The sequence below is a fragment of the Perognathus longimembris genome, chromosome 7, assembly GCF_023159225.1.
Source record: "Perognathus longimembris pacificus isolate PPM17 chromosome 7, ASM2315922v1, whole genome shotgun sequence".
Classification (NCBI taxonomy): Eukaryota; Metazoa; Chordata; class Mammalia; order Rodentia; family Heteromyidae; genus Perognathus; species Perognathus longimembris.
The window spans coordinates 80,397,295-80,541,473 of record NC_063167.1 but is presented as its reverse complement, the minus strand read 5'-3'; the positions used below and the strand labels follow the sequence as shown (position 1 = coordinate 80,541,473).

General features: G+C 37.9%; 1 protein-coding gene across 1 annotated transcript; it reads right to left on the bottom strand.

The window, feature by feature from the left end:
* Positions 1–27,246: 27,246 nt before the first annotated feature.
* Positions 27,247–96,548, bottom strand: Snx7 (sorting nexin 7). Its single transcript, XM_048352021.1, has 9 exons — positions 96,350–96,548; positions 73,275–73,457; positions 68,549–68,659; positions 67,784–67,948; positions 65,509–65,707; positions 64,262–64,461; positions 60,814–60,900; positions 42,482–42,634; positions 27,247–27,436 (listed from the first exon to the last, which is right to left on the bottom strand). The coding sequence occupies exons 1-9, from the start codon at positions 96,530–96,532 to the stop codon at positions 27,359–27,361; spliced, it is 1,359 nt and encodes a 452-aa protein (XP_048207978.1). The 5' UTR covers positions 96,533–96,548; the 3' UTR covers positions 27,247–27,358.
* Between the last annotated feature and the right edge of the window lie 47,631 nt (positions 96,549–144,179).

Sequence of the window (144,179 nt, the reverse complement as noted above, 5' to 3'; positions counted from 1 at the left end):
TTTATTAGCCGTTATCTCATTCCTGTTCTAGAACTACATTCTGTCCATGGGAGCTGATGGACAGATCATTTGTCTCTTTTCAGTTCCTGGGTTTGTAAAGTGGGAGGTAATGGCCACAAGAAGTCCTGTCCTGATCTAAATGATGGCTTGCTGGACTTTGAGTAGGTATTTTAGTCATAGGATGAGATTTTGGAAGTCTTGGGGCAGAGGTAGGTTTATGTTGAGGTTGAGAGCAACATGAAATGCTGACACTTTTTTTTTTTTAAAGATGCTCACCATCCGTATGTCTTGTCCCCAGAGCTAAGGCATGGTTCTTAAGCTGCTATCCCTGAGTGAAACCTGTATGTCAGCTTGGGTAGATCTTTGTGACTGCCTCTACCCAGCAAATATCGTGGGTGGGTCACTATGTGACTTCCAATTGGTGGTGATAAATTTTTTCATCAAGGAGGCATGCTTGAAAAGGAGAACTATCTTCATGAATCATAGAAAAATGGAAGGTAGAGAAGGTATGTGGAAGTCATTCACTAGTATATGCTAACCAGAACAGACATAAAGGTTGGCAGGCACTTCTTAGTCATGGAAGGGTGGAATCAGCTGAAAGCTAGGAAAGTTTGTGCAGCCTCTCCATGTGTTGGTAGAACCATCTGTCAAAGCCTATTGCTTCTTGTTCTCTGGTTCTATGGACAAGGAACATTCCAAGTAAGAACCCCAGATTCCATTAATAGGTAAGAATTGGTTTGGATAGCAGAAGGGCATCTGATCATCTGGAAATGAAAATCTTTCAGTGTCTGTTAGGGAGATCACAGTCAAGGTACTTAGATTGATTAGCATGATTTAGTATTCTGAATACATCAGCTTATTACTAGATCTCCAAATTTGAAAAAGACATATCAGTGAGAAAGTGAAAGAATTTGGGAGATACTGTTTAAAGCTTGTTTCTCCTTTCTGTTCTTTCATCTGAACTTCATGATATATCTAGATCCCATATAATAGATGCAGCATTTATAATAAACTGAGTTCAGATAACAGGCAAGAGTAGAGACTGCGAATAAAAGTGACATATAAAATCAGAGATCTTTAAAATGACTCAAATAGGGCTGAGAATATGGCCTAGTGGTAAAGTGCCCACTTCGTATACATGAAGCCCTGGGTTTGATTGCTCAGCACCACATATATAGAAAAAGCCAGAAGTGGTGCTGTGGCTCAAGTGGTAGAGTGCTAGTCTTGAGCAAAAAGAAGCCAGGGACAGTGCTAAGGCCCCGAGTTCAAGCCCCAGGACTGGCAAAAAACAAAAAAATAAATAAAATGACTCAAATAGTTTTATTTATTTGAAGTCTTTGTAACAAAGAATAAGCATTTAAGTGTATCAATTTTCCTTATAATTTGGATATATTCATTACCAAAAACCTATCATAGATTTAGCCTTTTGGTTGGCGATTTCCCACCGCTATTGGCAAATAAAAATTGTCTTTGAACTTCTGCTATAGAAAAAAAAATTAAACTCATGTGGTTTCAAACTCCATGAAAAAATTTTAAGATTTGGAGGGTAGAACTTAGAGCTAACAAATATTCTCCAGTGGTTTAAAAAAGCATGTTTGTGAACACACTCACCTGTTGATTTTATCCATCCTTCTTACCCATTCACTTAGCAATAGCAACCCATGGTTATTCCAAAGAGTCACAGAGCAAGATGGTGAACAAGAGGCACCTAACATGTGTTCTTCTGTAAAACAAAATCAAAATCCAGAAAACAGAACAGGAATGTTCGAGGAGGTAGAGCACAGTGCATGACGTAGCAAATCACCATGGTACATTATTTGAGAGAACAAAACCCCCAGTTTGTTACAATAACAGTGAGAGACAGATTCCGCATTACCTAGATGCCACCCCACACTTCAGAGTATATAGCATGCCTCACCAAGCTCACCATGCTGGTTCCATTCTCTGAGGTAGCCAGACATAGCCTTACATAAGAGTCGGCCTGGTAAATTTATGCACAGAATGGCTTTGTATGACATCTTTCATCCTTTGAAAATCATATATACATACATATATATGATACGATATAATATATATATGATTTTTGTCAAGGTGATGTACAGAGGTGTTACAGTTACAGTTACATACATTAGCTAGTGAGTACATTTCTTGTCCAACTTACCTCCTCCCTTATTTTCCTCCCACCTTCCCTCCTTCCCAGTCTCCCCCCCCTCCACCCCATGTACAGTTAGTTTACAGCATATTGTCTTGTAAGTATTGCTGTTGCATTGGTTTGCCTTTTACCCTTTTACCCTTTGTTCCCCTTCCCTTCCTTAATTCAGACAGACATATATACAATACCCAGGGTACCAAAATCAAATACAGTGACAGCAGGGGCTAAACTATAGGGAAGATGAACAGAAGAAAGAAAATGGACAGAAGAAAAAAAGAAATAATTTCACATAGTATGTTGAAAATAACAACATCAATGATAAACCACTTATTTCCATATTTTGGAGATCATTACTCTTAGCATTATCTTATGTGGTCATATGTACATCGCTATTGAGCTATTGTGATCATCTACTAGGACTGTCCTAGAAATATACTAATTATTACCAATGAGAGAAACTATAGAGTTTATATTTCTTTGCATCTGTTTCACTTCACTTAGTATGATTTTTCTAAATCCTTCCATTTTCTTATTAATGAGGCAATGCCATTCTTTTTGATAGAAGCATATAATTCCATGGTGTATATATACCACAATTTCTCGATCCCCTATAACTCAGAAATCCCACTTCTGGACATTTACCCAAAGGATCATAAACAAGGCCACACTAAAGCTACCAGCACAACCATATTCATATTAGCATTATTTACAATAGCTAAACTATGGAACCAACCTAGATGCCCTTCGGTAGATGAATGGATCAATAAATTGTGGTATATATACACTATGAGATTCTATGCTTCTATCAGAAAGAATGACATTGTCCTAAATATATTGTTGTATGATTTTTCCCCAATAATAGGAATTTCCAAATGAATGTCTGATTTCAGATAAACTCTTAAGCTCCAAAATGCACTCATTTTATAAATAGTAATTGAGTACCTCCTATGGGTAAAATACTGTGATAGAGGTTGAAATACAACAAATACTCCCAGGTATGACTCAAAATTTCTTGCTTAACGGGAACATGAAAAAAACAAGGGAAGAGCAAACAGCTCCTACTCTTGTTCACTTAGCCTGAATTGCTCAGTTGGCACCATGATTTCCTAGGGGGATGACCTACTGGAAAGCCTACAGAACTCAGGTAGAGTCATTGATGGCTACATAATTAAGGTACCAAGGTGCAGTATGCTTAGGGAAACATGCTTTCTGTTTTCCTAAGTCACACAAATTACTGTTCAACTTTAAAATAATATAGAAATAAATCTATTTGAACCAAGGATTTAAAATCATGCTATATTGTACCACCAAATATGATTTCTTGGCATTACATTTAAGAAAATGACTAATATCTTTATTTGAGAAAAAGTATTTTCTCTAATTCATCAAAGCCATACTAAGAACAAGTCCAAACTCAAGAAACTACAAAGGACTTAAACTGTAGCTTCTTCTTTTCCTGACATTTGGTCTGTCAGAGTTAAAATCTTTTCTGTCAAAATGGTTACTTGACATAAGCATTGCCATTTCAAAGGGTGCTGCAAAATTACAAGATGCTATTTCAGTTAAGTCACATCCTGCTTTAAGAATTGTTTCTTGAGAAACTTGAAGCATGCATGGCTCAAGTGGTAGAGGACCACCTTAGTAAGATTTCTTTTTTTTATTTTTTTACAAGTTTCTGCTTAGGCCAGGTGTCCTGGTTTTTGTTGATTTCTGAAAACATCTTTTAACCCCTTTCAAACTAGCCAGTTGCTGAGATTGTGAACCTAAACTCTGACCAGTCAGAACAAAGGTCAGTAATGTGTTAGGGATTAAAAACTCGTGTGGAATTCTTGCCCAGCACATTAACATTCTTGGCTTTTTATTAGTAGCACACTCTTCTGCAGAAGTAATCTTGGCCTTGACAAATTCCTTTCTGCTTGGTTTGTTTCTGAGACACTCCAAAATCCAGAGACAGTTACAGGAATTCTAACAAGGAATTTTATTTCAGGTGGTGAAAGAAGATTAGCCTGTGCTCCAATTGATATACTTAAAGAACAAGAGTAAAGCAAAGATCTAGAAATATTAGAAAATCATTGTAAGAATCTAGTGTTTAATATTTAATATATTAAAAATGTTCATTTCAGCATTATTTACCATAGCTAAAATATGGAACCAACCCAGATGCCCCTCAGTAGACGAATGGATCAGGAAAATGTGGTACATATACACAATGGAATTTTATGCCTCTATCAGAAAGAATGACATTGCCCCATTCGTAAGGAAATGGAAGGACTTGGAAAAAATTATACTAAGTGAAGTGAGCCAGACCCAAAGAAACATGGACTCTATGGTCTCCCTCATAGGGAACAATTAGCACAGGTTTAGGCTAGTCACAGCAGAGGATCACAAGAGCCCAATAGCTATGCCCTTATGAACACATAAGATGAAGCTAAGGGAAATGAACTCCATGTTATGGAAATGACTGTTATATCACTGTTGTAATTATTTTCAACATGCCATGTGAAACCGTAGCTTCTATTGTTGATGATCCTCTTGCATCCCCTTCCTGTGGTTGTACCTGCACTATCACTGTATCTTATCTCAGTACATTGGAAACCGTGTATACTGGTATTAGAACTAGGAAAGTGAAAGGGAATACCAAAATCGAGAGATACAGGATAAAAAGACAAATGACTACAAAAGCAATGCTTGCAAAACTGTTTAGTGTAAATCAACTGAACAACTCATGGGAGGAGAGGGAAAGGGGGAGGAGGGACGGGGAAATGAGGGAGGAGGTAACAAAGAGTACAAGAAATGTATCTAATGCCTAACGTATGAAACTGTAACCTCTCTGTACATCACTTTGACAATAAAAATTAAAAAAAAAAAGAAAATGTGGTATATATACACAATGGAATTCTATGGCTCTATCAGAAAGAGTGAAATTGCCCCATTCGTAAGGAGATGGAAAGACTTGGAAAAAAATCATACTAAGTGAAATGAGCCAGACCCAAAGAAACATAGATTCCATGGTTTCCCTCATTGGTAATAATTAGTGGGATAGTCCTATCAGAGGATCACAATAGCTCAATAGCTGTGTACATGATCATATAAGATAATGATAAGGAAAATGAACTCCAAGATAGGGAAACAGAGGTTATCTATTGTTGTTGTTATTCTTAATGCACTATGTGAAGTTATTTCTGTTTTCTTTCCTATGGTTTATCCCCTGTTGTTACTGTATTTGATTTTGGTACCTGGGTATTGTATATACAATTATCTGAATTAGGGAAGGAAAGGGGAATATTGAAATGGTGAGCCAAAGGACAAAGGGTGGACCAATGCAGTAGCGATGCTCACAAGATAATATTTTGGAAATTATCTGGGAGAGATTGGGGAGGAGGGAAGATGGGAAAAAAATGAGAGATGGAGTAACAAGTTATACAAGGTGTACTTACTACCTTACATATGTAACTGTAACCCCTCTGTACATCACTTGACAATAAAATTAAATTTTTTTTTAAAAGAAAAAGAAATGAAGAATTCTCAAGGGAACCTCTCTGCTTACTTTCCAATCACCCAGATAGCAAGCTTGATCATGACGTCTCCACTTTGTAGCCATTGACTCCCGTGCTCTAGCTCTTCATTTGTTTCATCTCTGTTATCCTTACTCAAATGCTACCTCTTCAGAGAGTCAAGTCTTCATCACCGGATTCAATTCAGTTCTCCACATGTCTCTCTATGAATCTATAGATGTAATCAGTCTATGAGGTCCATTCTCCCAAACACATTGGGTTGATAATCAGTCACGTACACAAAGTATAATAAAATATTCTATCTTTTATAGTTCTTTCTCCTTTATAGTTCACATACATTCATACAGAAATAGTTTGAGGACACACTAGAAACGTATTCAAAGTATTGTAAAAAGCTTAATTCTGTCTTCTATGTCAGCAAAAACATTATCACCTTCTCAGTCATTATTTCTCTCTTTTTTCACTTTCCTGATCAGAAAATGGTCCAGCCCGTGCAGTAAAGCATAGAATGTTTAGAGAAAAGTGTCCACATCTCACTGAACAGTTCCAGCGCATGTGTTATCCCGCTCCAGCTGTGACTTCAGGCAGCTGTCAATGGCTGCTGTCAGATTGGTTCTGACCTGCTGGTAGGTGTTTTAATTGGGGGTTTTGTTCTTTATACCAAAATGCACTTCATTTTGGCAGAAGCCAAACTACAAAAGGCATTATTTGTAGAAACCACAATTAAATGGCGCCATAACTTCACTGTGCTCTGGTTGTCTTAGAATCCCTTTTACATCATTGATGACCCAGGCATCTTCTGGCCAGACACTGACCACTGCTCCATGTTTTTTCCATCCATAGTGGCCCATAGGTTTCTCCCTGAGCCTGACAAATAGGACCTTCCCATCTGACTTCCTCTGGAATCTAATCAGTGCATATAGCTGTAGTTTATCCTGACAGCAGTGACAGCACGGAAGCACCTGTGATGAGGATAAGAAACATCCATTTACATATCCATCCCTCATGGCTGGTGGATTTGGAGGTTGGGTCTCATGGCCTGGAACCTGGACTGATAAGAACAGAGGGATTTTCCAAGAGAAGGAAGTGAAAGGGTTATATTTAGGTGAACGTTTGTATTTTACAATTCTGACAAGGTATGTTCTGGGTCCTGAAGCCAAACAATGTTTTTGATTTGTGAGCTCCCAAACCCATCCTGACTTGTTTATTGAGGGTTCAACTCATGTTCAACACTTTGCCTCACCTGTATAAACTTGTTTAAAAACAATGAAAGACATTAGATCTTTTCATTTTCATTTTAAGGATGAGGACACTAATGCTAATGATGGTCTCAAAACACAATACCTCTCACTGGTCTTGGAATTCTGGTGAGGATTTTTGGTTGTTTTAGTTTATTTATTTCTAGAAAGAAATGAATCATCTAGGAACAAGAGAATGGAGATCATAGTCTGAACAAACAGCCGATAACATTGAGATGACTGAGGAAGACTTCCCATTCAGGATGAAGGCTGTAAGTTCAAGGGAAATGGGACAATCCATTGCCTGGGGGAGGGGGGGGCAGGTAGGATAGGAACCACTGATGTGCAAAATTTTAAGCATAAAACCTGTTATAAAGCACAGAGTTTTTGAAAAGTAAATATTGAGACTAAGTAATAATATTAATAAACACTTAATGAGTGCTCTCATGCTCCAGATACTTTTCTAAATATGTTTTTTTTATCATGACTGCTCACTTATCAGCCTAGCAACAGCCCTGTGATGAAGGCATTAATCTTTGATCCATTGAGTTATTATGAAAACTGGGTGCACTGAGGGGAAATAAACATCCCAAGGTTATGGTTGCTAAATGTCACAAGCAGGACTTTAACCCCAGATATTATGGCTCTGTATCCTGTGCTTTGGACAATTGGGCTAAACTACCTCCAGAAGGAAAGCCAAGGAACACAGGGAGGTGCAGAGGAGGTCAAAGCCATCATTTCCCTTAGCTAGAAGCCATGTGCTACAGAACAAAACTCCAAAGACAAAGTGAGTGCCAAAAAATCAGGTAATAGTCACAATTACACATATGTGCTTATGAATGTGTCTGTGTGTAATATATTTATATTTGTGAAGAAGTGCCAAAACTATACTATATAGTTAACTCATTTATTTATCTGGATTATTTTATTTCTTGTTCACAGCAAACCTAAGGGACCTGTATTAATATTAACTTTCTATTAAACTTGAAAGCAAAACTCAAAAGACATTCAGTATTTAGTCAGGAATAAGTATCTAGATCGAATCATCACTTTCAACCAGAGGAGTCAGTTTCCAGTCATATTGCTATGATGTGACCAAGGACTGAATTTCATCTTTTGTAATACTAGCTCCTTAGTATCCTAGATTTAAATTTTTTTTCTCTTCTGGACTGAATCTGAGGACAGGAGATGGAGTAGCCTCCAGCTCCTCCTAGTGGCCAGAGTTATCTTTAACGTTTACTTGTGAATCACTGCTAAACAGGAAACATCCATCTGGCCTGTGGCTTTGTCTAGAGGCCTGGCAGGCATTAAACACCTGCAATCGAACCCATCCTGAGCTTCAGTCCCCATTAAATGTCTAACATCTGGTGTACACCAGGGTATTTTAAAAATGAAGGAAGAGCTCCATGTAAATTAAAATGATGAAACCCCCAAGTTAGTTCAGCAGAAGTTGAACTGATAATCCCTAGGAATCTTGTTTTTCTGTTTCCCCCGCATGTATTCCACTGCAATAAATATCAATGCATATTGTCCCAGCTAATTACACTATTCTCCAGTACCAAACAACCGCACTCTTTTTCTTTCATTTCTGACACAGAGCATTTTTAAAAATTTTTGTTATTGTCAAAGTGATGTACAGAGAGGTTACAGTTACATACGTTAGGCATTAGATACATTTCTTGTACTCTTTGTTACCTCCTCCCTCATGTCCCCATCCCCCTCCCCCTTTCCCTCTCCTCCCACGAGTTGTTCAGTTGATTTACACTAAACAGTTTTGCAAGCATTGCTTTTGTAGTCATTTGTCTTTTTATCCTGTGTCTCTCAATTTTGGTATTCCCTTTCACTCACTTTCCTAGTTCTAATACCAGTATACATGGTTTCCAATGTACTGAGATAAGATACAGTGATAGTGCAGGTACAACCACAGGAAGGGGATACAAGAGGATCATCAACAATAGAAGCTACGGTTTCACATGGCATGTTGAAAATAATTACAACAGTGATATAACAGTCGTTTCCATAACATGGAGTTCATTTCACTTAGCTTCATCTTATGTGTTCATAAGGGCATAGCTATTGGGCTCTTGTGATCCTCTGCTGTGACTAGCCTAAACCTATGCCAATTGTTCCCTATGAGGGAGACCATAGAGTCCATGTTTCTTTGGGTCTGGCTCACTTCACTTAGTATAATTTTTTCCAAGTCCTTCCATTTCCTTACAAATGGGGCAATGTCATTCTTTCTGATAGAGGCATAAAATTCCATTGTGTATATGTACCACATTTTCCTGATCCATTCGTCTACTGAGGGGCATCTGGGTTGGTTCCATATTTTAGCTATGACAAATTGTGCTGTGATTAACATTGTTGTGCTGGTGGCTTTAGTGTGTTCTTGTTTGTGGTCTTTTGGGTAGATGCCCGAAAATGTGGCTACTGGGTCATAGGAGAGCTCTATCTATGTTTAGCCTTCTGAGGAATTTCCATACTGCTTTCCAGAGTGGCTGGACCAGTTTACATTCCCACCAACAATTAAGTAGGTGCCTACTTAATCTTTGATAAAGGAGCTAAAAAAAATAGGAGGGAAGAAAGATAGCCTCTTTAACAAATGGTGTTGGAAAAACTGATTCAACACCTGCAACAAACTAAAACTAGATCCTTATATATCACCCTGCACCAAATCAATTCCAAATGGATCAAAGACCTCGAAATTAAAACAGATACCCTGAAAACTCTAAAGGAAGGAGTAGGAGAAATACTTGGGCTCCTTGGCACAGGACGGAACTTCCTTAACAAAGACCCAGAAATGCTACAAATCAAAGAAAGGCTGGACAAATGGGACTGCATCAAACTGCAGAGCTTCTGCAGGGCAAATGACATAGCTCGCAAGATAAACAGAAAGCCCACAGATTGGGAAAAGATCTTTACCGGCCATACAACGGACAAAGGCCTCATATCTAAAATATATGCAGAACTAAAAAATTACACTCCTCCAAAACAAAACCACAAAGAACCAATAGCCCCCTCAGCAAGACTTAAAAAAGACTTACAAAGAGACTTCTCTGATGAGGAAATGAGAATGGCCAAGAGACATATGAAAAAGTGCTCTACATCACTGGCCATAAAAGAAATGCAAATCAAAACAGCATTGAGATTCCATCTCACCCCAGTAAGAATGTCCTACATCAAGAAAACTAACAATAATAAATGTTGGAGGGAATGTGACACAGCGCATTTAGGTGCACCCCTCTAATGTCCTGCTTCCTCTTGTTTTAAGAACAGAAAGCTACAGTCCTTTAAATACAAATTCAACACCCAGAGCTACTCCATCTCCCAACCTCTATTCTCGGTTGGGCTAATTTCTTAGACATACCATGATCACAAAAATAGATAGTCTTCAGAAAACAAAGAATCGACTATTCTCAGGCCTGTTTCCAAGGCAGCAATCTAGAAACATCAGTCACATACAGCTTGAACTGATTGCATCCTTCTCTGTAGCATAACTCCCAACGGCATAGCATCCATTTGTAGCTGGTGCATCTGCCCTGTAATTAAAGTTGCACTGCAATCCTGCTGCAAACTTATTTCTGTAAGAGCACCTGACATCTCCCAGAGACATGTAAAAGTGTAGGAGGGAAGGGAGGTGACTGGAATTGCATTCAGTTTGTTCTTCACATCATCAGTCTGAAGCTAGCCCTGAACTAAAACACTAGTGCTGGGGACCACTCAGCATCCTATATCCACAGTAGCTTTTGCAAAGTCAGTAAGGACTGCCTGCTATCTCCCAGATTCTCCTTGATCACTCTCTTCTTGAGACCAGTCTGATCTCACAGCAGGCAGCATATTGTTGTTGAATGAAAATGAAACCGACTCATTACACACACACACACACACACACACACACACACACACACACACACACACACACTCAGAGTGGGCACTTAAAACCCATAGAAACCAATCTTTCCAAATCACAAGGAAGTGCAAACGGAGGGTCTATTCTTGTGCTATTATGTGCCAGTTTATGATGTAATGTGCATTTTTTTCTAAGAAAGGGATGGACTTTAGGGATCAAGTAGGTCAAAGGTGAGAATAGTGTGACCCAAAAACCTCCTCCTCCATCTAAGCAAAGGTGAAAATACCATTGGGCAAAGCTTAAAATTTCTTTTCCTTCCTAAAAGCAAATTCCATAAAAAAACACCCCAAAACAGCAAGGGTTGCCAGAGGCTAGAATTATTATATTATGAAACCAAATTTTGTTTTTAATCTTCTCCCAAAGTGCAACAAACAGAGCCAAAGAATTCTGCAAAATAAAAACTCAAGAATATAATACCAAAGGGACAAATATTGGTGGAGGCTCTACAATGTGTGAAGTACTTTCTTGCTAACTGGTGTACAGTCATAGAAAAGATTTGGCACCATCCCTCTGCATTGAGGCAAGTTTCTCCTTTCTGCTTTCTCACAATCACCACCTCCAGGCCTCTCACAAAGAATATTGACAAAGATGAGTCTTTCTGTATAGAGTCCCTTTTGAAAATCATTTCTAGAATTTACTTCCATCCAAATGCTCTTTGCTTTCTCCTATATGAAGAACTTGGGAAGGAGAATTTCAAGTCAACAGTGACATACATAATTTATGAGAGGATTTAAAAATTCATGAATTTACAAACACAGTTGTTAATGGTCCAGCAAGTAATACAAATGCAGAGAGCATCCTGCAGGAGACATGGGCTTGGGAAGTCCTTGCTGGCTTAGCTAGAGGAGAGGGACCCAGTGGCTCCCTCAGTAACAGCCATGGAACCTAGATTACAACATCCCCTTCCCCACCCAGGAGAGCGTGAATATGAGTTTGAAATCATCATCTCTTTTTGCAATATGAATCTGCTGGTATGTTTCTGTCTCCACATTTTTAAAACTCAAATGCACCATCCAAATTGCGGAGCAAATGGAATTCTGAATTCTTAGAGAATAAAACATGCAATGCTCAAAAACGACATATGGGAAGATTCTCCCTTGGAATCTCAAAAGCAGTTGGCCACCACAGAGATAAAATGTATTCACTCCATTAGGTCCTCGTACCTAATGGTACCTAATGGTAGAAGAAAACGAATTAGAGGTTATAATACTAATAATTTCCACTTGGGGTCCATTCCTGGTCAAATGCATAAGTTACATAAGTTAGAAGAATACTAATTTACAAAGAGTATTGTGGAATTAGGTGAACACACTCAGACTAAACAATATAAAATCCAAACTCCAATGATGAAGACATCCCTGATATTAATGGGCAGTAAAGTGAACTACTAGTTTTACCCCCTGAGTGGTAGTGCTTCACACCTTTAATCCTAGCTACTCAGTAGGCTGAGATCTGAGGATTGTGGTTCAAAGCTAATCTAGGTAGAAAACCCTGTGAGAGTTTTATTTCCAATTGACCTCCAAAAAGCCAGAAATAGAACTGTGGATCACGTGGTAGACCACTGACCCTTAGCAAAAAAGCTAAGGGACATAACCCAGATCCTGAGTTCAAGTCCCAGTACTGGTACCAGAATTTTTTTTTAAAGAAAGAAACCCTCTTAGGGTATGTATATACTATTCTATACTTAATTGATTTAAGTACAGAAAAGCTCTCAGTGTGGCAATTAGTTTGTCCATTACAAGGCCAAATTGTCATTTTCAGTGAGTGTGGGAAATTAAATACTGATTATATTTAACAATGACAACTTTCTGCTTTTCCTTTGCAATTCAAGGTATCTTTTATTGGAAATGTTTTTGTTGTTGTTTTTGCTTTTGTGATTTTTGGCATTAGCACATGATCCCAATAATTACTATGGTTTCTTGCTAGAGCTTAAATGTAAAGACATTCATAAATGTAAGACATTCATACATATAAATGTAAAGATAGTCATAAATGAAAGACATTCATAGATTCTGGTTCTATAGATTTGCCTGGTATGGAAAAGAAAGAATTAGAGTGGCAAGGAAATGTGAGAAAAATATAGGCATTTATAATGATGGAGAACTCTTGGCCCAAGCTATTTATTGAAAAACTTCCCACACCTTACCCTTGTTTCTCCCTTCCTTTGGGGAGAAATTCCCAAGTAAACTTTGAACTTTCCTAAGGAATATCATTCCTGGGGCCCAAAAGATTTCCCTTGAATTATAAGATGTGAATTCAAGATTCCAGGTCCTAAAGTTTTGCCACAATGTAGATGGTGAGAAGAACTTGGTAGGATCCTGTCTAATGCAGTTCAAGGGCAATCTTTTCCTAATATTCTAGAAGACTTAGTCTCTAGATTCTACATCCTAAAAAAGATTTGGTTGCCTTTTGTTGGCAGGTCAGGAAGAATTTCTTTTACCTGATGAAAATACTCCCCCCTTGACATAATGCGTCCATGCCTTATAATTTCCCCAGTAAGAATGGATTTCTCCAGCATTAGAAAAATTCACCAGGCATAGCTCAGTGCAAAAACACACCTTATAATAACTCCCCAGATACTCTTACAACAGCAACTTTCCTACATGAGATGGCTCCATCTCCAATAAAATACACACAAACCATCACAAGTAATACTAGAACTCCATTGGAGGTGACACTGTAATTCATTCTCTTTGTTAGTATGCAAATGGCCCATCAGAGAGTAGAGATGCACCACTGTTGTTGTCACTGTTTTCCCATGATAATGGGGTCAACAGACCACACACTGGGGTACAAACCACTATTGCAATTTTGAACAGACACCTATTGACATTTTCTCAGAATCAGAGTCATCTTCCTTTTTTCCTTATTCCACAGTGAGTTGTGAAACACTCGCTAGAAAAAATTTTCCAGGAGGATAGAGTGGCTATTCAAAACCAGGAACCCATATCTTCTTCAGAAACGTTTTTATTTTTATTTTTGTTGGTCCTGTGGCTTGAACTCAGGACCTGGGCACTATCCCTGAGCCTCTTTGTGCTGAAGGCTAGCACTCTACCACTTGAGCCACAGCACCACCTCTGGCTTTTTTTGAGTAGTTTATTGGTGATGAGAGTCTCATAGACTTTCCTACCCAAGCTGGCTTCAAACCATGATCCTCAGATCTCAGCCTCCAGAGTAGCTAGGATTAGAGGCATGAGCCACTGGTACACAACTTTTTGTGGATACTTTTAAAATATGGTGCACCACACTGTGAAATAGATCTTCATAGGGCATTAACTTGGTGCAGTCTTGGGGAATTTATTTAGATTGCTCATTTGCACTGTTTCTGCACTTGCTGACTTGGCATGGAAGTCTGCCAATGCATTCTCTTGATATCCAGGTTACTTTTTACAAGTGTAGGCTTTGATCTTAACCATGGCCATTTGTGAGGCAGCAGAAGAGCAGAAAGAAGCTCATCTACTCAGTGGTTGTTTTTCATGGGAGTTTTATTTGATGTGAGAATGTATTCAATCCCTCATTTCTGAAACACACAAAATCATGAACATCTCCAAATGCACATCTGCTGTCTATGTAAATGCTTATTTTTTTTCTTTCCTTATATGACAAGCTAGAATGGAAGGGAAATGCCTTTCAGCTTGGGCTGAATTAAATGCTGGAAAAATTCCTTTCTCTACTAGCTCAGTTGGAGTTGTAGGTGCATACTGTGTTTGTTGTTTTTCTTCTGAGTTTATGACATAAGATCTGTCAATTCAGGAGTATCCCGGGGGAACTCCATAAATTGACAGGAAAGGTCCTTAATTCTTCTTCTTCTTCTTTTTTTAATTCCAGTAGTAGGGCTTGAATTCAGGATCTAGGCACTGTCCCTTCCCTTTTTCACACAAGGCTGGTACTCTACCACTTAAATCACAGTTCCACTTCTGGCTTTTTTGGTGCTTATTTGGATAAAAGAATTCTACAGACCTTCTTGCCCAGGCTGGCTTTGAACTGTGATTTTCAGATGAGTGGTTACTAATTCTGCTACTACGTTCAAATAATTGTTGTCTTCACTATCATTCAAAAAAGGTAGTAATGTGGCAGAGATAAGTTTCCCCATTGTAGTTAAAAACACAGCAAGGCAAAGATGAATTTTATAAGATATTAGCTTGCTTACTGAAGCACAATGGCTTTGATGGGACTGCTGTTGACTTCATAGTGTGTGGAATCGGCATGAAAGGTTCCCAAACCCTAACTCAGATGAGACGTCGGCGAATCCAGCTGCTTCTGCATACCTTACAAAGCCAGAATATGCTTTAGTAAACAACCCCAACTGCAGGTCATAATAGGCATTGGGTTTGTGTTTTCCCCATGGTCTTGGATAAGAATTCCTATTCTTTTTTTTTTTTTTTTTTTTGGCCAGTCCTGGGCCTTGGACTCGGGGCCTGAGCACTGTCCCTGGCTTCTTCCCGCTCAAGGCTAGCACTCTGCCACTTGAGCCACAGCGCCACTTCTGGCCGTTTTCTGTATATGTGGTGCTGGGGAATCGAACCTAGGGCCTCCTGTATCCGAGGCAGGCACTCTTGCCACTAGGCTATATCCCCAGCCCAGAATTCCTATTCTTGATGTTCTACTTGTGCATGAATGACGTGACAGGTTTCATATCATTTGGAGGTCATTGAGCAAGGGCTGATGTAAGTAAGGCCAGCTCCATTTGGCTAAAGACTATTTGTGACTAGTTTCCCAAGTTTAAGGCTCTGCTACTTCATTCTTAGTGATCCCACATAGGGAGAAGCCACCATGGGAAAATTAGTAACACAGCATCGAGCAAGGGCAAGAAAGCCTAACAAATCATCTGTCCATTGCAGCCTGTGGAAGAATCAGAGCAATGAGATGGTGTTCTAAATAGGGGAACTTTCCCCTCAAAAACTGCAGTTTTCCATGGAAACCTTAAGACATGTAAGCACAAGTAGCTGTGAAAGGTAAACTGAGCCAATTCCCAAGCACTCTTTGTTGGGAGAGCAGATTAACACATGACCTGCATACTGAATAAAAATTTGTTCACCCACCATATATTAACTTCATCTCCACTGTCAGTTTCAGTTCTGCTCCATAAACTAAAGTAACAAGTCCAGAGGTTATTCATTTTATATGTCTGTCTTTTGAGATCCTTCCACGTACACTTGATTTTTACCAAAATCCCTCATACAGATAAAAGTATAATAAGAGAAACGTTTCATAAAAAATAAAATATAATCATGTTGGTAAAAACATGCTAACGTGAAGAATCAAATTTTAATCCATTGCCTACACCATGCCTACAGTTAAAATAAGCTGTTGTCCTAAATTTATTGCTTGGTTTTTCACACTCACTGGAAGTTCAGCTCAAGTGGTTGAACTTGAACTTTAAATAATAAGCAAACTTGGAGGTCCTCTCAATGACCTGACTTCCCAAGTCAACCAAAAATGGTTGAACTTGCTTTTCATTGGAGTCAACCTAAGAGTCTGCAAATCAGTCTCTTGTGGGAGGCTCTGGGAGGTGCAAAACATTAACTAAACCTCAGTGAACCATTTTATTTCCTGTGATTCTTTTCATGAAAGGATTCCAAGTTACAGCAATGCTAAAACTCCTTAGATCTAAGATAGCATACTTTCATGTTGGGATCCAGCCTTTGGACTTGACAGGGATAGGGCATTGGAGAGCACACCCAAGACGCTGCCCTTCCCCCAGCCCTGGGGAATGCGGAAGCAGGCCACAATTCTCTGGGTCGGGAACTAGAAGAACCGGCTTTGCAACCAGCCCCTAACTTTCTCACCAGCCCAGGCGCCCTGGCCTGGCACTTTCCAGTGATGTTAGCTCATGAGGGGGTCATATGACAAGCCCGCAGCCCATCAGTGTCCTGGCCAGTCAGCCTTCCCTCTTCTCTTCCTATCATTAGTCCTTGCCCCCGCCTTAATAAATAAGATTGCTCTTGAAGCTTCTCCGAGATCCACTTATGCTTGGCTTTCTTTACTAGTAAGGAGGTGGGCAAAGCGTTCTCGTTTGGCCGCGTGCACATGAGGTCAGAGCTAGCTCCCTGCTCCACCCTGGCCTTACCTTCAGGCCGGGTGACCAGGGGAGAGGGTGAGAAAGGGAGTTGTGAGAAGCGTAGCAGCGCCTTAGTCCCCGCGCCAGGGGAGGCGACCCGAGCCCGACACTTGCAAGTTGTCCAGAGCCTGCACTGTATGCATAAGAGGACATGAGAGGAAATCTCCCTCTTTTGGATCATAAATAGACCATTCCCACTGAGAGGATCCAAAAGTCTGCAAGAAGCTCATTCAATATGTATCCAATGACCATGTAAACTGAAATCACTTTCTAGCCTCGAGCAACAACCAATAAACAGCTGAGTATCTTCATGCTGAGTTAATGATAACCAGAAATGCCAGTCAGTATTGTAGGACCAACTGACCTGCTTCCAAATTTTCCTCATAGTGCGAATGGAAGCTTTTGCTTTTAGAACAATAGAAGCTTGGGTTTTGGAAAGGGGAGGAATCAAATCTTAGAAAAAATAACAGTGTTTTTTCAAAATCTTGTGGTTTAAGCTCCTACTCTCTTAATATAGTCCTGTTTTCAAATATGCTAGGAAGTAGAGTACTCAGAGAGGGACAGTAAGAACTCGTATCAGTAAATCTATGGCTCAGTGGTCAAGAATGGTAGGCTTTTGTGATAGATTACCAGTTCTGTTTGCCCTGATCCTGCTTTCTGCAGCTCTACAAGGCTCCTACAGGTGACAGACACTGGCCCTGGCGGCAGCAGGCCAGGCTTCTTTGCCTGGACCCAGAGAAGCAAGCTGACCATGTCTCCCTCTCTAAGGGATTTTTCTGGGGAGACTTTAATGCTCTCTTTGCAGTAGATTGAAGACTTGTGGGAAAGGCTGTGGCTTGAATCTTTGAATTCATAGGAGCAGGAAGGCAGCTTAGGGTAGTGTTATTCCTTAGCATTAGTGCCCAAGGCTGGTAATCTACTCCTTGAGCCATAGCTCCATTTCTGGATTTTTGGTGGCTAATTGGGAACTAAGAGTCTCATGGACTCTCCTGCCCAGTCTGGGCTTTGAACCTTAGTTCTCAGATAGTGTGTGTGTGTGTGTGTGTGTGTGTGTGTGTGTGTGTGTGTGTGTGTATGTGTGTGTGTATGTATGCGTGAGCGTGCACACATGAAAAAATCCTGGGCATGAATCCTGGGCACTGTCCATGACCTTATTTTGCTCAAGTCTAGTGCTCTACCACTTGACCCACAATTCCACTTCCAGCTTTTTGGTAGGTTACTGGAGATAAGAGTCTTTCCTGCCTGGGCTGGCTTCAAACCTTGATCCCCAGATCTCAGCTTCCTGAGGAGCCAGGATTACAGGTGTGAGCCATTGACACCAAGCCTAGTTTTGATTGTTGTGTGAAACTATAATTACCTTCTTTCTGAAGCCTTACTTTCCTTATTTGAGAAATATAATTGTCCAGGTGATAATCTGGAACAAAGACTAATTGTCAACAAAGTGCTTGTCTCAGTATCTGTCAAAAGATAGCAACAACTGTTACTGTAATGTCCAGTCCTGACATTTCTTTTCTAGAAATGGACGTCTGGAAGCCTTTTATTTTACTCCAGATTCACAATAAGGAAAATGACATTTCTCTAGTTTACACATTTACTGAGGGTAAGCAAGGAAAAAGTTGTCATTCACAGAACATAAGGCATGGTCACTGTGTCATACTGCAATGGCTACCACATTGTTACTGAGGTACTTTTCTCCTTCACCAGAGGTCACAGCTTCCAGAAGGATTGTGGATGTGAAAAGGTAATATGATCACAGCTTTGAAGCCAGTGGGGATGGTGAGGGGGAGGACATAGACCCATCAACCTCATGGAGCTGAGTGACCTGGCACTTTCTGAAAACTCAATGCACTATAGGGGGAAATAGAGTGGTAAGAGAGAAATATATGAGAGTCATTGACTCAATTTGCTGTCAAATGTCCCAAATTCCTGTGCTGAAATCGAAGCAACACACATTGGAATAGTGTACTAGTTACTATGTGTGTGTGTATGTGTGTTTTAACATTTGCTATCTTTAAGTAGTTGTACAATGAGTTCCAATTCAACATGTCAGTTTATGAGTACAGCACATCTTGATCAGTATCTCCCCTTTCATCATTCTCCCTCATCTCTCTCCCAACCCCATGCATCCCACCCCTATTTTCCTCTTACTTACTTTTTTAAAGATCTTTTGGTGAATGAATAATTCTGTGAGTGAATGAAGGTGAGTGAAAAGATTTGTTTAGACCGGCTGTAGAACTCAGAGCTCTGGGGCAGAAGGAAGCCTGCTCCCCACACAGGGAGCCTCTCCTTCACTGCCATGCAGGCCTGACACAAAATGCAATTAGCCTTTCAGTGAGGCCTTGCATTGGTTCTGAGCTCCTTGGGTGTTAGATTTCTCAATGTGTATCCACCTACTCACAACAGGATTATATATCAGACTCTTTATTATCTACTTTTATGAGAGATTTCTGAATGCGAGAAGGAATACACTAACTCTGCCAAGTCTAATAAAGTTTCTGTCTTTCTGGTTGCTAATATTTCCCCTGATTATATATTCATTTCCATCAAGGACAAAACCATTTACATGATCATAAGAGAAAGTCCTTGTGAATTACATAGCACACATTGATTCTTGGGAGCTATACAGCCATATTTACTCAAGCTTGAATATTGCTATAAAATTATCTATTAAAATATCTCTCCCCAAATACAACGTAAATACAAACCAGGAAGGCAAACACATTTATTATCATTTTATTGAAAGTTTTCTGGTTTTAATGATTTGACACCTAAGTTTTCCTCTAAGTACAATTTTGGCATTCACATCTTTTTTTTTTTTTATTTTTATTTTTATTTTTTATTTTTGGCCAGTCCTGGGCCTTGGACTCAGGGCCTGAGCACTGTCCCTGGCTTCTTCCCGCTCAAGGCTAGCACTCTGCCACTTGAGCCACAGCGCCGCTTCTGGCCGTTTTCTGTATATGTGGTGCTGGGGAATCGAACCTAGGGCCTCGTGTATCCGAGGCAGGCACTCTTGCCACTAGGCTATATCCCCAGCCTGGCATTCACATCTTGATGCCTAGAATTAGTAGAAATGTGTTGATTAGTAACCATGTGCAAACAATGATGTCTTACTTTTCACCATTAATACAACCATCAATGAAAGTGGCTGGCACACATACTCAATAACAATTGTCTACTATTGGATAAAGTAGTATATATACAAGAAACTGAAATATGGAGATGAATTTATATCTTTTTAAACTAGCATATGTTCATTGTGCTACTTTCATATATACATATAACAAATTTTGATCAATAGGACTTACTGTGGTCAGGACTACAAGAATTAAATGAGAAGGTTGATCTGATTCAATTATTGTACATGCATGGGTGAAATACCATGGGAGAAACTCTTCAGAAAATGAATGACTGAAGGTAAAATATCTCCTGTCCGGTGTGGAGTACCAGTGTGAGTGGGCTGGGTGACTAGACAGGGATAAGGCAAATATGGCCAAAATATTATATATTTATGTGTGAAAATGGGACAATAGCATTTGTTGAAATTGGTTTGGGGAGGGGAAGGAGAAGGTTAAGGGAGAGTGACGACTCTGATCTAGTAACTTTCATGCTCATATGGACATGTCAGAACAAAACCTTGTACAACTAGTTCATGCAAATAAAATATATAGAGAATGACCTTCACATTACTTTTTGTTATTCCTCTCCTCCCCTTTAAAATAATTTTAATATGTCTCATTATGTTGTTTTCATGTATACATACAAAGTATTTCACTCATATTTACCCCTCTATTTCATACTTTCCTTATTCCTTACCCCTCCCACTCTCTCCCACCCTAAAATATTCCCCATTTTACACCCCTGTGACTTTTTCTAAGTGTACATTAGGTGTATATGTGACAGAATATGCAGCATTTGTCTTTCTCACCCTGCCTTATTTTACTTAGCGTGATGACCTCCAGCTCCGTTTATTAGCCTGCAAACATTATAATTTTATTGTTCTTGTCTGACTAGTACTCCATTGTGTGTATAATATTTCATCCTTCTCTTCCCCCTCCAACTCCTTCTCTTCCTCCTCTTCCTCCTTCTCCTCTCCCTCCTCCTCCTCCTCCTTCTCTCCCTCCTCCTCCCCCTCCTTCTGTTTCTGGCAGTACTAGCCATTTATCTCAAGACCTGGTACTTGCTAAGCAGATGCTCCATCAACTAAAGATCTGAACTCACAAGGTCTTGAGTTAAAAACTCCAGTACCACCAAAAAATGTCACAAATATGCTTTAGTGATTGTTTTTGAAGATAAGCTCATTTTTGTAACATTTCTTTTACTTCTAAATTTTCAACTTAAAAATAGTTTTGTTTAACTTCATTTGTGGAGGAAGGTAGAAGACACATTCCATAACCTGCCCAGTGAGCACCCTGACACCATCCCAGCCCACCTCCATTCCCTCATGCCCCCTGCTCTAGCCCTATTGGGCTTCTCCATGGCATGTAAAAATGCCAAGTGAAAATTTTGACTTACAGCAGTGTTGAAAAATTATCAGGATTTCAAAGATGAATCATTAAACCATGCCCTGCACCCTTGGTGTAGGGTCGTGGATGGCCACACAACATTCCTGTTACATAATCTGGGAAAAAGGACCTAGAAACATTTAATTTGAAAATCCCAGGGTCTAAGTTAACTCATCTCCACTGTTTCCTACAGAATATAGTATTCTGTGTCATAACTCTAAGAGCTAACTCCTCTCTGGTGAAGAGGATTATCACATTCACTTGTCACAGTAGGGTTTTATGAATTTCTTTCCAATTTAGAGATGAAGTACTCAGAATATCTTCTACTATGTGTAGCATCCTGACCTTAAGGAAGCAAAACACTAATGTAGCATGTGATGTTCTTGATGACCTCTGTCATGTATTCCTAAAGAGCACTCAGCTGATCTCACTTGCTAGAAAGCAAGATAAGATGTTCTGGGGAAAAACAAAACTTGGAGCTAGTATGCTCAGTCTTGAAGTGTAGACATGGGTAATTATAGTTCTTTGGTTGCATTTTCTATTTTAGCATTTTATACTTCACCAAAGATGCAAATTATGCCATCAAGCCTTCTTGGCTTCTTTATGTTTTTGTGATATAATAATTAAACCAAAAGTTTCCTCCTAAAATATTGATTTTTTTAAAGCAAAATTCTTCCCTCTTTGTGACAAGATTTTGCTCTGAGTGTGTATGTGTGTGTGTGTGTGTGTGTGTGTCTGTGTGCACGCACCTGCCTGTGTTTGAACTCAGAGCCTTGGGTTCCTTCTTGGTTGTTTGGGTTTAAGGTTGGAGCTCTACCCCTTGAGCTGCACCTCCACTTTTGACTCATTAGAATCCAAATGATTTGCCAGGTAATGACTCTAGTTTAATCCCAGCATTTATGAGGTTGACATAGGACAAGCTCAGATTTGAGGGAATCCTGGGCTTCACAATGAGAGCCTGTCTCAAATTAGAGCCATTCAAAACAAACTAAAACAACTCTGCAAAAGGACAACATATACATGAGGATGTAATGCCAGGAGAGTGAGTATAAGAAATGAATAATATATAATATCTAATTATAATATATGTGTGTATATATATACATATATATATAGAGAGAGAGGGAAAGGAATAAAATAGAAAAGGGTAGGGAGAAAAGGAAGGAAAAAGTAGATTACTATGATGTTACTCTACGAAACATTTATATATTATACTAAGGAATTTACAAAATTAAGCTACTGCTATGGAAATCTTAATGGACTTATAAAAATGGGCAATGAGCATGTGGAAGTCCTTCAAGAGCAGCTCTTTGCCAGGGAAGACGTCTGGGCTCAGGCTTGAAGACATCTCCCAGCACTGGCCTTCATCTCCTATTGATGCTTTAACTATCTCTTGCTCTTCTGTATCCATCTTGCTTCTATCCCACTCTATCTCTGCCTTTTTCACTTATTGAAACAATAAAGCCATGCTATACAGTGTAAGCTTACACAGTGCTATCCTTATACAAGTTCCTATAATTGCACCCAATTCAAAAAATTAGCAAGTTTAAACAATTCATCTTTAATATCTTGGCCCTGCAGATACTTTGATTTCTTGCCTCTATCTATCTTCAAACTGTAAGATAATCAAGCAGTCAACTTTTCTCCTTTTAAGTCTCCTAATTTTTGGTACTTCTAAAATGCAGTCTCAGTGATTGCTATATCCATTACTTGAAGCAAACTTATTTTTTATTGCATCATGTGTGTCTTAGATTTCTGGCATCAAGTTACATCCACTTGACTGGCTATTGCTGTTTGCACAGCACAGTGATGATCTCTGATGCCTATTGGTGGTGGAATATTTGCGGAACAAATGCATTTCTAAATGAGTGGGTGCATGGATGAGAGGATTTTTGCAGGAAGTGCTTCTGCAGATTTAGAATCTAATATTGTTCAAATAAACCATTACAATAAATAATTATTTAATCTTTAAACCAGTCATCAGAGTACTCCCAGTAAGGAGAGAACATTTTCAATGCATAATTACCCAATGCCTTATTTAACCAGCTCTCATTAGTTACAGAATTTCATGTCCTGAGATGATTTCCTGAAAATGAAAAACAAAACATTGCTCTTCAGATGTCACCAAGAGATTACACAGTCATACTGTCATACTGTAGAATATAAAACAGTCTCTTCAATCTTCATGATGTACATTACGAAACATATAAACGGGAACTATGTGAGTGGAGATTTTCTCTTTTGAATACATTTAATTATAGCCTTAAAGAATTACACCAGTTAAAGTAGGCAAACATATATAAATAGCTGCTCCTCATGTTAAAGAACCTGCTTAATAAACTATGGACTGGAATACAAATATACTTTCAAACTAGGAAAAATGCAACCCAAAGCAAGAATAGAGAGAGGCAAGCAACATTGGGCATGCAGCCAGCTTCCTGCTTCATTATTTTTGTGGTTTTGCTATTTTTCCCTTGATTTCAACATGTTTTTCCACTAATTACTACATATATACACATACCACACATGTCTACATACCCCTTCTAGTCATCTTTATAAATAAACACACAAATATGCATTGCTCTATAGCCCAGGGTGGGCTCTAACTCCTGATCTTTCTGCCTAAGCCTTCCAAGTGATGGGGTGATGGGGTTACAGTTCATCCTTCCTCATCATGACATAGCTTTATAAAGATGAACACCAGTTTGCTTTCTCTCTGGATTTATTCATGGAGGAAATGGATATCGCTACTTCCTCTGTTGCTAACAAGAAGCTGGCAGACTTAGGTACTAGCTTTGCCTAGGCCAACGTACATAGTTAAAGGCAGCTGTGTAATTTATTCTTACACTTCCTAGCAGGTAGAGCTGGCAGATTAATTTCCCCCTTTCACAGATGTGAAATTGGGGCCAAAGATAGTGAACATGAGAGCTAAGAATTTTAAATGCTAAAATGGCCCCTTTTTAAAAAGAACATGTTTAGAATTTATTTCTAGCACCAACAACTTTAAGAATATATATAGATGTGTGTGTGTGTGTGTGTTTGTGTGTGTGTGTGTAGTTAAAAATGCAGGAGCATGAAATGATTTACCAGAATGAATGTGTTTCTGGGTAAACTTTCATTTCTATTAAGCTTTCTGTGATTAAAAATGGCCAGGACGTGGACAAGTTTTCTTGGTTAGCTTTCTACTTATGAGTTTCTTATTACCTAGTAACTGAATTTCTGCTTCAGAATATGCAGAAAATGGATTCTCCCCTGCCCATACTTTTCTTTTCTCTCAGCCTATGACACAAAATATGTTTCCTGGAACACAGTTATAACACCCTTTGAAAAGGCTATTTTAAAACAATATTTAACCTATGCTGTTAATATGTTACAGGCCTTCATACATTGTCATATAGAACGTTAACTGGGTACTACTAGTATTTTTTTACGGGATAAATAAAAGAAAACTAGGAATGTTCCTAAGGTCACTGCCAGTCCCTCCTAAAGGAAGAGATAGAACACGAGCTGTAATGGGACCGTAAAGTTCATGTGAGGCTTTCACGTGTATCACTTAATCCACACTCCCAGCTTGTGTCTTTCTTCAATGTCCCACGACTGTTGATCATGTAGATACATCACTAACCCAGGAAACATGTTAGAAGTACAGAACCCCAGGCTTCTTGTAGACCACCTGAGTTACATAAAGAAGATTAACATGATGCCCAATGGGATATGGGTCCATGTGGGTGTCTGAGGACCAATGCAGTAGGAAATGTGTACACTGCGGAAATGTGCACATCCTTGGCCTACAGATTTCCAATCTGGTCATTTTGGGCCACACACATGTATATGTATATATGGTCTATTTCTAGTTCCTATAGGAATGATGAAGATAGTGGTAAGTTTTGCTTTTCTGTAAGTTGAAAGGAATGTACAAGAAACCACGGCAAACCCTAACTAGCACCTCAGTGGAACTCCATAATGGATGGGAAATTGAATGCTGTCTAAAATTTGCTTCTGATTGGCTCAGGAAACAGGCAAGGGTGGAATTATGTATGGAAATATAAATCAAAATAGCTCCTTCCCCCCTGCACACTTTTGCCTCCTCTCACTCTTCATGTAGATAGCACGACTCTCTTAAAGGGAGATGGTGCAGAAGACAGACCAAGAAGACTCTGGGTTTCACAAGTCCAAGATGACACAACCCTAGTGCACAATAAACTCAGAGGTGTGAAGTCAGAAGGACCAGGCAGGGAAGAATAGCCAGAACATTCCAAATTTTCTATTTCACCAGGCAGTATGGTTTTGGAAGAAATGTAGGAAGAGACAATGATGAGGTATTGTTGGGGTTCTTGGTAAATAGAGGAGAATGGAGAAGGCAGAACAGGAGTTGTTTTGGAGGCTGGCAAGTCTCAGGATCTGCATGAAGCAAGCTGGAGACCCAGGAGAACCAATGGTACAGGTCCAGGTTCACGGCTGGCAGCCTGATACAAGGAAAAGCTGGTATTTCAATTCACACCCAAAGATGGGTAGATACTAGCATTCCTAATCCGGAGCAGCAGGAGGGAGGGTTTGGCAATAACTCAGTCCTTTTTGTTGACTCAGTTGATTAGATGAGGCACATCTACATTAGGGGAGGCTATCTGAATATAAGAATAATATGAATTTCATTCACAAACACCATCACAGAAATGCTCCTAATATCTGTCCAAATTATGGGGCATCCTATAGCCTAGTCAAGATGACATAAAATCATCAAAACATGTCCCTTTTTGTTGAGCAATTGTTATACTATAGAAGCATCATGTTCAGGATGTTAAAAAGGACTTAAGAGGATACATTTAAAATGATTCATAACTAGTTATGTTTGGCTTTATGGAAACTATAGCACCTATTTTTATGTTCTCATTGGATTCTAAAACAAAGCAAAGCGTCTAGATGAAACACATCACAACAGTGCAATTTGAGAATTACTGCAAGGCACAGAATATCTAGAGGCCTCTGTCAAGGTAGGCAAAGAATACCAATCAGAGAATATTTTACTTGTAGCAAGATGCTTTTATGAGGATTACTAACTAATAGCAAGTGAATTTTGGAAACACTTTTTTAGTTGTAGAAGGTAACAATTTAAGTTTCAACAATATTTTGAATAGTTAATAATATTAAATCACTCTATTATTTATATAATTAACTTCAAATTGTTAATATCAAAGTAAATAGTATTTCAGAAAAAGTAACCAAATGCATAATATGTTTGCTAAGAAATGCTGAACTGATTTGTGATGGTGTTGTTTTTGGTGGTGTTATTTGGTGCTAGTGCTTGGATTTGAACTAAGGGTGCTAGCCCTTAGTTTTTCCACCTGTGCCACACTTCCACTTCTGGCTTAAGTGGAGACAGAAGTCTCTCAGATTTTTCTGCTCAGGTTAGCTTTGAACTGAGATCCTCAGATTTCAGCTTCCAGAATAGTTAAGAGTACAGGCATGAGCCAACAGTGCCAATGTGAATTCATATCAGAATCTGTTTCAGAGGCTTGGTCAACTAACAGAAAAAGAACACAGCCATTTCTTATTAAAACTTTTTATTAAAACTGAGTTTTACATCATATTTAAAATGTCATGTTCCACAGTCAAGTATTCAAGAAAAAAAATCTCTATATGCAATAATTGGCACATAAATTTAAGACCATAATTAAAATTAAGCTGAAACTTTGTATGTCATTACAGATACATATTGATCTATATAATAAAATAGATCGATACATATCTACAGAATATATAACCCATCATAGACCTATATGTCGATATAGATATATTTGCATCTCCAAATTCATGTCAACAACCTGAAATACCTGAGTTTTCAAACTGTTGGTTTTCCAGATTGTATGAGACATTTTCCATTGACTTTATTATAAAGAGAAGGGCCCAGCCAACTGAGAAAGAATAACTTTGGTTGATAGATGCTGTCTTCCCAAAGGTCAAGCAGAAGTCCTCAGTGGGATCACAATTTCTCTTCTGAGTCTTCTTCCAGGTGGAGCTCAGTCTGTGATGTCAGGAATGACTCCCAGGTAGCAAGGCACTGACAAATAGAGACACACCATGCAGAGATCACAAATAGCTCACTTTCAGTGTTACAAGGCTGAATAAATCCCCACATACCTGTTTCTACAGCAATCTGTCCTGTTTCTACCCTCATCTGGCCAGGATTTTCATTATTCCCCGAATCTTAATTGTATAGGAGGGAATAAAGGGATTAAAATCCCTCCTTAATTCTAAAGGAGGGATTATTGGCAAATGAGAGGAAAATACCTCAAAGGTTGAAAGATTAGCATGGAGTAGTTTCTAAGGTACACTACTATGACCCCAGTGCCAGGAGAGAAAATAGAGTGGTCCTCTATAGGGAAAAAGAGTGGCTTTGTGGCTTCAAGCGATACAGCACTAGCCTTGAACTCAAAGAGGCTCAGGGACAGTGTTCAGGCCCTGACTTCAAGCCCTATAACCAACAAAAATAAATAAAACATAGAGAAAAGATGGAGCTACATGAATCTAATCAGGAAGGCATTAGCATCTAGAGAGTCATGCAATGTAGTGTAGTGTCATGCTATGCACATGCATGCCTGTCACAGGGAGACTTGATTCCCACAACATTAACTGTGAATTTGAAAGATGGATTAATTTCTAAGATTGTTTCTTTAAATTAAAAAAATTATTATTATAAAAGTGATACACAGAGGGATTACAGTTATATAAATCAGGTACAGAGAACATTTCTTCAAGATAGCTTCTTTGGCCATATTCACAGACAGTTGAACAAGACAAATCCACAGAAGCTGGAACATGGCTTGTCTGTGGGGATTAGAGAGTTAAGGGGAGAAGCACAGACAAGAGGAGGAGTAGGAGGTGAACACCAACACAAACTTCAATGTACAGATGTGAAAATAGAACTAGGAGAGTTGAGGGGATGAGTGGAGGTAGAATGATCGGAGGAGGAGGCAGAATGATGGAGGGTGAACTGACCTTGAGATGCATTATACACATAAACTGACATGTTGAATTGAAACCTCTTTGTACAACTATTTGAAGATAATGAAAATGATTTTAAAAAGTCAAACAAAACAATGAAAAAACCCTACCAATGTAACTTAAAAATATACCAACAATGTTTTTAGAAAAGCAAGGAACTCTAGTTTGGGTTCAGGGCTTAAGCAGCACAGACCTTGATCAGAGGAGAAGAGGAAGAAGAAGAGGGGGGCGGGTGAGGGGAAGGAGGAGAAAGAGGAGGGAAGTGGGTGGAAAGGGCTGATGAAGAGCAGACTCTCTGCTACAACTCTTTCTATTCTTCTCTGCAAAATCACACATAATCTGGCTTCTAAACAACCATCTAAATAAACTAACTTCTAAATGTCCTCAAGGTAAAAGTCAAAACAATATTTTGAATAGTCTACTGTTGACAATTCCTGTCAAATAAAGGATCCAAATGTCACCAAAGATGGTGTAGTCCTCAAATGATCAATCTATTCCCATCATACTATGCTTCAACTATGCCAGTGTCATTAGGGGTGAAGGTCTTGGGAGCCACCCAGGCCTGATAAGTATTTCTGAGGTTAAACATTCCCAATCATTTCTTGCCCTTGGGCTAAGATCATGTGTGACTCAATGTTTTCATTTCCAAAGTAAGCAATGAAAAGGACAGTGAAATACGGTAAAAGAGGCAAAGTAGCTATTTAACAATTGCCTTTCCTTTCTCTACACTACAGGCAGAAGGAAGATTTACATGTTTTGATACACTGAGCAGTACAGAATTACTAGCACTAGTATACTAGTATACTAGTATTACTAGTATAACACAGATGCAACAACCATATACCAATCTAAATCCTCAGACATTATCAGTTGCTTTACATAATCAATAATCAGTTTCTTTAAATTATACTGCTTGCTATAAACCTTGCTCTACACACAAAAAATGGAGGCCCAAATGGCCTAACTACCTTTCTGACTGACCTCACGAGTCTCCTAGGTAGCAGAGCTCACTCCTCAACAAGTAGAGAAGCACCAGTCTCCTGTGTCCCCACTAGGGGTCATTTAAGCCAATGGTGAACAGGATGAGCTATCTTTCCTTCATGTAATGGGAGGACAATTTTGGAAGGAGTTGGACTAGCACATGCATGATTCCAGAGGCATCAGGGTGATGGAGCTTCAGGAAGCAGCACATGAAAGAGTATAGAAAAGTTGAGTATATGGAAACGAGTTCCCTACACATGTCTTGGAAATTCTTCATTTTTATTTATTTCTGGGAATATACATCTCAATGGATAGTCTGAGTTAACCCACACTAGGTGAATGGCAAGCATTCAGTAAATGCAAATAAACAGAGAAGAGAAGTACTGGCTATCTTAATAGCTGTGTTTTGCTTTCTGAACATGTAGGAACTGACAATCCTGGCTTCTATTGTCTTCTAAGCTTAACAATGTGAAGTTTTACCTGTTCCAAAAGCCTGCTCCTTACTTTGGTTGCTGACATTAAGTTTGCTGGAATTTGACCTGGTATTATATGAAGCTCCCCAGGTTAGCTGATCCTCTTTTGAAATCTTACTAGCATGTATTTTTACTAATAAACATTTGTCTCTTTCAGCAAATACTGCACTAGTTACCTGATTTTTCTGTGCACATATCAGTTAATGTATAAATCACTTATTTAAAAGATAGTATCTAACAATTATTTATTTATGTGTGCCAGTACCAGCACTTGAACTCAGGGCTTCATGCTCTTGCTCCTGGCAGGAACTCTACCATTTGAGCCACGCCTCTAGTTCTAGCTTTTTTCTGGTTAATTAAAGATGGAAATTCTCAGATTTGTCTGCATAGGCTGGCTTCAAACTGCCATCTACAGATCTCAGCCTTCTGAATAGCTAGGATGATAGACATGAGCCATGGGTGCCCAGCTTGGTTTCTTTTCAACATGAAAGCCCAAGTGAAAAAAACGTGGGAAATGGACTGTTTATATCACAGAGTTTTGAACAACTCTCAGCACTGTGGAATCACAAGGATGTGCAAGTCAGCAAATGAACAGCAGACATTTCAAAACTTGGTATGAGGCTCGCCTTCACTTCTAAGTTATAGTTTTGAAAAGGCAATTTCATTATACTTGACTTTTCACTGGTATTAGGCACTTTTACTTAATTTTACTTATTTTAAAATCATTACAATCAGGGAAATTGGTCCATATCTGTAGAAATCAGACTGTCAATTAAAACTACTGTCAGCACTGCTGCTCTAAGCTTTGTGGTACCAATCGGCTCATTTTAAATTAGAATCTCAGAAGACCAGGGGGAAAATCAACAAGAAGAGTTCTGTGCTTATTTGGGAGTGAGTTGACACCACTTTCCATTCATAATATTTCATGTAATATAGCTCCTTGATAGAACCAGGTGGTTCTATTTAGGTATGCTATCTAATTGTGAGCACAGGGCTGTTTCTTCCAAGGTGGGGTACCAGGAACAAATGGAGGTTTAATTCTAAAACTAAACTTTTCATTTTGAAACATATCTGGCTGCTTCAGTAGAAGTGGCGCCAACATTTGCCATGAGTGGAGTAGAAGGATGCTTTAGTTCTCATGAGTGGGTAGTCATCCCACAAGCAGATGGGATGGATGTTTCTAGAGACCCAATGGTGACAATAATGTAGTTACTATAGCTACAATCCAGCATTCCATGGAAGCTTTCAGAGGTAAGGAGCAACACGAGCATCCACTAACATGTCTGATCTGAGGCAGTGGGACCACAGTGGCTTCTGGCAAATCTGAAATGTCTCTGGATCAATTTCCCTATTCACAGAACAATGGGTGTGTCCATCATGTCTTGTCTCAGAACTGGAATGGGTTTCAAGAGGCTGACTACAACTGACAAAAAGTTGAAATGTGAGATCACCTATAATGTACAAATTTGTTGCATCTGCTGGGCTTGATCCAGTAAGGAAGATGGCGAGCTTAAAACTTGACCTCCCTTCCAATATGTGGTATTGATATCATTATGAATCTTCTCCAAAGAGAAGATTCATAAATATATGAGAAATCTCTTCAAGCACCACAACAGCTGATATTACTGTCGGTGAGCTGCATTTAAGAATGTTTATAGATCATAATGCTAGATGCTGAGGTAGATAGTTTTCATTCATTCAGTAGCTTGGAAATATACAGTGTTACTCCTGGGACTTGAAATCAGGGCCTGGGTGCTGTCTCTGAGCTTTTTTTCTTAAAGCTACCACTCTACCACTTGAGCCACAGCCCCACTTCCAGTATTTTGGTAGTTAATTGGTGATAAGAATCTCAAAGACTTTCCTTTCAGGCCTGGCAATCTTCACATCTTAGCCTCCTGAGCAGCTAGGATTACAGTCATGAACCACTGGTGCCTCTCTGAAACCTATACATTTTTTATGTTTTTAAAAAATAATTATTTACTGTCAAAGTAATGTACAGAGGGGTTACAGTTTCATACATAAGGCAGTGGGTAAATGTCTTGTACAATTTGTTATCTCTTCCCTCATTCTCCCCCTCTCCCCTCCCCTTTCCCTCTCCCCCCATGAGTTGTTCAGTTGGTTTACACCAAGTGGTTTTGCAAGTATTGCTTTTGGAGTTGTTTGTCTTTTTATCCTTTGATTTTGATATTCCCTTTTACTTCCCTAGTTCTCATACCAGTATGTACAGTATCCAGGGTACTCAGATGAGATACGGTGATAGTGTGGGAATAACCACAGGAAGGGGATACAAGAGGATCATCAACAAAAGAAGCTATGGTGAAACCTATATTTTTATATTCAAAACTGCAGGCTCAAGGAAAGATTGTGGCTTAAGACATATGTAAGTTGAGACTCTTGTGCATGAAAGCTTAAGAACAGCTTACATTTGGCGACTTGCTAGTAATCTTCATATATCCCACGATACCTGTGCTTATCTGGGTACATGTATAGTCTAACACAGAAGGGAGCCTATAATGAGGCAAGAGCTATTTAATTTTCAGTGTTTACTTTATAGATGAGGATGAGACTGACTGAAATAAATTCCTCCAGTTCAACTTGCTTAAAGTCACAAGTTCTATCCCTCAAAAACTCATACGCTTAGCTACGGTTGGAGAACATCAACCCTACTTCCTATCTCCAAGCCAATGCCACCAGCTGGCTCAGGAAAAAAGTTTCAAGAAAACGTAACTCCATCCAAAATACCACATCATTACCAATTAACTCAACAGGATCAGTGTTTATCAATGATAATAAACTAAAATAACTAGAAAGTTGCCTAAAATAGAAACAATACTTATTAGAAGATACGACAAAAGACAAATTTTACTATTTTAAACCCAGAAATTCCCATTATAAAACAAAAGTTTTATGCATATACTTTCCCCTTCAACAGGAAAAAAATACCATTTAAGAGAGTTTGACAATGCCTCTCTTCCTGTGATTACTTTCTAAGGATTTTAATGTTGTTTGTGCTGGGCACAGACAGCACTAGCTACACTTTAGGGAATACTGGAGCTCAAATGTGTAGAACTACACTTCGTCAATATCACGGCAAAATTATTGAGCATTGCCTAAGATGAAGACAATGAATATGTAATATGAAGCATATGTAGCATTACATAATATAGTCATGCTGTATGATATAATTACATTAATATTCCATGACTACTATACATGATACATAGTGATATTATATCAGATTTAAGATCTGACTTGAAGTTGTATCTAATTTAGCAGATTTAAGATCCAATCATTAATAAAGACTTTTAGGAACTACATATAATTTTTTATTCTGAGGTACCATCAACCCAGAAGGAAATCTGAGATGATGTTGCCAGAAAATTGTAACTTCTATCATGTGGCAATAGCTCCACATTATGCATTGAATTTCATTTTTAGGAAAGTTTAAACTCAGCTTCAGAAACTCATCTGCCAATTTGTAATTTTAGAAATATCTGTGACTTTGAAATAGCAGGATTTGCATATTATTTTTTGAAATTTCCTTTTACTTCTCTCAAGAAAACATGTACCATGTAAGTGACACATTAGCTACACACGCCATCTTGTGGTCCATTTATTTATTATTCTGTAGTGTTTTGAGGACAAATCCAAAATTGGAGAAAACTATAAGGGAGCTTTGACTACAATTTATTCTGCTTCTCTCACTTTTACAAATTGGTAAGTCAGAACAGAAAATTGTCCAATACACCGGGAATCTCTATAGTAGGATTAGTGTGAGCTAAAAATATTATGTCATGTGGTGTGTCATGTCTGTTTTACTTTCCTTAAAAATTTTACCATCCTTAAGTAGCTGTGCAAAAGCTACAATTCAACATGTAAGTTTCTGAGTATAATGCATCTTAATCGATGCCAACCCTTCCATCATTCTCTCCCATCTCTCCTAACCCCACCTGTCCTATCAAGTTACCTAATTCTATTTTCATGTCTGTACATGGAATACTATGTATTCATGTATTATGCATTTCAAGTCATTTCTTCCTTTTCTAATCTTCTTACATTCAAATCTCTGAGTAATTTAACTTCAGAAAAATGTAGCATATCTTGTCCAAAGAATAAGGAAATGTACAGACTGTCTGTAGTATGCTATAAATATCCATTTATACATAAGCTATACTTCATTTGCATACATAATTAAGTCACTATATTAAAGAATATACAGGTAAGAATCTAATAGAAGCGTTTGAGAGAGAAGAAATTTTGAAAACAACAATAATCTTTAAGAATTCCACAATTATGTAATATTTGTATAAAACAGTTGTATAATTATATATAACCATGAGTTATAGCTATGACTTGAATAGAAATCATTATTTAACTTAATGCAGACTGTCTTGAACTCAATTTTTAATTCTTGCTTCTTCATTTATCCAAAATTTCTGGTAACAATTTGCCAACCTACATGCATTTTTCTAAGCAATTATTGTGGTTAATCTCCACAAATACTTCTGAATTACTCCCCCCACCCCTGTCAACCCATAACAGCATCCATAGAAGTTTATGATTTGAAACTATGATCAATGCTGAAGCCTTTTTTCAGTCTGTAAGAGCACAAATTTAAAAGATTATACAAGTTTATTCCATCTCTTTCTATTGTATGTATTTTCTGTTCATTATTTAATTGTATACTTTTTATTCTATTTGCAAAAACTGACTACACATTAAAAAGTAGTTAGCTTGATACAGATTGTAAAAAAGGATATAATGTTAATCCTCAATACGCAATAATGTGTATGACCTTGTTATAAACACAAGAGAACTCCTAGATATAAAATGGATTGTTGTATATAACATTAAGGTCATACAAAGTTGATGTATCCCCATAAAGGCCATACCAAAATGAATTGTGTGGTCTACAGAAAACATCAAAGCTTTACATTCCTAACCTAGACAGTCAGGCTTCTAGTTAATGCCTCACAGTGAATAAGACAGTCAATAGTAGGGCCAAAGGATGAGTTAGATTGGAATATTTAGTTGATATAAAAACAAGCTGGCTAGCAGGCTCACTCCTGCAATCCTAAACTATTCAGGAAGTGGAGATCTTAAGGATCATAGTTCAAAGCCAGCTAGCAAAGAAAAGTCCATGGGATTCCATATCAAAAGTACAGCAAAATATGGGGCTGGAGGCACAGCTCAAGTTGTAGAGCATCAGCTAAGCAAGTATAATTTCCAAAGATAAAAAATAAAAAGAGTTCCTGTTCTAGACAATTCTCACTTATTATTATTTTTTTGTTTTGTTTTGTTTTTGGCCAGTCCTGGGCCTTGGACTCAGGGCCTGAGCACTGTCCCTGGCTTCTTCCCGCTCAAGGCTAGCACTCTGCCACTTGAGCCACAGCGCCGCTTCTGGCCCTTTTCTGTATATGTGGTGCTGGGGAATCGAACCTAGGGCCTCGTGTATCGGAGGCAGGCACTCTTGCCACTAGGCTATATCCCCAGCCCCCTCACTTATTATTATTATTACTATTATTATTCTAGTCATCTTGGTTTTGATGGTTAAAAAAGGGAGCTTATCTTTAAAGAAGGCTAAATTCATTCATCCTAAGAGGTAACAATATTTTTAAAACATGTTCTGTTTCATAATTCTTATGTATCTGTCCCAAGATTTTATTTATTTGTTCACACACATAATTTTGGCACTATTAGAGTTTGAACTCGGGGCTTCGTGCTATTATTAGGCAGGTGCTCTGCCTAAGATCCCAAGATTTTAAAAGAAAATTCAAATACTACCTGTCATTGATTAGGCTCAAACGCCACTAGACAAGTCTACCAAATCCATCTCTCTTCCTCCAGGGTGGCTTTTCATGAGGAGCCAAACAGTTTCAGATGACTGTGTGATCAGGTGACTCTGTGTGGTGTGACTGTGTGGGAAGTTACTACTTTGGAAAGAGATGTCACCATTCCAGTTCCAGTATTCTCATCTTTCTGGAGCTAGCATTAGCATTCATCTGGGAAGAAAGAAACAACAAACTTGGCCTGGGTGAGAAGTGCCAGCCTTCACTGTAGGTGTCAGTTATAGCAAAGGACTTCAGCTGTCCATTTTTGAATTGGTAAAGGACTTTTGTACCACACACTGGAAAGAACTATACGCAGCTTTCTTTTTGTAGAAGGAATAGCTTTCATTTGATCTCTTTTAATATACTGCATTCAAATTTCCTTTTCTTTGCTTTATAATGGCTGAGCCCCATCCACTTTCTCTTCCATTCTGAAGATGGAGAAATTAGGAGATAAGCAGAAATACAGCTGCTGTTTCTCAGTGCTCATCACACGGCTCCCATGGAGGGGAATCACAGCTTGCCAATCTTATTGCAGTTTACCAAGGTTTTTGTTTTTTCCCCAAAGAGGATCCCTATACTCAATGGGATTGGATCTGGTACTATTGGAAGTTATTCGTTTTTCTCCCAATCTCACATCCTCCTGAAACACCTCCAGTTACAACTGTGTTCCTCTCCTTCACCTTCCTGGCTTTCACACCCCTCCCCACCCCCAGCCCATCCACAGCTGCAGTAGAGTCTGATTCTGGATCTGTTCCATTCTGCCTTTCAGAACTGTTCTCTCTACTTAAATCATACACTTAAAAAAAAAAAAAGTCTGTGACTTGAAAGCAGAACGAGCTCTTCTATAATTTTTTAAGCCACTTCACTAAATGCTAAGAAATCTGACTGAGAATGGCTAGGGCTTTCTTTCTTTTATTTCTCTTCCCAGGTTTTGAAAAAAGAGGTACTTTACTCTTAAGTTAATGGCATAGTAAGATGAGTTGCTCTTTGCTAGTTGGAACTAAGAAGATATTCTTCTCATTGCCTCTTTTAACAAAGTAATTTTTCTGTCTTTTCAGCTCTGAAGGAACAAAATTTATGATGAAAATCTAAACTCCAAATCTTCCTTAAGTAGCAACTTTGAAATCATTTGTAATAAAGTTTAGGATGGCTTGTGGCATCATCAGAAATGGTAGTCATGTAGGTGCATGTTAAGAACATATTGCACATACCATGCGTGCTACCACAATGCTCCCTTTACAAACTCCCCTTTGTCAGAACTTCTCTACCTCTTGTAAATTTTCTGTTATTTCATACTACTAAGCTACTTTTGATGTATTAAAGACAAAGAAAACAAACACAGTACGTTAAGTACAAAAGTCCTCAAGCAAGAATGTAAAGGAGATCAGGGTTGTCTGGAGTAAGTATATAGTCTCTCTCTCTCTCTCTCTCTCTCTCTCTCTCTCTCTCTCTCTCTCTCTCTCTCTCTCTCTCTCTCTCCCTCCCCTTCTCCCCTATTCCTCTCTCTCTTCTCTTTCTGCCTATCTTCTAAAAGTAATAACATTTTTCTTTTATAGTTCTTGCCAAACCCAGAGCTATTGTAGAGAAAGACTTAACTGTACTTTGCTGCTAGAAAGGACATAGGTGAGCAAACTCAATGATATCACAGTAAAGCTTGCCTAAGAATATCCTCTACAATTTACTGTACCTAAGAAAGACCACTTCCTTTGACTCTCTTACATCCTGGGATAAACAGCACCAACAGTAACAAAGGCAGATTCTCTTTGATGCCTACAGGTAAACAATTAAAATACCCATGCTGTTCATCCAGCATGCCATGTGGATTGCATCAGCATCCCTTTCACATTGTCAGGAAGTTATTTTCTCCTTCTATTTGGTTGCATTGTACAGACAGCCATGTGCTGTAGTAACAATGCTTCAGTCCATGATGGGATATAAATAACATGGTCCTGTGGTGCAGGAGTCACTTTGGTTTGTGGAAATACACCCTTGGGTGTTTGGAGATCAAGGGAAACATCTATAAGCACCTTCCACAGAATAGATCCCAGTTGCTGAACAACACATGGCTATTTTTGAAATTATTCCCATGATCAGCTAGATTTTTTTGGCTTTCCTGTGTAGTCATTCTTAATAAAGTCTCAGACTTTATAAACTTATCCTTAATTATTAGTCATATAGAACAGAATGAAAATAATGATCTGCCAATTCACAGTGAATATTTTCTGCTGGAAGTCAAATGCCTCCCAACAAATTCATGTAATTAAGTACAACATTTCAATATGATAATAACTGGAAGAGCATACAGACACATACTTGAGAGTAGTAATCTGATTTCCTTTCATTTTGATATTTAAATTTTAAGATATGCAAATGGTGGCCATTTCACTTCAGGCAAACAAATACAAAGGCAAATATTCAAATCCTATTTCATCCTTCACCATAGACCCCTTTGGGCATTTATCTATATAAATACTGAAGAAAATGGAAGTACTTTTGTTAGAATGTGAATAAATTCAACAAGTGACAATTTCACTTTTCTGTAAGTCTGAAATATTCCTAAGTGAGCAGACAATAGCAGATTATTTGCTTATTGGACAATCTTCTTGCTAGTTAAGAATTACTGCTTCATTAAGAGCCCTGACCTCCTGATTTTGCTTTCATAGGATGATGTGCAACATACGTTAACACTTTTCCATTCAGGAAAAAAATTCCCACAAATGACTTGAGCTGTGGAAATCTTTTCAAGTTACTGTATATTTTAAAAAACCAACTCACAATCATGCTTCCAGGTTTAGACATCCTCATTTGTAATAATGAGTATATGTCTAGGATAGTCCTGGAAGAGGATCACAATAGCTCAATAGCTATCCACATATGATTAAGACGATGCAGAGTGAAATGTAGTCCAAGATAGGGAAACAAGAAGTTTTTCTTTGACATTGGTGTTTTTAATGTACTATGTGAAGTTACTTCTTTTTTTTTTTCCCTTGTGGTTTATCCCGTTGTCACTGTGTTTGATTTTGTTACCCTGGGTATTGTATGTAGATCTGTCGGAATTAGGGAAGGGAAGGGGAACAACAAAATGGTGAGAACAAGGACAAAGCGTGAACCAATGCAACAGCAATACTGACAGGAAAATATGTTGGAAATGAACTGTACAACTTGTGGGGAGGAGGGATTGGCAGGGAAGGAAAATGGGAGAAAAATGAGGGAGGGGGTAACAATGTTCAACAAGAAATGTAATCATTACCTTGCATATGTAACTGTAATCCCTCTGTACCTCACCTTGACAATAAAATTAAATCAAAAAATTATGCATACATAGAATTTTGATAACTTTGAGACATGCAATTTCTTTTGAGGATAGAGTTAAGAAAGTGATACTATTGTGGAAAAGAAAATACACAACATGAAAGATAAACACTGGTTTGTATGAATTGAATTCCTTTGATGAAAATGACAAGAATATATATAATATTCAGGGCATCAAAATCAGTTATAGTGATATCTGGGGTAAAACCATGGGGGAGAAAGACAAAGGAAAAGGTATAATTTCACATGGTATGTTGAAAATAACAATGATAATGTATATTGGAACTAAGGAAGGGAAGGAATATCAAACTGGAGAGACAAAGGATAAAAGACAAACCAAAGCAAGAGCAATACTTATATAACTGTATGCTGTAAACCAACTGTACAACTCATGGGGGGATGGGTGGTGGTGGTGGTGGAGTAAATGAGGGAGGAAGTAACAAGTTAGATAAGAAATGTACATGGCACTGCCTTACGTATGAAACTGTAACCTCTTTGTACATCACTTTGACAATAAATAAGTAAAAAATTTAAAAAATGAAAAAAAAAGAAAATGACAAGAGTATACATTTATGCAATGTTAGTCACAAAACCCAAACACCTTAGTTGGATTTTGGTGTAATTATTAAGATCATTTTCTCCTAAGAAAGCAAAACATCTGAGTCTAGAATAATTTGGCAGATCTCATCATGTAAAGAAATTTTTTGTCATTTTCTATATCTTAATATACTTATGTCTTATAACCATCCATGTATACTGTATACTCTATATTTTCAAGGCATTCTTGTATAAATTTATCTCAGGGGATGATCCTTAAAATTCTGCAATGTAAGTGTACATAGATAAATTTAAATTGGTGGTAATTAAGCTGAAATGTGCTTTTGTATTAAAGAACTCTGTTTTGAAATTATTCAAAATCTAAGATCTATGGGTATTTTCTGCTATTGAAATTTATTTCAGTGTGCTGGTGTTACATAGGAAGCTCAGGAGAGCTTGTGGCATTTCTTATGAAAGTTTTTCAAGGGCACCTTTTCCAATAAAGTGAATGAGGAAGTCTCCAGCAAATCTATCACTTCAACTCCACTCTTCCCTTTCTCCAAAAGAGAAACACAGTCTTTTGAACATAGTCTTGTTCATGCATTCCCTATGCCTAGAACACTGGTTTTTATCTCTAACTATCATCTAGCTATTAAAATTTTTGTATGTGTCAGGGATGGGGAGACAGTGGGGAATGAACTCAGCACTTAAAAGCTTGCCAAGCAGGTACTTTACCAGCTGAGCCATAACCTCAGTCCATTGGCTTTTCGTTTGAATTTCAGATCATATCCATTCCGAACTCTGTCCATCACACTGGCCTCTAACTGCAATCCCATTGTCACGACCTCTGAGGCAGCTGGAATTTCAGGTGTGCCAAACCTACCTGACCATATTTCTCATGTGTTTGTTTGACAACTTCTGATCACTCAGGTTTTGAAACTAACAAATCCTTTGAGTCAATGTGCTCATTCATTTTTCACTAGATGCCCTGCAGTATCTTTCTAAAATGGAATATGGCCATTTTATCATGATCTCTTATCTTTTTTTCTTTTTGATTTTAGTAGTACTGGGTTCTTGAACTCAGGGCTTCATATTCATTTAACTTGCCTTCTCAGCTACAGCTTTGCCAGTTGAGTCAAACCTCCAGTCTTGGCTTTTGTTCATTATTTTGGAGATGGACTCTCATGGACTTTTAAACTTTTCTCAGCTTTAGTCTTCCACATCTCAGCCTCCTGAGTAGCTAAGTTCATAGGTGTGAGCCACTGGTGCCTGGCTATGATCTTGCCTCAACTGACTATATGTTCTTTAATTGTAATTACATAACAAAGGAACTGTTTTTCTTGTATACTGCCTTCTCCCCACCCCCTCCCTTGTACAGGTGGTCAATTAATTTTCTACTTCCTCCCTACCCCCACCCCCAAGTACCAGGGCTTGACCTCAGGGTCTGAGTTGAACTCAGTTTAACTTACTTGGCAGGAGCTCTACCACTTGAACTATGCCTCCAGCCCTGTTTTTGCTGGCTATTTTGGAGATGGAGTGTAGCAAACTTTTTGATATGGGTTGGCCTTGAATTATCAGATATCAGCCTCCTGAGTAGGTAGGATGATAGGCATGAACCACTAGAATCTAGCTCAAATACCAGTATCACTTAATCTTTCAAAATAGACAAGATTTCTTTTTAAAGTATATATTAAAAATGTCTTGTTTCCTTTTCTTGGAATTCATCGCATAAAATATTATTCTATATGATCATATGCAAGTAGCTATTGAGCCTTTGTCACCCACTCCTATGCATATCCTCCTTTGGCCTCAGTGTGTGAATGTCTAGAATACTATATAATTTATCATGTCAGTGTGTGTGTGTGTGTGTGTGTGTGTGTGTGTGTGTGTGTGTGTGTGTAGCTGCTTTTGTTTTCTCCTTTTTGTTTTGTTATTTATTTGTATTTGGGAGGGTAAAGGGGTCCATAGAAAAGATGAAAAACGGGTCGATAGAAAAGGTGGAACAAGGATGGACAAATACAACAGTGATATTTACTAGACTCTATGTGGAAAATGAAATATACATCTTGTGGAAAAACTGAGAGGGGGAGACATAGTTCAAAAAGAATTGTATTCACTATTCATTATGTCATCCATGAAACTCCTCTGCATATCAACTGTACAATAACAATAAATAAAAAATAAAGTTTCTTTAAAGGAAAAGTACTGTGACCTTCAAATTTCTTAAATATATCATATATTGTCAACTTAGCCAGAGATAAAGATGTATATTTTTTTAAAAGTATAGGCTGGATAAAAAAAAGTGACAGTATAACATTCTTCATTACTGTCTGAGGAAGAGTTAGGTGTATAATTTAAAACAAAATGATGACTCAGAAAAATGATGTTCAAGCTCTTTTCTGACCCCACATCTCCCAAAATTATTGTTACTCTTTCCTTAAGTGAATAATAAGCACCGTTCTTTTGTTATTGTTTGCTTTTGTGGGTCCTTTGCTTTTTGTGCCAGTACTGGGGCTTGAACTCAGAGTCTTGGTGCTTTTTTTATTCAAAGCTGGAGCTCTACTTCTTGAGCCACAGTTCCACTTCTGGAATTTTGGTGGTTCCTTGGAGATAATAATCTCATCCACTTTCCTGCCTAGGCTGGCTTCCAACGATGACCCTCAGATCTCAGCTTCCCAAGTAGCTAGGAATTTATGTGTGAGCCACTAGCACAAGGCTCTCTTACTGCTATTTGAATAGCTCTGAAAGCTGAGGATGCCAGGGGAATAAGTTACAGATGCAGTCCCTGGACTCATTTTTTGCTTACTGTAACCGCCATTCCTTTTCTCCCTTTGCAGATTTTCAAACAATGGCTCCTGGCAACTCCATTGGAGCTGAGCATCACAGGGGCCTGTGGGTAGACTCAATTCCCCACTGGGCTCTTTCTACTCAGCACAGGGAGTGAGCAGCATCAAAACCCACGGTTACCTGTTCGTAGTAGTGAATGTTCTCCTCAGCCATGTCAGTGAATGCAGACTTGATATCATTCTGCATGTTTTGCTTCCATCTTTCCCAGTCGGCTTTCAAGGCATTATTTGCACATTCTACTTTATCTTCAAGTCTTCCAATCTCGTCTATGAGCTGAAGTGAGTCACAAAGAGAGATGAATTATTTTGTAATGCCTTGAGAGCAGGTGAACTCACTGAATTTACAGAGACCATAATATTGTGATAGCTTAAGAAGAATTCCTCTGGTTGTTGTTCTTATCAGAGTCACCAGCATTTACCTGTTTTATGAACACTAAAGTAAAATATGCACTGGTTCTGGGCAAAGCAGGGCTGTACAGCAGAATTCCAGGGTCTTCTTCCTGAGCACTGGGATCTTGCCTCAGTTTCTCAGGCCTGAGCTTTAACTTTACTTTAACCAAACAAATTACTTTAAAAAATTCTCTACCAGCAGGTCCAATATCACTATCAGTTTGCTGATGCTTATTTATATCAAAGATATGGCTTCCTTCACTTCACTTTCCCAATCTTGGGCCTCAGTTTTGTATTGAACCCAAAGCCCAATGAACTGACATGTAACACCCATCAAAACAATGTGGTTGGCACTGTAGTGATCCTGACTACTCAGGAGGAAGAGATCTGAGGATCATAGTTCAAAGCCAGTCCAGGCAGGAAAGTCCATGAGACTCATTTCCAATTAACCAGCAGAAAGCTAGAAGTGGACCAAAATCGAGAGACACAGGGTAAAAAAAGACAAACAACCTACAAAAGCAATACTTACAAACTGTTTGGTAAAAATGAACTGAACAACTGAACAACTCATGGGGGGTAGGGGGAAAAGAAAGGGAGAGGAGGGATGGGGTAATGAGGGACAAGTTAACAAACAGTACAAGAAACGTATCCAATGCCTAATGTATGAAACTGTAACCTTTCTGTAATTCAGTTTGATAATTAAAAAAAATACACAGAAAAACAACAAAAACCAACACAGACAAAAAAAAAAAAGCTAGAAGTGGATTGTAGTTCAAGAAGCAGAACACTAGCTTTGAATGAAAAAGATAAGGATAGTTCCCTGGTGTGGAGTTCAAACCCCAGCACCAGCTCCAACATAAAGAAAAGAGATGTGGTCCAACCTATAGGCTTGGGAGGCTCACTGAATAATTACTCAGCTGGTAGCAATAGTAGACTCATGTCTTAAGGCCTGGTCCCTATTTTATGCTCCAGTACAAAGTGGCTTAGTATATATTTGGACACTTCCTCAGAGAAGCTTTGAGTAGGAAATCCAGTTGTTATGTCTAACATATATTTTTAATATGCATATATTCATATTCTTGAATACATTTACCCAGTGCTTCATCTGTACCAGCAACCTAGCAATGAAGATGAGACAGAAATTCTAGCTTTTTCAGAGCTTGTGCTCCCCAGGGGAGACACAAATTATACCAAAATAAATAAAATATGATGTATCAGGGACTAGTAGGAGCTAAGCAGAAAGAAAGGTAGGAAATGCTAGAAAAGATGAGCAGGGAGTGCTAAATGAGAACATATCCTTTGAATAAGGATTTACAGTAGTGGAGGCTGCTCTGCACAGTGTGGCGGGCACAGGATGTGGGCCTGGGGAGCACATGTTTCTCTGGAAGGAAGGAAAGAAGGAAGGAAGGAAGGAAGGAAGGAAGGAAGGAAGGAAGGAAGGAAGGAAGGAAGGAAACTGAAAGTCTAGCTTGCTCCTAGATATTGAATCACCCTTCAGCATCCATAGAGTCTATGGTAGAAACTACAATTTGAGGGTGAAGAAGTAGACGTCAACCTTGTGAACTAATGCTAACAGAAAGAAATAAGAACAGCTGGTTAAAGAAAACACAAAAGGAATCTCACAGGGAGTACTCTGGAGGTGTAAATTCACTGAAGCATTTTTGCTTTGGAGTTTCTGAAGGACAACGGTTGGCGAATGGGAAGGATGATTATAGACAGGTAGGTGTTTGTCGCCTTCTAAAAGAAGCTGTCCTGAGGATGTTGGGATCTGAAAACAGTGGAAGAGACTGAAGAGTTTAAGAAAAAGCACTGGGAGGCAGAAATCAAATCAGATTCTAAATACCAGGAGATCCTGAGACTAAAATGCCAGAAGCAAGAGAATGTGGTACCAGGCTAGATGTGCGGACAGGACAAAGGTCTGTGTTGTTGAAGAAGTCAGTTGGAGGGAGGGGTGGGGCAGAAGACAGAGGCTTACAGGCTCTTATGGTCCTAAATAGTTCTGTCATGTCGGGTGGGCACAAACCCTAAATTTATTTAGTTACCAGCAGGTCATCAAATTCAGTATGGGGAAGCCAATTGTACTTTGAAACATCCAAAGTGGCTTTACTATACAAACTCAGGAGTAGTTCATGTTTTCAAGAAAACAAACTGAGAAGTGTGTATAAAAAGGTAATAGACTTTATTCTTCACTTAGCTACTATGTATTCCCATCTGTTATGGGTAGAGTCTAATTAGATGTATGAAAATTTTAAAAAATCTAATCATGTGCTGTTTCTTGAACAGATGGGGCCAAATTAGCCCCCCCCCCAAAAAAAACCCATTTTCTTTTTTTCTTGTAAGATAAAACTCTCAAATGATTATTTAAAAATGTTAAAAATTATTTTCCTGACAGGGGAAAGAAATCATGAATTTAAAGAGATAATTGTTTGTAGAAATCCAAGTCTACCTTCTGTTCCCATGGCCTCATGAGGTTATTTTCATAAACCATAGGCCATTATATTGTTTATAACAGGACTGTTTTTGCCAATCTTGGGGCTTGAACTCAGGACTTAGGTGCTATCCTTCAGCTATTTTGATCAAGGTTAGTCCTCTGCTACTTGAGACACATCTCTCTACTTCTGGCTTTTTGATAGCTAGTTGAAGGCAATAGTCTCAAGGACTTCCCTGTCTGGACAGGCTTTGGACTGTGATGCTCAGATCATAGCCTCCTGAGTAGCTAGAAGTATAGGTGCCATTAGTGCCTGGCAATAATTAATGATTACTGAAGCACATAACATTTCAAGCTGTCAGGAAAACATATACAAATGAACATTTTCTCCAAATCCGAAAACATTTGGTGTATATTTCTTAGTAAGTCAAAATTCTTATCTGGCAAGGTAAGAAAAGTAAAAGCAGATAGATACCATTATTCTGCCAGATGACTGTAAGCTTTTGTACTCTTTTCCCCTTTAAATAGAAATCAGTTTTTAATCCAACATTCAAGCAGTACTTACTATGTACTAAGGACAACGTGAGGCACAAGACCCCCATATCAAATGCTTCTATTTCTCATTCCAAACACTTCTGTTTCAGAGGCAAATCTTTATAAAACATCGAAACCTCTCCCAATACTGATGTAGCTCCAGAATGAGACTAGTATGGCAGGCTTTGTTTCTGAAGTTGTGATTCCTGTACCCAGGAAACACTCATGAGAGACCTTAAGGACTACTAAAGTGAAGGATAAACATGACATAACCTTGTAGTTATTTCACAGAGATCAGAGAGAAATACTAAGGTAAGCATATTAGGAAATGGTATCAGTAACATGAAAGTTTGAATTGGAGATCTTAAGAAAACTTTTGAGTTTGCATTGGCCTCAGGTGGGTTTCTAAGATTTACAGGGGTAGGTCTCCAACTTCCTTGTAATCTAGAAAGTAAGCTGCCTGGCTGATCAACTATGTATATAACGAATAATTTATATTCTTCGGTTTGATCACTCTGGAGGACTTAACTGTCCTGATTACCAGCAACTGTATCAAAGCAGGGAAAGGGCTTCCCTACCATTTCTCTGGGAACAGCTGCCAGACTGATAGCACAAAATACTCTAGTTAAACTTGTTTGCATACACCACTGCTGAGAAGCAGCTATCTCCGGGAAACATTTGGTAATCTCTCTAGGAAAGAATCAACAAGCTAGGCACATGTCTTTATTACAGGAACAATAGTAAGGATGTATACATTGGAAAACAAAACAGAATCTTTCCATTATCAGGACAGAGTCCCTAAGACTTTTCCAGTAAATTTTTTATTTTATTTGGCAGTCCTGGGATTTGACCTCAGGGAGGGCTTTGCATTGCTAGTGAGGTACTTCACCACTTGAGGCAGGCTTGGCTTCCAGATCCTGCCCTTTGGTTCCCCTAAGATCTTAGAGCTACTCCTGATCTGAGAAGGGGAAAGTTGTTTCTTCCTTAACATAAAATGGCAATTGCACACAAATTAATCTTCTGTATGGAAATGTGTGAGGCTAACAATACATTGATCTAAAAACTGACATTTCTGGTACAAGCAAATGTAAACTGGACTATAAAATAAAATGTCCTTGGAAAATAAGTGACCAACTCAAATCTGTCAATGGCAAGTTTGGTTCTACACCAGAGATCTAACAATAGCTAAAACGAGAAATGTCTTCATGATAAATCTCTGCAGTAAGAGAATTAGAAAGAGAAAAATCTCTGAGTAAATGGATAAAAGCATTTACCAAAATATAAAAAGCATTGACATATAGCAACTACATATCAAATATTGTGTTATAGGAAGGGAAAAGTATATAGGTAATAACAGTATTAGTTGAAACATCTTGGGAGTATTTACTTAGAATCAGGAATAATAGAAGCAGCTTCCACTACTAATAACATTACCATGGTTATTGCCAATGTAATAACAGATGAAAAGAGTAAACCTAAGTTATTATTATTGAATAAATAAGTCAAAATTACCAGTATACACACGACAGACTTGTCTATGCAGAGAAAATTTCAGAATCTATAAGAAAATCAAAAACTAATTCAAAAGATTGTTGAATGTAAGATGAAAAGCAAAACAGAGTTACATTTCTATATTTGCCCAAAAAGTAGGGCAATAGAATTCTTGAAAGTATAAAATTTATGGTCAATGCAAACCGAGAGAGAAAGAGATGGAGAGAGAGAGAGAGAGCTCACACTCACATGTGCCAGGTGCTAATGGGTTGTGCTTGTAATCCTAGCTACCCAGGAGGCTGAGATATAAGGATGGCAATTTGAAGCCAGACTGAGCAGAAAAGTCCCTGTAAGATTCTTATGTCCAATTAACCACTCAAAAACCAGAAGTAGTACTGTGACTCAAGTGGTAGAGTACTGGCCTTGAGCACAAAGAGGCTCAGGGGCAGCGCCCAGGCCCTGAGTTCATGCCCCAGAACCAACCAAAAAAAAAAAAAAAGAGGTACTAAAATTTAATGACATAGAAGATCTTTTAGGAAAAAACTGTTTTAAACATTATTAAGAGATTTAAATAAGTGAAATACTTAAAGAATCTCATAGCTAGTACTTGATTATTTGTTTATTTCTTTATAGTTGGTGGGGTTGAACTCAGGGCCTGGGTGCTGTCCCTGAGCTTTTTTTTTGTTTTTGTTTTTTTCCTCCAGGCTTGTGTTCCACCATTTGAGCCACAGCTTCATTTCTATCTTTGTGTTGGTTAACACAAAATAAGAGTCTCTTGGGTTTGTCCTGGGCCAGCACTGAACCATGATCTTCAGATCTCAGCCTCTTGAGTTGGTAGGATTACAGGCACAAGCCACCAATACTCACCTTTCTTTCTTTTACCTCAGCTTAAATAATAGTCTGCAGGTAATCTTTCCTAGAACAGATCCTTTCTGTTGCCAGCGCAGTCCACTATTCATTTTCTTGACCTAATTAGAACCAGCCATTTTGTTCTTTTTTGTTTGTTTAATTTCACTGTTGGATTATAGTTTTTGCTACGAATGGCCATATGTCCATCTTTTCATTAGTAACTCCAGTGCTTAACATTTTATGAGGATTCAATAAATATTTGCAGAATAAATGGATATTAGGAAGGTAAAATGTCAGTAACAAATTCTTGGCTTGTTTTTGTACTAGTTTTCTTGCTTATTTCTTTACACTGTTAAACAGTAACAAATGTTTAATTGCCAATGTTTCTACCCTTAATGGCATGTATCTTCAATTTCTGAATAAAATACAATGTGAGGATATTAGTTATTCTTACTTTGGAATATCATTTTTTCCCTTTTCACATCGCTTCTCTATTATTTCCTTTTATGGGGAAAAAAAAACCCTCAAACCATTCAATCTATTTAGTCAAATGTTAAAAATTTGTCTTCACAGTTAGAAAAACTGGGGGTATTATCATTTTGAAAAGTCCTTGAAAAGAACATACCTAAATAAAAAGATTTAGATTGCCACTCTATCAAAAGACAGTAGAAAATTAAAAAACTCAATTCTAATCTGACAGTTACCTCTGTTGTTTTTTTTAACAAGCATTAATTAAATTGCAGGGGAGAGAGAAGAGGGCTCTTAACAATAAAACTGTATTATTTTCTGATCCGTGAGAGAGGTAAGATGTGTCTGAACAAATTAAATAGTTGATTATACAATACTGCTCAGGCATGCATGTGATTACTAAGTAGTACCTTTTTTATAATACACACTTTTCTCAAAAAGTTGAAACCTCTCCCCTCAAAAAACATTGCCAATTTTGTTATCCAAATGAAACCTGCTCAATAACACACAATGCATTTTCTGAAAATGACAAATTGAGTCATAAAACACCCACAAATGCAGTTGACACATCACCTTCAAAACAAGCACCTCCAACATCATTAACATGCCTCAGACCATAATTATGATTTCTTGTTACACTGCCAACATACAGAAAAAGCCAATTATCAAAACAGCAGCATTCTAGGAAATGAAGAGTTCTCCTTTGAATTTTCTGCAAGGTTAATCACAGTAAATATACAGGGAACTAAGAGAACTCATTCTTTCCAGGTAAGTCTAGGAGTCCTATCAATAATACCTTTTTAAAAGTGATGATGTGATCCCTTAAAAATAAACACAATCAACAGATACCAAGAGATGACTATACCATTAAAATTACCAATGCAAGTTGCGCACCAGTGTCTCATACTTGTAACCCTATTCCAGATATGGAGATCAGGACTGTGGTTGGGGGTAATCACAGTCCAGGTCAGCTCAGACACAAAACCAAGACATTATCTCAAAAATAATTAGAACAAAAAGGGCCAGAGGCATAGCAAGTACAAAGCCCTGAGTTCAAAATCCAGTACAGCTAAGAGAAGAAAAAAGTCAATCTGCATCGTGACAGAACATTTCAAGTCACAAATATATTCTACTGCAGAATATCAAATGGAAGAGGCCAAAATGAAATGGTTGGTGTTAGCTATCTGAAGCATGTTGATAATCAGCCTTCTGGACTCAGATGTAAACTTCTAGGATGGACCAGTGGTTTTTCCCATGGATAAAGGATTAACAGCCTATCCATAACAGTTGCTGTGAAATGCTTTAACAGTTTTGGAATACAGTTAATTGCACAATTTCTAGTCCTGCTTGGAGAATTCCTATAAGTACAAAGTCGACACATTAACTATTTCTCTGGGCCTCAATTATCACATTTACAAAATAAAAATAACAGTGTTCACACATCATTACATTTTGTGAGATGTAAATGAGGTGATCCGCATAGATTTGGCCCCTGCCTGACACACAGTAATTGCTTATAAAAATATTAGCTGTTACTATCATCTATAAATTGCTGATCTGGTAAAAACACAGGTCTGTGTAATAATTCTCTTGGGGGATCATTTTGAAGCATCTTTGTGCCTAAGGCTACCTGGCCCAAACCTTCTTCTGCTATTTTAACATGATTAATTAAAAACGATACCTTTTTAAAAGAGAAAATAGGAATTCAATTTTATGGTATCATTGCAACTGGACATGTTCTAATTCCCAATTTATTAAGAACTGGGACACACCTCAACATAGCTTTTTGTTTTGATTTTTGCAGCATAGAGTTGTCATTTGCCTTCAAATAACTTTTATCCCTGTGGACTTCAAACCCACCCATCAGGGGTAAATAAAGGTACTTACAAATCTTCAAGGAGAAAGGCTAAGGTATGGTTAAAACTAGCCGTGTAACTGAGCAGAGCACATCATCTTTCTTCTCAAAATCTCCACTATTCTCCAGTGGTAGAGGTCCTCGTGGTGTTTTCCCGTTGCACTGGAGTCGTGATATAACTTTCTGATTTTCATGCAGGAAATATGGTAACCATCTGAAAACTAAACTCAGCTCTTTCTTTTTTTCTCTCCTGTCTGAACAATTCGGTCCTGAAGCTGAAGTGACTCAGTGGGGAACAAGAATGGTGTCCATGCTGGTAGAGGAAGGAAGGACAAATGGCGGTCATGGCCTTAAACCAGAGGAGACAGGAGGTACTGACACAGCCTTCAGCAGGAGAAACTGCCAAGCAGGATGAGGAGGGCACTGCATGGGGCTGGGTGAGGCTGGCACAGGCGAAAAGAATTGGAACAGAAAAACATGGGGGCTCTCACATAGGTGTGGTCCAGTGTGGAGTATAAAAGCACAAATGCAGGGAGGAGCATGCCCACTAATGGAGAGAGAAGACACTGCCATGCCCTGGGTTATGGCCGGGGTCAATGATCAGGCCAGTAGACAGAATAGGGATGATGGGAACCTGCTTCTCAGACAAATTACAAGTGAATAAGAAGATTCAGTGAACAAAAGATTCAGTAGAGAAAAAAATCTGAACTTATGCCAAGGCTAGAAATACAGACTAAATTTTAAAAAATGTACTTAATGTAGTGATTTTCACTGTACTAGGAAAAAAAAACCAAAAGGAAAACTACTGTCTTCATTTTTCTTTGATTCCAGACAAGGTCTCCCTATGTAACCCAAGCTGTTTTTGAACTCTTCGTCTTCCTGGCCCATCCTCCCACCTGCTTGGATAATAGATGGACAGCACAAATCCTAGCATGGCTTTATTCTTTATGAAAATGTTTTTCTTTTGTCACTCAGGGGCTTGAACTGAGGACCTGGGTGCTGTCTCTGAACTTTTCCGCTCAAGGATAGTGCTGTACCACTTTGAGCTACAGTGTCACCTCCTGTTTTCTGGTGGTTACCTGGAGATAAGAATTTCCTGTCCTTACGTCCTTATTTGCTTTGAACCACAATCTTCAGATCTCAGCCTCCTGAGTAGCTAGGACTACAGGTGTGAGGCACCAGAACCCAGCCAATGCTTTTCATTTTGATATACCATGTAATCTATTTATACCTTAAATAATATATGTTAGGACACTATTAAATATTCTCTAATCTTTCACAAATTCATACTATAACTTAGCACATTTTCAGTAACACAACTTGTAGGTTAAACATATAAATTCATTGTCAACAGTTTTCTTTAAAACAAGCATTATTTCTGTATATTCATGGGTAAAGAATCAGTAATGACTGATTCACATCACAAATTAAGTAAAGTGAATCAGAGGTCTGTCCAGGCTTCTAGCTCTTAGTGTGTTACTGCTCTAAGAATAATCAAATATTTATCAAGCATCCAAGGAGGGCCAGGAGTAAAAGGAATGTGTAAGACAGACCCTCAGGACATATTTCTTATGAACAAAATGTTTAAATTAAAAAGAAATTGAATCTATTTTGAGTGTGTGCACAGAAAACTGCTTAAACTTATCATCTTCACCACAGGAGAACACCACAAAACAAACCACAAATCCAAAGGACACCAGAAGTAGCATTTTTTTTTTAAATCCTGAGAAAAATATGACTGGAATTTTAAGCTACTTCTTTTACTTTATCCATCTGTTAACTTTTTCTGCAGCAATGAAGAAAAAAAATCACATTTCTAGAAATAAAAAAAACAAGAATGTATAATCTTGCTTTAGAAAATTACCTACATTAATGTTACCACCCTTCCTTTCTTTCTCTAGTCTGTCAATTGGGATCTTTCTGCTCCCACTCATTCCAGGCTGTGCATTTTTAATATGTTTTTTTTTCAGATTAGTAAATTTTAATAGTCTATTTCCCTGAGCACATTTTATTAGTAAAGTTCTGGAAGTAGTACAGTTCTCCACTTCCCTCTCAAATATCTCCTGACTGGTTTTCTGGGTAACAATTGGTTATAGGCTTGTTGTTCAAATACTCTACCCCTCAAAAAGTAAGCAATTTTGTTGTTACAAACACCTTTGGGGAAAATATGTTGGTCTTTGACATGACTTGAAAATGCTTCATCTCTGTTTTATTTTTATTTATTTATTTATTCCTGACTCCCTCTATGTCATAGTTAAGGTGTCTTCTAAAAGTGCAAGACAAGAAGTAGAAAAGGAGATTGGCATAAAAAGAAAATAAGCATAGGTTGTAAGTTCATAGACATAAGTGTCAGATGGATGTGGATTCGAACCGGGCACCTAACAATCTGGTATGTACAACACAGTACAGAGTGGATGGAAGACAATGTGGGATTGGGTGTCAGCCTACGATGTGAGGAAGCTAGAGACACACTCACGAGAGGAAGCTCTACCACTGCAGCTGAGAGGCAAAGAGAACCCTGCCTGTGGGGCATCATGCCCAGGGCTATGAGTGCTCAGCATAAGTGGACTTACGAAGCAGAAGGACTAAAAGCTCAGGCCAGCCTGGGCTACATAGAGAAGCCTTTCTTGGACGAAGAAAAGTAAAGCTCATTGACTTTGTTGAGGTGGTTGTTTTCTCTCCTATCTTAAAATGTCCTTCATTTGACATTTACATTGATGATTCATTACCAAGGGCAACTTGGTTTAAATAATTTTACAACGTTGTGTTTATCTGTATATATTAGGTATCTATTAGTCAAGCACGGATTCAATGCAAATAACATAAATAAAGCTGTCTTCCCCTTCTTTTCCTTCACTTTTCCCTTCTGTTTTCTTCTTTCCTCTCTCCCTCCCCCATCCCTTCTTTTCTTTGTAGTGTGTGTGTGTGTGTGTGTGTGTGTGTGTGTGTGTGTGCGTGCACGCATGCACGTGCACATGCTGGTACTAAGGCTTAAACTCAGGCCTCCATAATGTACTTTAGCTCTTTATTCAAGGATAGTGTTCTACCTACTTGAGCCACATGTCTATTTCTGACTTTGTGGTGTTTAACTGGAGATAAGAGTCTCATGGATTTTCCTGCCCAGGATGGCTTAGAACCATAATTCTCAGATCTCAGTTCCTGAGCTGCTGGAGTTATAAGTATGAGCCACCAGTACTGGCACCCTTCCCTTTCCTAAACAATGTGAAGATGTGAAAAACTGAAACGCAGCTAGTACTTTCCAAATTTCGGTGAAATGCACAATATATACCTCAAAGAAAGTTCCTCAAATATTGCTTATATAAATATCTGAAAGGTAAGCTTGGTTAGCCATTAGCTTTAGAGTTTTAATGTGCTGACTGTACATGTTCTGTAGCTGGGAAAAGTGTCAAAGAATGTACATAACTTGCCAAACTACAAAGGTCGAAAGTAGAGGTCTCACAACGCTCTGGAGGAAGGCACGCAAAATCTTGTCATTAGAATTAAAAAATTACTTTAAATACTTTTCAGGAACTGTTCTTCTTGATCATAAAAGGGAACAAAATTAAATAATGAAGGGGAAAACCCTTTATGGTGAAATCCTAGATCCTACCAAATAGAAGAGATGGGGTTTTATTTCTTTACTTGCTTTTTTTTTTTGGCAATTTATTTGGACATTTTTTTAATGTCTTTTTTGTTTTTAGTTTATTGTCAAAGTGAAGTACAGAGGGGTTACAGTTTCATATGTAAGGCAGTGAGTACATTTCTTATCCAACTTGTTACCTCCTCCCTCATTTTTCCTGCCTTCCCTCTCCCCATTCCCCTCTCCCCTTCCCTGCCCCATGAGTTGGACAGTTGTTTACCCAAATTGGGTTTGTAAGTATTGCTTTTGGAATGGTTTGGCTTTTTATCCTTTGTCTCTCAATTTTGGTATTCTCTTTCCCTTCCCTAATTCTAATTCCCGTATATACAGTATCCAGGGTTCTAAGGCCACATGAAGTGATAGATGGGGTAAAACTACGGGAAGTTAATATGAGAGATTAAAAAAAAGGGTACTGTTTCACATGGCATGAAGAAAATAATTGCAACAATGTCTTTATATTTTATTGTTTTACTGTTCTTGTATGGTTATATTTCAAAATCTTCCCCCAAAAAGGAGAGCTAAAATATGGAAGCAAAAATAACATTTGGAAAACTAAATTTTTGATATAGACAGGGAACTTAAGATAGTTGCCCAGAAGGCAATGCTGGTACATGAGGATGAGAAGACATAAAATAAAGAGCAATGTATTCAAGTTAAGAATAACATATTTTCTTGAGATTATATCAGAATAATCAGAAATAAAGCAATTTTCAAAGTAGTGAAGATTGAAATATTTCAGAAGTTGAAAAAGCCTGGGATATATAAATTGATATTCATAATTTCCAATGTCAATGTGAAGAAAAAAATCTTATTTTGACTTTTTGGCATTTGTTTTTTTTAATCCCCTTTTGAAAGACTATACAAATAGGTGTACATGAATGTCTTCTCTCCCTCACTAGTCAAGCCTATGAGCCATGAATGACAGGCTAGTCAGACAAGAATAGAGAGGAGGGACTTGAGACTTCAAGTGTTACTTCTGGGAGATTTCTGTTGGTGGCCTTGACAGTACCCCAAATCCCATTCCGTTGAGAGGACGCCAGCCAATGGCTCTTACATGGGTCATGGGGTCAAGGGGGATGGCACAGATTTATTCATTTTCTTATTGTTTTACCTAGAATCCTTCATTCATTTCCTTCTTACTACTAAAGAGCCCAATTATTTTTCACATATCTTTACTGGGGGTGTGCTGTGGATATGGTTAGTTGTCAAATACCCTAACTGATTGGTGTTAATCATGACTCTTCACAATCCTGACCATAGACCAGAGGAAAAGGTTTGATGAAGCCCACTACAAGCTGACAGAGGAAATGTATAAGAAAGAAGGCTCTTATCTCCTTTCACATTCTTGACTACTATTTGAGTTTGTGCAGCTCTACCTGGGCATAGCTGCAGATGTGTGTGAGAGACACATAGATGCAAGTGGGCATAAAAAGCATAATCTGGATCACATTAAGAGATGAGATATATAGAAGAAAATATAGAGCTTGTAAAACAATCAGGGGTGACTCAGAAAATATCTAAAAAGAGTATACTACAAAGATCACCTGAAAATTAATAAACATCCACCTGAGGATGAGAGAAAGCACTGGCTCAAAATTAGCATAGTATACAGAGCAAGAATCAACCTGAATAAAATTAGAATCTGTTCACATCTACTGAATGTGGCTACATGCAAATCCACATTTTGACCATCTTATATGGAAATGTATTTTTTGTTCATATAAATATATTGTTAAACAGCCATGGTATTATATCCAGATCCAAATCTCCGAGTCTTTGCACATATTGTTAAATGTCAAATGTATTCATATTCATTTATAGCTGTAAGTTGCTTTGAATGGAAAACTATAAATTGCCCATTCAAAAAACAAAAAGGAAAAGAAAATGGGTAGCAGCATTATTTAGCACCACAGATAAATCTTATTTATTTTACAGCTGAAGTGATGAGGTAAATAAGCATGTATCAAATGTAAGCTCTAACTAAAAACTCAATACCAGACAGGAGCTGCTGGAGGCTCATGCCTGTAATCCTGGTTTCAAGAGGTTGAGATCTGAGGCTTGAGGTTCAAAGCCATCCCAGGAGAGGGTCGTGGGACCCTTATATCTAATTAACCACCAATAGACTGTAAGTGGAGCTGAGGCTTAGGTGGCAGAGCACTAGCCTTGAGAATAAAAGCTCAGGGACAGCACTCAGGCCCTGAGTTCAAACCCTTGGTCTGCTCCTACTCCCAAAACAAAGCAAAACTAAAACGCCTTACTACCAGACTTCAAGACCACAAAGTTCTTACAGATATCTGCCTACTTTACAAGCTACAAATGTCAGTAATAGTGCTATCTCTCTTTTATTAAGTGATAATGACTCAAGTTCCATCTACTTTTCACTAATTCCCTCCTGAAATGCTTCCTTCATTTCTTTAGTACAGTGGCTCACTGGATCCATACCAAGGATAAAATCCTTCCTCTCTTAACCTGACAAGACGGTATCCCTCCTCATCCCACACCTGTTGCCCATACTCTCCTTTCCCATGCTTTGTCAACTTGAACTAATTTTGTGTGTGTATGTGAGTGTGTGTGCTAGTACTCAGGCTTGAAATCAGTACCTGAATGCTGTCCCTCAGCTTTTTCACTCAAAGCTGGCACTCTATCATTTAAGCCACCATTCCACCTCTGGCTTTACATGCTTAATGTACATAAGCACCTCACAGTTTTTCCTGCATGGGCTGACTTAGAACTGTGATCCTCAGATTTCAGCCTACTGAGTAGCTAGGATTACAGGCATGAGCCACTGGCACCTGACTTTGAACCAAATTTAATAATATCTATTCTCTGTATTTTCTCCACTCTTCAATCAACTCAGTTATTTTATAAGGCCTAACTCAAATATTATTTCTATATAGTCATCAGACAGTAGCAGATAACAACTGAGTATTTAACTATAATCCAAGCAAGTGACCTGGGTTATGTCCTTTAACACTTACACAAGTCTATTAGAAAGATACTAACAATTTTCCCAAATTAAATATGGTAAAAAGAGGCTAAAAGAAGTTAGTAAACTTATCTTGGGTCACAGAATTAATAAGTAGATGAGCTTGGATTTGTTTACATCTAATTCCAAAGCCTAAAAAAAAATTCTTCAAATCAAACAGCTGGACTAACCTTGAAATTAGCCTCCTGAATATCTTTACTTGGAACAGGTCATTCTGAAGCCATTTATTTCTTACTGGAGATAAGAACTACAAACCACAAACACTAAGAAGTAGCCACTTTATAGCAAAGCAAAGAAATAACTATCAAGTATTGTTTGATTTTATAAGAAAATATCTAACCTCAGTGGACCCATCTGTGTCATGAGTGAAAGCAGTCAGCAATCTTGCTGACTTATGCCATTTACAGAGTTACAGGCAATACAAAAAGCCTTGTATTTGTGTACCACAGAGCCCACCATGAATATACCCACTAGTATATTCACCATAACCTCTGGAGTGCTGCAACACTGCTATGTTTCTACCCAGTAATTAAAACCCTGCTGATCTTTGCCCTTCTTGGGAGAGCCTCATTTCACTGACCAGTGAGTTCCCTAAGAGATGCTATACTGGCTTTGCACGGAGCATCCGACCCAAAGGTGACTTTGATGGAGGAGTCTCTGATGGCTGCCCCAGCAGATCTCCATAGAAATGGCCCCAGGGTTGTCTCCAAAGTGGCCCTGTCTGAGTTGCCATGGTAAACAACCAGGCAAGATTGCTATATGCAGCTTTCTGCCAGAGTCGCCATGGTGACTGCAAAAGACCTCTCCTTAGCAGGCCCTCACAAGGGCGGGTTTCCATGGTGACCCTACCCTGCATATTTTTAAGCAACTTCCTTTCAGTCATTCCATGGCCAGTTATGGCAGATTCATCTATAAAGGAACTCCAGCAGGTTTCTCCCAAAGATGCATCATGATTTATAGGGGCTTAGAAGTGGCAGGCTTGTCAGCAAACTAATTCTTTGAAAATGTAAAAGATGACAGTCACAGATCATGAAATCAGTACCTTTCTTTACATTTTAGGAAGGATCTGTTTTGATGGGCAACAAAAAGAAATTTGTAATGATTCTCTGTTAAATATGTCTGCTCCAGTCTTAATTTAAAGTATCTTAGAGGATATAATGTAGGTAATTAAAGTTGATAATTTATTCAACTTCATAACACAACAGCAATGAAGTATTAAATAAAGTAAATATGATATGCACACAGACAATGGAATGACCATTAGGCTATAGTGATATATCAAGAATTTTTTTGGTAAAGAATAAGATATTAGTAAGCCAAATGAAAAAGTAGGTTTTTCTTTTACTTTTTTTTTTCTTTTTCAGTTGGGAAATTCTACTAAAAACTTGGACGTAAGATATTTTTCTTTTCCTGTGCTCTTCTGATTGGAAAAATCCCAACAAATCTTCATTTTATCTTAAAATATGAATATAGGCCATTCTCAACAGATGCTTGCTTTTCAAGACATGCCATTATTTCCTTGAAGGTTAAATATAAGTAGTTAGTCCAAACTAAATTTTTGTCTAATTTCACTATCTTTATTTAGTAAGGAAGACTATATTCTAAATTTAAAAAGGTGTAATTAAAATTTCTGTAAGGTGTGTCCATTCTTTCATATCCTGTTTAGTTAACTCTTAAAAACACACATAAGCACATCTTTCCTCTACGATGAAAAAGGTTAATCTTAGGTTTCCTCTTTGAAGTGAAAATAAATTATTTTCTCCCCCAAGCACAAGTTTCTCCAGTTGTATATTTTCCATTATTCTCACTCACAGACTCTTTCCTCTCCCTCTGGCCACAGCAGCCCACTCTTCCCCACATGCATTCCACTCAGGAGAATAGAATTTCAGTTTGGAAAATATACATAAGCATGCTATGTGAGTGGAAATCACATGTATCAAGTCAAGTTTGCAGTGGCTTCTGGTTCCAAGCCTTGAGTTATTTCCATAAGTCGGTGTCAGCACCATCTCCTGTCCTTCAAGACATATCTACTGAGTGAGTAACAAAGGCTAGGCAGTGTTTTAGCGCCTGGAGATACTTTTGTGAACAAATCAACAGTTCTCGCTTGCCATTAAGGCCGTCAAATTCAGAGCACAGGGAGGGAGGGGGCGGGCGAGAGAGGTTGATGGAAGAAGGAACTGAAGGAGAGAAGAGGGTAAACAGAAAGACAGAGATACTAAGGAAATCAGTGTGAAATAATCTATGATGTTATAAAGACTGATGCTAAGGGGAAAATTAGAGCAAAAAAGGATGAAAGTATGCAGGCAGGTCGGGGGGTAGGGTTGTGATGCTACAGATTTATAGAGGGTTCCAAACAACACCCCACTCACTTGGCCTAAATGAACTCAGTGCTTTATTCAACGTCAATCCAAGTACTTAAAAAGAAAATGGAGAAAGTATCCTTCACAGAGCACTCAATGGAAGTTAACTAGCCAGAGTCAAGTTTCTCCATTTCCATACTTAGTCTATGAGAAGCAGCATGGGGCTGGAGGCAGAGGCTCATGCCTATAATCCCAGCTATACAGGAAGCTCAGATGGATAGATTCCAGGTCACCTTGGGAAAATGTTTACAAGACATCATCACAACTAGAGAGAACCCAGGTGTAGTGGTATGTGATTGTCATCCCAGGTACACCAGAAATATAAAGAGAATCTGGGTCTTGGCAAAAATCAAGATCTATTGAAAAAAGAAAAAGAAAGCCCCACACCAAAGAGCATCAGGAATGTAGCTCAAGGAGTGGAGGGCCTACTGGGCAAGTACAAGACCTGAGTATCAACATGAGAAGGAAGGAAGGAAGGGAGGGAGGGAGGGAAGGAGGGAGGGAGGGGGAAGAGAAGGAAGGAAGGGAAGGAACGGGAGGAAAGGACTGAAGGAAGGAGGGAGGGAAATAAGGAGGGAGGAGAGGGGGAGGGAGGGAAGAAGGAAGGAAGAAGTTATAAACAAACAAAGGGAGTAGTTGAAACAGAGTATTTTTTTCCAATTCTACTCTGCTTCAATATCTATAGAAAAAATTCCAGTCTAAATTCTAAATCATTACTCAGTTTTAACTTAAAAGCAATAATTTTGATTTGACAGAATTACTTGGAAAACATGCAGACATCGTAAAACATAAATATGAAAATGCCAAGGGGTAAAACAATGAAATATCTAGAATTTCCCATAGAACACAGCAATAAATGATGAATGAATGAACAGATAGATGAACAGTCACTGACTGAAGTGTGGAGAGAAAAATGGATGAAAATGTTGAGTAATCTGATTTCATTAAAGAGAATTGAGAATTAAGGAAGGCCCAGGACAGGCACATAGTAGAATTCACTATATCATCATGCTGTATATTTGAGGACTGCCATATTTCTAAGGAAGCGACTCAAGTTGAACAAAAATACTTCCTTTGTAAAAACATTTTTACAATAACTAGAAACAGCTTAACATTAACTTATTTGGCATAAGTACCTGATAAAATTACTAAAATGTATATTTTATTTACTGAGTACTTCCTGGAACAATGCTAAACACTTGTATCACATTATGCCCTTTAAGAGCCCTAGCTTCATTCAGTCCACACAGGCTAAATCAAGAAAAGTAAGAATGACAGTAAAATATCCCCAATAAGTATCAAATCTCACATGGTAGTACATTAGAGGTCTAGAAAAAAATTAGTGTGTAATATGTCAAATGCTTAGAAACAATACATAATGAAATTCTAGGCTGTTGAGAAAATTGAGATTATAAATTCTAAATGGTCATCTCAACAAACTGAAAAACTTACCAGATGAGCATCTCCCTTTTTATAAGTCAAAGCTTCAACCTTGGAGTCCAGTTCTGCTTGTATTTGGTCTCTTCTTTTCATCACACCCTTCATATCAAAATAGGATAAAGTAAGTTGTACTGAATAATCTTTTATATAACAAAAAATTACATCATAGAATAGAAATAGGTACCAGAAATATATTCCCAACACTATCAATCACTTAAGGATATACTGTATTTTAAAATCTGTTTTGGAGCTGAGGGCTGGGGGATCATGCCTATAATCCTAGCTCCTAAGGTGGTTGAGATCTGAGGATTGGAATTTAAAGCCAGCCTAGTCAGAAAAGGCTATGACAGTCTTTTCTCCAATAAACTGCCAAACAGCTGGAAGCAGAGCTGTGGCTCAAGTGGTAGGAGTGTAAAATCTCAGGGACAGTGGCTGGGTCCTGAGTTCAAGTTCCAGTACACATGTATACACACACACACACACACACACACACAGTTTTCTTTGATGTTAACATGTCAACTGGGAGCAAGTAAGTAAAAGGAATGTGTTTTAAAATTTTTATTTTATTGTCAAAGTGAAGGACAGAGGGGTTACAGTTTCATCTGTAATATAGTGAGTACGTTTCTTATACAACTAGGAGGTAACAAGTTGAAAAAAAATTTTAAAAAATTTGTCTTTCATAATTTTTCCCATGTGCATTTTACTACCTGGAGTACTGTATGCTTATTCAATATTCAGTGCAGAAAAAACAAACAAACAAATAAAAATGCTTTCAAGAGCCCTTGCATGTGCTACAGTGTACAGCACCTGGAGTTGGCAGTCATGTGGCCATTTACCCACAGTTATCTACAGCAAGTAAGAATTACTATTATTTAACCCCAAAACCCAATCAAAGACACCAGCTATAGCAGCTAAAGTGTGACTCAGAATGCTGTTGTGTACATTCACACATGCCCAACCTTTCTGTTTTTATTATGTTTCAGAGATGGTGTATTGCCCATCACAATCCCCCTATCTTAGCCTTCTAGTGGCTGAGATTATAGATAGATACCACTGTGTCTAGTTTAATTAACCAAACATTACATGAGAAATTGTGATGTTTGATTTGGTAGTTTAAACTTGTTTTCTTGAATAATCATCACTTCATGTTTCCAGGTTTCTCAACTTAAAAGATCCTTTTAAGGATCACATTGCACATCCACATTGTGCAAATCCATTGTCACCTTGAATAATTTCACTGATGTTTAACAATGTCTCTCTCGGTGAATCACTTTTCTACTGAGACTTCATAAACACAAGGTCTCTTTTTATTTGTTCTCATCTTCCACTAATTTTCACTGTGTTAATTAAATAGTGAAGATCTATTCACAAAAATTGCCTATATACATTAAGGAAATAATACTGACTAGTTAAGTGAATAACCAGCATTAGGAAGGGCTGGTCAGACAGAAAGGCCTCAGTGACAGCCCTTCTGAGTGCTTTTACACAAGGAAGCATCTAGAAACAACTCAGGTATATGGAAGGCAAAGAAGATGGCTCTGTAGCATTTCAATGAGAACTGAGAGGACTGAGGATAAAATATGTCCAGAGAATCAACATTCATTGTGCAACCAACTGAATTACTCTTAAAATATTAGAAAAGAGATGAACGTCGTTCCCAATATCAAAAAAATCAAAAGCCAATCAATTATCACAAATTCCTTTACACTGACTTCAATGTATAATGAAACAATAATATCAAGGAGCCCCTTCTGATGATAGGGGAAGATGTGAAGATAGTTCAAGTGAAAAAAAGTTTAAATTTTCTAATTGTCTTTTACCCTTTTGGAAAACAGACTGAGAGACAGCAATAAAAATATATACATAGATATACTCTGGAAAAAAATGTTAAACTTTCCTTCCTGTAATCCAAATGACAAACTAAAATTCAGCTCCATGCTTAAGATCTATGTCTGTAAATATAAAATAAAGGTCGGTGTATGTATAGATACATTTTAAGTAAGCGTTTGCTTCATACAGCAACTAATGAGAGTTAAACTTAATATTGGGAAGGGAATTACTGGGGTATGAACTCAGGACCATGAACTCTTGCTCAGCTTGTTTGTTTAGCAGTCTAAAATTTGAGCCAGGACTCTAGCCTGGTTTTTTGCTGGTTATTTTGGAGATGGAGTCTCAGAGTCTTTTCAACCCAGGCTGGTCTCAATCCTTGATGCTCTGGATCTTACCCTCCTGGTTACGATAAAGAAATGAGCAACCCGCCCTTGGCTTAATTTAATCACTTTATCACAGAACCATTATTATTGAAACTCAGATCAAAGAAAACATTTCAATAAAAAAACAGAACTAGAAGCACAATATAAATACTACAGATTATATCACAGAAGTCCATAAAAGAATTCTGTTGAGGATGTCAAAAAAAATTCTCTCTAGTACCTATTATGATTTGCTACACCTTTATAATAATATTTCTCTGTAGAGTTTTTACGTTAACATGATATGGGGAAAACACTACCTAATTAAGGGAAGAAAATACACAAATCAAATCTCTCTGAAGAACCACACAACCTGTGATTAATAATGAAGTAAAAATAGAAGGTGTGGCTAAGGAAATTGCTGGAGAAGAGCAGGAAACTTGGCAGCAGTGAAAGCTAGGAGGCCTTTGGGAAGGAGGGAGGGTTTACTTTCAGAAAGCCTCAATAATTCCAGATACCAGAAGAAGCTGATTGTCCACACAGTATTTAATGATTCCCTCAAAGAAAATTTACACAACAAGTAAGAGGAGACAGATACTATGCTTACAGTTATGACACTTTTACTTACCAAGGTAGAGGAAAGGGGAAAAAATAATCCCTCGAATACAAGGATACACAACACCAGAAACAAGACATGGCTCCTATTATAAATGAACAACTACAGATAGCATTACTAAACCCTAAATATCTAGAAATCTTAGCTTCGGGATATAAAATTAAAACACAGAAGTAGCAGGATTAAAAGCATTTTGAAATGGTGAGAGAAAAACATTTTAATTTGAAAGCTTAAAAAAAAATTTTTTTGAAGCAACCAGAAGTCAGAACAAAACATCATGGCCCTGCTCAACAACTTTCGATGTAACAATAATACATTGCTAAAGCAAATGGACTTAGAAGTGGGATTGTCAAAATTAAATGTAAAATAAAAACTCTTTATGTAAAATTTAAAAGTATTTGGAAATCTAATCATATTTTCTATGCACATCTTGAGTGGGGATATTTCAAATCTATGCTGACCTTGTAGGTGGTGGGTGTGGATACCAAATATTCCTATCTTTGAATAACGTGTGTCCCCTGCTCATTTATGTATAAACACAGGGAACCCATACTCATTCATCATCTACTTGTCACAACATCCTGCTAGGACAGGAAAGTAGCCTGGGTTAGGTTGCAAGGGCCTGTGATGCACTGTAAGTAGGTGTTCTTACCATTAACATTTCACTGTAGAGCACATACTCATGCACAACAGGAAGTAACGCCTCTGAGAGGCCAGACATCTGTCTTTCAGTTGCCTTGCGGCATTTGTCAATACAACCTGCGATGCCCTTTAGAATATCAACCAGATCTTCTTCTGATTCAGACCACAGAATATGAATTGGGCCATATTCTTTCATTTCATCAAAATATTCTATAAAACAAACAATGAGTTAGTAAGGTTTTCAATTGACAAATGCTTTAAGAAAAATCTCTGCATGACACACAGCATGCAAAGTTTCTACTCCTTTTATCATGTACATGTATTTTTTGTTTTGCCAGTCCTGGGGCTTGAACTTAGGGCCTGAGCACTGTCCCTGACTTCTTTTTGCTCAAGGTTAGCACTCTACTCTTTAAGCAACAGTGCCACTCTGGCTTTTTCTATATATGTGGTACTGAGGAATCAAACCCAGAGCTTCATGTATATGAGGCAAGCACTCTACCACTAGGCCATATTCCCAGCCTCTCATGTACATGTATTTATCATGACCATAACAAAATGGATGTTATCTGTCATTAGCTTGACCAGCCATCCCAGTTTTCCCAACTTGGTCTTTAAATCATAGTGGTGCAGGGTATAATCAATAATTGTATCTTATTCACTATCAAAAAATTTCCTGCTTGGGAAAATATATATTTACTATAAATGTTATGAACTTCTTCCTATCATACAATTACACTGAAGTGTCTCATAGGGAATAAGTCCCAATCAAAATCTGTCTTCTTTTTTTTCCCCCTTGGGTTTTTATATTCTAAATTGCAATGACTATCCAAGCAAAATCCTGGAGATGTTCCTAGAATCACACCTGTACAGAGCTCATTTCTAGTATTTCTAGATTTTCAAATATTTACTTAACCCATCTACTGTATTACTTGACGGGAAAGAGGGGAAGGGTGGAAATGAGGGACAGGAATGACACTGTTCAAAAGAAATGTACTCATTACTTGATATATGTAACCGTACCCCTCTGTATACCACCTTTACAATAAAAATTATTTAAATTTTAAAAAACCCAAATGGGCTGGTCCTAACTGCCTTCAACATCAGAAAAGATTTATAGAGATTTCCAATACACTGCAGGGCATAAGACACGTGTTGACAGTGAGGCTCTAACAGTGTCACCACCTTACACCAGCAAATGTTAAGATCCCACAAGTGAACAAAACAACCTGGAAACCACACTTCAGTGATGGTACATACCCCTTTCTTCCTTGTAAATTCTCTGAGATATTTTGTCTATTAAATTAATTTTCTGGCTAAATATTTCAATGAAGTTATTCATTTCCATGAACTCCTCTGGCCGGTTCTTCACTCCTCTCATGGAAGATGCCACAGCTCTGACTGTCTGCCCCATCCTGCTCAGCAACCCAGGCCTTTGCTTTTTGTGAGAGGAGAGATCCTAGAGACAAAACAGAAAGTACTGGAGTAAAGCAAGCAACAATATTTCAAGGCTCAATTAAAAACAACAACAAAAAAACTAGAAAGAAAATCTAATTAGATGAATCACAGGATGATAGCAAAAACTATTTCATGTATATCATATTTTAATATTACTTTGAGGCAGATGAGTTTCTTTATGGCACAATTTCTCCACTCATTCTCAGTCCTCTGGAAATATTCCTCTGAATGTACTGACATAAATCAGGTGTATAATGCTTCCTCCAAGCATAAATCTTTAAAAGAATAGAATGTAACAGAAAAAACAGTGCTGGAGAAAAGGATGATATGCTAGGTCATCATGTACATTTTATACCATGAAGTAAATGGAGAAGAGATAGAGGGAAGATTTCTTACAGTCTACATTAATTCTGGGGGAAAATGGAAAGACTTTATTAATTCTTTAGGTATAATAATGGTAACATTTATTGAGAGTATAATATATTCTAAGTACTAGCAACAGACACACACATACCCACTTTCAAAATGAGCATACAAAATAAGTCACATTATCATCCTCATATTTTCAAAGGAAAATAAATGTACAAGAGTTGTAACTTAGCTCAAGATCTAAGAGAAAATAAGTGACTGATTTGAGTCCTGGCAATATGATTTCAGAGGCCAAATCTGACTCTACTGTTAGACACAAACCATCCTAAATTCATTAGGATAACTTGTAAATAGATACTACCTGTCTGTAGAAAAAGGTTTTTAATAATATATATGCATGTATGTATATGTATGATATAATTATATACATGTGTGTATATACATACAAACTCAAACACACACACACACACACACACACACACACACAATTTCAAAGTTCACGTAGGAAGGGCAGCTACAAACTTGCCAAAGAGAAGACATACTATAAACAGGTAGACTAGGAATCAAATTATCCCTTCACCAATGTGGCACAAATATAAAGAACAGGATACTCCGATGCTAGTTGTAGTATTTGTAGGGGATTCTGAAGATAGTCATGGTATTTACTAAAACAGTTACACTCAAAGAGAAGGGTTAACATACAAGAAATAAGTCTATAAGACATAACACCTACCACACCTACCACCTAGTCTGTAGATTATGTATTATTTACTCAAATATTAAATAACTACTTACCTGCTTCCAGGTTTTCTTTGCTGCATGCCTAATACATAATTATTTATATAGGGATATGATAAACCAGTTTGTTTCCAAGTCATTGTGGTTTTATAGAGAAACAATAGGTACCACCAATGGCCAGGCCACACATTTGTCCAGAACTGCTACAATACCACTTGATACCGTAAATATAATCAGAGACAAAACATTTCCTAGCTGGCAAGCTGTTGCTGCAACTGAGGACCATAGGTAATGTTCCTAACAGCTTCAAAAGTTCCAGAGGCAGCCCATAAACTTGATGCCTAGGAACTCACAAAGCACTTCCAGATCTCAGGTGTGCCTGTCACCACCGAGACACCACCTGCTAAATAATGACCCTCTATCTTCTAATATCATCTGTCATACAGACTTACAGCTTCACAAGAGAAAACAGAAAAGAAAATGTACATGTTCTATATGAGAAATTAGGCTACTCATATAGATAACTCAAAGAAAAGTAAAGAGATGAGATCGTGCTTTTCTCCCTCCTTTCTCTCCCTACCCATTTCATCCATCCAACATTACTTGTTCACTTAGTAATGGCTTTTATACTGACTTGCGAAGTCCGAATCCACTACTACTCAAAGTCAGGTCAATAAAAATGCATATATATGTTTATGCCCTTCTAAAATTTTTTTAAAGTCACCAACAAAGAGAAATAAGAGTCTTAGTATGTGACGAAGACAGCAGAATTGTGGAATGTGCACATGTTATAGTCTGTGCATGTCAATTTGACACAGAGTTATACCTGCAAGACAGAGCTCTCCAGTTCTCTCTCAAAACTCTATCTCAATTCAAAAATTGATTTACAAAGACAAACAGGAGAAATCCTACAATCTGCCACAGTCATAGACAGTGAAGGGTTCTATGAGAATAAATCAAAATTATTTACCCAGGCTTCTGCAGTAAGAAAAACCTTGAAGTCTTCATTAAATGTTAAAGTTGGATGATCAGCAATCCTGTTCAAAAATTTATGTAATGCCTTCCTGCGGGTCTCAATGAAGTCATCATTAAAGCGCTCTACCATTCCTTTTACTATAAACTTCTCTGGTAATGGCTGAGTCCAAAAACAAACAAAAAAATAAAAAATAAACAAATAACTATGAAAGCTATTTGAAATGGAATGTGGCACAGATTTATGAGGGATTCTAAATTCTTCATATTTAGAAGGCTAAACATTTGATCATTTGTTATAAGTATAAAAAGATCACAATGCTAGAAACCAGAATACTATATATGATTATCACATATTACAACAGTTTTTTTAAATCTCTACTTAGATTGGAAAGTCAAGAAAGAAATATTCCTAAAATAAATGTATCACACAGAACTTAAAGATAAAATACTAGCTTTTTTTTTTTTTTTCTTTTTCTTTTTTGGTCAGTCCTGGGGCTTGAACTCAGGGTTTGGGCACTGTCCCTGAGCTTGTTTAGCTCAAGGCTAGAACTCTTACCACTTTGATCCACACCACCACTTCCGGCTTTCTGGTGGCTAATTGGAGATAAGAGTCTCATACAGCTTCCTGTCTGGGCTGGCTTTGAACAGGCATGAGGGCCCAGTACTTGGAGATAATAGGTTTTAGGTATTCCAAAAACCTAAAGAAAAAATAGTGACTATTCTATGAAAACTCTGTTGAGATTTACTGAAATACACTTACTGGAATAATCAGGGTGGGGTGTGATTCCTCAAGTTTTCCCTTTAGCCAGAGGAAATCTTGATAGCGTCTCCTAACTTCAAATTCACTGGAGTCAAATTCCCCTCGAGATGTCTGAAGAAAACAGGAGAAAATAACAGCCCATGCAACAGAAGACAGACTACATTTGCATAAAGTTATTTTAGACATACTGAAATAAATGGGTCTCTAAGAAAAATTAAATCCTAGTTATTCAGTGTTTGTCAGTCTCTATTTTTTTAAGTTCTCTATTCATGTAGCAGATGAAATAAAGCAAACTTTATGATATTTCCAGAAAGAAAGCAAACACGATGCTTAAATTTAAAGTCCAAACTGAAAAAATCTGCCTTACAACAACCATCTGCTTTCCACAGATCATAGCTACTATTATCTCTGGCATGACTTTCTCACTTAAGAAGAAATGTGTTCTGAATTTAGGTTTCCAATATCATTTTTCCCCCAAGATGATTAGAATTCAGAATCTGACGAACATCCTATTTTTACAATTTGGAAAATAACCTGAATATAACTGAGAAAATATTTCCTTGGAATTTGCTCAAATGAAGTGCTTTGCTAGAATTTGTTTTTCATACATAAAAATTCTAACATTTCACAGAGTAGTTTTACCACTGTTTTTTTAAAATGTAAATTAATGGATATTTGATTTGAAAGATCTTTCTGTCATCTCTGAAGGGAGATTCATTTTGAGTCATATGCCTAAACTCCTAAAAAGAAAAGTCTTAATCAAATACATTATAATAGCTGTCCCCACATATATTGCCTTTATCTCAGGCCAAAACACACTAGTGCAAACCCACCTCTCAGAAGAAAAGACTCATTCACACAAACATTTTATTTAACTCAATTTTTAACATATTGAAAAATCACATGCAATAATATTTAGGTTAAGGTTTTCCTGGAGGAGTGAAGATAGAATAACACATTACAAATATGTTTCATTACTACCAAAATTATTAATCATCCTCACAGAACTGCCAGTTACAAAATTAAACTGCTCATATCATGGGATGCAGTATCTTAATTGTCATGAAATAAACTTCATGAAAGCTCTATCTTCCCATTTTTCTTCTTGAACATGAATGTCTATAGCATAGAACAATACAGCACAATTGTTCTATAGCATAGAACAATTCTACAATATTGTAGAATATCCTATTTGTAGTTGGGAAAAGTAAGGGTAAATTAGATGCAGATATCTAAGAAACTAATCTGGTATAAATTATCGCAGGAAGATATAAAACAAGTCAAACAATTGGACGATTCTGGCCTCATCCTCTGTCCTTGAGTTAAAAGGATTCTTTAGCATAAAAAAAATCACAGAGAAGGAAAATAGAGGACAAGGAGAAGATGCTGCCTCTTTCTGCTCAAACTTTTATTTTATTCCTGAAGGAACCACATCAAGGCAAACAGCTGTAATTAAATGGGCTAAATTCCCTACAGATAGATTAGAATCAACATTCCATCTAAAGCAGCCAATCTTGAACATTAGAAGACAGACAAAATTTTCAAACCATTGGAATAACTGAGTTTGATGAAACATCTCCTATGTAGAAAGAATACAGACATTACAAAGTTCACTTGGACTACAAATAACTTAGAATATACTTTCCTATGGATGTTTACACTGGTCTTTAGGCATTCACACACAGTGAGACCAAAGGAGGATACTCTTAGTAGAGCAACACAAAGATGCAATGTCTAAGTGCATCTGGTCACATAAAATAATATTTACAGAACTCCAGGAAATGGAAATGAGGATTTTTTTTCTTTATTGCTGTTTTTGTTTTCTTTTCCTTTTATCTCATTTGTTCATTTATCTGTCATTGGGAAGGTAAGGCATAGAAGTGGAGAGAGAAAGGATTAACAAATGCAGCAGTGATACTCACTAGAACATATGTTGAAAATGAACTTTGTAACTTGTGGGAAAGGTTGGGAGGGATAAACTGGAAGAGAGTGAGGGAAGGGGTGACATTGTTCAAAAAGAAATGTACTATTTATCTGAATTATATAACTGTAACTCCTCTGTACATTACCTTTACAATAAAAATACTAAATTTAATAAAGAAACAGAAAAGGAAACAACAACAGGATTGCAGAATTTCAAAAAAAAGAAGAAGAAAGAAAATGATGGTGACTGGTTTTTCACTTGTGACAATAAAAGCTGAGAAATGTGAAGGTTAGTATCAATAGTCTCATGACCTACATCTTTAAATGCATTCACTCAACAAACACTGATCTTTGGTCAAGTACAAAAAGTTATTCTAAGCTCTGAAGGTTTAGAAAACTGTTTTCAAGAAAAAATGAATCCTAATCAGTAAGGAACATAACTTAACTCCAAAGCACACACTAATAGTCTTTTATAGGTTTGTCTTCATAATAAGGACAAGGGAGAAAAGACCACCATTTAATCTCTTAGTGTTACAACAGACATGATAGGAAAGCAATCTCTGTATCTCCACAAAAGAAAGTATCTCTTCAGAGATGTCAGGTCAAGAGTGATTTCCATAAAGGGCACAGATTCTAGGAATGTGAGCCTTCTACAGCTTATGTCAGATCATTGTCCATGTTTGAGTGTAAATAAGAATATGTGAATTTAGCCTTACAAATCTGTAGCAAAGATGAATACAAATGTTTATAAAACTAAACCTTTTCCAGTTATGTCATTCTTGAAAGAACCATTAGATAGAATGCTCCCAAAGTTCTTGTATTTTTCCTTTACAACTCTTACAATTTTAATTAAACAACTAATTATAAATTGATTCATATCATTGCAACTGCACCTTTCCCCCAATCTCTTCATTTAAAGATCCATTAAAGCAGAAACCTCCTTCTAATAGTTGTGTCCTGATCACTGCTAGAGTCTTAATACGAAACAGTGGCACTTAGGATAAGTGACACTCCGTAACTAATTTTATGCAGTAGATCATTAAATAATGGTATGTGAATTATAAAGAAACAACTTTGGTAATATGAGCATATCCATTAGATGTTTATATTTACATGTTTGCAATGTATTTCAGACCATATATATCCTAGAACACTGGCAAAAGAAAGGAAGCTAAGTTTATAACAGTTAAAATCAAAGATAGTTAAAATGAAAATTAGATACACAAATATACAATAACGTGAACTTTTTAAATTTTCTATGTTTAAATGCAGCACAGATAGCCACTATGACTTGTAACCTTTGTTAAGTTTATGAGTTTCAGAGTCTTCATTAATGTAGTGAGGGTAAATCATAATAATTAAGTTCCATAGAGCAAAAATGAGTTGATGTACAGAAGAAAGAGTACTAACTAATCCAGAGAAGTCAAAACCAAAGCTAGTTTATATAATGAAACTACTACGATGACCACTTCACACTTAAAGTATGATGCACATACAGATAACCCATTTCATGTCTATAGTCCAGTGAAATTCCTTGGTGGCTTACGAAGCCATTCTGAAATATGCGAATGATGGGAAAACAACTTCATTTTACAAATTGTCTTCTTGAAAGTATGATGAGGATGAATGCGTAAACAGTAGTAACAGGAAACCTTGACTGTATTCTTAGCAGTATTTCTACATTAATATTCAATTTTTATAAAGACCCTACAGTATTAGTACTGTTATCCTACTTACAAATGATAAAACTAATAAAGACAGGCTAATAAAATGCCCAGGACTCCTAGTAAGGAAGTAGACACATCCAGATTCAACTCCATGTTTGCTTGCTCTACCTTCTCTTGACATAAGGAAAGTATTATAAAGCTCTTCACTCACTCACTAATCACAAAAAATTGAACTGCTTACTTACTACATCCTAAGAATGGTTTTGGAATTATTAGTAACTTTATACCTCATAAGCTTGCTTGAAAAGCTACCAGAGTTAACCAGGGATAAATACAAACATGGGTAGATGGCAATTACTGGCTACTCAGTACACACTTGGCACCTTGCTAAGTGTTTTCCATTGATTACTTATCCTAAATGGAATGGTACAGCAACACCATCAGATTAGGTGCTATTATCATCTCGGTTTTATTGATTTTAAAAAAATCATTTGGCTTAGAAGGAACTAAATGTATGTTTTCAATTCCTTTGCTGTGCTGACTCACTGTTTTGCATTCCATAAGCGCTCAGTTAGAGCAGAATGAGGAAACAGAGGAAAGATGACTCTTTCCGCTAGGGTTAGGAAGTAACTAATGAAGTCTTCACAGTGCTCTGACAGTGTGAGTTGTTTCTGTAAAAATGAACAGCAGTTCTGTAGAGGAGGAAGATGGACATGGCCTACCAAAGGAAAAGTATGTGCAAATGCGTGGGAAAGAGAAGTTCTGTGTAATAGTCCCAGGTCAGAAGCAGCTCTCTATAAGGGAGGGAAGTGGACAGGGGAGCAGGAGAGGAGTCTATCAGGTAAAAAAGATACACACACATTTTTGTATGTGCTGGTACTGGGACTTGAACTCAGGACCTGAGTCCTGTTCCTCAGCTTTTTGCACTAAGGCTGACATTCTATCATTTGAGCCACAGCTCCATATCTAAGTTTTTGATGGTTAACTGGAGCTAAGAGTTCCAGAAAACTTTCTGACTGCACAAGCTTTGAACTAGCACCCTCAGATCCCAGCCTTTTGAGTAGCTGAAATATTAGGCAGGAATCACCAGTGCCCACTTCAAGGCTTTTCTTTTTTTTAAGTCACTCGATGTTTACCTTGGTAATAATCCTATAAGTAATGAAAGTCTCGATTGTAGTAACGTGGCTTTCAGGTTCATCAACTGTAATAAAGAGGTCCTTTAAATCTGGCTCATCTTCAAACTTGATCTGATTTATCATTGACAAAGGAGATGTTGGCATCACTGGGCTGAAGGAGTTCATATCCATCAATGAGGCATCCTGTGGAATGATATGAAAACTACCATCACAAAATAGCCCAAAACTTCCACTCCTTAGGTAATGTTCATGTTAATAAAATGTCAAGACATAAAGAACCCTTTCACTTACATGTATGGTTATGTTAAATATTTAATTTTACCAGGCAGGGCAAAACTATTGTATGATTTAATTAATATTTACCCTATGAATATTAATTTCACTCACACCTGTAATTCCAGCTACAAAGGAGGTGGATGTGGGAGAATCACAGGCTTAGGTTAGTCCTATCCCATGAAAAAAATAAAATAGGGGAGGGCAGGAAAGGAAAAGGGAAGGTGGGGAAGGGGAAATGAGAAAAGAGGAAAGGGAAGGGGAAGGGGAAGAGGAAAGGCTCCCATAGTTTGGATACTTGTCTTCCCTGAAAACCCATTCTGAAACTTAATCCTCAATGTCATGGCACTAAGAGGTAGAGCCAGGGCTGGGAATATGGCCTAGTGTTAGAGTGCTTGCCTCGTATACATGAAGCCCTGGGTTCAATTCCTCAGTATCACATATATAGAAAAAGCCAGAAGTGGTGCTGTGGCTCAAGAGGTAGAGTGCTAGCCTTGAGCAAAAAGAAGCCAGGGGGCTGGGAATATGGCCTAGTGGCAAGAGCGCTTGCCTCCTACACATGAAGCTCTTGGTTGGATTCCCCAGCACCACATATATGGAAAACGGCCAGAAGGGGCGCTGTGGCTAAGGTGGCAGAGTGCTAGCCTTGAGCAAGAAGAGGCCAGGGACAGTGCTCAGGCCCTGAATCCAAGGCCCAGCACTGACCAAAAAAGAAGCCAGGGACAGTGCACAGGCCCTGAGTTCAAGCCCGAGGACTGGCAAAGAAAAAAAACAGAGTAGGGCCCTTTTGGGATGAGACAAAGTGATGAGGGTGTTGCATTGAGACCTTAGAGAAGAGCTAGAAGGAGCTAACCAGTCATCTTTGTGCCCTTCAGCCTTGTGCCTGTGGGAACACAGGAACAGACTCCATCATACAGGTTAAGGGCAGTGGCCTTTCCCATACACTCAACCTGTCAGTAACTTGATCTTGGACTTCCAAGCTTCTAGGACTGTGAGAAATAAAGTCGTTTTTCTTCTTAAATGGCCCATTCTCAGGTAGTTTGTATAGAAACATAAAATATTTTTAAAAATACAAAGAAGAAACTATAATACCACACCAATTGTCTCTCAGCTCTGACCAGACAGTAAGCTGGTCTCATGCTGAATCTCAAACTTGTTGAATCCTCCTCAGCCCGAATCCCAGTGGCCAATTTCATGAATCATCTGCACATAAATTTACTTCCACTGCTTTGTTTCAGTAAAGGGAAAAGCCAGGCATGATGGAACATACTATAATTCTAGCATCTGAGAAGAGGAAGGGTGCCACCCTAGGGCTACAGGGCATCTTCAAAATCAGCCTGGGTTACCTCATAAATAGATAGAAAAATGATAATTATATATGTTTGTAGACACACACACACACACATATATATATATATACACACACAGAGATAGGTAGATAGAAAATATAGATAGAAAAAATAAATGAAAACTACATATAGATTAATAGAAGATAAATAAATTGGTAGATAGAAGATAAATAGATGAATAGCCAACAAAAGACAGAAAAAGGACACAGAATGGGTAAGAAAAAACTAAAACATTTTTTTTTACAAGTAAGCCCTTCAAAAAAGAAAGGACAGTAATAAATCTAAATAGTGCCTCATGTTACCTAGGCATGAGTGTCAGTGTTTACAGAATGTGAGGAGTATTTCTGTAGCCATGGAAGTAATGTCCTAAAACTCTATATTCTTTTAGATAGTTTTCCTCAAAAGGATAAAGATGCTAGAAAACAAAATTTTGTCTATCATAGACAAAAGACCAAAGTAAATTGATAGGCATAGAGAAGGTTGAATAGAAACCCCTTTGTATGACTAATTAAAGATAATAAAACAACTGCAAAAAGTGAACACTGTGACAAGATGTGAAACAGGTAGAGGACAGATTTCAGTGCGACCAGCAGGCATGCAACATTATAGAGTCAGGAAATAATTCACAACCAAACTTCAGTGAAATCACTCATGTCCATATGACAGGAAACATAAATTTTACCCATAACTGGGGAGAGTAAACGTGATTAAGTCATGATTTAAAAGAATATACAATAACTAGGAAAAAGAGCTCACAGTATGTCATTGAAATAACAGACTATAAAATGTCCATACCACCAGATTCCAGTTTATATTAGTATGTGCATGATGGGGGAAGGAAAAGAGAGGAAAGCGAGAAAGGAGTGGAAAAGAAAAGATGACAACATAGAAGTTGTAAAGAAAAAAAAATAACAGAAGTGGTTCCAGATGTGAAGGGAAAATAGAAAGATGTACTCCAGATGTGGGCATGCTGTTGATGTTAATATATCTGGTGGATTTATACATTTTCTAAATATCCTCAAATAAACATATACTATGTGGTGATACACACACAAACATACACAGCAACATGTTCTGAGATGGTACTATGGTGCTAAAATGAGTTGTTTGACTTGGATTACATTTCATTATTTTTTTCCTTATGCAGCTAGGCTACATAATTAAAAGAAAAATTTACAAGTATTTCAGAATCCAATAAATATGAAATGATCCAAATAAAGTATGGGATACAAGATATATAATACTATGTAGCCATGAACAGAACTTTAGAACTTCTAAATAAGTGTGCAATCAACAGTATAACGACAACAAAAAACCTCTTGCAAACCATTCCGTATAAGCAATACTTTTTCTAAACCAACCAATTTAAGTCTGATAGGCAAACGTATTTTAAATCACACTGAATTTGCACACTACCCTGTGCTCTGGCATCGTCTGTCCTCAGCTCCCCACTTACCACAGTCCCCTTCTGCAACCTCCTACATAATTTAGCATTCCATTTCCTCTGCTTAAAATGCACCCTTTTGTAAAGTGGAAAAGATCGGCATTAATTTGCCAAGGCTCCCAATTCCAATGAGTACAGTGGAGTGTCATAAAAATATGCTTGGATATCTAGCAAAAAGAAGAAAATTGCAAGCTGAAATTTAGCAACATCCAAGATTTCAGGAAAAGGATTTAAATTACCGTGAATCACTCAAAAATGTTCTTAAAAACCTCAATAAAACTGACTATCCAAAGTGTTTTAGATTCACTCCAAGAAAAGGAAAGAAAATACACTGACAATACTTAAAAGATTTACATTTGGACACGGGTACCTGAAAGAGCAAAAAAACCCACAAAAAGGGTTTGACACAATTCAAAGAAGCAATTAACCAAAAAATAATTCCATTTAACCTTTTCATGGTTGCTGCTTTTCAGTAGAAATGGATCATTAAAATTTGCTCTTCCTGGGCTGGGAATATGGCCTAGTGGCAAGAGTGTTTGCCTTGTATACATGAAGCCCTAGGTTTGATTCCTCAGCACCACATATATAGAAAATGCCAGAAGTGATGCAGTGGCTCAAGTGGTAGAGTGCTAGCCTTGAGCAAAAAGAAGCTGGTGACAGTGCTCAGACCCTGAGTCCAAGCCCTAGGACTGACAAAAACACCCCAAAAACAAAATTCGTTCTTCCTAAACAAACCTCCACCACCCCTCTCTGTCCTTTTCCTTCTCTATTTCTTTCTTTCTCAACATTTGGATACAGTATTTTAAACAAAGGAAACAAGTCTTCATTTTTTTTCAAGAGATTACATCAAAAAGAGAAAATATTTGCATGACCAACTTCTGTTTCTTGAGTCACACTTAAGATACCATTTCTATAGCTAACATGGTGAAAAAGCAGAAACACAAGCCAATAAAACCTTGCAGTGGTTTCAGGCTGAGATCTGAATGAATACAACATAGCAGGAAGCCCAATGTGTCACTGTCCTTCATCAAAAAGCAATACCTTCACTGCAAGGCAGTTACCTATTTGAATGCTGCTAGTATAACACACTGTCATTTACCAGCAAAACCATTTACAAATTAAGTGCATGTTCATTGCACCTGTTGTTACTCTTGCTTCATTATATGCATTTGATATCGATTAAATGTTCCTCTCCCTTCACCCACCTCCAAATTGAAATTGAAATTCTAGCAACTGGTACTTTAGTATATGACTTTATTTTTAGGAATAGATTTTGTGTTAAAATGATCCCAGGCACTAGTGGCACATACCTGTAATCCTAGCTACTCAGGAGGCTGAGATCTGAGGATTGTGGTTTGAAGCCAGCCTGGGAAGAAAAGTCGGTGATACTCTTATCTCCAACAAACCACTCAGAATAAGTGGGAAGTGGTGTTGTGGATCAAGCAGTAGGGGGTTAGCCTTGAGCACAAAGAGGCTCAGACCCCAGGTCTGGACAAAACAAAAGTTCTCTATTTTCATACAGATGATATCTTTGTTAAAGGGGGAAACTTTAACAAAGAAACTCACATATTGAAAAGATAATATAAAGAAACACAAAAGACAGACATCTATTAGCCAAGTTAAGAAGCCCAGAGAAGATCCTACACAAAGGAAGGAATCCTGCTGATAACCTTGACCATGGACTTCAAGCCTCATGACCAGTGGAGGTATAAAATGTTTGTTGTGTAAGATGTCCCATCTGTGGCACAGCAATCCTGGAAAACTAATACAGTACGGTTACACGCAACAAAAAGTGGAACATGAGCCGGTATTGGTGGCTCACACCTATAATCCTAGCTACTCATGAGACTGAGATCCGAGGACCAAAGTTTGAAGCCAACCTGAGCAGGAAAATCTGTGAGACTTTTATCTCCAATTAGCAACCAAAAATCCAGAAGTGGAGCAGTGGATGAAAGGGTGGAGTGTTAGCCTTGGGTGAAAAAACTCAGGGACCAGTGCCCAGGCTCTGAGTCTAAGCCCCTGTACTGGCACAAACACAAAAAAGAAAACACAAAACAAACAAATAAACAAATATCAAAGAAAAATGTTGAACAGGGAGGAATGTGTAGAAGGGAGTCTCCACGATTACATTTCATCCTTGATCCACTCATTTGTTTTATTACAGCATAATCATCAACTCTAGTAACTTCTGAGAAAAAGATCTGCCTTCTTTTTCCATGCTATTAGATGGTTCCAAAATGATACTTCTGAAACAAGTACCATACCTCAATGAAATTTAAAACAACTGAGTGCTTGTCAGTAACTGAATGCTCAAGAGATAAATATCAAAAGAAATAGGTTAAAATGTAAAAGAAATAGCACCTCCTTAAAGATGTCCTTCCATCATACCCATTACTAAAATGCTCATCATCAATATAAATACATAAATGCTACATCTCATAAACACAGTGTGAATTATTCTGATAATGCTACATAGCAGCTACCATCTGTGCACAAATAGCTATTTTCCTTTTACAAGTGGAGAGAGAAAGAAAAAAAATCAATGTGAGAAGTGTGATAAATCAAAATCCTGGCATGAAAAGGCCATGTAAATAAAACTGCTGATTATACAAGAAGCTCGCACACTGGGAATCAGCTGGTTAAAAAACCCACTTAAAGGGTGGAAGGAGTTGGAGAAGCCACTCATCTTAGTAGGCCTAAATTTAGACCTACCAGCTGTGCTTTGGTTTACACAGCTTTCCAATTTGCCTGCTTATAATAATAATAGTATTAATAAGTGATAAAGGCCTGCAGAACACGAGTTGCAAATATGATTGGGGAGAGAGGGAGCAAGCACCACGCCATTGGTCTACACCACACACTGATCTTGTATGATATAAGGTCTATTGCTAAATACTGTATATATGCTTGCACATACACATCACAACTTATTTATCCCTTCTTATTTTCCTAGGTGGTTTTTTTTAAATTTTCTAACAGTGCTTACCTTGAATCTATTTGTAGTTGATCCAGTTTTGTATACACTATGGTGTATAGTGAGCAAAGAAAGTTTTCATACAGTTTTATTTCATACATTTTTCACTTCTGAAGAAATGGTGTTATGCTGAAGTCAGACCATCCTTTTTTTTTTTTTAAACCAAAACTCAGGTTGACATTAAATTGCCTCAGTGTAAAGACATGGACAAGTGATGGCATCTTTACCTCCTTGAGGTTCAATTTCTCACTTGTAACCTTTCTCTAAAAAGATAATATTCGGCTGGGGATATGGCCTAGTGGCAAGAGTGCCTGCCTCGGATACACGAGGCCCTAGGTTCGATTCCCCAGCACCACATATACAGAAAACGGCCAGAAGCGGCGCTGTGGCTCAAGCGGCAGAGTGCTAGCCTTGAGCGGGAAGAAGCCAGGGACAGTGCTCAGGCCCTGAGTCCAAGGCCCAGGACTGGCCAAAAAAAATAAAAAATAAAAAATAAAAAAAAAATTAAAAAGATAATATTCCACCTTGGATCACAGAAAATTAAGGTCATGGGGGCATTGCCTTTATGCATGGATTAATGTAATCCTCACAGGATTAAGTTTAGCTGTCTCAAGAGTGGGCAGTGACAAAATGGACCTACCACTCTCCTACACACGCCCCTGCACTCCCTTCTACAAAGGCCCTCATTAGATGAAGCTTCCTGCCTTTGGGCCATAAGCCTAAATAAACCTTTGGTTTTTTTTTTATAAGTGAGTAAGACTCTGGTATTATATTATAGCAACAGAAACAGACTAAGGTACAAGTACATCAAAAGCAAAAGTCTCTGCAGTCTGACAAAACCAACCTTTATTCAAGTTGACTTATCTAAATGTTTACAAGTACATGTCTATAGGTACCCGTGACAAGCACATGGTGAAGTCATTCCACTGCTCTGAGTGAAGTTTGTCACTTGCAAACAATTGGGATCATGAAGGATTAGGAAAGGATGCAAAGAAACAATAAATATGTTATACATGGTGTGTAAAGTTTTTATATGACCTACGTTTTGTAAACCTTACCTCATTTCTTTAGAGTACATTTTCCCTTACCTGTAACCAGATAGAAATAATCGTGAATAGCTCCTCCTTTTCCTCAGTTTCAGTAAGGAAATAGGTTAAGTAAAGAAGCCATGATTAGATAATGACCTACCAATAAGTTAATCCTTCAGAGTTAGAACTGAATTCATTTTTGTCTGAGATTTTTATGAAATGAAATAACATTCTAAAGCAAGAATTAATGTCCATGATTAGTATGCAGCTCTAAACTGCACAAAATTTGAGGAAATACAGGTGTATGCAAGGCAGCAGTACTGGCAATGAGAAAAGAACTAAAATGGAAAGGAAGGACACACAAATTGTACTGTATGTGCAGGAGTGTGGCCATATCCTCATGAAACATCACAGATAAGTCTCATCAAGTATGGGAAGGTAAATAAATCATAAAAGAATTCAAATGGTACAGTACCATCTTTTTAGCATTTACATTTCTGTTAAGGACTTTTTAAAAAAAGTACTGAGACGCTCACACATGTGCATGTGCACACACACCCACACCCACACACCAGTTTCTAACCACCTCTACATACAACATACAGGTAAGGACACTCAAAGGACAAATAAAATGGTACAACTGCAGTGTCAGAAGAGCCCTCATTAAGTCTGTGCTCAACCACACAGGTGCAGTTCACGCATGCACCTTGGCAATAAGGCACATCTCAAGAGGTCAAAGATACACCACAAAGCCCTGAATGCCCCACCCACAAATGAAAAAAAGATCTCCTGGAAACGCATTAGAGCAAGTCTGGGCTATTGGATGCACACAGCAAACAGAATAGTCCAACTATGCAGCTGTGGACTAATTGATGAATAATCAGAAGCAGAATGAGCAGGAAAAATACTCCCCGGGGCAACTTCTGAAGGGGCTGGAGGCAGATCCTCAGAACAGGGCACAAGGCAGACTCAGCTCACAAGTACAGCGGAAATAGATTCTAAGCACAAGCAGCTGGCCCCTCCCTCTGTAGGTGTGGCTAAAGTGGATCCCGGGACTTCAATAAAAAATAACACAACTCCTGTGAACAAAAATGTGGTCTTAGACACATTCCCCAAGGGAAGGGCTAGACTATTGAGAAGCAACAAATTTACAGAGCATTTTGGAAGAGACTCAATAGATGCTCATACATAGAATAGAAAAATCAATAGTCAATTAAAATAGATACATCAAATACTCTCTGTAATACTCTCCTAGTAAGTCTAAACTGCCTGGTAGATACTACTTGCAGTGACTTGCTTAGAGAGGAAATGAACACAAACCAGGGCATTTAAGAAGTAATATCAGGCTGAGGGAATGGCTCAGTAGAGTGCCTGCCTAGCAATCACAAGGCTCTGAGTTCAAGCCCCAGTAGAAACAAAAAAAAAATTAAAATACGAGAATATTGGTATCATATTTAGCAATAACTGAAATACATGCTGTAATTATTCCAAGTTTAGGATACCCTGGAGCCTCCCTGGAGCCTCTTCTGACTCACTAGAAGGCACTGGTCTCTCTGTTTACTGAACTAAGTAGCTGTTTCTCTGGCACCATTTAAACTATCTAAACATACTCTCCAGAAAGACAGAAATCAGTTTTTCATCCTCCAGGATTTCACTGCAAATTCAAAGAGGATGATTATATGAAACAAAAGCAAGAATCTTACACACTGTAATTGTGAATAGACAGTTTCCTAAATGCCTAAAATGTTGCCGTAGCAACACACACTGCAATGGTTTATTTGATCCTGTCAACAGCCTAGTGGAAGGAATTATGATTTTATCATTATCATGCAGACTTTACAGTTAAATTAACTTGTGGTAGAAGAGTGTTAATAATTCTCCCCCACTCTTTTAACTCTTATTTTCTAGAATCAAATCTCAACCATGACCACCAGCATAAGCACATCAAAAAGCATCAGTGTAGTATTTCATTTCATAAATATTCTCAGAACAGCAGCCCTGTAGCAGGCACAGTAAGCAAAACTGGCAGAATTGCTGCTTTCATGAAATTCCGACTTTTAGTTAGATGAGAGTGCAGTCTAAACAATAAACAACTAAATACCTAGATCAACAAGACCATTGATTCCTAATGGAAAGTTTTGACAGGACATGGTTGTATACTTGTATAATTTCAGCATTAGGGAGGCTGAGGCAGGAGGATCATGAATAAAAGACCAGCCTAGGTGACATAGGGAGACCTTTTCTCAAGGAAACAAAAATAAAAGGAAAAGAATTAATAAACAAAGAAGTACCTGAGAAACTGAAGCCTTGCTGGTGTAAAGAATGAAGGCAAAGATCAGGGAGAATGTGTGTGAGGCTTGCAAAAAAGGCTGCAGGGAAGTGTGGGAGAAAGCTAACTATGTAAACCAGGGAGTGAAAAGTCTAGTCAGAGAGAAATAAGGCTCAGGGCAGGAAAAGGGTTAAAATGCTCAGGGCTCAGAAATGAGATGAATGGCTGGAACAAAGGATTTAATGAAGGAATTTCCAACCAACCTTAACATGTATTGGGTCAGAATTTCAGGAATTTAAAAGAATGAGGGGGAAATAATGACAGTTAAACCTGAAAATGTAAAAGTAAAAAATATGTTGCGCATTCAATATCTAATAAGTACCTGCATAGTCTTATTCAGACTATGCCATATGTTTTGGCTTAGTGTTTACTAGGTAAGCATTCTACTGTGTGAGCCATATCTGTAGCCCTTTTTGCTCTGGTTGTTTTTGAAATGGAATATCTTTTTTTTTTTTACTTTTGCACTATTTTTGAGATGGAATATCACCTTTTGCTTGAGACTAGCTGAACTACAATCCTTCTCATTTACATTCCTACCAGAACTAGGCTAGCAAGCATGTACCACCAAACCTATCTTTTTCTGTTGAGATGGAATCTTATGATTTTTTTGTCTTTGTCCCAGGCTGGGCTGAGACTGTGATTCTCACATTTTCATCTTCCCACATAGCTGGGATAACAGCCATGCACCACTGTACCCAGCTATCGGTTGAGATGAAATCTCAAGAATTCTTTGGCCTAGACTGCTCAGATCACACACTTCATATTCTCTCAGCCTCCCAAATAGCTAGGGTCACAGGCATAAAGCACCATGCCTACTTCTTACCTGATTAACAAGCCATCGCCAATTAGAGGTTATAAATCATCACCAATTCAGTCTCACTTATCTCTATTGAACTCAGTTTCTTACCTAGTAGAAATTGTCTTTTCATATTTACTACTCTTAAACGTTTTAGTTTTCCTTATTGAGAAAAGTCCAACACAGCACCTCTAACTCTAAATCACAGTTGGAGGTGCTTGTAGACAGAATCCTGCTCCTGTGAGAGGGCTGACCCTCCTAGTTAAATGCCTCACAGCTTTCAAAGCCTCTTTGTAGAAGAAAACTAATTCCTACTTGAAAAGCTTTGACCAGTGCTGTGCTTTGAGCAACAGCACATATCTAGACAGAAGACTTGAGATTGGAAAGCCACAGACTGTTTGCTCCAGCCCACATCTGGGCAAAAATGATGTGTTTCAGTTACACACCCTTCCTTCAGTCTGGATCCTGAAATGAAGTTGACTCACAGAGCAGACTCATAGCTCAGCAACAGGCAGGTAAGCAAGAGATAAACCTCTACTAGAGATAGATCTTAAATTTAAGAGATAGATCTTAAAGCTGGTGGGTTTTTAGAAAACTAATGGAGTCACTATTCAACATTCAAATCCATTCTTAAAAACACAGTTATTAGATTAGTACAAAAGAACCAATTGGGAATGTTTTTCCACTTTTGATGATGCATCTATTAAGAATTTGTCATGTGTTTTTCATCACATATAATAAGGCATGTATTCAGATTTTAAACAGACATTCTGTGCTTCATATTTCATTTTAAGCCATTAGACTGTTTTCCATTTTAAAACTTGTTTTATTAAACATATATAAGTATTATGAAGTCAGGCATGGTAGTGCATGCCCACAGCAGGCAGAGGCAAGAAGATGCAAAGTTCAAGGCCAACCAAAGCTACAAGGTATTATCTGTCTCCACAGATGAAAAATGAACAAAGAAAATTACCACAAAAATGAATGTCAAAAGCATTGTGCTACTTGAGGTGTTACAGCACACACCTGAAATTCCAACACTGGGAAGGAAAAGGCAAGGAGGATTGGGAATGGGAAGCTAGCCTGTCTCAAAAGAATCCAAACAAATACTCAAGAAATGTGTGTGTGTGTGTGTGTGTGTGTGTGTGTGTGTTGTGAGTGTGTGTATTTGCTGGCACATGAGCACTGTGTAAACATAAAATGCTAAATGAACGAGGCCAGGCACAAAAGGCAGTACTTTGTCTGATTTTGTTTCTATGAAATGACCTGATGAGGAAACTGCTGAGATGGAAATAATAGGCAGAAGGGTATCTATGACTGGGAATGAAAGCAGTGTTCACTGTAAACACACTATGACAGGTATTACTGGACAATTGAGAATGCTCCAACACTAGTGTACAGTAATCATTACATAATCAGTGAAACTGACTTAAAAATCATCCAAAATGGGTAAATGTTATGATATGAAAAAATAGACCTTAATAAATTTTAAAAAGAAAAAAGGGAAAAAACATTCCATTATAAAAGCATTGCTCAAAGTAACTATAAGCCTTAATTTTCTTTTAGTATGTTTCAATGATTTTTATGTCAGTGCTTGCTAATAATTGTCATTGATCTTTTTACATCAGTGACTGGACAAATTGTGTTATCTAAAATGATTAACAGGTACACTGTCAAAGTTAATCAAGTATTTAATTCAAACTAGACAAAATCTTTTGCTCGTATAATTTGTTACTTGAGTGTAGGGAAGCCCTTCATTATTCACTCATAAGGTGGTTAGCTGGTCTTTAATTTTTGTGTTATATCTTTTTAGAAAAGTATGATACCCAAATAAATAAGCACATAAATAAAATGAATTTGAACACTAACCACATTGCTATTGAATCTGTGTTGCTCTGGATCATACTGACCACTTGTAAACCTGTAGCAGGTTGTCAGTTCAAAGTATGTGCAAGAAAGCCAGGCAGGCTCACACCTGCAATCCTAGCTACTTAGGAGGCTGAGATCTGAGAGTCACAGTTCAAATTCAGTCTGCAGAAAAGTCCCTGAAACTCATGGCTCCAACCAGCAAAAGGCAGAAAATGGAGATGTAGCTCAAATGGTAGAGCATCAGCTTTGAGTAAAAAAGCCAACCGAGAATTTGAGGCCCTGAGTTCAAGACCCAGTACCAACACCAAAAAAAAAAAAAAAGTTATAGAATATACCATCAAGGATAAAAACTCAATGTTTAAAACCAATATGTTTATTTTAGACACGAGAGTTCTAAACATCTTCTCATTATTTTCCCAATGAACATTCACAAACAACAACAATAACAAAAACACTGTTGTTTCTGCTCACCCTTTACTACCACTTACCTGTCTTTTCTGTGGCTGTACCTTCAGCTTTTAGGTCTATTCTGAAGTAAATATACTTAGGCCTTTCCTACCAGAATGGTTTCTATGGCCTGTTACCAAGACCTCTGAGTCAGATGTTAATAACTTAAGATGATTCATTTTTCAAAGTAAAAGAAGGTTTCTGAGTAATTCTTCTATGTTTTATGTACTTTGTATTTGTTTCCTCTAATACAATATACACAGGAGATTTTGTCCAGCACTGGGGCTCAACATAGCTGTGGGTTTAGCATTACTCACTATAATTAAAACTAATTTGTTTTAATTTTGTTTATTTAGTACTGATAGCAAAAGGCCAATATGATACTAACTGAATTTACTGAAATCAGATCAATGGTAAATTATAAAATAAATAGGCCTATAAATCTAAAAAGAGAAAGTCGGGGGTCATGTAATCTACATATTCTGTGTAATAGATTACATTTAAACATGTTATCTAAATATTAAATGAACAGTGTTTCTACACTCCCTCCTTCAAATGGCTTAACCAGGTGGAAACAGCTAAGTCATGGAGATTTTTATAGAAAATAAGTAACTATTTATAAGACAGAATGTATTACGTATTACAGCACTTACAACAGTACTGTAGAAGAGAGAGAAGATTCTTCATGTGTAGATAGTTTTACACTGCACCAGAAATAACAGAAGGATTTTGTTATGTTGATCCAACAATAATTACAAAGAAGCAGAAAAATGCACAGTATAAAGTTATGTGGTAACAGATCAACCTAGATCAGTGCTTCTAAAACAGTGTTTTTCAAATCATAAGGTAAAAACCAATCACCCAGCAAGAAATCAAAGTCAGATTCTGATTGATCAATTCTGGAGTAGGTCTGAAGTGTCTAAGTTTGTAGCCAGCCCCTAAGTGAGAGGCCTAGTTCCCAGAACATAGTCTAGGCTTTGGGGATGGGGGGCAGGGAGGGAGAAGAGCCAGTGACTGGCCATCTAGAGGCCTTGAAAAAAAACTTGCCCACATGACCAGCTTGGGATAGACAGGAGAATGAAGTCTCCCAAGCTGTGTCAAGTATTCTCGGCAGTAACTATATAACTACTCTCATTGTAAGAGGGGAGATGGAAAGAAGGCATACATAATCACAGAGATCAAGAATGGCAAAACTTACAGAACTCGAGGGAAAAAGGGTAAAAAAGTAGAGCAGTGGAGTTTATGAGATCGGGATGAAAATGAACTATACAATGCATGGGTGGAGATGGGAAGGAGTGACTGGGAGAGAAGGAGGGAACAGAAGACACTGTACTGACTACCTGACTTATGTAATTGTGATCCCTCTACACATCACCTCTATCATAACAATAAAAGAAAATTTAAAAAAAAAAAGAGTGGCAAAACTGATAGCCACAGCTCACAGCCTATGGGAGCCATCAGCAGCCCTGGGCAGTGAGTTTGTCAGTTCATGGGAGAAGCCGGAGGTGAGCACTAGGGATTTTCTCCTGAATCCCTGAGAAATCATGACATGATTAGCACAAGATTATGTAGGAAAGAAAATGGGCTTGGAAAGAGAAATCTGAGTAACTGGGAAATGGTGGAATATAGTTGTCATTTGGGATGGAAGTGGAGAGGAGAAGGACCCCCTGATGAAGACTTTCCACTGATCTTACACCTAACCTTAGGGAAGTTAGAATTCCATTGTAACACCCCGGTAGCAGGGGTGTTACAGGTCGACTGTCACACCCTCCTCTGCTCCTCTGAAATGGGCAGTCATCCACCTAGCTTGCCTAGAATGCTTTTAGTGACAGAATCCATGAGTATATACACCCTCCAAATTGTTTACATTCTGGAAATTTATACCAGAAAAACTCTTCTTTAAATTGAAAGTTTTCTCCACAGTTCTGCTTTGAAAAGGAGTTTGTGTCCATTTCTGTTTTGAGACAAGGTCTTGCTAGATATCCCAAGCTACTGGTGATTCTCCTGTCTCAGCTTCCTGAGCACTGGGATTAATGGTATATTCTGCCACATTGGGGTCTTCTCCACATCCACATTCTCTTAATCCAGTGATCCAAGTTTTGCCCCACCATGTCTGTAAACATTTAGGACAAAAGACAAACCAATGCAACAACAATATTTACAAAACTATATGTTGTAAACCAACTGCACAACTCATGAAGGGGGGAGGGAAACTGGTAGGGGAGAAGGTGGGGATAGAAATGTACACACTGCCTTATGTATGAAACTGTAACCCCTCTGTACATCACTTTGACAATAAAGAAATTTAAATTTTTTTTAAATATTAACTTTAAAGTTTTTCAAGGTTAGAAAGACATGTTGGCCCTTCACCAGACTTTCTTAACAGACCATAATTACCAAACCACATATACCATAGTGAAACCTATGTGCATGAAGCATATATGATTGCTTCTGGCTATGGTAATGAAAGGCAATACTAATAGATCTATCTCAAACAGCAATCCAAAGAATCAATAAGGTAACATTTTCTTACCATTTCTGACACAGACTACCACCTCCCTTCTGAAAATGCCAAGAACAAAACTAGAGGTATAGCTGAGTGGTAGAGTGCTTGCCTAGCATGTACAAGGCTCTGGGTACCATCTCTAGCATCATAAAAATTATTTAATTAGTTACTTAAAATTGTAAGGGTAAATTGGAGCTTCAGAGGTGGCATGAGCAGTTCAGATTATAGTAAACTTGATGCTAAATGTGACCTTGAAAATAAAGTCTTGATGCTAAATATGACCTTGAAAATAAAGTATTTCATGAGATGCCATAATGTATCATTTGTGAATATTGATCTTTCAGAGACTAGAAACCACAAGAAAGGATGCTTGCACACAAATGGCCCTACATACAGGGCTCCTTGGGATTGTTCTGAAGTTTCCTTATTTAATTTCATCATTGTTCACACAAACTAACTGTTAAAAAGAACTTGGGGATTTTTATCTTTTCTTTCTTTTTTTTAAACTTCCCTTAAGAAGGAATATAAAAGAGTACTTAACATAAAGACAGCCAATGAGTAGAATATCCAGTGGGTGGAATATAAATAGCCTAGATCAGACCTCTTTTATTTCTCCGCTTGCTCTCATATTCTCTCTCTCTCTCTCTCCACCCTCCCCCCCCATTTCTGTGCCTAGTAAAAGATGCTAAGACAGAATCTGCACAGGTCTTAAGGGAACATATGCCTAAGTCACTTAAGTCTCATATTTGTTTTTGGTCTTCATGTGAGGCCTGACCAATGACAAATCTCAGACCCTGACATTAAAATTTTTCCCAGCGAGACAAAGCTATAATCAGTGGAGCCATGTTTCCAAATAGAGGCAATCTCTGCTCCTAACCACTAAGCTTGGTTGTATTTTTACTTACAATGACCAATAGTTTTCTTCAGAAGTTTACATTTACCTCAGTTAAATTCCATAGTCTGCTTCCAAGCCGATATACTCACTGATTAAACAATTTGGAAGACTGATTATGTTCGGAAGACTACTCACTGTGGTCATTGCTGCTACTACAAACCTTCCCCAAGCTTAACAGGATAAAACAACTTATCCTTTCTTATGTTCACTGGTATATGGGGTCTGGAATGCCAGTAGCACGTGGCAAAAAAATGGCTTGGTTCTGTTCCAACATATGGAAAGCCTGCAACAAAAATACTTGTTAGCTGGTTGGCTGATGGAAGCTGGAGACTGAAGTCATATAGAGCCAGTCAGGCAAGGTATTCAGATGCTACAGCTAGGGCTATGGGCTGCCGGGGCTATGGGCTGCCGTATTTACTTACAATCTGAATGCAAGCTCACTTGCTGGAAAGCTGTAGGCTTCCTTTCTCATAGGACAGCTTTCATAAGCACGGTGTCCATTGGACAAAGGGAACACTGCACTTCCTTGCAGGATCTCTTCTTGGAAGCTGCATAGTATCATTTTTTCCGTAACTCATTCCCAAGTCATAATCCCTGCCCACCAGATTCAAGGAGAGGAGGCTGGATCCCACAGATAGGATCTATCTATCCATAGCAGGTGGCAAGTCATGCTGTGTTGTTGAGGAGCATAAGGGATGGTGCTTAAATGGCCATTTTTCTGCAAAGCAATTCCCTATTCTTCATTTCTAAGCTAGTCACTGTTTATTGCTACTCTTAACTCCCACTTTTCTATCATGCCCCAGGAAGCTGACCACTACTATGAAAACTTCACCTCAGTGGCTCACCAAGTGTGGAGCATAAACAAGAGATCCAAGAACAGGTGGGGAAGAGAGTGCTCTGCTCTGTCTCCTCTACATGGCTGGCAGTAGCAACTTCTCTAACTACAGTTCCTGTCCATGGTCCCTTCTCAAGCTCCAGTACTCTCTACACCTCTCCCTTCTCCTGCCCCTTTAGAGCTAGGAATGCTAAAGATTTTCTATTACTCAAAATCTCTAACCACCTCAATAAACCATTATCTAATCCTTAACCCTTCTTTAACCCTTCCAGCTTTGTGGTAGTTAACTGGAGGTCAGGGTTTCATGGACTTTCCCCCATTAAAATCTCATCGAAACTATTAGACACAATTCTGCTTTGTACCAGGGCAATGCTGTGGACACAAGCATACAACCAAAACCAAATAAAGACCGAGTCGACAAGTGTGAACAAATTAGTGTGTGACTTTGTATATCTGCTAAGCACTTGGCAGAACTGTTGACTAGCACAATTAAGTTCCACTGCTATAAAGCTGGGTATAGTTTGAATGTGTGCTGTAAAGTTCATGCATTGGGAGTTTTGTCCTCCATGTGCTGATGTTAAGAGGTAGTAAAATCTTTAAAATAAAGGAACTTGTGGCTAGGGGGAGGTTCTTAAAACACTGGGCACATGACTACTGAAGAGACTAAGGAAGTTATTATGGGACCTGGACTCCATTCTGACAAGAGGGTTGTTACAGAACAAAAGGCCCCACCCCTCACAAACTCTCTCTGGCTTCCTGTTTGGCAATACAAACACACCTATTCTAACCACTCCACCACAGTGCTATCCACCATAAGCCCTCACCAGAGCTGAACTGATGCCAACCTCTAGAACATGAGTTAACTAAGTTTTTTTATTTTGTTTTGTTTTACAAAGTTACCCAGCCTGAGTATTTAATTATTTAAGGTGAAAGCTAGATGTGTCAGTAACTATGACCTATCATTCTTTCAAAAATAACCTCTTCTATATAAATGAGTTATTCTTTCAAAACTCTTCTCAATTAAACATGTCTGTTGCTTTATTTCTGATTCACCATAAATATATGTTTTCCATTATTCTTATGCACCATGTGATAATCTACTGATTATAGATTTCTAATCATTTATTACCAATGCAAACATATTAAATAAATGAATAAATAAATAAACAAAAGCCAGGCACCAGTGGTTTATGTCTATAATCCCAGCTACTACTTAGAAGGCTGAGATCTGAGAATCATGGTTCAAAGCCAGCCCAGGCCGGAAAGTCTGTGAGATTTCCAACTGAGCAGAAAGAAGAGGAGGAGGAAGAGGAAGATAGGAGAGGAGGAAGGAGGAAGATGACTCTTATTCACTTTATGGGTTTAGTGGAGAATGAAAAGGCCTATTCATCTACACCTTCCAGTATATCCTTTTGTGTGTGTGTGTGTGTGTGTGTGTGTGTGTGTGTGTGTGTGTGTGCGCGCCAATTCTTGGGCTTGAACTTAGGGTCTGGCACTGTCTCTGAGCTGTTGTGCTCAAGGCTGGAGGTCTACTATTCTAGCCACACCTCCACTTGTGGATTTTCAGTGGTTAACTGGGGATAAGGGTTTCATGGACATTCCCATCCAGAGTGGCTTTGTACCATAACCCTCACTTCTCAGCTTCCTGGGTATCTGGGATAACAGGCATAAGCCATCAGCACCCAGCTCTGTTGATGATTTTTTTTAATACATATTTACCTTGCTCTAATTTGAGGCATCCATCTATATTCCATGAGATTTCAAAGATGACTAGTCATGGTAGGATGACTGCATCTATGTTTGTTGATGTTTCTAATGATATCAATAATTATAGATCTCACTCTATGGTGCTGAAAAACTTCTATTTTTTTGTGGCAGAAATGGGGATTTAATTTAGGTCCTCTATCTTATTAGTTGGCTGCTCTACCACTGAGCCATACGTTCAACTCTCTTAAATACCTTTAAAGAGATCCAAAATAAGAATTATTCTTTACAGAATATCAGATATGTTTTCCAGTGCTTGGGATCTGTTTGCACACATTGTTTCAAGAAATATTGCTGTTTCTTCTAAGCATTTATGTTTTAAAAAATAAAAGTGGAGCTAGGCACTGGCGGCGCATGCCTATAATTCTAGCTACTCTGGAGACTGAGATCTGAGGATCATAAAAACCAGCCTGGTCAGGAATGTGTAATAAACTACTCACAAAAATCTAGAAGTGGTGCTGTGGCTCAAGTGAAAGAGTGCTATCCTTGAGCACAAAGAGTGTCAAACACAGTGGCCAGGCCCTGAGTTCAAGCCCCAGGACTGGCAAAAAATAGAAGTGGTTTTATTGTAGAGTATAATTCCCCCTACCTCTAATATTTTTTTTCTGTTAAAGTTAGGGAAATTGGCCCTTTTTCTTTTACTTAAATTTTTTGCACACTCAAGCACATTTTGCCTTAATTATAAGTTTGTTATAGGATGTTTATCATTTGTATCTTTTTTCCCTTTAAAAAATATTTTGTAACATTGGTTGTATTCTTCTGGAAACATCTATCTTTGTTCTTTTAAAATCACTAACCTCTGCACGCCCTATAATCTCTCTAGACTTAGCTACATTTTCTCACCCTTGTATTATTTGTAAACTCAAAACACTGCTTTGTTGTACTTTCTATACTTCTTCACTTTTATTGTCCTTTATAGTTTCTGCCCTATCTTGCCACTTAGATCACAAGATTGTAAAAACAAGAAAATAGCCTCGATTTTTTTTTTAAAGGACTACTCAGCAAAGCAGCTTACTCATTGATGTGAGTCTGGTATGTGTTGTGGGAAGAAAAGGAATACTAATAAGTCAAAGTTCCAAAGTTTTCTGAAGGGGCACCAACTATATGATCATAATCCATGTAAGAGAACAAGGTGACTAGAATCTTCCAGTACTAAAGGGTAACGGCTGGCTGTTTCCTAAGTAACTGGAGGATATTATCTGCAGGTAGGCTGGATATTGGCAGAGTTTGAGAGAAAAGTAGGCAACAAAGGGAGTGGTAAAAAGAGTAGGTCAAACAGATTTTCTTAATTTCCCTTTTCTATCTAGGCCTAACAGTTAAAACTTTTCACTCACTTCCTTAAACTTTGCTTGTCTAACTACAGTTAATAGTTGAAACTTTCAACTCACTGAAATATAGTTTGCTAAATATAGAGTTCCACTATGACCCAGCAGCCCCACTTTTGGGCATCTACCCAAAAGACCACAAACAAGAACACACTAAAGCCACCAGCACAACAATGTTCATCACAGCACAATTTGTCACAGCTAAAATATGGAACTAATCCAGATGCCCATGAGTAGACGAATGGATCAGGAAAATGTGGTACATATACACAATGGAATTTTACGCCTCTATCAGAAAGAATGATATTGCCCCATTCGTAAGTAAATGGAAGGACTTGGAAAAAATTATACTAAGTGAAGTGAGCCAGACCCAAAGAAACATGGACTCTATAGTCTCCCTCATAAGGAATAATTAGCACAGGTTTAGGCTAGTCACAGGGCAGGATCACAAGAGCCTAATAGCTGTGCCCTTATGAATACATAAGATGATGCTAAGTGAAATGAAGTCCATGTTATGGAAACGACTGTTATATCACTGTTGTTATTACTTTCAACATGCCATGTGAAACCATAGCTCCTATTGTTGATGATCCTCTTGTATCCCCTTCCTGTGGTTGTACCTACACTGTCACTGTACCTTATCTGAATACACTGAATACTGTATATACTGGTATTAGAACTAGGAAAGTGAAAGGGAATATCAAAATCAAGAGACAAAGGATAAAAAGGCAAACAACTCCAAAAGCAATACTTGCAAAACCATTTGGTGTAAACCAACTGAACAACTCATGGGGGGGAGAGGGAAAGGGGGAGAGAGAAGGAGGGAATGAGGGAGGAGAAACAAACAGTACAAGAAATGTACCCAAGGCCTAACATATGACACTCTGACCGCTCTGTACATCACTTTGACAATAAATAATAATAAAAAAAGTAACACTTAGAAACCATTTGGTGTAAACCAACTGCACAACTCTTGGGGCAAGAAGGGAAGGACGAGGGAGGAGGGGGGGAATGAGGGAGGAGGTAACAAGTAGAATAAGAAATGTACTCACAGCCTTTCATATGAATCTGTAACCCCTCTGTATCATACTTTGACAATAAAGAAAAGAAAATAAAGCCCCCCCCATAAAAAGAAATATAATTTGGCGGGTAAATTTAAAAATGGTCTGGTGTTCTTTTTGGACTTCAACCATTATGATGACCTTATTTTAGGATTTCTACAGAAGTGTAATTCTTAACAGGAGGTCACAAGTCTATAGGCCCCAAATCCACCCAGTTTGCAAAGCTTTCTTTATGAGGAAAAGAATACTCTGAGAAAATAAATCTCAACAAATGATAGTAGCCATAGAGATGCCTTCATCTGAGAAGGCCTTAGGCAACTGACCAGGAATGCTTACTTAGAAATACTTTGGGTTGCGATTGGTCTTCTCCTTCCCACTGAGAATATCTAGAACTCCAGCAACTTAGAGCCACCTCCAACCACAGAGACAGAGACAAAAGCTGGAGGCAGACTGCTGGACTGATTTACACAACTACACCTGTGCGTGATGCATATTTTTGCCACTTGCAACAAACCCCCATGTTGGAATCTCACAGTACATAAATGGATATAGTCATAGACTTAAAAAGTAATATTTACAAAAAAAAAAAAAAAAGAAGAAGAGAGCCAGCTCACACCTGTAATCTTAGCTACTCAGGAGGCTGAGATCTGAGGATCGCTATTCAAAGCCAGTATGGGCAGGAAAATCCAAGAGACTCTTCCAGAAAAACAAAACCTGAAGCGGCGTTGTGCCTCAAGGTGGTAGGGCACTAGCCCTGAGCAAAAAAGCTAAGGGACAGTGCCCAGGCCCTAAGTTCAAGCCCCATGACGAACAACAAAAAAAGGAAGAGAGCAAATATATATGTACCAATTGGTCAATCATTCTTGACCTGAACATAAAACAGCAGTGGACAATAAAAAGATCTTTGTTCACCTTTTAAAATTAAACATGTAAGAATTTCATCGTCTTATACTTCAAATAATTAGAAAAGTTAAGGACCCAAAGCTGGTACTCTCACTCTAGCATACACTGACAATCCTACTGGTTGCAAACTTTCTTGCTCATTCAGTTCAGGAAGCCTTCTAGGCCTAAAGATACATTAAAAAGTGGCTGTAAAGAAAAAGAAATAATTCCCTAGTATGACAGTAAAAGGACCATCATTTAAGCCCAAGAGGGCAGTGGGAATAGGTCTGCATGTAGTCCTTTGAAGTTGGGTGTGTGCTGGCTTACCAACTTCTCCAGGCTTTCCCAGAAGAGACAGTGGTTAAATAGATTCACTACTTTCACTTCGCCAGACAACATTTATGGTCTTAGTAATTCATTACTACCAATTCTAATGAACTCCAGTTCTATCAGCAACAACCTGAGACACATCGCTCCATGAGACAGGTTTATTTTTTTCTTTTTCCAAAACCTCAAAGAAACAACAACAATTATCCAATCTAACTTAACAAAAAGTCTACCACTAACACCACCACCTCCCAAGTCAATTTCCCTCCAACCAGAATAGAAACTAGGGGGAGCCCCTGGTTTCAGATGTACCCAGGAAAGGGAAGGGGGGTACAAAATGAAAGCTGGAGGCTGCGGGTTGCTTGGCCCTGGCCGAACAGGGGAGATGTGCCTAGGTCTGCCAGGCAGGCGGGAGATTCTGTTTGTCCCTGGTCCAGATCACTTCCTGGCACCTTGCTTCCATTGGGTTCGAGAACCACTTGGAGATCCAAACTTTCCCATCCACATCCTCACAACCAAAAAGAATGTCTCCGCACTCCTGGATTTGGAGACTGGCAGTGCCTGGAAGGAAGCTGGGCAGGGAGGGGTGGGCAGTCCACAAACCCCCGCCTTCCAATTTGGGGTGAGGGTAGGAAGTGGGGGCTGTAGGCTGGAGTCTGTGTCAGAGAAGGAAAAATAAATAAATAAATCAAAACTTTTCAGACTCCACCAAGCCGAGGCTGTGCCAAGCGAAAGGTCAAAGTGCAGGGGAGGGAGCGGCTGCGGTTTCGAGCCCCGCGGCGACGCAGACCCGGGTGTGGTGACAATACCCCCCACCCCCCCGGCTCCAGGGTCCAGCAGCAAGCTAGAAGGGAAGGGGACGTCCCTGGCCTCTACCCTGGAGCCTCGGCCAAGCGCATGCGAGGGGGCCGCGGACGCAATGGTGGCAACTCCCGGAGTCGCCCTGGAACTTTGCCGGGACGCGCCCTCACCTTGCTGAACACCTCCAGGTCGTCCTCCTCCTCATCCAGGCTCAGCACGTCGGTGGGCAGCAGCGGGGAGGACACGCTGCCGCAGCCCGGGAGCAGGACTCTGCCTCCGGGGTCGTCCCCGCCCGCGCCCCCCGCGGAGAGGTCCGAGGAGCGCGCCGCGGACGCCCCGCGATCGCTCTCCATCCCGGCCGTGCGCGCCCGCCGCCCGCCGCCCGCCGCCCCCGCCGCCCCCGCCGCCCCCGCCGCCGTCGCAGCTGCGGACCCCGCGCCCGGCGCCCCGGCGCGTGCCTATTGGCTCCAGCGCGCTCGGAGCTTCCCTGCGCCACCGGCTCCGCGCCTACTGCGCAGACGCGGAACGGCAGACGGGACGCGCGCGCCGACCACAACCCAGCCGGGCCCCGCCGGCCCGGTGAGGAAAGCGCCGCCCGCGCGGTCCAGGGGCCGCATCCCCGACGTCTGGCTCCAGGCTCAAGAGGGAGCAGGACGCCCCAGAATCCATCCAGGGTGGCCAGAGGCTTTGCTGCCAGCCCGAGAGCCAGGGAACATGCGGGTGGGAGGTCACGATGCCACCGGCGAGGGTTCCGAGGTAATAGGGTTTCCCCCGCCCCGACTTACACACACGCGCGCGCGCACACACACACACACACACACACACACTGGCTTCGTGAGATCCACTGCTGGCTTGCTGGCAGCACACACACACACACACACACACACACACACACCTGGCTTGCTGGCAGCACACACACACACCCCCACACACCACACACCCCCCACACCACACACACACACACACACACACACACACACACACACACACACCACTGGCTTCCTGAGATCCACTGCTGGCTTGCTGGCAGCCGACCCTGCAGGAGACTAAAAGCGATTCTGCATTTCCTGTGTTTGATGGTGCTTTTCTCCTTAGTCGGGGAGTTTTCAAACCCATCTCTGCTAATGCACAAATCAAACCTCGGAAACGCCTTGGGTTTCCACTTGATTTTTTTAACCCAATGACTGGACTTCGTGGTGGTCCTTTCACTTTACCTTTATCAAGTAAAAAGGTTCTTTACCAAGGAGGAAAAATATTTTAAACCTATTTTCAGCAACTTGCCCATGCATCTTTACTTCTTGAAGTCGTCCTGGCGTGAATGAACAAGAAAGTTTGCTTATTGCCAAGGAATATAGCCTGCGGGACTGGACGGTGCCCCCTGCGGAAGGGTCTCAGTCTTCGACCTCAACTTCCAATGCAAAGCTCTAAAAATACTGAGGGCTTCTACTCAAGCCCTATCTTTGAGCTTTGCTGTTTTAAAATCTCAAAGTTATTGCTCTACCACGTAAACCACATCTACAGCCCCACTTCTGGTTTTTTGATAGTTAATTGTAGATGAGAGTCTCATGGACTTTCCTACGCTAACTAGCTTGGAACCAGATCTCACCATCCTGAATATATAGGATTACACACACGCACACACACACACACACACAGCAGCCAGGCATAGTGGTGCACACCTGTAATTCCAGCATTCAATAGGCCTGAGGTAGGAAGAATGAGGAAGGAAGATTTCTACTTCAAGACTACCGTGGGCTCCCATGAAGAGAAGGAGATGAAGAAGGGAAGAGAGAAAAAGAGGGATGGAAGGAGAGAGCAAGAATAAAAAGAGGGAAGGGGGAGAGATGGAAGAGGAAAGGAGAAGAAGAAGGAAAAGCAGGAAGAGAGAAAATGAGAGATAAAACAGTACAGGAAAGAATACCCAATTGGGCAAAATGCATCCATCCTTGTGCTCTCAGCCATTCAAGTGCACCTCCCATTGGTTCAGGACCTGCCATCTCAGTGGGATTGGCTTCTGCTTAGAGGATATGCAAACTTGTTTCTATACTTTATGACAAGTCTGTCTTTCTCATGTAGGCCTATCACTTCGAAAAAGACTTCCCAGAGGATAGTCTGTAGCTGTTTTTCCCTTCGTTTGATTCATTTTGTGGAAAGTATTTATTTCAGGTGTATTTCTTAGTAAACTATAAAACCTTTTTAGGATGGGGACCAGAAGATTATTACACCACATGACAGATGGGCTCATCCAACCAGTCTCTCAAATCTACAAGGCACATAAGTAATCAAAATATTTCACTTTTATTTTTAATGCTAGCTCCATTGTGGCTAGTGAAAATCCAAGGGGTCCTAAGTGGGATGACTCTCTTAACCAAGAAATTCTTTGTTTGTTCTTGCTGTTGTTCTGAGCTAGGGTTTCCCCACTATGTAGACCAGGCTGGACTTGAACTTGGGGTCATTCTGCAAGTCCTTCTCAAGTGCTTAGATTACAGGTATGCACTCCTACACTGAAACTGAACCAGGAAATTCCTATTGATTGACTGGGGATATCCTAACCCAAAAAGCAGGCTGAGAAATTAATCAATCTTGGAGCCCAGCCCAATGCAAGTGACACACCCAGTATGTGAAGACATTGCTTCCCCCTGGCCAGATACTAGATGGCTCTGCACTTCAAGGCTGTCCCTGGCATAATCTGGCACAATATCTAAGTCTTTCCTGTTTTTACTGCCATAAAAATAAACCCACACTTCTAGATCTCTGAGTTGATCATCCTGTTTGCCCTGTGCTTGGTCTACCTCACCACATACCCTGAAGATTTCTAAGGCAGAAAATTCTTGAAACCTAGAAAGACCATATTAATGCTGGTCTTCAAAGAGGAGAGAAAGAAGAAAGAAGAGGGGTGAGTGAGGGGAAGAGCTAAAAGAAAAGAAAGAGTCCTTACTCTATTTTGGCCCCTTTTTTAGTTTGGCTGTCCAAAATTCATATTTCCTTTCTTCATATTCCCCTTGCCTTTACTTCCTGCAGAACAGACGTCAACCACATCACACATACCTGGGTAGACAACCCACAAGTCCACAAAGGAAGAAAACCCCAAATATCTTCATTATTAGTACAACTGCAGATCTAATCCATCCCAACTGCTAAAGCTTCTAAACCAGCAAGGCCAAGAACTTTGAGAACAAGTGCAATAGTAAAATGAGCCACCCAGTCCTGTCTTTCATTTTCTGGACCCTGGTAATCACTATTCCTTTTTTATATATAAGCTTAGTCCCACCTGGAGGTGGGCAGCAGAGGTGCTGCAGCCCATTGAGGAGAAAACTTGAGAGAAAGAGGTCAGGGAAGATCCTCCAACAAACTTCAGTGTGGCATTTGCTTACATACTATGTCTGGAGAAAGAAAGAACAAGCAGTACAAATCTATATGCCTTCGTGTGTAGTTGAAATTGAATTACAAGACTTATGGTTATGTCCAGTGATGTTCTTTTAGCAGACTTTGGAAGGACTATTACTGGGTGACTGGTGAAAGTAGCTTAGATAGTGGATAGACATTTTTGGAATCATCTTGGACTAAGGTATTTGTGAAAGTGGCAATGGAGTTTGAAGTTGAGGCTTTATGCTGTCTAGACAAGTCCTCTACCACTTAAGCTACTCTCCCAGGCCTTTGTGCTTTAGCTACTTTTCAGACAAGGCCACACATTCTGGCCCAAATTGTCTTGGGTGGTGATTCTCTATTTACACCTACCACATAGCAGAGATGGCAGGTAGGCACTACCGTATTCAGCCTTAATCATTGAAATTGAGTCTTACCTTTTGTTTCAGTTGGCTTTGAACTGCAATTCTCCCCATCTCTCCTTCCTAAGTAGTTATGATTCCAGGTTTGAGTCAGTGTGCCATAGGCAGATCTTCAGACAAAAGTATGCACTCCAGGTTGGCAGTCAGCCTCCGTCTCCAGTAATTATATCTCTTGGGCACTGTGCCCATGAACTAAACAGTTATGGTGAAATCCATGCATGAGCTCCAACACAGGAGCATCTCTTTACCAAAGCTGACCTGGCTACTGCTAGACTGTGGCATACCTAATCTTCCAATAGCATAGGCCAACAATGACATTCCTAGTTTGTGGAGGAAAAGCCAACCAACAATCTGGTGTCAGGGTATTTGCATTGGATATCTACCCTCATGGATTGGCTAAGTGATATGTGGTCTCTGAAAAGCACCCAGTCTGAATATGACTTTTCTTTTCATACTATTAATGTTGCTACCAACACCACCACCCATGCTATTGCAGAATGTCTTCTTTACCATGTGGGTATTCTAGACAGTGATGCACCTGATCAAGACACACAGCAAAAGAAATCATCATGGCTTTCCTCACATGCATAAATCAAGAATTTAACACAGAATCCATAACCTGGAAATAGCTGGCTTCACTAAAATGGGGCCTGGCTTTCTGGGGAATAGCAACCTACAGTAATGGCATTCTGACTCAGAGGATGCAGTATGTGCTTTTTAATTTACTTTTCCTCCACTGTAGATAGAAAACATGAGCCCAGGGAGCGAAGGAGTGGAAGGGATTGCAACAATTCTCACAATTGCTCTTAAATAACACTCCGGCAGAATTTTTATTTGCCATCCCATCTCTTCTGGCCCAGAAGTGACTCATGCTTCCTTTGCTACTAGATGATTGGTCAGAACAGATCATGTGGCTCCACTCAATCTAAAAGAGGTCATGAAGTATAGTCATACTATGTGTTTAGTAGGCAGCAGGTCAGAAATACTTTAATAGCACAAATGACAGTTGTAACCTTTAAGCAGTTAATTCTAGATGATTAACATGAGGCAAAGACAAGCTAATGGAGGGGCCATGACCTGAAGCCTATGATTAATACCCAATTATCTGTAAGGGTACAGTTTTCTATGTATAATTTCTTACTGGCTTTGAGAACTCAGCCATGTATTTCAAATTATTAACCTCAATTTTCTCATCAACAAAGTTGAGATAATTAATAGTAGCTACTTCAAAGGTTATGTGGATCAAAGAAACTAATATATGTGAAATGATTTGTGAACTAAATATCTATATCAATCCAAATTGTTTTTTATCACTATTATAGTTACTACTGTAAATTTAGGTAGTAGCATATGATTACCATATTGCCTTATAATTTGCATTTAGACTCCTAAGCTGTAATATTGGGTTTGTTCCTATAATTCAATGTAACACTTTAAAAGAACATTGGAATGTGTGGGTATTTTTTTAAGTTACACCTTACTATTATAAGACACTAGCAATTTCATGTCCTCTGTCATTTATTGAAACAAATAAGTAAGTAGGCTGGACACAATAGCTCATGCCTATAATCCTAGCTACTAAGGAGGTTGAGATCTAAGGATTGCAGTTTGAAGCGAGCCCAGCAAGGAAAGTATGTGAAACTCTTATATCCAATTAATCAACAAAAAGCCAAATTAGAGCCGAGGGTCAATTGGTTAAAGTGCAGTCTTGAGCAACAAAATGAAGATAGAGCACCCAGGCCCTGGGTACAAGCCCCAACTGAAAAAAAAATGCTTAAGTAAACTCCAAAGACTACTTTATTGGGCCATAATTCATATGTCATACAATTATTTTATTTAAGATGCATGTGAAATGATTTTTTAATAGTCCAGAGTTGTGCAAAGTGAACAAAATGAATTGGAGGATGCTATTGTCGTGCCAAAAGGAAGGTCTAGTTCCATTAAACAATTATGCACCTTTTCCCCTAGCCTCGGCTCCCAAAACTAACAAGCTGCTTTTATCTCTATAGTTTTAAAAGCTCCGCAAATCATATATTAATGAACGCACCCCCTTTCTGTGATTATCGACTCTTTTTATGCCTCCTGGTGAAAATATCTACCCTCATCCTAATTTTTGATTTGAGCTCATACTGGAGTATGAGTCCTTCAAATCCTAGATACAAGTGCTTTGTGAAATGCATTTATTTGAAAATATGAGTCACACACTGTGGCTATCTTCCGACTTTCCTCAGAATATCATCTGAAGTATATCATCACTTGCATGAAGTGCAATTCACTTACTTTACTTTTTTAACCTCTTACACTTTTGGCATCATATCTGATGTTTCTGACAAATAACTAGATGATTGGTATCATCAGATGTTTGGGTTCCAAAGACATGTCCCCTTATCTAGCTATTGTATACTAATAAAAATAATAATAAAAATAAGACACCTGAAAGAATATACTGGGGAACAAATGTTTGTGCTTACTCAAATTGATAGGTTTTTTCCCCCTAACTCCTCACTGCTGTCAGGTGACAATACTAGGAAGTGGGCTTTGAGGGAGAGGCACTGAAATGATTAGGGCAGAACTTGGTGAGTAGGATGAAGAGCCCTCCAGCCAGGTGCTGGTGGCTCACGCTACTGAGGAGGTTGAGATCTGAGTTCAAAGCCTGCCCAGGAAGGAAAATCTGTGATACTCTTACCTCCACTCAACTGCAAGTGGAGTTGCAAGCAGTGCTGTGGCGCAAGTGGTAGAACACTAATCTTGAGTAAAAGAAGCTCAGGGATAGTGACCAGGCCCAGAGTTCAAGCCCTGGAACCACCACCAACAACAACAACCAAGATCTCTGGGAGCTACTTTATTTCTTTTGCCATGCAATATCACAGTGAAAGGTTAAATTTTCATGTTCTTTCTTAGACACCCAGCCTTCTATCACTTTTGTACCAGGCTTTCCAAGACTTTAGCTAGGTATGATGTTAGTACCCATGTATGAATACATCACTCAGGAAGTAGAGGAAGGCAGGAAGACTGAAAGTTCTAGGCCATCTTGGACTCGATAAGGAACTCAAGGTCAGCTGGAACTATGTAGTGATGTCCTGTCCCCAACAAACAAATGAAAGCAGGAACTGGAGATCAAGCTCAATGCAGGGGTGCTTGCCTAGCATGCACAAAGCATTGGGTTTGATCTCCTACACTGAGAAAATTGGTTGCTAATTAGCAGTGGTCTTTGGTTATATATAGCAGCCTGATTGGAGCAACACAGAAAATTAGTGTTAGAGAAAGGTTTCTGGCTTTGACAAATACCTAAATATGTGGAAGTGGTTATGAAGCTGGGTAATGGGGAGCATCTGGAAGAAATTTGCACCTTCACTGGTTGCAGTCCTTTACATGCTGAGGTGACCCAAATCTCTGCTCCTGAATGCTCTAGGCCATTAGTAATTTTGTCTTTTTATTTGCTGCAGTTTCCCCACGAGCTTTAATCACAGGGCATACCAAAATCAATCCATGCTCACAAGGCATGTCTTCTCTTGAAGTGCCAGACTTTGAAGTCAGGCCCCACTTTACCACGTGAACCCCACCTTACTACGTGAACCCCACTTTACCACATGAACCTGAGATAAGCAGGCCCTGTGAGCAGACCCAGGACAGCCCATTAAGGCCCAGTCGGTCTAGAACTCTAACCGCTGGGAATGCTTAACTCTGACCACCCCTAGAATGCCTCGAACCCTGAGCCAATCAGATTTGTACCTGTGTCCTAATCTTGCTTGCTTGAACACCTGATTGTTGTAACTTTGCTTTTTGCCTTTATAAGCCCTATGGCATCGTAGCCCGGGGCTTCCTCCTAACCTCCGCTGTGTGGGTGGGTAGGATGTGGCCTGAGTTGCAGCTCGCTTAAATAAAGCCTTGCCTTGCTTTTGCATTTCAGAACGTCTGAGTTTCCGTGGCCTTCTTGGTGGTCGTCTCGCCACTTGGCAGAACACTCTTTCCTATATATACTTTCATTGCAGTCTCATACCTGCTAAGTTGTTAGTGTGAAAGGATCAAAATCACTTCACCGTGTCAACTCTTAACAAAATAAATCCATCTAGAGGTTACAAGGGATGGGTTTTTATTCGTAATTCCTAGACAGTCACTTCCACGAAGACAGCCAGAATGACCAGCCTGACAGAGGCCAGACATCTGTGGCTCACACCTGTAACTCTAGCCACTCAGGAAGCGAAAACCTAGAGGATCATAGTTAAAAGCCAATCTGTGCAGAAAACTCCTCAAGACTATTTTCAGACAACCAGCAAAAAAATGCCAGACTGGAGGTATAGAACTCAAGCATAGAGTGCCTGTGATGAGGAAGAAGAGAACAGTGGATAAGGGAGTCTTGTATTCAAACCTTGAACCAACTCCAGAATATCAACAACAATTAAACAACAAAAAAAAGCTATTTTACAAAGACACAAAGACATCTGCACTGCAACTGTTTTTTAAACCTCACATGAGTTGCCACCATGATGGCCCAAGATTATTTAATGTAATTCTCTTTGCTTTTGCCTTTTGATCTTTTGGCAGGGGGGCAATGCTCAAATGGTAAAGTTTAAACTGTACTGCCACTGGAGAGGAGACAGAGAAGAAGAGGGAAAAAAGAGAGGGAGGATAGGAAGAGAGAGAGAGAGAGGGGACAATTCAAAGACTCTTTGATATGCGAACAGTTTTGTTATGGCATGAGATTCCCTACTTCAGTGATCTGCTATTCTCAAATAACTGTTACTATTCTTCAGAGAAGCTTTCTCTGTTGTTTTATTTAGGTTGTCATTAGTATCCATCACCCCAGCTAGCACAATAGCTCCCTTCTTTGCCTGTTGATTCAAAGGAGCCAGAAGCAATCTTAACTTCTTGTTCAATGGAAACATTGTGTTCTCAAGCAGAAATATTTCTCCCTTTGCAACTAAGAACTCCATCCCAACAGGGTGAGGTAAGAAAATAAGTAGCAAAACTTGTGCTGTGCATAATAACTAGGGATAAAACCTATTTGATTTCTTACACTGGAACCTATGTTATAAAATGCACCATAAATTGAATTCTGAGTACTTTAGAGCATGGCCTTTTTGAGAACCTTGTCTCTGTCTTACAAGGTACAGCCACTCAGCTGGTACTGTAAGGTCCTCTACCAGAAATCCTCTCACTGTTCTATCAAACCAGATGCTTCAGAGTGGTGGGAGAATGGTGAGAGCATGGGTCCCAGGAGCTTGAGATGATTATCAGGCATCATTTTGCAGTTGAGTGGGTTGCTTGATCAGAAACAAGGATGTAGGACATACTGTGATGGTAGATGAACCATTCTTTTGGAATAAATGCTGCCTTCTTCCTGATGGAAGAGGACAAGGGTAATGAGTCTGCTACTTGAGTAAGCTACCTGACCATTCACCAGGGAATGGAGCCATACTGGGAACTGTGTTGGTCTCTACTGCTGGCAGTGTCTGCAGCCAGGTTGGCCTTGGTAAATCAAAGTCTTGGTTGTTGAGCCTATGTATCGGCAGATCTGTGACACCATGGTAACCTTGCTTGTAAACCCATGGGTAGATGAGCGGAGGGTTAGAGAGTCAGATTTATAGCTACAGAACACATCATCTTATCCACTTGATTATTACAGTTCTCCTCTATGAAGGTCACTCTGGTGAGCCTTCAAATGAGACAAATTACCCTCATGGTTTTTGCCTATTCAGAAAGGCCAGTCCACATACTTCTTCCGTAGATTTCCTCATCACCAATTTTCCAGCCATGTTCCTTCCAATTTCCTGACTATCTAGCCAAAACTACCTGCCAAAGCCTATGAATAGCTATATAATTGCATATCTGGCTATTTCTCCTTCCTAGCAAAAGTGAACAACCAGATGCACTTCTTGAAGTTCTGCCAAACATGAGGGCTTTTTCTCTTACTTAGCAGTTTTGTTCTATGCAGTCTGATAGGATAAGGTTCACAACTTTTTATAAAGTAGAACTTTTTTTTGTTTCTAAAAGATAACAAAAAGAAAATTAACAGTGAAAAATGCCTGACTAAAAAGGAAAAAAACTTGAGCTGAGTATAGAATTTTAGAGGTTGAGATGAGCAAATCATATTAGGACTAGACTGGACTACATAGTGAGCTCCTGACCAGCCTGACAAACAGAATTTCAAATTGCACCTTAACTTCTCTGTCTTTTGAATGATTATTTTTAAAATGTAGTAACAGTGACAATCTCAGTGAACCATTTTATCTTAAAGGCAGCAACTTTGTTATTTTCTCAAGACTGAAAGAGTATTTCTTAGTTGTGGGAGCATACATTTTCACTGCTGATCAATGTATATGCCTTTTGGATTTAGCACCTTATTTTCTTTTCTCCACTGTTCTTAATAATGCCTTTTTTTGTGTGTCAGTTATGAGGCTTGAATTCAGGGCCTGGTCTCTGTCCTGGTCCCTGTGCTTTTTCACTCAAGGATAGTGTGGTTTTGTGGTGGCTAACTGGAGATATGAGTCTCACAGACTTTCCTTCCCTGTTGGCTTGGAACCTCAGTCTTCTAGTTATCTAGAATTATGGGTGTGAGCCACTAGCACCCAGAAATATATGGCATTTTTGCAATCAGATTCATAGTCTCTCATTTACTTTATCTTTTGTTTTATTTTGTTTTGGTCTCAGTGCCAGGGATTGAACCCAGGGACTCATACATTTGTGGAAAGTACTCTACCACTAAGCAATAGCTGTAGCCCAGCCTCTCAGCCTTACAGTTTATCTTTCATTACCAAGTCCTGCAGTCATGCAGAGTGAAGGTCTGTATCATAATGATCTCCAAGTTCCATATTACTTTCAACTCAGAGTGGTTTTCTTTATGTATATCATCAATGTATTTTTAACACACACACACACATACACACACATATATATGAACTTGAAGCTTTTAAAAATTCTCTCAAATACAATAACATAAATTTTAAAATAAACTTAAGTTTTTAACTAAGTTTTATTGGTTAATCAGCCAGAGTTCATTTTTTTCCCCAAATTATGTTGTCTGGAGTTTAATTGGGTAAAGCTTCTTTAGAGAGAAAGATAAATAAAAACAAGCTAGATTTACTCATCACCACATGTTTGTAGTTATAGAGCACTAGGAATAATTCAAATGCATATAATTCATTTTGGATACTGTAGATCAACTCTATCAAAGTTCATTTTATTTCCTATTGTTCCAAATTGGAAAGTTAAAATTTCATTTATCAAAGACTATTGCAGTTGGTGATCTGGGTACAAATGAAGATTAATTAATAAAATGCATCCATTTAGAATTTAGAATGCAGATCTGAGGTGAATTCTGTTTTCCTGTTGTTAGTTACGAAGCATCATGGTTAACAAAAAAGTGTAGGGGGGCTGGGGATATGGCCTAGTGGCAAGAGAGCTTGCCTCATATACATGAGGCCCTGGGTTCGATTCCCCAGCACCACATATACAGAAAATGGCCAGAAGTGGCGCTGTGGCTCAAGTGGCAGAGTGCTAGCCTTGAGCAAAAGGAAGCCAGGGACAGTGCTCAGGCCCTGAGTCCAATGCCCAGGACTGGCCAAAAAAAAAAAAAAAAAGTGTAGGGCTTTGCTATCACTGTTACTGGAATTTGGGGGGATTGGTAGCTATTGCTGATTTAGTAGTTGCACAGCTAGAGATAGTCTCAGAAAGAAGAGCTTCTTTAATTGTCAGTTTGATATCATTTGGGGAGCTGTTCCTGAAAAGCCTGCTTTGCCCTGTACTTTGAACACTTCCAGTGATTTTCTTAGTCCAAATTCTACTTCATCTCCATCTTCTTAAGGTAACAAACAGCAGTTGCACACCTGCAGTTAAATATGATTATTAAATAAAATAGCATGAAATGAGAAATTCAAGTTGCATAGCAATATATATTCATATCAGTGTTTATACACATTCATGTGTAAACAACAAAGCTCTCCAAATATCTATGTATTTATTTCATAGGCATTTTCTTTCTTTTTTTTTTCTTTTTCTGCCAGTCCTGGGCCTTGAATTCAGAGCCTGAGCACTGTCCTTGGCTTCTTTTTTTTTTTTTTTTCCTCAAGGCTAGCACTCTGCCACTTGAGCCACAGCGCCACTTCTGGCTCTTTGCTATATATATGGTGATGAGGAATCGAACCCAGGGCTTTATGTATATGAGGCAAGCACTCTTGCCACTAGGCCATATTCCCAGCCCTCATAGGCATTTTCTGTGGCTATGTCTACACTTGTTCATGAAGCAGACATCAAAACTCTTATAATTTCCTGCAAAAGAAGGGAGGATTTGAGGCTCTAAAGACAATGAAGAATTGTGAATTTTCTCTACAATGTAAAGGGGAATGCCTTCAATTCTTTTGGTTTATAATAATAATGATAATTATTATTATTGTTTCAGTTTCTTCTGTCACTCAATACATTGATTCAGTTACTGGATTTCCTGAGCACAATTTCCCTTTGTTCCAGATTATACTTACACCTGCTGCTTGTGTGATCGTTCTTTTGGCTCCCCACACCCTTGGGTTATTGCTCTCCTTGCTTCTCTATAGCACATGACTTTGCAGTTTAAATTTCCAGTTTCTTCATTCCAATCATTTTAATAAGCAACCCATGTTTTATTTTTCTCATCTACTTGTGCCTCCGATGTCTCCAATGTTCATTTTCTCTATATTGATACCTGAGGTATTTGTGTGTGATACTGGAAAGAAGAATCGATGTATTTGATGGTTGGTGCTAGTATAACTTCACAATTGTCTTCCTAACTGGGTCCTGCTGATGTTTTGCTATGGTGTGTTTCTTTATGTCTTATTCTTACTCCCCATAATGCCTATTTCAAGTGTCTTCTGAGACTGCTGGTTCAACCTTCTTTCTTACAGGTGACATTGTCTCCTATTTTATATAACTCAATAGCTGTGTGGATATGTCCACATAAAATGAAGCTTATTGAAACGAATTCCAAGAAATGGAAACAAGAAGTTAGTTAGTTGTGTGTGTGTGTGTGTGTGTGTGTGTGTGTGTGTGTGTGTACTGCTTGCAGTTTTTTTTCTTTTTTTTTCTCCCCTTCCCCCAACCCCCACCCCACCCCCAGGCTTGTTTTATTCCCTGTTGTCACTGTTTTTTATTTCTGTACCCTTTGTTTTGTATATAAGTTAATCTGATTTGGAGAGGTGAAGGGGGAAAAGGATCAATCAATTCAACAATGATACTCACTAGATACTATGTTGGAAATGAAATTTTCAACTGAGGGAGGAGGGATTGAACAAAATGAGGGAGGGGTTAACACTATTCAAAAAGAAATGTACTTATTACCTGACTTATGTAATTTATGTAAAACCTCTGTATATCACCTTTATAATAATTTTTTGAAAGCTCCAGTTTAAAATAAACAGATGGACATACAATCCTTCCTCATTCTATAATGTTATGCTGAGCTGGAAGTAGCTGTTTCTGGGTAGATAGGATATCTGAAAGTGTTGAGCCCATTATGCGACTGTAGAAAGACTTATACTTTATGTCCGCAAACCAAAGATGGGATAATAGTTGGATTTGAAATGATAGTATGAAGTATCTTATCAAGCATATTTTAAAATGTCCATATCGCCAATTCTATGAAAAAGAAAACAACAAATAGTGTTTTTATTGGTTAAAATATTTGAGTTGGGGCTGGGAATATGGCCTAGTGGCAAGAGTGCTTGCCTCCTATACATGAAGCCCTAGGTTCAATTCCTCAGCACCACATATATAGAAAAAGCCAGAAGTGGCACTGTGGCTCAAGTGGCAGAGTGCTAGCCTTGAGCAAAAAGAAACCAGGGACAGTGCTCAGGCTCTGAGCTCAAGGTCCAGGACTGGCAAAAAAAAAAAAAAAAAAAAAAAAACACCAAAAATGAGTTGGGCTGAGAATGTGGCTTAGTGGTAGAATGCTTGCCTTGCATGCATGCAGCCCTGGGTTTGATTCCTTACCATTGCATAAACAGAAAAATCCAGAAGTGGTGCTGTGGCTCAAGTGGTAGAGTGCTAGCCTTAAGAAAAAGAAGCCAGGACAGTGCTCAGGCCCTGAGTTAAAGCCCCAGAACTGGCAACAACAACAACAAAAACAACAACAAATGAGTTATTTATTTTCTTGTTATTTACATGCTAAAGCCCTCTGTCTTCTAAAACAATATTAAGTATAACAATATATGAAAGTGGCTCCATTAGGGGAATGCCATTTCCAATAGAAATTTATCCAGATGTGTGGCCTTCTGGGAGCCCACTTTACTGTGAGATATGAGATGGAATCTGCCAGTAGAGTCCAATATTATACAGAACACGTGCTTCTCTATCTATCTCTATGAGTTCAATTTTTATATTTCTAGATTCAGAAATGCCTTTAAACAAAAGCCCATAGCATATGTTTTAGATATGAAATTCAGTTTCTTTTTTCCTGATAGAGATGTTGGTCTAAAAGACCTAATCTACTATTGATGGAAATCAGTGTTATGATAGCTTTTGAAATTGAAATTAGCTTTTCTGAGGTATAATTATGTTCAAACTAGTTCACAAATTTTAAGTGTAACATCTGATGAGTTTTGACAATTATGGAGTTATAGAACCATAACCAAAATCATGATGTGAAATATTTCCACCAGTCAAAACATTTATTAGATCTATTTGAAATATCTAAAACATGAATGCACAAAGTTTGATTTATAGCCATAATACAATCTTCATGTATATATATTTTCTAATTTTATCTTATTTGTGCCTAATTTCAGATTTCTTTTATCCATTTTAGTGTTATTAAAAATCTGTAATATTTTTAAGTGAAAGATTTTTTTCATACATAGGAGAGGATATTAAGTCCACTGATAAATCATGCAAGTTTATGTGGTTGTGATAACTGAAAGAGACTGAAGGAGTAGGAAGGCCAATGCCTCATTTGAGCTTCCCATTATCCTATTTGTCATACAACTAATCTCCTCAATTGGTAGTTTTAGTTATTATACTGATGAACCATTAGAGGCTTAAGGAGAATAGGTAAATTATTCCAAGCTATAGGTTAGTAAGTAGTAAACTAGAGTGCAAATACAAATATAATTACCAAGTACCTTCTTTTTCTATTTTATATTATCCCTCAGCATAGTGGAACTAAAACAGACAAGAAGTTCTTTAAAGATTGAAACAGTGTCCATTGAGTTTTTGCATACACACACACAGTGTATGATTATATATTCCACAAACATGGGTTCACTGCACACTGCAGTCCATTCAATATTCTTAGTTTTGGCTATAATAGTGAACAAAACAGAAATATGTTCCTCAAGGAGGCCTGTGCTCTAGAGACACAGTTGCAAAAAAGTAAACAGTCAGTGATGAATAGTGTGTTTAACAGGAGGGTTAGGCAGAATCCTTAGAGAAAGCTCCATACCAGAAATATATGCTATTTGATGGTTGCTTCAAAGGAGTGAAATCTACAAATAAGAGATACCTAAGGATTGAGATTGGGTTCTAGGAAGGGAATCGAAAGGCTTAAAAAAAAAAGAGAAACTTACATAAGGTGATCAGAAAGAAGAGAGAGGGGATAGAAGTGGACAAGACAGAGCCCCAAGAACACACTCCAATGACCTAATTTCTTTGACTAGACCTCTCATGATACATTTTACCACATTCCAATAATTCTGACATATATGGACATTGCTTTGTTTTGCTTTGACCACTAAAGGCTCTGTGTCTTAGAGGGATGACTCTTCTTGAAACATATCTTCACTAGGCATTCATTGTAACTTCTCAGACCCCGGGCATGCTTTCCTGGTGAAATAAATAAAAATCAATGGTAATGAGTCACAATCCCTAACTGAATCCAGTACTCAGCATGTTTATCGTTTGGAGGATGAACTATTTTTATTGATTCTTTCTTAGTAGAAGTTATCAAGACTCATGGTGGTGAATCAAAATGTCTAATCTAATCCTGTGCTTGGGATGGGGGTTAGAACTTGAACAATTTCTATTGTTTCTATTAGATGTAAGGTTCACTAGAAAGGAAACCTGCCACATGGTTCAGGCACAGAAAAGTTTATTGGGAGGAAAACAAACTGCCAGCCCACATGAATGTGCAGAAGAGATAGAGGGGAAGGAAGAAGAGAAAAAGAGAGAAAATTAAAGAAAGAAAAAGAGAAAGGTAGCAAGAGAGAGTAAGAAAAAAGGAAAGAGTGTTGGCACACGTGTTGAGCTGGATTATATAGGGAAAGGCAGGAGGTATGGCCAGGGCATTGGATGTGACCTCAGAGAAGGGGAAGGTAACTGCCTCCAGGTGTGCCAGTTATCTAGGTAACTGAGATACTGGGCACAGACTTGAACAAGTGGGGGGCATCTGCATAGAGCCCTCCCAGGGGCAGACCTTGCATTAATGAGATTTTTCTTTGTGCCTCTATCAGGTTTCTTCTGTCTTTTCCTTGGTTCTCTTCACTAGAGATTATGCAAGAATAATCCTAAATTCCTTAAAAGCCAAAGATTACACTTTGGGGTGGTTTTGACTTTTTGTGTTGGCTATCTGTTAATTGCATGGGCAACTGTCATTCTACAGGGCTTCTTCTTTCTTCTCTGTTGTCATTATGTGATGGCATACTCCATTATTCTGGCACTGACTCAATTTAACATCTTCAAAAATGGCCAATTTCAACAACGGTTATTTAGAACTTCAATGGCCTCCTTGAAGAACTTGTGACTCTCCTAATAGGCTCATCTAACATCATATTTAGTCTTTTCCCTTCCTTTTCATTGCATAGATCTTGAATATTTAGAATATTCCTGGAAACTGGTCAAAGCAAACTTACTATGCAAAAACTTATTCTAACCATAATTATCTTCTTGTATATTAGGCCAGCATGAAGATAGGTTCAAGACTGTTGGTAACTTCAAATGTTATGTCTATGCTAAATTACCTATCTACAGTTATATAGACCATGTTTCTGTTAAATAATAAAAGTTATTTTATCTAAAAACTAAAATAACAGCCTATTCCAGAATAAGAAAAAATATATGGGATGAATTTGAAAAGTTGAAGTAAGCTTATAGAAAATGAATGTTATTTCTTATAATCAAAGCTAAAATTTCATGCTCATCTGTAGGGATGCTTAAATGTCATTCTGGTAATTATTTTCCTGCTTCTTACAAGATTATAAATGATTTTTCTTTATTTTCTCTGTAACTTGCTAAGAAGACAAAGATTCTGCATTCTAGCAGAATAATTTTCTATGCCTGACCTTGACTGGGATTTCTGATTTATTTCTTTCCCTAACCAAATTTCCCTAGTGTTTCCATATCATAGCAGATGGAATGATGACTATCAAACTCACTGCCCATTAGAAATGTACATGCAAATTTCCATCTCCTGCCTCATGCTCCCAATCTACTATGTGAAGACACATTGAGTCCTTCCTTAAGTCAGCCTTTCTTTCCCTTCCTTCAATCCTTCCATCCTTCTCCCCTCCCTCCTTCCTTCCTCCCCTCCCTCCCTCCCTCTCTTTTGTTCTTCCCCTTCCTTCCTTTCTTTGGCAGTAATGAGGTTTGTACTCAAGTCTTGGCTAGGTTGATGATGTAACTCTTGAGCCACACATCCAGCCCTTAAATACATTTTGAAAGAATTTTATAATTTACATTTGAGCACAAGCATTCATTTCTCTTCTGTGAAGCAAGGAAAAGACCTAAGTCATGTCACATCTGGGCACTGATTTGTCCTAAGACACCACTCTCAGAGAGTGGTGGGCAACATGCCCCACCTACATCCATGCTGACAGATAATATAGGTATCCCAAAGTTATTTTGAAATTTGAATTGCATTCATGGAAGTTAGGTATTAGGCAAAGAAAATCAATTGATAGGGTTAACTTGCCATTGAAATTTGAAGAACTTGAAGTCCAAGGAAGAGCTGAAACTCTCATGAGAGATAATTAGCTTGGATAGTTAATGCTTGCCTTTCTTACCCAGTTTAAAAAAGTAAATCTGGCTCATTTTTTGATTGATATATAGCACATTCTCATAGTTTCCACTGACTATGAATTATGAGACTCACAGTTCAATTTTTTTCTTATTAAGAAAATTAAAAATTTTAAGCCAGGTTCTGGTGGTTCACAATTATAATCTTAGCTACTCAACAGGCTAAATCTGAGGATCGTGGTTCAAAGCCAGCCGTGGTAAGAAGTCTGTGACACTCTTATCTAATTAAACACCAAAGAGTTGAAAATTGTTGGGCAAAAAGTGCTTAAGGATGGTACTCTGGCTCTGAGTTCAAGCCCCAGGATCAGTGCATGCATGAGTGCGTGTGTGTGCACGCGCACCCTCCCACACACAGAAAAATTAAATTTTTTAAAAAATTTCAAGTTCATTTGAAAAGGTCCCTTTAAATCTTGACCTTATATCTTGAACTCATGTTTCTTCCGTCTCCTTCTCCAGAGTACTGGCATTATAGAACTAAAGAGAGTTTGGACCCTTGAATGTATTTATGTTTTCTGTCTGTTCTTAAAGTGGATGACAGGGTCAAAATTTTCAAAAGAAAGTAATTGTCTGGGACAGTTTGTTATTTTCAAATGTCCAAGATGCAATCTCTGAATAACTAAATCAAAAGAGATGACTTAAAAAATGTCAAACCTATTCTTCCAATATCTATTTAGGAATTACTCACTGGTCTCATCAGTTATGACTTAGAAAATGAGATTATATGACCAAAAACTTGATGCTGATAGGAGAGAATGCATGTGCATATATTCTTTAGAAGAGTACTCTATGAATATGATTGTATTTGTGATTTTATGTTTATAAGTATATGACTATATATGCTTTTACTTATGATTCATAAAATATTTAGCATTGGGGCTCATTACATTTTTGTTAATATTAAAATGACTATAAAGACTTAAAATATAGTTACTTTAATATATATTATATATTAAAAACAGAATCAAAGCTTGGTGTGGTGCAATGTGCCTGCATTTCTAGCATTCAAGAGACTGCGGCATGAGGATGACATATTTGAGGCTAATCTGTGCTATATAGCAAGATTCTGTTTCCATAAGTAATAACAAAAATTATCAAAGAAGGAAAGAAGGAAGAAAGAGAGAACAATAAAGGAAGGGAAAGAGAGTGAAGAAGGGAGAAAAAAGGGAAAGAAGAGAGATCAGAAAGAGAGAAAAATAGAAAGGAGAAAGGAAGGGAGAAATAAAAGAGAAAAGAAGAATAGAAGGAAGAAAAGTAGAAAAGAAAGGAGGGAGGAGGAGAGGCTAAGACCCAAGTAAATATCAATGTAATCAACAGCATGTAAATGGTAATATAAATTTATAGATTGAATAACCTGATCTAATGTGTAAATGATAGAGAAGAAAGCTGAAATGGAGTCTATCATACTGCATGTTTACAATTTGAGGAGGTAAAAGGAGAAGGAGAAAGAGATTAAGGGATAGACTAAGATAGCAATTAATGAATTTAGAAGAATACTTTCAAAATCTTTAAAATTGTATACATGGTGTCTTTGTTTTCTGTTGCTATAGGTGGGTGTAGAAGACTTGCAATTTATTATAAATAGAGGTTAACTTCTCATGATCATGGAGCCTGGGACACAGTCTCAACATCTGATGAGGGTTAGAATCTCAAGCTGACTTATAGTGTGGTGAACTAGGAGTAGTAGGCTAGCCTTTCTTCCTCTTAAATAACTGAAAACTTTGGCATGGAGATCTTACCATTGTGGCTTCCTGTAATCCTCTTAAATACTCATTTCCAAGTGTCATTAACATGTGACATAAACCATTCCATTAGTGAATTCTAAGAGACACATTCAGGTTGGATGTGTGAATTTGTACATGAGATAATCACTATGTTCAAATTACGTCATAGTTAATATTGGAGCCAGTAGAAAAAGAAGTATATTATTTCACAAAAGAAGAAATATATGCTATATATCCTCAGAATTTGAAATTCTGATGTTTACCTAGAAATATTAGAATGGGAGTGGCAACAAAAAAGAAAGCATAATTGCCATCCCAAAGAAAAGCAATTTGGTTTGGATTTTACTTACAAAGAGGGCTCTACCTTTCATTAAAAGATAAAACAGAAATATTTCATCTCAGAAAATGAAAGTATAATTGGGATGCATTTTTATATCAGAGCTGGAAGATTGTTTGAGTGCTAGACAGTGTTTCATCCTGAGATTTATATCTAATGGAATACATATCCAGATGTAAATGTATTATTATTCACTATAATTCACCAGATTCATTCTCTTTTACTGATTCATTCTTTCTTTTCCATGTTGTGGTGTGTGTGTGTGTGTGTGTGTGTGTGTGTGTGTGTGTGTGCATGTGCATGCAAGTGTTGTGTGTATCTCCCCAAATATCTACATTTCAGATTGGAACGTCCTAAAAGGTCTCAGATTCTGAGATGTTTATTAAAGTAAATTAACCCGTTTATCTTGGGAAAAAGTGTATCCCATTTACTCTGTGCCTGGATTCTGCATTGATATACCCATAAAAATAAATAGGGTGAAGAATCTCAAAAAGGGCACTCCTTATTAAAAATGACAGGTAGATTTAAAATATGATGTAAAGCATTCATCAGTAATAAGATCATAGCTCTTCCCTGCCCTTTGTTTAGCAAAAACTTTGCTGAGAGAGAGAAAGAGACAGAGATAGAGAGACAGAAAGAGAGAGAGACAGAAAGAGAGAGAGACAGAAAGCGCGAGAGACAGCAAGAGAGAGATCTAAGACAAGAGAACTTATTGATTAGAAAGTGTTTGAATTGAAGTTACCATAGAAGACCTGAAATGGCTATTAAATAAAGAACCCTACTTATGTCTAGGGTCTTAATTAACAGTGTCCCCAGATAATGAATAACTGTACAATGATAGTTCAGTATGTACCGACTTAATAAGCAGTATATTTTGTGGTAAGCACTTGCTTTGTTGCCTGTGAGTTTAGAATTTTGTAAAGTACTGGGCAGAGCATATTTGTGAGTCTTTTATTGGACATGAAAGAACTAATGAGACATAGATAATGAATCCACATGATTCAAAAGCCTGTAGGTAATAGGTCTAGAATTAAAGAGAGAAAGCAGAAAGAAGAAATTGTTAAAGAGATCATAGGACTCCAATAGCTCATAAAAAAGAGCAAGAATGGGCCACAGGAACTGGGTCAAATTTGAAAGTTTCTGCACATCAAAAGTAACAATTGCCAGAATAGAGAGTCACTACAGATTAAGAGAAAATCTGTACCAACTATTCAATGGATAAAAAGCTGCTATGCACAATACACAGAGTTTGAAATATTAAACTGTAAAAGATCAATAATCCAATACATAGACAAGTGAGTAAAACAGTTTTCAAAAGAAGAAATGCCAATGGCTATAAATACATGGCCAAATGTTCAACATTTTGAACCATATTGAAAATGCAAATTAAAACTATACTAAGATTCAATCTCACCATAGGCAGAATGGCCATCACTAAGAATGCAAAACAAATGCTGGTGAGGGTGAGGGAAAGGGAGAAACTCTATTACACTGTTGGTGGGAATACAAACTAGTGCAACCAATATAGAAAAATCCTACCCTATAACCCTGTCATATCACAATTGGCATGTATCCAAAGGAAGTTGAATCAATGTCCAAGGGAATTGCAGGCTCTGGTGCCTTCCTGTTCACCATGAGATGAAGGGATCTTTCTGTCACCTCCCCAATCATCAGGCACTGCCTCACTACTGGTCTAGAAACATGAAACCAGTGTCCACAGAATAAGCCACCTGAAACTATGAGCCCAATCAAATCCTTCCTTGAGCTGTTCTTGTACATTGTCACAGTGATCTGAAGGCTGACACCGAATATTGTTGCCATCAAGGTGGGATCATTGAAGTGACAAACTTTGATAATGTGGCTTAGAATCCGCCAGAAGTGGATTGTGGAAAGATTTGGAAATGTTCGGACAGGTATACTGGAGAATTCACAGAATGCTCATCACATTGCTGAATGAGTGATTCTGATGGGAGCTCAGAAAATCAGAACTGCTGACAGGAATTTTTTTTAAAAATCTGCTCATGGAATTTCATACAGGAACAGGACTAGCTAACTGGAGTAGCGAACGTTCTTGTTACATTCTGGCTCCAACTGGATATGTCCATCAGTCAGGTGATAGTGAAACTGTCTGTTCTTACTTTCTTATCTGTATATTGCCAGTTCAGTGAGAGAAATACAATGGTTACCTGGCTGCTAAGTGAGCCCAGAGTAGGAGCAATTTGTGAAGCTTCCAGTAAGATGGGCTATTAAAACAAACGAGGTTGGGGGCATGGTTCAATTAACAGATTGTCTGCCTAGCAAGTATCACACCTAGAAATCAAGCTCTGAGTACAACCATACCAACGGACCAAATGTGCAAACAGCATCAAATAACATGACAATCTAGGAATAAGGAGAGATAAGGCTGAAGATTTATATGTAGGATTTTGGCTTATTTCTACATGCAACCTGAATAATTTGTGTGATGGGAGACACATACCAATGCTCAATACACACTAATGGACAGAAGGACTCAATGGAGATCATTCAGAGGACCCTATGTATATAATCCAGATAAATCTTGTCCAAGGAAAAAAAATTATGGTGATAAACTATGACAAGCCACAAGATGATAGCAGATAATACGTATCTGGAGAAGGAAATAGCAGTAGAACTAGTAATCGAATCTCAGACATAAAATTCCATGATTTTAAATAACAAATGTTCTTCTCCTAGTGAAACTGCTCAGTGGATTGCTGTGACCGTATCTGAATGGTGACTTGAACAGATACAGTCCTCAGGATAGGAAGCATGAACATGGGAGAGAGCTGAAGGAGAATGTAAGGAAGTATTCTTTTCGCCATGGCTGAATTTGCTGGTGGATCCCCAAATACCAACCCTTTGTACTGACCGATAGTCAGCAGATATGCACTGGAATTTCATACTTAAGGAAGTGAATGAATAGAAAATTAATGAATAGATAAAGCAAGTGGAAGCCTCAATAGATAGATGTGTATTTTGGCTATTTAACATGCAAGATAATGAGGATGAAGACAAATCGAATTGAATTCTTTGATGAATTATTTTAACATATCAATTTAACATATCAATCGGGAGAAAGGGAAAAAGCCTCATTTGCTCAGCTACTATTTTTACACAAATAGGTAAACATGGATAGCACTTTGGGTTCATTCTGTTTCAAAAACTTTTATTTTTACATTCCACAGCATTTCCTTGTTAATTAAAATTTTATCTTCTGATGAAGTTGTTTAATCTAGTTAGGTGATCAAAAGGAATTAAATGTTTTCAATGACTAAAGACAGGAATCTCTTTGAATATGCAGTTAGGATACATTTGGGCTGAAAATTAACTCAATATATGAAAGTAATAACATTTAATTACATGTTTTGAAGAGTCAAAAAATACAAATGTGATGGTATCTTATGATGAAAGATGAAAACACATGAATATTTTAAAAGTACTTTAAGTCAAAGTGAATTGAATCATCAAAGATAATGCATCTTGATTGAAATTAAATGCAAAGTAATTCTTATCAGGAATTTCTCTAAGGTTTATTTTTTTCTTTTTCCATAGAAGACAAAGCATGAGAGTGAGAGAGGATAAAGCTTCAAGGACTATATTTTTACAAAGGCCCACAAGCAAAACAAAACAAAACTTTCCAGCTATATCATTTAAAGGAATACTTTGTATAAATAGCTCTATTTAAGAAAATATTTAACTTAGGACTACTGTTTAGTCCCTTCTCCAGATAGAAAGTTTCTGCTACTTTCTTTCATAGCTTTTCTTTTACTTTCATATAAACTTTCTTTTATTCAAAAAATAATTTAAAAATACTTCCTAGAGTGGGAGAGATGGGAGAGAATGATGGAATAGGGTAACATTGGTCAAGATACATTATATTCATAAATTGAAATATTTTTGTACAATTACTTAAGGATTATATAAACATACACATATTTCCTGATTTAATCTGAATCACAATAGCTCATTGTACAACAAATGAGTTGAAGGGATCTTTCCCAGAATGTAAATGATCTTCTCTTTTTGTTCTTGTTGTTTCTGTGAGGTTTTATTATTAATAAAGTAAATCTCTTATGTCCCTCAATAACTGGTTACATTAAATTGTTTTGAGAATTAAGAGTCTTATTATCCCAGGCCCTGCATTTACCACCCATGTAAATTATGGATTTGATTAAAATCAATAACAGGAACAACAAATAGTTGACACTACTAAAATTTCTCTTAAGCCAGGTGCCAGTGGCTCACACCTGTAATCCTAGCTACCCAGGAGGCTGAAATCTGAAGATCTTGGTTAAAAGCAAGTCCGGGCAGGAAAGTCTTTGAGATTCTTCTCTCCAATACAACCACTTTATCATCAGTAAAACAACTAAGAAAAGGTCAGAAGTGGTACTGAGGCTCAAATGGTAGAGTGCTAGCCTTGAGCCAAAGAAACACAGGGACAGGCCCTAAGTACAAGCCCCAGGACTGGTACACACAGAGAAAATTCCTCTTAAATATGATTTGAACATTAGTGTGAGGTTTTAGTTATATTAAGAATATATGTATATATATATATACACACTTTGGAAAGTTATTTTTAAAATGATTTGCTGTATTTACTTAAAAGTGATGCATTTAATATGTACAAATGTTTGTGCAAACCATATTATTTTAGGCTTCTATTCTTTTTCCTATATTGATTTTGGCTTAGAATTATCCTAGATATATTCAATTTATTCAGTAGCTCTTTTTCATTTTTTTATCTTGAAATACAATATGCTAGCATCAGATATATCTATCTCGTAAATTAATGAGAGCCTATATCCATAAAACAATTATCTCAAAATCTTTTGCGCACTGCTGATTGTAATTATATAATACATTTCTCCAAAATAATAGCGTGTTTAATTATTAGAAATCACCCTGAATCAAATATGGTAATTCATAATTTCTATAAAACCTCTGTTTTGTTTAGATTTATTAGCTTAATTTTGTATATAACATTCTTTTACATTACAGTAACCATCTATTACTGAATTATTTGCTTTTTTATATTTTTACCTCTCAGTTTTTATTATTAGATCTATATATTTGGGTTTTTCCAATATGCTTCTTTTCTTCCCTCCCTCCCTCCCTCCCTCCCTCCCTCCCTCCCTCCCTCCCTCCCTCCCTTCCTCCCTCCCTCCCTCCCTCTCTTCTCTTCCTTGCTTTCTTCCTTCTGAAAAGACCCCACTATGTAGCCTAAGGTGGCCTTAAAAACTTATAATCATTCCACCTCAGATTCCCATGTGCTAAGCTGAACACCAAGTTCAGTATGCTTATTTTATACAGCTAGCAATTCTGATTTCTGATTTTTTTTGTATAATCTTTATTAATTTGTAAAGTATTTTCTTAGTTTTTTTAAAAAAAGTTTTAAAGCTGTGTGTTGGTAGCTCACACCTATAATTATAATTACTCAGGTGGTTGAGCTCTGCCAGCCAGCCAGGACAAGAAAAGTCTTTGAGACTCATTTCCCAAAAGGCAGAGATGAACCTGTGGCTCAAGTGGTAGAATGCCAGGCTTGAGTACAAAAGCTATGGGACAGTCCTGAGGCTCTGAGTTTAAGTCCTAGTACCAGAACAAAAAAAGTTTAAAAATGACTCTCTAAATATTTATGAATCAATTTCTCTTCAACAATGAGACAAAAATTAAAGCTATTTATCTCCATCAAATATTTTACATGATTTCTGTCTTTGGACTATCTGGAATTCATTTTTATATAAGGCATGAATTAAGATCTAACTTTGTGACTTTTCATTGTGTCCTTACAAGCTGCAATCATGTTTAATGAGTCCATTACTATTTCTTCAGTGATTCACACCACATCACTTATGATAAAGTAGTGAAATTACAGTTTCATAGATTTTTGTGTCTAATTATAGGCTTTCAATTGATTAATTCAAATGATAAATATGGCACCCATAAAACACTAGTAATATTGTTGGTTTAATCATTAGTTTTAATATTTAAGTAAGGATAATCAACATTGGTAAGCCTGCTATATGTTATTTTTTATTTACTTCAGCAACCAAATTATCAGTGAAAATTATTCGTCTCTTCTGCCTCCTTGAAGAACATTTGACTCTTGACTTTCATTATTCTGTTTCACTTGGTTTATCCTTGCCTCTGAATGCCATTTTCTTTTGTTCTCTATAACCTTCAAATGCAATATATATATGAAATATACTTTCATATGAGTACAATAGCAATAAGCTTATTCATAATTTCAATTCCTCATAAACACTTAAATCAGACCCATCTTGTGTTCAGACCTATATTCTTACAATGAATAACCAATAAGGCTTTGTAGATTAAAAAATAAAAACTGCTTAAAAACACTGAACGTGTGTTAAATTCAGGAGAATTTATTTGAGGAAAAAGCATCTCTCAGTTTGAGGAGAGGGTCGGAGTACCCCCCATAGCAAAACTGACAGGCAGCATTTACATGCAGGAAAAGGGAATACTACTCAGAGCATCTTAACTGGTTAAAACTGCACTGGTCTTATTTGAGTAGGAGGTGATGGCAATTTTGGCTTATTTGGGTATAGTGTAATTAACTGGTAGTTTGTGATTGGTTGAAACACAGCTCCTGTGACTGGCTCGCTTATATTTATTACAAGGATATACTTTTTTTTTGGCCAGTCCTAGGCCATGAACTCAGGGCCTGAGCACTGTCCCTGGCTTCTTTTTGCTCAAGGCTAGCACTCTGCCACTTGAGCCACAGCGCCACTTCTGGCCATTTTCTGTATATGTGGTGCTGAGGAATCGAACCCAGGGCCTCATGTATAGGAGGCAAGCACTCTTGCCACTAGGCCATATTCCCAGCGCCACAAGGATATACTTTTAAGTTGAGGTTCAGAGTTGGGCAATTTATGTGTGTGTGAGTATGTGTGTGTGTGTTCTGGGTTTGAACTGAAAGTCTGAGTGCTGTACCTGAGCTTCTTAGTAGTTTATGTAATTTTATTAGTTACGCAACTTTAATTAGTAAATTTTGTAATTTATGCACTACTAAATTGTGTGTACAAGTTTTGCTATTTCCTGTTCTTTAAGCTTACTTCATATACACGTGTACAAGCACTCTCATGTAAGTGCACATGTAAACACGCGTGTGTGCACACACACAACACACACCTTCTGCCACTTTTAATAGGATTTTTAATTTGGAAGTGGCTAGGACTGGTAACAAAACCAATAGAATGGTACAAAACCAGCTGTTTGATGTTTTCCATCCCATTCCGTCCCTCTGATCACTGTTGTACTGATTATTGTCAATTTTTTTAGTGTCTATTGTCTTAGCAGTGTTCTATGCAAGTAGAAATTTACACAGATCACTACAATCACAATTTATATTAAAACAATTCACTTGCTTTTGCATCAAAAATCTTATTTTATAAATTCATACTTTAGGTATTCCATATCAATGCATACAGATACAGATTTATAGATTCCTCTCCTCTTGTTTTCTTCTTTGTCTAGACTCTATCTGCAAAATGCAGGACTAGAGGTATAGTTCAATTAGTAGAGAACTAGCCTAATAAACATGAAATCCTCAATGCAAATCCAAGCACTGTCAAAACTACAAACAAAAGAAAAACAAATTTGTATAGATGTATATATATAGATGTATATATAATGTATATGCACATATTATGTGCATTTTATATGATTATACAAAGCAATGTAATACATAATATATAATATAATAATATATAATTATATCATAGACATAATTATATACATACATTAAATATTATATACATGTATTATATATTATATATGTGTATAATTATATACATATATGTATATATGTGTATGTGTGTTATGTATATATATGGGTACACATATATACATATGTGTATAATTATATACAAGTATATAGTATACAATTCTATATAGACATCTAAATAATTTGATTATTCCTGTATCACATGTAAAGATGATTTTTGAAGTTTGATTATCTAGTACGTGAGTTCATTGTTTTCTAATATTTATAGAAACTCCCAAGGTTTTCAGATTTAAGTTAGTTCACACATCTCCTGTCAGCATTTGAAGATGGTTTTTCCTATTCTTCTCAACAATGTGGCATTCCAAGTATTCTTTGTAAGGTAATGTGTTAAATGATTTCTCTAATTTTATTCTGCATATATTTATAACTAAGGTCATTAAAATATTGGTCATTAAATATTAAGATATTGGTTGTTTATCCAATATTTTATTTGCTTCAAGCTGCCATCTTTTATACTTGCTGAAATTTTGTTATTCATTTGAAATACCTCTTCATAAAAATTTGCTGTTTGTCAAATATATTTACCCTTTCTGTACCATTTTTCATTTTATGCATTTTCAGATGTTCAAATTTTCTTGCAGAAAAATATATCAAAATTTTTGGGATGCTTTTTGTGTGTTATTTAATATAAATTTACTTGCAATACTAAGATGATTAGGGAAAGAAGTCTTCCCATTTTTTATTTTAGAACTTTTGTGATTTCACTAAATCACTGATTCTTCAAACTTAATCCAATAAAATGAAAGTAATGAAAGGACTATTGTGGTTGCTTTAATATCTTTTACTAAATAACACATCCTTTCTCTAGTTTTATTATGTACCCTTTTCGAAGTGCAGTTTTAACCCCTGTGACTTTATAATGTCTGGTACAATTCATATTTCCCTAATTTATTTTTCAAAACTGACTGACTGTTCTGTAATTTTTGAAACACAAACTTCAGAATAAGTTTGTCTTCCCCTCAGAATTTAGTGAACACTCAAGTTTGAACAGAGAAGTTGATATTCAAGCTAGCTTGTCATTTAAATTCATACTACCAGGGTTGTCTCAAGAGATTCAAGCAATTCTTCTAATTTCTGCAGGTGGCTGACCAAAGCTAACAGAAATCTCTGTCAGAGCTAGACATCAAATGAGTCCAGCAGCAATTGTGAAAAATCAGAGCAGTGTTACAAATTGGCAGGTTTTATTCCCTACAATTGGTAAATCAGGACAAGCAACCTCATAATGGGTCTATCTCATTGGTAACATGACAGGACACAATCATTTTCTGCTTTGTGCTCTATATAGTGTGGATATATTTGGTATTGGAAAGGAAAACATTTAGTTTTATTTTAACAAAATAGGACCACTCAATTTTTAAATATTATTCTTATCCAATGATACCTTGTTATTAATTCAGAGCTTGCTAATGTTCCACCATAGCACTAATAATTTTCTATTATATAAATAACAAAATGTTTCTTACTAACTTTTCTCTTTGGTATTTCATAAGGGAGCTTCTTTAACAAATCTGCTGTTTCTGTTTGTTTTTTTCTGAAGTGTTTGCTGTTCATATGTAGAAAGGTAGTATGACTTTATCTGGCATATTTACTGAATTCTACCACTGTATTGAATAGCTAGATAATTTATTGAACTTTTTCTTTATTCAGTAGTAGTACTGACAATAAATGATAACATTAATTTCTTGTTTTAAGTGTTTATACATTTTATTTCATTCTCCTGATTTTGTATTTTTGGTGTCTGTCCTAAGACTTGAACTTAGGGCGTGAGGTATGTCTTCAAGCTTCATTTGCTCAAGGCTGGCACTCTATCAGCTGGAGCCACAGCTCCATTTCCAGCTGTTTTGGGAGTTTACCTTTCAACCATAACCCTCAGAATTCAGCCTCCTTAGTCACTAGGATTACAGGCATGAGGCACTGACCCCTGACATCTTTGTCTTGCTTTGTAATTTGGCTAAATCCACATAAATAACCATAGAACCAATAATTATCATTTTTCTACGTTCTTCTGTATGTTATTTATTTATTGTCAGTCATGAGGCTTGAACTCTGGACTCAGTCCCTGACTGCTTTGGCTCAAGGTTAGTGCTCTACCACTTTGAGCCACAGTGCCACCTGGACATTATTTTTAGTTGAGTGTTTTGAATTTGACCTAATGCCTTTTATCCCAGGAAAATAATCATTTCCCTTCCTGTTGAACAAACTAAATAGTGGATCATATTAATGAATCACTCTAGATTGACTCATCTTTCTGTTCAGAGATTCCCAATGTTATCATGTCCAAAAATCATTACAAATTAAATATATGTACATCATAAGACCAAAGAGTTGCACGAAGCTAGGATAATATAAAATCTCATCTTTTGCTTTAAACGGGTTACTTAGGGTTTCCTACTTTTGTTTAAGCTTCATGTTTTGTGAAACAAGGATTGTAGGTATGAGTCATGGATATGTGGGTCAAAGTACTGTTTGGAACATCCAATTGGCTTTATTCACATAAAGCAATTAGGACAATTTCTACCACATAGCAAGCCTGTAGTTTTGCTCAGGCCTAGATTGAGGGGCAACAACTCCTCTCCTCCTTCTCCGTCTCCTCCTCTGTCTCCTCCTCCCCCTCTTCCCCTCCTCCCCTTCCTCTCTCCTTCCTTCCTTCCTTCCTTCCTTCCTTCCTTCCTTCCTTCCTTCCTTCCTTCCTTCCTTCCTTCCTTCCTTCCTTCCTTCCTTCCTTCCTTCCTTCCTTCCTTCCTTTCCTTTTTAATTGTAAATACGATGTACAGAGGGGCTATCAGTACATAAGTCAAAAGTTCCTTTTGGAAGTTCCTTTTTGAACAATGTCACTTCTTCCCTCCTCTCCCAGTATTTTCCCTCCTGACCTCTCCCTTCACCAAACATTTTCTAATTATACCCAATCATAAAGCAACTTAGAGTGAAAGTATGGCGCTGTTTCTCAATGCCTAGACACATTTCAGATTCACGGGTCAAACATGTTATTGACAAACACAAATTTTCGCCACAAGAGGAAAATATATACTGGTCTTGTAATCATTGGGGAAATTAAGGACTATTTCAGAAATATAATCAACTATATTACACTTGGTGAGGTCATTGCTGGCATGGTTGGTGCTTCAGAGTGTAGTGATGGAGAGGGGTGTGGGATGCCAATGTGGGCAAGAAGAAAAAGATCTGTGCACTTTAGGGAGGTTTGAGAAAGGTTCAAAGAAAGATTCAGAGTCCCAGTCTATAAGAAAGTGCAATGTAAGCTATTTGGGCCCATGTTTTCCCTTCTCAGATTTTAAGCCAGGAGAATAAGGACAACAGTAAGCGCCTTTTCTTATTCTTAATTATGCTATCAGTCTGGAATTGGGCCCTAAAACATAATCTTTAACTTTTATAACAACAACACCAACACCAAAATCACTGTAATTCAATGGGCTTTTAAAAAGAATTCTCTGAAGGCAGCAACAGACAAAGGCCTGATATCTGTCATCTACAGAGAACTCAAAAAACTAAGCCCCTCCAAGCCCAATAAACCAATTAGGAAATGGGAAAAGGAGCTAAAGAGAGACTTCACAAGAGAAGATATAAAAATGGCAAAGAAACATATGAGGAAACGTTCAACATCCCTGGCAGTAAAGGAAATGCAAATAAAAACAACCCTGAGATACCATCTCACTCCAGTTAGAATGGCCTATACTCTGAACTCAGGCAACAACAAATGCTGGAGGGGGTGTGGGGAAAGAGGAACCCTTCTCCATTGTTGGTGGGAGTGCAAATTAGTACAACCACTTTGGAGAACAGTATGGAGGTTTCTCAAAAAGCTCAATATAGACCTACCCTATGACCCAGCCATACCACTCCTAGGCATCTATCCTAAACAGCAAACCCCAAGATATCAAAAAGACATTTGTACTTCCATGTTTATCGTGGTACAATTCACAATAGCCAAAATATGGAAACAACCCAGATGCCTCTCTCCACAGACGAATGGATCCAAAAAATATGGTACCTATACGCAATGGAATACTACGTAGCGATTAGGAATGGTGAAATATTGTTATTCGCAGGGAAATGGTAGAACTCGAACAAATAATGTTGAGCGAGACAAGCCTAGAACACAGATAACAAATATGACTGTTAAGAAAAAGGGAGACAGAGAGACAGTAGAGACCAAGTCTGTGAATACTGTATATGTTCTTGATACATTGTATATTGTATATATGTCTACCTGACCTAGAGAAAGGATAGAAAAACAGGACGTAAGATATCACAAGAAATGTACACACTGCCCTACTGTGTAACTGTACCCTTTTTGCACACCACCCTGTCAAAAAATTTGTGTTCAATTAATAAACAAATAAAAAAAAAGAATTCTGTGAAGGGGGTAAGAATGTGGCTTAGTGGTAGGGTGCTTGCCTAGCATGTACAAAGCCCTGGGTTCCATTCCTCAGCACACATACACAGAAAAAGCTGGAAGTGGCACTGTGGCTCCAGAGGTAGAGTGCTAGCTTTGAGCAAAAGGAAGCCAGGGACAGTGCTCAGGCCCCGAGTCTGGCAAAAAAAAAAAAAAAAGGAAAAGAAAAGAAAAAAGAATTTTGTGAAGCAATAACCCAATGATTTCACATTTTGACATGCAATCAAGTATAATATGTATATATTATATGGGAAATACAGTAAATATGTGCGTAAACATATACAAGTATATAGTTTCCTTTAATTAAATATGGCATATTTGTCTCTATTGGTTTTACATAGATCTACTTAGTAGTTTTAAATTAAGACAAGTTTTCCAAATCCTCATTAATTTTTTTCTTGTAAAGTTTAGGATGATTTTGTCTATGTATAGCAATTGTGACCTATAATTTAATTCCATTAAGTAAATAGATATGAGTGGACAATCATCAATTTATTAAAAGAAAGGGTATTTTAAAGATACGAGCTGATGGAATATGGAGTGTTTCAGCATTTATGCAGGCTATGTTAGGGATCCTCCAATGAAAATTCATAGTTTTTAACAGTAAATGTATTGTCATTTTTAAAATAGCTCAATGTGATGAATCAAATTCCATTCAGATTAATTGCACTTTCATGTAATAACTAATGAGTTCAATGATTGCTTACTTGAGATGCTGCAGCGTACTCGTCAGATACCATTTATCACAAGACATGAGCCAATTAATCAAGTCTTAAGCAAGAAACCCTGATGTGAGTGTAATTTTCATAAATATTATATGCATTATGTGCATATAATGAAGATGCCTGCATTATATAAAGATGGAAAGTGACATGTTAAATGTTACACAATGTAAAAATTTTAATATAGTGATAAGATTACCTCTTCATTTGCTCATAAATAAAAATTGCTTCCTAATTATGACAGTAAACATATAAAATGGTAATTGCAATCCATCTCCTCCCCCAAGATCTCCAGATGCTTGTGTCATTATTGCTTAGTAATAGCAAGAAAAGAAGAATTAAAACTGGGAAAGAAGAAAAAAAGAAGACAAATATCAGCTGCAGTTTGGCAAAGTAGCCATAAATTCTAAAGGTTCTTTTAAAATAGAAAAAAATGATTTACTAAAAGCATTAAGATACTTGAGCTTTTTACCATCTATTCAGTATCTGTGGGTACATACAGGGAGAAACTACCCTTTCCTATGCAGTGGGAACAGACTTATTTGACAAACAGTATAGTATCTGCTACATCTGTCAGCTTCAGAACAAACCCTGAATGCGTATAATACAGGTAAAGTAAATGTTGGACAAAGCAGAGGCTGGAGGGGGAAAATGAAAGAACACCATTTCAATAAATTTATGCTCAAAGTGAAGTGTAATAAAATTAACTAGAAATAAATTGTGATCCAAAGTGCATTCTGTAAATGCTGCACCAACCACTAAATTTTATATATATATATATATATATATATATATATATATATATATATATATATTACAAAGCATATAAAAAAGAAAAGAGAACAAAAAAGACTGAGAGTAAGAAGAGGGAAAAATAACAGATAGAATACAGAAATAAAATGTGACCATTAATCAAAACAGATCCAGAGTAGCTATGGTAATAATGATTAATAATTATTGGTAATAATTATTGGTCATCACACTCTAGCCAACTGAGCACAAAAACCTATCACAGAAACTGTATAACACCCAAATTATTTATTGATCAATGATGAAGTGTAGAAAGGAAATTAGAATTAGTTTGTATCTGAATTAAAACCAATATATAGTATCCCAAACTGGTAAGGTAAAAGAAGTACAGTGTTTAGGAGAATATTTTTGCCATTAAATGTTGGAAAAGAAGATAGTGCCTAAATCTTGCCTTTAGCTTCTACCTTAACAAACCAGGAAAAAAAGTGAGTAAATAAAACACAAATTAAGGAAAAAGGAATAATACAATCCTAGTTAAAATTAATGAAATAGAAACCAGGACCAAAATTTGCTTGTTTTTTTTATTAAGAAGAGATATAGTCTCTTTTCAGATCAATCAAGATAAAAACAGAAGACGATACCACTGAGCAGTATTAGAGGTAGGAGAGGTGACATACTTTCAACTCCTCTAAATACTATAAGTATCAGGGTTTTTTAAAATTTATTTTTAAAGTTTATTGTAAACATGATGTTTAACAGAGGGGTTACAGTTACAGGAGCCACGTAATGAGTACTTTCCCATTTGAACACTCTCCCAGTTTTTCCCCTCCCAATTTCCCTTCCCACAAAGTTGTATAGTTCATTTCCAAGATAGTGTCTAGTGGCTTTCACTGCTGGATTGGTTCACCCTTTGTCCGACTATTTCTGTGCTTCCACTTCCCCTCCCCAAATCAGATAAACTTAGATACAAGACAAAGGATACAGGAATTAAAAAAAAAAAGCGACAGAAAGGAATGAATCAAAGACAAAGGGAAAGGAAAAAAATGTGAAAATGTTTTGATTAAGAAAATCATCAAATTAAATGGAAATGAAAAATTTCTCAGAAAAAGTCAGGAAGGGATACATAACATAATACTATTTATCTTTTAAACAAAATGAGTATGTGTCTAAAACTTTTTCCACAAAGGAAATTACAAACCCAAATGGCTTTACTGGAAACTTTTAGTAATTATTTAAGTAAGAAATAATGTCAGGGGCTGGGAACATGGCCTAGTGGCAAGAGTGCTTGCCTCCTACACATGAGGATCTCGGTTCTATTCCCCAGCACCACATATATGGAAAACGGCCAGAAGGGGCGCTGTGGCTCAGGTGGCAGAGTGCTAGCCTTGAGCCGGAAGAAGCCAGGGATGGTGCTCAGGCCCTGAGTCCAAGTGGCCAAAAAAAAAAAAAAAAAAAAAGAAAGAATGTCAGTTATTTCCCAGATTGCTCTAAGTAATTACATAATAGGGAAGACTTCCTTACTTATGATTCAATATTACCCTGAAACCAAGCCAGAGGAAGAGACTATAAGGGAAATTTAGAATGAAATTAATCAGGAAACTATTCTAGTACTGGTGCTTGAATTCTGGCTCTTGCTTAGTTTTTATTTATTTATTTTTGATTATGGGTAGTGCTCTACTACTTAAGGCCATCCGTCTATTTTCTCAAGCATGAAACTAAATGGAAAAGCTTTAACAAAATTTTAGTAGATCAAAGAATATATCTTAACCAAGTGGAAATTTATTTCAATAACTCCAGGTTGACTTAACATTCATCCATCAATGACTACGATAGACCATACCACATTGGACAGAGATTAAAAAAACAACAATGGTACAAATTATCTCATTTGCTGATGAAAAGGTGCTTGACAAAATCCAACATTCTTTTCTGAAAAATAGAATCTGAGCAAGTAGTAAGAGAAGACATTTTCCTCCACCAAATAAATGACATTTTCAAAAACCTCGAGCTAACATCATAGTAGCTGAATTATTTTTCAGTAGGGAATTATTTTTCGCTAGGATATAAAACAAAGCAAAGATTTCTCTCATAATCCTGGAAGGCATTGTCCTGGGGGCTCTATTCTGAGCTATAAGGAAAAAAAAAAAAGGCTGTCACATTGTAACAAAAGAAGCAAACCTGTTTTTAACTACATATGAAGTGAACATGAGAATAGAAGATAATAGGAAGCTTAAAACATTTAACCAAGATTAAATAGATTTATACAATTTTGAAGATGCTAGCTCAATACAGAAATATTAGTTCTATTATATAAACAGAAAGAAATAATTAAAATATCAAAGTATCACTAAATAAAATATCACAGTAGCACAAATATATGACAATATGTGAGCTATATTGTGTCTGATATATATATATGTGATATATATATATATAGCGAGAGAGAGAAAGAGAGAGATAGACATATAGATAGATAGAGATATGTATTTTTTCTTCCTGTACTGGAATTTGAACTCAAAGCATGTGCTTGCTTTGTTTTCTTGTTGGGCTGGTACTCTACCCCTTGAGTTATACCTCCAGCCCATATTTTTGCCTATTATTTTGGAGATGGAGTCTCTTCAATTTTTCTGATAGACCTAGCTTCAAACTTCAGTTCCCTGGATCTCAGACTCCTGAGTAGACAGATTTATAGGCATGAGGCATCAGCACCCAGCTTGTATCTGATATATCTTCATAAAGCTATGGAGAGTTGAAAGGAAAGTAGATAAATGGGGTAATTAATTTTTTATTAGCCTGCCTTGGGTGTTTAAGGAGGGCTTCTTAGTGATCTTCATAATGTGCACAATGTATCCTTATCAACCTCATGCCCTCCCATCACTTGCACCTATCCCATTCTCCTTTCTTAAAACAATTTAAGGTTTTCAGTGTTCTATTTTTACGGATACAAACGAACAACTTTGATCATACTCATTTTGTTTCTTTGTGTGTCTGACCTGGCATCAAATGCTTCACATGTTTTTCCTTTCTTCATTACCGCAATTTTTATGAAGGAGCACAATGGCAATGTGAATCTTCTCCCTTGGAAACTTTTAGAAAATTACTTCAACTATTTCATTCTTGGATTTCTTGTTTCACTGTGTCATGTTGCATAGCATAAATAAATTATATATACATATGTCTATATAGTTTATATATAGGTATACATACATATTCATATGTATGTATACACATACACATATATTATACAATACATATCATTTATAACATATGCATACACTATATATAATATATCAATTAAAATAAAGATATTCATGTTGAAAAACTAGGAAGAAAAGAGTCTCACAATTTTTGTCATATACACTTGTAGTGTCTGATGGTTTGAAATCTATTTTTAAAAAATGGTTGGGTATGGAATTTGGAAAAGACAAACTGCTGGACAAAAGACTGACATTTACAGATTGGTGATTTAACAATCAACACCACTCAAGGAAAAGGAACATGGAATAACAAGCAGAAGTGAATATTTTTTCTCTTGTAGACAAGAATGATTGATCACATCTGAACCTGGCTTGGAAAAATCACCTTCATTTTTCTGACTTCATTTTCTCCAAGAATCTTATTGATTATAATTTGGCTTTAGGTACCGAAGGCAAAGTGATACAATTCTGCACAATTCAGAATGCCTCAGCATTTAATAGCTAGGTACAGACTTCTTAATTTCTGTAAGCTCTGCTGTCCACATTTGTAAAATGAACTACAGAACATTCATGTTTCATAGGACTTTTCAAAAAAATTATTTTGGTCATGGGTTTGAACTCAGAGCCTGAGCACTGTCCCTGAGCTCCTTTTTGCTCAAGGCAAGCACTCTACCACTTATGCCACAGTGCCACTTCCAGCTTTCTCTATTATTAATTGGAGATCAGAGTTTCAACGACTTTCTGGCCGGGTTGGCTTTGAGCTACGATCCTCAGATCTCAGCCCCCGGACTAGCTATGATTATAGGTGTGAGCCACCGGTGCTGACTTCCATAGGGCTTAAATGGCAGTTAAGTAAGACAATGCAGGCCCCTAAACTGATGTATAAATCACTGGGTGCTGTTGGCTCATGTCTGTAATTCTACTCAGGAGACAGAGATTGGAGGATCACATTGCGAAGCCAGCCTGGACAGGAAAAGTCTGTGAGACTGATCAGCAATGAACAAGCAAAAAGCTGGAAGTGGAGTTGTGGCTCAAGCGATAGAGCACTATTCTTGAGCACAAAAGCTCAGAGACAGTGCCCAGGCCTGAGTTCAAGCTCCAGGACAGGCATATCCACACTCAAGTTCCTTAAGAAAAATGGTCATGGCAGACAGTCAAGTTTCCACTGTTTTACTCAGTACCCTACATTAGCATCTTATGATGAACACATGGTTAGATACAAGGTTTTGTAGCCAGGGACTTCATGAGTAGGTCATGGGACACAATGAATTAGAGAGAGGGATTGGAAATCTTCCTCAGAGGCAAGTGGAGCTGTGACAAATCTGAGCTCCCATATAATCCACGAGGATGTCCACCTGGGTGGAGGATAATAGCAGCACACCATCACAGATCTAGGCAGTGAGACTCTTACCTGCCTCTGTTGCTTTTCTAATTTCCCTACCTTGGCAATGCTGAGATGGATAGGAGAGGGATAATGAGAAGAGAAGGAGGCAAATGGCTTCTCCTCCTCAACTGATCTCTTGCAGGAACCAGGTCTGGGGAGAAGAAAAGCAGAAAGTTATTGGTGAGACAACACCAATCATATTTTTACCTTCTGGAAAAACAACACATTGATAAGTATTCTTCCCAAGATGTCTTCAGAGGCAGAAATGGGATGGTACATGGAGCGATGATCAAGGAAAAGAAATTGTTTTGTATTCATACTATGTAGAAAACAGATAATCAATAGCTTTGAATTACTGAGATACATTTTTGTTTCTTTTTCCCATTTTTTCTTAAGTTTTAAAAAATTAGTTACTTTTACCTCAAACATGTTAGTACTTCTTTGTTATTTCCATATGTGTTAAAATACATAAGAAGTGATCAGCAGAATTGGAGTTCAATGCTAGCACAGGCAAAAAATTTCCAAAACCCCATCTCAATCAATAGCTAGGCACTATGGGTATACATCTGTCACCATGTCTTCATGGGAGACCAAGATCAGGAGGACCAAGCCAGTCTAGGCAAAATAAAATAATATAAAAATTACAAAAATCTCATCTTAGTCATAGGTACCTAATGGCTTTCAAAAATTAATTCCTTAAGATAATTATTGCAGTGCATTCAAAAAATTACAAGCGCAAGCCAGGTGTGGTGGCATTCACTTGTAATCCCAGCCTTCCAGAAACAGAAGTAAAAAGATCTGATAGTCAAGGTCAGGCTTGGGCTATGTTGCAAGACCCCATCTCAAACAAACAACTGTATGATAATGATAATAAGACTTTGCTTCCCTGATTCTGAGAGTCAACTGATCATTTAAACTTAAAAAAATCATGAATAATTCTATTAGTGGAGCACAGTAGTAGGAGGCACCCAGGGAGGAGAGGCAGATGATGAGAGTGAGGTAGTCAGGGAGATGATGGCACATTAACTGAGATAATAAATAAATGAGGCAGAGGAAAATGTCTCATATAGAACAAGTGGCCCTGAGCCTCCTGGGTGCAATTCAATGGTGTCATCTGACAGCCAATGGGTAGAGAGTGAGATGCAGGGAGCAGAGAAAGAGGGAGAGAGAGAGAGAAAGAGAAAGAGAGAGAGAGTTTAGCACTGACTCAGGGAGAACACTGGCTTTCTTGAATCAAGAATTGCTGCATCTGAATTCAGAATCAAAGGGACCTACAGACTTCTTCAAATGGTGGAAGAACAATTTTAATATCCAACTTCAAACTCTATTACAAGCCATAATAATGAAAAGCACTTGATTCAGGCACATTCTGGCCTGAGAATCAATAGAACCGATCAGAAAACCCATAAATGAATCCACAGACCTATAGCCATCTAATATTTGATAAGGGTACCAAAAACACAGGATAGAAGAGAGAGCACCTCTTCAACAAGAATTACTGGCAAAATTGGCTATACAGGTGCAGAGAACTGAACTACATCCTTATACATTCCCTTGAATCAGAATCAACTCAAAATGTATCAAATACGTTAATGTAAGATCAGAAACCATGAAAATACTAGGGTAGGAGGTAGGGGAAACATGAGTGCTTTTAAGTACCGATCTGAACTTCCTAAATAAAGATGTAGAAATACAAGAAAGAAAGTCTGGATATATTGAAATGCATCAAACTTAAAAAAATTCTGCACGGGAAAGGACATAGCTAACAAGCTAAATAGAAAACCCATAGAAAGGGATAAGTTTTGGCCAGCTATACATCAGAAAAGAGGCTACTACCCAAAATGTACTTAGAGCTCAAGAAATTAATCTCTCCCCAAAATAAATCCTCAAAGAAACAACAACCTAATGGGCTAATGATTTAAAGAGGCACGTTTTAGAAGAAAAAGTAAACATGGCCAATAAATAGACACATGGAGAAATGCTCGACAACTCTGGCCATAAAGAGATGAAAATCAAAACCACTTTGCAACTTTGATTTTTGTCTTTAATTTGAGTCATTTTTGTCTTTAATTTGAGCCTTTGAGGTTCTCTGTGTCCATCTGACAGTCTCTGTGCAGTGCCTTCCCAGAACTGAGGCACTTTGTAGTTCTCCATCTTTGAGCGCCTTACAGCAGCTCGTCAGTAGAGGCCACTGCCATCATTCACTTTACTTCTTCCAAAGCTGATGCCAAAGCTGGATGCTGGATACCCAGAAATGAGTGGCACACTTAGCCAGCTAGCAGAGCAGTGTCCACATTATCCCCTCTCACAGAAATGGCACATGCAGAAGTACAAAGGGGATGTTGACACTGGTTTCCTGAGATGTATGCATATTTAACTCCCCAAAGGATAACTAAACCTACTTTAACTAAGAAGTGAGACAGTTCAACAGAGCCAGATTTGAAAACTGAAGTGGTTAGCTGGCATCTGCCAGGAAATTCTTGATGCTCAGTCAGATTAACAATAAGCTTTTCAAGGCCTGTCCATTTCCCCATGAATGCCATTATTTTATCAATTCTAATCACTGTGTAGAATTCCATTGTGTACAGGTACCACAGTTTTGGGATCCATTCATCTGTAGTGGGGCATCTGGGTTGTTTCCATATCTTGGCTATTGTGAATTGTGCAATGATAACCATGGATGTGCAGGTGTCCTTATCATATCCTGGATCCTGTTGCTCAGAATAATATCTAGGAGTGGTATGGCTGAGTCATATGGTATGTCTATGCTAAGTTTTTGAGGAACCTCCATACTGTTCTCGAGAGTGGTTGTACTAGTTTACAATCAAGCCTAGAACATAGAGAACAAAGGCACATGGTTTCCCTGCTATGTGGGTGTTGGAAATAAATTACAAAGAGACATTACAAAGAAAGCAGGATTCAAGGTACCAATTCACAGGGAGACCCCCCAAAAAAGGGGGTCAGCCTTGGGAGAAAGGCACCCAAAAGTGAAACACAAACACTAATTCATATGTACATAAATTCATATGCACATAATTTAATATCCAGGCTGTAAAGAAAACCAAAGATAAGGAAGCAAAAGACTTCTTCATAATCAATCTTAGAGAAACTAAAGGACCCTATACCCTTTACCTCACACAAGATGTACACAGGTGCACATCTGAAAGAAGCTGGGAGGAGGGCACAGAATGAATGGAAAATACCGTAGAAAGGGCCCAATAAATGCAATGGGCATTGATGAGAACAAACTATGCAACTCACAGGCAGCAGCAAGGGGTGGGGGGTGGAGATTAGAGAAAAAGAAGGAACACATTACAGTAAGCAAAAGAAAAGAGAGGTATATGTATATATCACCCAATCTGGTAGGAATTATTTTACAGTTAATAATCATAGAAGACACAAGCATTGTAGACTAGACTGACAATGTACATTAAGGATAAGATTTTTTTCTTGGTTTTTGAAAAACTAATTAAGAAAGCAAGGGGGGTGGGTTGAGGGTCCAGGGGGAAGGAAGGAGGGAGAAAAATGAGGAAGGGGATAACAGGGGTATGACAAGAAATGTGTATATATTCATTACCTTAAGCATATAACTGTAACCCCTCTGTACATCATCTTGACAATAAAAAAATCACCATAGACTCTCCTGGAAAAAAGAAACACAACAAACACCAATAAGCTTTTCTTTCCTTTTCTTTTTCCAACCTGATCTTGGCCTTGAACCCCAGGACAGAGCACTGTCTCTTAGCATTTTTGCTCAAGGCTGGTGATCTACCACTGAAGCCACACCTGTACTTCTGGCTTTTGGTGGTTAGCTGGAGATAAGAGATCTCAAAGACTTTTCTGGCCTTGAATTGTGATCCTTAGCTCTCATCTTCTTGAGTAGCTAGGATTACAGGTGTGAACTACCAATGCCCAGCCCCAACAATAAGCTTTGGATAACTACTCCAAAGGAGCATTAGAAAAATGCATTTTCATACATTTTGCCTTAAGGACCACTATCTAGTAGATCAATGGTGGATACATGAAAGCACAAAGAGGTTTAATTAATTTATTTGTAGTATTCACTTATCTGACTTCTGAAAGAATTTGAGTGGGTTAAAATAAAAATGCTTATATCCACATTAAAAACTAAAAGTTTATTTTTATAAAGCTAAAAATTAAGTTAGTCTTCTTTAAAGGCCCATAACAAAGTCATCTTATCTTTCAGTCCTCCCTAAAAGCCATCATCTCTGTCTCTGGAGTTTCACAGACTTTCTTCTCCAGTTGGTTTTGAACCAGTCCTCAGATTTCGATTCCTAAGTACCTAGGATTACTGGCTTGAGCTGCTGAAGCACAACTCAAAACCATTATTTTTTATTTCAAATAATTTACTTCCTTTTCTGATAATTGTAAACAAGATACAAATGTTGCTATTACTTGATTTAATCATTAAATATATTATTTGTTTCATTTGTATGAATTTCTTTGTTGATTCTCCCTCTCTCATCCTTATTTTTTAAATTTTATTTTATTGTAAAGTTAATGTACAGAGGAGTTACAGTTGCAAAAGTAAGGTAATGAGTACATTTCTTTTCAGTGTTATCCCCTCCCCTGTTTTCTCCCACTTTTCCTTCCCCCGACTCCCCTACCCCCAAGTTGTAAAGTTCATTTCTATACAAGACCTTCAATAACAGTGACCACAGAGAATAAGCCAGAGGAGAAATAAAAAGAAAGTCATAAGTAATAACTGCAAACAGTACACTAAAAAAAAAAGAAAACAAAATAACAAACCCTGTTGTTTCCATATCATGGAGTTCATTTTGATTAGCATTATGTTATATGGTCATACATACATATATAAAAATGGTTATGTGCAGTATTTGGTAAGGTTAATAATACGTTCTTGGAGCATGGAGTTAGTATAGATGTCATCCTTTGTGAAGGCACTGATGGCTGCTTTCTCCCTATCATTGCTCCTACAGGAGTTGAATATTTGGGGTGGAATGTCATGTGCACAGGTCAGAGACCAGTGGCCACACAATATTACTACACATGTGAAGATTCCAACCCACTTTGGGTCTGATCTGCATTTTTCTCATATGATTGATATTGTTTCATATTATTGACATAAAAGAAAGACCAGATAGGTTTAGAGAAGGTCAAATGAATGTGATTGGTCTGTCTGTCCTTAATTTTCTTGGCATATAAATTCTTAATCCTTTTCATTTTCAAACTAGCTGATTTTAGAACTACCATCTATTCAAGGTAGGTCTAATTCCTTTGCATTAAAATTCTTCCCACCTTGCTCTGATGACATAGATCTCTTTGACTCTCCAGTATGCTCTTATCTACCATCAATCCATTAGTGATCATGACTATTCATATTCGCTATTGCTGTTGCTGTCACTGATGTTGTTGAAACCCAGATGTTCTTGTCCTCGTCATGGCCTTTATTGTACCACATAACTCTTGAAGCCTTTGTAGTAGACAATCCCTAATGCAATCCTGATCACTGAAGGCACTACCTGCAGCAGCCAGAGCACTCCCTCCTACCACAAGGCACCTGCTCTTTGATTGACACTTCTGATGGTGGGCATGGGATTCAAGTACTCCATGTGTGCTGATGACATGAACCGCATGTTTGAGTCAAAGAATGGCATGGCCTTGGCTTGGGGCTGTGCTGGAGTCAATCAGAACCAATCAGAACCAGTCTGGTGTTCATTACTTTCTTCATGAAGGTTTAACTCTACACAAGCATATGCACACGGGCACACAGGCACACACTTTTGCTTATGAGTCAGTTGAGGGTTTTGCCCTTAGGAGTTAGGTGCTTAGGTTCAACTGAGTTTACTTGAGTCTCTCACCATCCTGGATCATACTTTTGTTCTTTTTAACTTCTGTGTTTAGGTTCAGATGTGGGGAATTTCACTCTTGTTTGTCCTTAGACATAATCCCAGGAAAATATGACAATAGTTCACAAAAATAAAATAAAAAATCTTATCAGCTATTTACTTTCTCTGTCATAATTGGTTTTTCCCTTTGTCTTTTTCCTAGTGTATAAAATGGTAGTTTCTTTGATGAATTAAGCTTTCATTTATCCTATTTGTTTATTCATTTAATTTACTTACTGTTAATTGTACTTAACACATCTCTTTCTTCCTACTTCCCTTTCTCTTTTCTTATCATCTATAATGAATTTACTTAATATTGTTTAAAGTGGAGTTAAACTACATCTCAGCATATACCCATTGCTCAGTTTGAACAATGGAGTTAGGAAACTCCATTATAATTTCCTTTAAAATTCATTTTCATTATAATTTTTAAATTTAACCTGAGATGATCCCATTGTAACTTTTAATTTTGGTTTTTGCTTATCTGTATGAGACAGTAAACATGTTAGGCTTTGCAAGTCATGTGATCTCTGTTCAATTTACCAAAACCTGTCATTGTAGTGCAAATATAGCCATATGCTATATTTAAAGTGATGATCATGATTTTGTGTAATGAAACTTTATTGGTGAGAGAGTGAGAAAGAAGGAATAGACAGGAAGTGTGTGTGTGTGTGTGTGTGTGTGTGTGAAAAGTGAGAGAGAGAGAGAGAGAGAGAGAGAGAGAGAGAGAGAGAGAACCAGATAATGGGCAACTGGACCATAGGCAAGTATTTCTTGAAAGTTGAACTCAGGCAGGCTCTCTACCACTTGAGCCACATCTTTATCCCTCTTTGGATTTCACTTAGATTTTTAAATAACGTTCATTTGATCATAACTTCAAAATATCCTTTCTATATGTTTGAAAAAAATAGGGAATTTTTGTAGCTATCTTTACATACACATATTTCAAGCTATTGAAACATATTATCATGTTATGCAGATTATTTTTATGATAAAAATAATTGTCTCTGAAACTGAAATATTTTTAAATGGTTTTTGGAGTCCACAGGTTATACAATGATTGAACTATATGCAGTTTCTCCAAAATAGTTACATTGCCATAGTGGAATGTTTCTCATTATTTTTATTAATACATACGTCTTGGTATTCCAAATGGGAAAACATGTTGAAAATTTCCCATAATTACTATTCTGAAGCCAAACATAAGGTATTATTTTGTCTTTAGTTTTACTCAGTGCTTGATTCGACTTTTCTAGAATGATTAATGTGATCTGTCTTGTATGTGACCAAAGAGTATTGAAAGTGGTCTAGTGAGAATGGGGGATTGTATAGAATTAAAAACCCAAGGTTTCTAGCTTTTTCACTGTTTCTATGCCACTGAAAGTGCTCTCGAAGCTTTCTTAGGAGAATGAAACAAACCTTCCTCTCTGTCCCAAAACATTAAAAAAAAATTACCTGAAGAAATAGGTTAAGGGAGAGACTGACAATCAGGGACATCTTAAGTTTTCAAGAATTGCCAGGATAGAGAGAAAGAAGGTCTTAGTTATCAGAAGACATGAAAATTGCAGGGCAGTTGTTGAAAAGCAGGGTCAGTTTAATATATTCCATTTACCAATGAATCTGGGCTCTGTATCTCCAGACTTGCTAAGGGAACATCATATTCACAATCAGGATAAAGACAGGACTTAAAAATAAGATTTAGTATTTAATGTTTAATTTAATGGATCCTCATGGCATATGTGGACTTATTCCTTAAGAAAATAACAACAACAACAACTACTACTACTACTACTTTTCAGGAACTTATCTGTCCCCAATATTTCTTTTCCACAATGAGACTTAAGGGGAGTATATGGGACTAAGAGACATGGGAGAGAATGATGGAAGGAGTGACTTTGATCAATAAACTGGCATGTTGAATTGAAAATATTTGTACCACTACTACTTTTTTTCTGTAATTTAGAAAGGAAGAGACTTTGTCTTGTGAGAATCAGCTACTCAACAATTTCCTCATATGTGGGCACAGAATCATGCATCATTCTTGGTTTCAGTGGCTCCTTGCAGTGCGAGGGCCAGGCACAGCTGTGAGAAGTAGAATTGAAGTCCTTTCTATGGGAATGACTCTCATTAACATTATGCAGGAATAACACCACCCAGCTAAGCACTGTCTGTGAAATAGGTAAGCCAAAGCTACTTTCTACAGAAAAGACAATTACTGAGATTCCTCCCCTACCCCCACTTCACAGTAACTCAGAATTAAAGTCAAGGGAAAGATCTAGACTAGAATTCAAAACAACCAGACCTGCTACTCTAAGTGGCTACACAGTTTTAAGAGCTGTATGGCCTTGGTCAACTTAACCTTTCTGAATTCCAGTTTTCTTATATGTTAGAAATAAACGAATAACTGCCTTATTAGGCAGTCAAGAGATTTATATAAGGAAATACTATTCAGGTGGTTATGGCTCACATCTGAAATCCCAGCTACTAGGAAGCTGAGCTGCAGAAGATGGCAGTTGGGGGCCATCCTGGTTAGAAAAGTCCCTTATATTTCATCTCCCAATTAACCAGCAACACAGGGCTTTAAGTAAGGCTTGAGTGGTAGAATGCCAGCTGAACAAGAGTGAAGCCTTGAGTTAAAAACCTCAGTACCTCCAAGGAAGCAAGCAAGCAAAGAAGGAAGGAAAGAAAACAAAGAAGGAAGGAGGAAAAGGAAAATGAAAGAAGAGAAAAGGAAAAAAAGGGAGAAAGAAAGGAAGAAAGAAAAAGAACTGAGTAAAATAATTACTTTTGCTTTTGTTTATACTTCATTTTGTTTTATACTTCTTAGACTGGCTTCCTAAATGTCAGTGGAAATACACATATTTAATTCCCTATAAGTTCTCCATATAGATGTTAGGTTCACAAAAGGAAGACTCACATACAAAGAAATGATTGGCCCTTACAAAGAATGAATCACAGATTAAAATACAGGCTCTCATTTAGGTCAAGGAAGGGCAACTCTGGTATTTTTCCCTAAAGAGGAATTTATAACACCCAATTTGAGGTGCTGTCACTATTACTTAGCAGCTGTGCAGCCTTAAGTATAGATATATAAGCCCCTCATATCTCCTGGTTCATTTATTCATCTGCAGAACTTGGGGATTAGAGTGGATGATTTCTAAGGTCCCATATGAACATTCACCCTGTGTAATTGTTTGCCTCTTCTGGGTGCTGCTTTGAGGATAGCTAAAATAAAAAGAAAGTACCAACAAATTTGGTATCTGTCATGGTCCAGAAGTGTGGAATTAGTGGGATATATGATAGTAAAGTTCTAATGTTTCAACAAATCAATAGCCAACTGCCACTTTACTGTCTTTCAAATGCAGCCTTTTATTTTCAACAGAATGATACAGAGCTCTGTTTGCTGGAAAGCAATCCGAGAACGCGTGATTTAGAGAGAGGAGCTCAAGGAAAGATAAACAAAGTCAAGGTGAAATACAAAGATGACTTTAAAAATTGACACACATAAGGACTCAAATTGATGTTTGTATTTGCACTAATACTTACTTGTTTCTAAGAAAAATCTCTCTGCAAGGGGGAAAGACTGTTTGAAAGGATATAAATTCATTAAATATCAATAGACATTTGTAAAGGGACAGGAGAGAAGGAAAGAAAAGGGAACAGTATTGAAAGTCCTAATTCTTTTAGATTACTTTAGCAGCAGATGCTAAGTGCTAGCTGAGGGCTCTTGTGTATACTAAAAGCAGCCACGCCTACTAATGTTGTCTTGGTTCTCTTAGCCAGTTTGTTTTCCATTATATAAGCATCAGACCATCTTCCAGTTTGTTTTTAACCTACAAAGGATATCATTATGGTTGCTAGCACTCCTCTCCCTTATTTCATGAACCAACAAATACTGGAGTTGTCAAAGCAATGCAATAATCTCTGCTGCTTGTGGAGATGTCGGTGACATTACCTACCACACAGACAATGTTCTGTGTAGCGTGAACTTTGCATTTTTGATTTTTAATCTCCTATAACCTAT

What these genes read in the sequence shown, in the direction of transcription:
- Snx7 (XM_048352021.1), bottom strand. Translation starts at nt 96,532, where the DNA reads ATGGAGAGCGATCGCGGGGCGTCCGCGGCGCGCTCCTCGGACCTCTCC. An exon ending in CTTATAGGATTATTACCAAG is followed by an intron (nt 68,660 to 73,274) that starts GTAAACATCGAG and finishes TGTTTTCTTCAG; the next exon opens with ACATCTCGAGGGGAATTTGA. An exon ending in ACCCCACCCTGATTATTCCA is followed by an intron (nt 67,949 to 68,548) that starts GTAAGTGTATTT and finishes TTTTGGACTCAG; the next exon opens with CCATTACCAGAGAAGTTTAT.